Source organism: Canis lupus, chromosome 25 (assembly GCF_003254725.2).
Source record: "Canis lupus dingo isolate Sandy chromosome 25, ASM325472v2, whole genome shotgun sequence".
In the NCBI taxonomy this organism is placed as follows: Eukaryota; Metazoa; Chordata; class Mammalia; order Carnivora; family Canidae; genus Canis; species Canis lupus.
Genome location: NC_064267.1, coordinates 32,797,144 through 32,941,322, shown reverse-complemented (window position 1 = coordinate 32,941,322; position 144,179 = coordinate 32,797,144). Strand labels below are relative to the sequence as shown.

The window sequence follows — 144,179 nt, the reverse complement described above, 5'->3', positions numbered from 1 at the left end:
TTAATTTCTGCCTGATTAGATCTAAATTCTGCAGTCATGAAGTCTCTTGAGTCCTTTATGCTTTTTTCTAGAGCCACCAGTAGCTTTATAATAGTGCTTCTGAATTGGCTTTCTGACATTGAATTGTAATCCAAATTTTGTAACTCTGTGGGAGAGAGGACTGTTTCTGATTCTTTATTTTGAGGTGAGGTTTTCCTTCTAGTCATTTTGCTCAGTGCAGAGTGGCCAAAAACAAGTTGTACTGGGAAAAGGAGAAAAAGAGAGAAGAGAAAGAAGGAAATAAAAGAAAAAAGAAAAAAGGAAGAAAAAAAAGAAAGGAAAAAAGGAGGGTGGGGGAAGCAAACAGAAATCAAAAAGAAAAAAAAAATAAGGAGGAGTATCCTCTGATTCTGTATGCTGTAAGTCCCTTGACTCTCCCTGGAACTTTCCAGTGCTGCTTCGTCAATAATTTGTTTTTCCCCTGTCCGTCTAGCTGGTCTTCTGAGGGAGGGGCCTGTTGTGCTGATTTTCAGGTGTTAACACTTGGGGGAGCTGCCCTGCCCCTGCCTGGTGCAGGGCTCAGTGGGGGTTGTTTACCCCGTGAGGCCCCAGGAGGAACAACCGTAGTGGCGGGGCCAGCTCTGGAGCCCTGGAGTCAGCGCCCACAGTAACTACAGAGCTCTCGGTCTGCAGGGCCTGGAGACTCCAGGGCGGGGCCGCTGATCTGCTCAGCTGGGGCAGGAGCGTCCTTGCTGTCCTGGGCCCTCCCGGCCTCTGCCTGTCCGGGGGGAGGCCGGATCCTGGGCTGTGTCCCGGCGCCCTGTGCTCCGGGGCCTGCGCTGTTGGATTCTCGCTCCCTCCCGCAGCCCCCTCCGCGGAGCCGCCGCCCGAGCCCCCCGAGCTGCTCCCGGGTCCAGCCGTGCGCGCTGCAGCCCTTAGGGAGCTCGGCATGCTCTCCCCGGGGCGCAGATGTCTATTAGTGTCCCAGGGAGCCTGAGGGCATCCCCGCCCCTCCTGGGGTCCTGCTCTAACTCCCTGCGAGCCCCTTTCCGCCCAGGAAGGTCGGTGCAGCTCCTGCTTCTCCAGGACGGGGCTCTCCTGTCCTGGGTACACTCGCCCCGGCCTCAGCCCGGCTCCTCGCCGGGCCCCTCCCCCTTGGAGGCCTTTTGTTTCTCTATTTCTTTTTCTCCCGTCTTCCTACCTTGATAGAAGCACAAACTCTTCTCACTGTAGCGTTCCAGCTGTTCTCTCTTTAAATCTCAGGCTGAATTCGTAGATTTTCAGGATGATTTGAAGGTTATCTAGGTAATTTGGTGGGGACAGGTGATTTGGGGACCCTACTCTTCCGCCATCTTGCCCCTGTTTCTTCCAAAATAAAATTTCTAAATAAATATATAAAAATTTGTAGAAAAATTTAAAAAGCAATGATCAGCAATATTAAGTTAAAGAATTATAAATTTTGACCCCACAAGCCTTATCTACTTGTCTTTGTTTTGAATGTTTACATTCAAGATTTTCCTTATATATGCATATTGTGTGTCAAAAAGAAATAACAAGGCCAAAATGAAGTCACTGTGCTAGGAGCACAGACTTAACCTAATTGAAGTTTCAATCTTCCCTTGGAATGTAATCTTAACTATTCAGTCTAGAATTTTCTGGTCAGCACCAATAAGGTAATCTGTCCACATAGGCCCTTTGCATTCTCTAGAGGAAATGAGTTAATCCCCTAATAGAACTCTTACTCCTCAAAGAACTCTTTACCTGTCATCCAAAACAAAACAATCTTTTTATTTATGACTTCTTTGTTCCTTTTTTTTTTTTTTTTAAGAGAGGGAGGTGGGAGCAGCAGGAGAGAGAGAAAGAGAATCTTAAGCAAGCTCCATACCCAATGTGGAGCTCCATGTGGGGTTCAATCTCATAGCCCTGGGATCATGACCTGAGCTGAAATCAAGAGTTGGATGCTTAACCAACTGAGCCACCCAGGCACCTTCTTTGTTCATCTGCCTTTAAAACTCCTTCCCTGTCTGTGCTCCTTTGGACCTCCTGTCTCTTTGCTAGATGGGATGCTGCCCAATTTATGAATTGTTCAATAAGGCCAATTAGATCTTAAAAATTCAGAGTTGAATTTTTGTTATTTATCATATGGCTTCTTTCCTCTATAAAATTATTCCCATCAGCTATATTGCCGGGGGTAAGATTACTACTGTTGTAAAGGATATTAAAGTTTTTATGATTATGCTATTTATAGCCATATAGTTTTATAACAAGCTACACACCACAATTTAATGTCAGCCAAGCAGAATGTTCAACAGTTAAGCTTTACGGTCCTGAAATAATTTGATTTGAGTTTACCAACTACCTCTGCCACCTACAAACTCCGTGACATGGCACTTGCCACCTAAGTTCCTGGGCATTACTTACCTTCTCTATAGAATTCCAGTGATGAATATATCAAGGTCATTTGGATATTGGGAGGATTAAATGAGAAAATGCATGGAAGGTGGTCAAAATCATCCCCAGTGGCAGGTACTCCAAAAGTCTGTTATTTTGTTAATATATGTTCTCATTCTACACTGTGCTAAGTATAGAGATACAAGGATCTAACAAATATTTAGATATGGTTAAGTACAGGTATATAAGAATGAAAATAAAAGTAAATGTGTGTTAAATTGCTTTATAGTTCAGTAAGGAGACCAATATATATTATGATATAATGCAGCAGAAGCAGAAGGACCTTATCCTGCCCAGTGGAGACTACAGAGGTGACAAGTAAGTTGGGGAAGGGCATTCCAAGTAGAGGATACAATCACTTATAGTTTGTGCAGTTCGTGCAAAGGTATGATGAACATATTTAGGTACTGTGAAAATTAAAGGTTCCAGTGGCTGAAAACTAAGCTGTAAGGGTGAGGGAGATGAGGAGGATCAGAATGGACACCCAAGTACTATAACTGAATATGTTTCCCCATGAGCTTATCAGCACTTTCTCAGTTGCTTTCTTAATGGTGGAGAGTATGCAAGCAGTTAGAGTCTCTGTCTTTAGCTCTTGCTTCCCCTTAGACTGTGCAGTCTCTTCCTTCAGAAGCTCAAGCAAATTACCCTTATTGGCAGATGGCTGAGATGACTGCAGCTAAGGCTGTCTGGCATGCCTGCATTTCCAATGAGATCCTTCTGATTTATTTCATCTGCAGTAATTAAACTTGCCTTTCTTTGCAGCAGTGACTTAAAAATGTCAGGTGCTCTAGGCCCTATGGAAGATTTTGTCATTGTTGAGTTACTCAGGGACAACTTCAGGTGCATCTCAACCTGGCCTGTGGCCATTTCAAATTTTCACCTGGCAGCTATGGGAAAGAGCTTATCAGCTACAACAGTGAGGAACAGCTTACATCCATCCATTAAAATCAAAACCTGATCATGCTCTCACCCCTCTCTTTGAATCTGTACAGAATGATGACTCCATCTTAGGATGTCAATGTCTTTTCCCCAGAGGAGTAACAGGGGAGCAGGGCTCTGTCAGGCAATGGAGAAGAAAACCATCTTGAAATATTTTATGCATGTAAAGGATGCAAAATTCAGAGACTTCAAACCAAAAAATTAACTTCTCTAGCACACAAAAAAAGAAGGCAATAATGCTAGTATTCCACTTAAAAAATTCACAGACTTTTAAACTAAGCTAATGCTTTGTTTCATTGAAGAATGCGGACCCATCAGGAATGGTGCAGAAAAGACAAAGGAAGTCAAATAAAAGACACATGAAGTACAGTCAGCCTTTGCACAATGTTCCTGGAGCAGATCAGCCCTTCAGATAAAACTCAAAGGAGTTAGCCAGGTGTGATATTGTCGTTTATAATAGGAAACTCACATTGTCTTTGTCCCTCTTGTCCCTGAACAAAGCTTCTAAGAACCTTCGGAATTTCCTGTCATGAGAGCTAGAGATAAAATTGCCTTTTGTTATGTTAAGTGAGATTGCTTTTGGAAAGCACCTGAGAATGGGGGTTGGTTGTCCTCAGCCAACCATGTCATTAGAGGGTTGGAATTTTTAGCCCCCTTCCCTGACCTCTGGAGAAAAGAGAGGGTCCTAATCAATCACCAATGGACAATGATTTAATGAGTCATGTCTATGTAATGAAAGCTCAATAATAACCTGAAAGGACAAGGTTTTGAGTATGATGCACCCTAGGCCCACAGGAACTCCTGCCCTCCTATCCCTCTCAGACCTAGGCCTATGTAACTTTTCACAGGGCTATCACCTTTAATATCCTTGGTAATAAACTGGTAATCTAGTAAGGAAACTGATTTCCTGTGAGTTCTGTGAGTCATTCTAGCATATTAGTTGAACCAAAAGAGAAAGTCATAGAAACCTTTGATTTATTGTCGGTTGGTCAGAAGCACAAGTAATAAGTTGGGCTTGTGATTGGCATCTGAAGGGGGGCAGCCTCGTGGGACTGAGGCCTTAATCTGTGGAACCTGATGCCATCTCCAGGTAGAGAGTGTCAGGATTGAGTTAAATCTGAGGGACACCTGGTCAGTGTCCTCAAGGAATTGTGTTAATTGCTTGGTGTGTTAAAGAAAACACACATTGGAATTAGGAGGTAAGAATAATAATAGTAAAGTCAGTGAGTGTTCTGTTCACTTATTCCAGGCTGGGCACCAAGTTAAACCTTATGTCCTTTATTTTTTTTAATTTAAATTCAAGTAATTAACATATAGTTTAGAGGTAGAAGTTTTAGAGGTAGAAGTCGGTGATTTATCAGTCTTATATAATATCCAGTGCTCATTATATCACATGCTCCTCTTAATGCCCATCACCCACTTACCCCACTACACTCATCCTTATGTCATTTAGTCCTCACCAGGGCTTTACGAGGTAGGAAATACATTATCCCAGTTTTGCAAAGGAGAAAGAGAAGATGCAGAAATTAGAATGGATTTGCCAGACTCATTCAGTTAAGTAACTGGGCAAAGGCCAAGCAATGAAGTTTCTTCTATTACAAATGAGACTTTGAATTTCCTCCTGAAATCAGCAAAGAAATATGGATGGATTTTAACTAAAAGAGTGGCATGATCATGTCTGTATTCTTTTTTTTTTAAGATTTTTATTTATTTATTTATTTGTTTATTTATTTATTTATTTATTTATTTATTTATTTATTTATAGAGACAGAGAGAGAGGCAGAGACACAGGCAGAGGGAGAAGCAGACATCATATAGAGAGCCTGACATGGGACTCAATCCAGGGTCTCCAGGATCATGCCCTGGGCTGCAGGTGGCGCTAAACCGCTGCGCCCCTGGGGCTGCCCTCATGTCTGTATTCTGAAATGGTAGACCTGGAGCTGGGGGTGGAGGAAGATAGCAGGGACCACAGGCAGTAGAAAGCATATTAGGACCATTTAAAAAGGTTTGACCAATATGGGGGTAAATACTGAGGCAGAAGCTGAGCAACTGGTGAGAAACTCTGACAGTTGTAAAACTCTGACAGTTGTAAACAGAGCATAGTAGACCATCATAAACAATTCAAGAGTTAAAGCAATGAACTAAAGCAGATATTAAAAATGTTTTATTATTTTATATTCCCCAAAGGATGATGGGGATCTGCACAATTATACAGGATTTATACCACGGTAAATATTTACTTGGCAATCTGGAAAATCTGATTAGTGATTAATAGGCCAAGTTATTTTAAACTCATGGGCCACAGTCATTAAGAAAAAGAAAATTGCCTCTCTTGTATTATATTTTAATTCCAAGCAGGAAGATTTATTTAGCAGCCTTTGTTACAAAGCTTATAAACAACAGTTTGAAAAATGGGACAATATAAAACAGAATAACATTCTGACATTGCATGAGTCAGCCTCTACAAAATAGGACAAATTTCTACAGACCAACGGCCAGAGCTTCTATAGATGAAGGCCTAGTCTTTATCTTCACCTTTTGGCTCATGCTTTTATGAGAAAATAAAAGTGACAAACACATTGCTATGGGGAGTTCAGTTTTAAAAAAATAGTTGGTTAGCAGCCCCAGATACAGCTTCCCCTCTATCTCTCTCTCATATGTTCATAAAAGCTGGTCAAGGACAATTTTACACTAGTCATGGCTTTCTCTCTGAAAGGAAAATGAAAGCAATGGCTACTTCTAATTTTCCAGGGGTAGCAGGACCAGAGGAGTGCCAGAACTTGAGCTCAGATTGCCTGACTCCAGAGTACCTTTCCCTATAATAATATGAGCAACATTGTCAGGATTTAGGGCATAAATGGAATGATGCAATATTTTGCAGGGAAGCTACCTAGAAAGTTCCTGCTAAGTCTTCTTTTTTGTTTTTCTTTTATTGTAATCTGTAAATAGATGTATTGCTTGTGTTGAATTTTCATAAATCATGATCAAATGAGGCTTTCATATTCGAAAGGCTGGATAACTGAGAAATGCAAAACAAACCTTCTTAGAATGGAAAATGGTCAAAACTGATGTAGATTGTCTTGGCATATTTCCTAAATCTATAAAGAAGCAAGAAGTCATGAAGTTATAATATATACAAGAAGGACATCATACAGAGTTTTCTGAGAAATGTGTGGGTTGTTTTTAAACATAGCATATACACCACAATGTGCACAGATTTTAAGTGTATAACCTGATGTAGTTTTATGGTGTATCCTTCCATGTAACTAGTGGCCAGTTCATGAATCAGAACTTGGTCAGCATTCCAGAAGCTCTCTTATGCAAACTCCTAGTCACTACTTGCTTCAGGAGAATGATGTTATTGGACTGAATGTTTGGGTCTTCTCAAAATTCATATGTTGAAAGCTTAACTTCCAATGTGATGGTATTTGGAGATAGGCCCTTGGGATGTAATTAGGGTTCAATGAGATCGTGAGGGTTGGGGCTCTCACACTTAGTGTCCTTAGAAGAAGAAACACCAGAGAGCTTGCTCTCTCTTCCCATACATGCATGTGAGCACACCGTGAGATGGTGGCCACATACAAACCATGAGAAGAACCTTCAGATGAGACACACTTTGATGATGTCTTGATCTTGGACCTCCCGGCCTTCAGAACAGAATACATTGTTGTTGCTTAAGCCACCCAATTTACAGTATGTGTTATGACAGCCTGAGCAGACTAAGACAAATAGTAAGCATTGCTCTGACTTCAAACAGCGCAGATTACTTTCCCTTGGTTCTGAACTTTAATATAACTAGAATTACTGTGTGCATTTTTTGTTTGGCTTCTTTACCTCAATATAATGAGAAACTCATCCATATTTATTAGAATAAAGAAATGTTTTTTCTATTTCCAATTTACTGAGAGTTTTTTTCTTTTACTATGAATGGTGTTGAATTTTCTCAAATATTTTTCTGCATCTAGGAAAAATATAATACAATTTTTCCCCACTTTCTTCACTCCACACTTTCTTGCTCCTGTGAGAATTACATTGATTGATTCTCAAATATTAGCTTACTCCTTCATTTCTGGAGTAATATTAGTTTAGCCAAGATGTATTATCTTTTATATATATTTTACTAGACTTACTGAACTAAAGAGTTGTTCAAAATTCCCTTTGCTTAGCAAGTTTTGGGATCAAGATTTCATTGGCCTCATAAAAAGAATTGGAAAGTTTTCCCTTTGTTTCTATTCCTTGGAAGAATTATGTAAGGTTGGTGCTATTTTTTTGTCCTTAAATATTTGGAAAAATTTGTTAGTGAAGTTTATGTTTTGGGGTTTTCTTGATATGGTTGTTTTTGCTTTGTATGTGTAAGTTATATTTAGCAATAGATTTAATTTCTTTACTAAATGCTATGCTAGAGATTTTTTTTTCTGCTTCAGTTTCTATAAGTTTTTTTCTTTTTTTAAAAAAAGATTTTATTTATTTATTTATTTATTTATTTATTTATTTATTTATTTATTTATATTTCAGAGAGGAGAATGAGCAGGGGGTGGGGCAGAGAGAGAGAAAGAATAAAATCTCAAGCAGACTGTGCTGAGTGAGGAGCATGATGTTGGGCTTGATCTCACAACCCTGAGATCATGACTTGAGCTGAAATCAAGAGTCAGACACTTCACTGACTGAGCCACCCAAGCACCCTAAGTAAATTTTTTTCTTAAGGAAGGATCTATTTTTTCCAAACTGTACAATTTTTTTCAGCAAAAAAGTTATTCTTATTTTTCCCTGGTCACTTTTATATGTGTAGGATATGTAGTGACATTCATTCTTTCTGTGGGCAATTTGTGTTTCCTCTCCTTTTCTATCCTCCTTTCTTCTTTTCTTGTTTCTTCCCTTCTTCCTTCCTTTTTGTGGATCACTCTTTCTAGGTTTTTATCAGTGATAATTTTTTTTAAAGATTTTATTTATTTATTCATGAGAGACACAGAGAGAGAGAGAGAGAGAGGCAGAGACATAGGCAGAGGGAGAAATAGGCTCCATGTAGGGATCGATGTGGGATTTGATCCCGGGACTCCAGGATCATGCCCCAGGCTAAAGGTAGGCGCTAAACCGGTAGGCGCTAAACCGCTGAGCCACCCTGGGATCCCCCTATCAGTGATAATTTTTTAAGAGTATTTATTGGACCAAGAGATGTGTGCATGCTTTGGGGGAGGGACACGGGGAGAGAATCGTCAAGCAGACTCCATGTTGAGGGGGGGAGTCCTAGGTGGGGCTTGATCTCACAACCCTAAGATCATGAGCTGAAACCATGAGTTGGACACTTAACCAACTGAACCAGCCAGGTGTCCCATCAATGACAGTTTTTTAAAAGAACCAACTGTCATCTTTGTTGCTTCTCTCTATCGAATCTCTTCTATATTTTATTACTGTCCACTGTTTATTATTTTATTCCATTTTATTTAACTTAGTTTTGCTGGTGTTTTTGGCGACCTTCTTTTTTTCTTTGTCAGTATCTGCACATAAAACTGAATATTTGCTTCTGAGTTCTACTTTAGCTGAGGTCTAGGAGGGAGGCAAACCATAAGACTCTTTTAAAGATAGAGAAGAAATTGAGGATTGATGGAAGGGGGTGGGAAAGATGGGCTATATGTGTGGTAGGTAATAACAAGGGCACTTGTTTTGATGAGCACTGGGTGTTGTATTTAAGTGATGAATCACTGCATTCTCCTTAAATCAAAATTGCATTGTATATTAACTACTAGAATTTAAATAAAAACTTTTAAAAAAAGAAAGAAAAATAAGAAAAAATGTAGCTTTGCTGTAATTCAATGCAGGATACTCTCTAATTTCAGTTGTAATTTCTTCTTCGACCCATACATTCCTTGGGAGTGCATTCCTGAATTTCCAAAAGTTGAAGATTTTCAAATTATCTTTTTTATTTATTTATGGCTTAATTCCACTAGAGATCAAACATGGTACTGTCAATGATATTAGTTCTTTGAAGTCTGTTAAAAGTTTCTTCACGGCCCAGTATATGATCATTTTAGTAAATTCTTTCTGTGCACTGGAAAATAATGTGATGTCTGCTGTAATTGGGTGGTATACTCTATATAGACCAGTCAGAACAGCATATTCCTGGATTTTTCAGACCTTTTTTTATCCTAACTAGGTTCTAATTGTTCTGTAAGCTATAGAAATAAGTTTGCTAATGTCTCCATCTAGCACTATTCTGTGAGTCTATTCTGCTTTCATTTATTTTTAAAAAGATTTTATTTATTTATTTATGAGAGATACACAGAAAGAGGCAGACATAGGCAGAGGGAGAAGCAGGCTCCCTGTGGGGGAGTCTCCCCTGCTGCGTGGAACTCGATCTCAGGACCCTGGGATCACAACCTGAGCTCAAGGCAGACCACTCAGGTACTCTGTCTATTTTGCTTTTAAATTACGTTAATTTTTGTTTTGCTTTATGTGTTAGAAAGATATGTGATTGAGACATGCAGATTAAACATGTTTATATCTTTCTGATTATTTTTCCCCTTTATCATATAAAATGTACCTATTTTTTAGCAATATTTACCTTAACATCTGTTTTGTTTGATAGTAAAAAAACCACAACAGCTCTCTTTTACTGAGTATTTGCACAGAATATCGTTGCTTATTTCATTCATTATTTTTATGATTTATGTATTTAAATATGCTTTTTAATATTTAATTTAATTATTGTTTAGTTGTGCATATATTGACCTCTTTGTTTTCTATTTGACACACATTTTCTTTTCTTTTTTACATTTTTATACTTTTTATTTTTCAAATGTGATTTTTATTATTCAATTTTACCCTATTCATTTATTCATTTTTCACTGTATTTACTACTTTTAGTGGTTACTTCATATGCTGTAGTAGGCATTCCTGAATTGGTACAGTAGAGCATAAATATTACTTTTATCATTTCCCATTAATGGTAGAACTTACAACACTTTAACTCCATTTATCCCTCATGCCTTTCAGGTTATTTCTTCACACATTTCAATTCTACATATATGTTTAAATTCATAAGACTTTACAGATAGTCTTTTCTGAAGTCAGTATTTCTTCACAATTATCTGCATATTTGCTCTTTCCAGTGATTTTTATTCTTTCATTCACTTGCATGATTTCACTGGAATCAATAATTTTTCCTATAGAACTCTTTCATATTTTTTTTTTAATATAGGACTGCTGGTAATGAATTCACTCTGTTTTATTCCAAATGTGTCTTTATTTTTACCTTCATCTTTGTAGAATATATTTGCTGGATATATAAATCTATGTTAGCAGTTACTTGTATGTTAGCACTTTGAAGATATCATTAAAATTTCTCCTGACTTCCACAAGTTCTATAGAAAAGTGAGCTGCCAGTTGATTCTGTAAAAGTAATATGTCTCTTTTTTCTCTTTAAGTTTTCTTTTTCTCTTTGGTTTTCTGCAATTTGACCATGATGTGCCTAGATATTTCTATATGTATGTTTATTAATCTGGTTTTCTTGAGCTATCCAAAACTGTGGGTATTGCCTTTCATCATTTTAGGAAAATGTTCAACTGTCATCTCTTTTAAAAATGCCTAATTTCTATTTTCTTTCCTCTCCTTTTTGAATTCCAGTTACAAATATGTTACACTTTTTGATCATGGCCTGTATCTCTCTTTTACTCTACTCTATTTTTATAAACTCATTTTTTCTCTCTGTTTTGGATATTTTCTATTGACTGTTCTTCCTGTGAACAGACAATTTGCTGTTAAAATCATTGATTCAAAGATTATATATTTTAGTTCAATAACATTCATTTGATTTCCTTGTAATATAAATTCCAGTTCCATGTTAAAATTTTACATTCTTTCCATTTTTCCTCTTTTCCTCTGTTTTCTTGCCATCCTAATCACATTCATTCTTAAGAATATGTCTGCCAACTCTGATATCTGGACACCTGCTGGTGAGCTTCTAGTTATGTTGTGTTTTAGGGTGCGGTCTTATGATTACATAGGACCTCTCTTTACATGCCTAGTAATTTTTTACTGAATGACACCTGTTGGGAACATAAATGTAGGTGCTTTGAATTGTTATATATTCAGATTAGGAGGGCTCCCCACCTTTTTTGCCACGTGGTTGGGAGACTGATCAAATCAGGATCGCTCTATGCCCACACTCTGTGACAGTTATGTTAAGACTTTCAACTGTTTTGTACTGGTCTCTAGGGTGAAGGATGGCCCTTGAAAGCTCCCAGCTGAGATCATTGCAAGCCTCTGTGTCTTCAGAAATGAAAAACTGCAGGAATTTCTGCTCTGATTTTGAGTTTTCAGCCTAGGTCTTTAACTTCCCATCCCACACAACATCACAGTTTGACAATAGTCTTGAGGAGGAGACCAGCTGTGTTTAAAGTCTCTGAAATTTCCAATTTTATCACTCCGATTTTGAGTAAGTGACAAAAGCTCTGCTGGTTTCTTTGACAGCAGTGGTGCTCTTAGATTGTAGCCGTTCCCAGATCTGCAAGTGCCTCCGGGAAAAAAGACATGGGGACCCTGCCTCTATGTCAGTTCACCATTGCTGGGGGAGTTTTCCATTTTCATCTCTTGTTTTTAAGTTCCTCGTCTCTAGTAAGTATTTATTTTCTAAGTCACAGGAGGCTGTGGATAATTCCACTCAGCTTCTGAGATTTGGGCTCAGTTCTTCCGTCTCTCATCCTATGCAGATTTCAGGTTCCAGAAATGTATTAAGGAAGAAGTTGACCATTGTTTGATACATTCCCATCTCTGACCCTGTCACTCAAACCCTTCAGGACTGTGGCAATCACTGCTGCTTATTCTGCACCCCAGAAGTACTGCAAGCCTGGGGGGAGCCCAGACTCTCAACCCATGCCCAGAATCAGATACTGTTTACAAGGAGAGCTGAAAGCCTGATTTCACCTATGTATTTATTTATTTATTTGTTTAATTTTATTTTTTAAGATTTATTTATCTACTTGGTGGGGGGAAAGAGGGACAGAGGGAGAAAGAGAATCTCAAACAGACTCTTCACTGAGCCTGGAGCCCAATGCACTGGGCTCCATCTCAGGACCCTGAGATCATGACCTGAGCCTAAATCAAGAGCTGGACGCTCAACCAACTGAGCCATCCAAGTGCCACATATCTTTTCGTTTAAAAGTTTTCTTCATCCTACTCTGTAGTCCTCATAATTTTATGGTTCTCTGACACTTGTTATTAAATTTTTAAAAATCATATTTTATCTGATTTTTCTAACTAGTTTCATTAGAAGTGTTGGTCTGCTATGAAATTCTCCACCCTACCCCAAAGCAGCAGTCCTGACTTGGCTTTTTATATAAATAAAATAAATGTCATTCTTCATCTTTTTCCTTCTACATGGGAGTTGCTTTCAGATCATCTGAATACTTGTCCAGTGCCTTTTATGCAGGGCTTCTTGACACATAAATGAAGGCTGACAAAATTTTATTTCAAAGGAAAGGAAAATCTGTACACCATAATTTATTTATCTCTTCCAAAAGTTGCTGGTTGGCTGTAATCTACAACTTAAAGTAAGAGAAGCCATCAAAACCAGTTTTTTTTTTCTATAAATGCTAGCTTTTAGACAACATGATATTGATATTTATGACTTCTGAATAGGAATTCCTTTACTTACAAGTTTATAGAAGAGCATTTTCTAATTACTCATCCACAGACTGATAAAATTAGGTTACACACTCATATCTTATCTGTCTCCTGTCCTCCTTTCAGTGACATTGGTTGCAGATTAACTACTCTTATGCCACACCTCTACTCCAGACATCAAAACATGCCCTAGCCAGTCCCTCAGTGTTGTTCATAAGGAATCTTAATACTTTTATGTGGGAAACATGTTTGTAGAAGGATTTGAATCTTTAAAAATATACAGGCATTTGGTGTCAGCATTTGCCAGGTATTATGTGATCAAGAAGTTCTGATACCTTTTTACTTCTGTAGGACAATAGCAATAGTGATATTAATATGAGATTTTCTGCTTACAAGGTAGCTTTCATTAATATCACATTTACATCTCAATAAGTGTATAACAAAAATATTGTTACCACCATCCAAAAACTGAGAAAACTAAAAATCTGAGAGATTGATTGATTGACTCCCCAAAGTAAGATAGCTAGATGTGAGCTAAACTAAGGCTGAAATCAAAGTTTTTCAATTGTAAAATCCATGCTGTTTTGCTTTACTTTACTGTTTTAGTGAGGATATCTAGCAAAGCAAGTATTGTGCTAGGAACTGGGAAAACATGATCACATCAGGTCCTACTCTTATGTCTACACAGTCCATGAGAAGATACAGACTAATGATCCACAATTGTTAGTGTAATAAATATACTATGCAGATGATGGCATGGGGACGTATGGACTTGCATTGAAGTAAAAAAAAAAAAAGAACAGATTAGTAAAGGTTTATCTGAGAAATGACATGTTATGGCTTTTCAAGATGCAAAATCTGGGTGAAGAATAAAGAAAGAAAGTGTTTCAGGGACAACAGTAAGTGGAAAGACACAGATCTGTAAATCAGAAATGCTCTAATATTCTAAATATAATATTTCACTTGGGGAATGGTACAGAAGGTAATGATTAACCTATAGTCTATTTAAGATTTGTAGAGCTAGAATTGTTCCCCAGAGTCAGCCTAGCCAATCTACTTGTTAAGTAGCCACATAGCTTCTTTATGATAGCAGCCAAGTGGGCATTAGTGCATAGAAGAAACGTTTACAGCCTCTCTAATATTTTCCATATGCTAACAACACTTCTTTTATTTATGAATTATTTCAAGAAATGAGTTTCAGAGCTCATATACTACTATGAGTAAGATTATCCCTAAATCATCATAGACAAGTGAGAGCACAAAGAATAACATACCACTGTTTCAGTTTGTTAAACTCATCATATATTTTACCAATTATTTCTGAATAAGTCACTGCAATCTTTGAGGATATCAACTTCTTCCACTTGGTGCAGGTCATCATAAATGTTCAGCTAAATGTGTGTTATATTTAATGGAACAAAATGTGCAAGCTTTTATTTTATCAACTTGTACTTTCATTTAGTACATTTCATTTCCTTATCTGAAAAAAATGATAAGTAAAATAATATAATTGTCATTTCTATCTTACAGATCCAAGTGTAAATCGAAATAGTTTGACAGTCATAAGAATTGTTAAGCTTTTGTAAAAATTTGTCCTTCTTAAAGATGTCACATATTTTATTTTATTCTTACATTTTATGGCAGATCCTGAGCCACAGGCAGACATGTGTCTGCCTGGCACTTGGTCAAGTGCTGAACCAGAATTAAAATCAGTTTCTAATCCAGTGATTTTCCCATTACCCCATGCCACCTGACTCACTGGTCTACCTTTCTTCCACTTTCTCTTTTCCTTTTACTGTCTATACTCAAAATCTTATTATACTTTGTAAATTCCACAGTGAAAGAGGTGTTATCTTCCCTTGAGTTTATGCTGTTGATTAGGGTTCCGAATTCCATAACCAAATGACAAATGACTTTGACTTTAGGGAGCTCTCTCTCTTTGTGTCAATTACTGAATATTCCCTTTCTGAATCTTAGCTTCATTTCTTATCCCTGACACAGAAGTAGGACCTGACCTACTTTCTAAATTTATATTACATTGCACTTTACCCTCACTTCCGACAACCCAATTTATCTCACTGCTTTGAAGAAAGAAAAATGATATGAACATATTTCTTGGTGAATTTTTAAGCTAAACTCTTAGCAAGCCCATCAGATGAGACATGTGAAACCACTAAAAAGAGAGCAAAAGGAAAAAAACATATGACTTATCATAGTTTGTCACTTAATTGAAAGGTTAAATATATCGAAATAGACCATAATCCTCATAAGCAAGTTTGAGGAGTCATGTTCTAGTGAATTATTTCTATTGCCTAATGAAGATATTGCAATATAGAAATCAGGATTAAGTAAAGAAACAAACTAATTTGGAGGCTCAATCTGGAAGAATTTTAAAACAAAGAAAAGAATCTTATAAAAACAATACAGTTTCCAGATCTGAAGTAATGAACTTCCAGATTTAAAAGAACCACTGAGTCACTACCCAACACATGAACAAAATTCTGAAAGCTTTTAAGAGAAAGAAAATCACATGCAGAATATATGGGATTAGAATGTTTTCAGACTTCTAATCAACTATTGTTTCACACAGAGAAATGAAATAATCTTTTTGTGATTTTATAAAATGACTCTGGATGCTGATAAAGAATGCATTGGAAGGAATGAAATCAGGGAAGCCAATTAGGAAGCTCTCCACAACCATTTAACCAATATGAGGAGGAGGAGGATGGAGAGTTGTCATGGATCTGAGACAGAACTGAAAAGAATGTGAAAGTAAGGAATTTTAGGGGAGGGAGACTTGACAAAATCCATAGATCCTCCTTCTATAGTGTCATTGTGATAATAAGTGGTCCACAGACTGTATCTTCAGGTAAGCACAGTCAGGAGATTTGGAATTCTTCTCATGACCCCAAGTAATCTTTACTTTTCTATTCCTCCATCACATACATACATTCTTTTGACTAAACGTATCTTTATAGCAGAGTGGCTTTCCACCCAGTTCCCTTTTCTCTTTCCACATTACCCAACAGAATAAGGAAGGAGAAATTACAAAAGTTGGTGATTGAAACAATAGTTCATAGTCTCTACCCTCAACCTAAATTCTAAACAGCATGGCAATCTAACTAATATTATAAGGGCATAAATACATTCAGTGGCAAACAGCGGTATGATAATATTACTTAGGTGTTTGAAGGGAGAGTTTCTGTTAAATGGCCACAGAGATGGAACTTGGACAGGGCTGTGAAGTATAGGTATTTTATTGGTGGAGAGTACATAAGAGGCATTGTAGAGAGCACAACATAAATAATAGGGAAGATATGATTTTCATGTTTGGTATGTAGAGAGTAGAAGACCGTGTTTGGAGAGATATTTAGTACCATCCATAACAAATAAGAACACTTTTTATTTTTGAGTTCAGGCATCTAGCCACAGGATCCTAGCACAATTGTTCTTCCTACAGCTAGCTCTGGCTCTGATTACATTAATATGACTGACTCAGAAACCATTTAGCACCCCAAATTTTTGAACACCTATTATATTTTACATTGTTTTTATAGTAGAATGAACTTGATGCACTCAGGTCTTCCTCCAAATGAACCTGATCTCTGGAGCATAGGTGATTGACAATCTCCCACTGCCCCACTTTGAGATACATCTTGTTCATACCAGGACACACTTTGCCTGGGCTGCTGCTAGCCAGTAACTAAGCAGAGCAAAGATACTTGAATTTGATAATTATTTTTGCATATTGGAATGGCCAAAACTTCTCAGAACTGCACTGAGGTCTGAGTCTCTTCCTTCCAGACTCCTCCTCCCCACTTCGTTTCCACAGGTATATAATATAATCAGCATCACAGTTGGAAAGCAGCCCCTGCCTTCCCAGGCATTTCCTCTGGATGTCTTGTATGCTTAACTCCATCTTAACGTCTCCTTTTCAGAGGACCAAATTGATCTACCTAGACATGTCTCCTTAAGAATTAAGATCAACAATTTTTCCTATCAGAGTCATTGAAGGATAAAAATCTTTCAGGGAACACTATTCTGAGACAAAAGAATCAAGGATTCCTTTCAAGTTTAATTCAGTTTCTGTTCCAAGGTTGAAGGGATTTTAAAGGTCACCAATTCAACCCTATATCTTGATATGTAATTACTGAAGTAGATTGGTTACAAAAAAAAAAAAGGTCTCCTCTCCACCCCTTCCCATATCCACATTTTTTGTAGTGTAACTTTGCAGCTCCTCCAATCAAGAGGTGAAGGCTATTCATTCCCCTACCCTGTGTACCTAGGCTAGCCTCACGACTTGCTTCAGACAATAGAATGTGATGGAAGGAACACTGAGCCAGTTCCAAGTTTAGAACTCAAGGGACCTCATGCAATTCTACTTTTTTTCATGGTCCCTCTCTCTACAAGAGAATAAGATTGAGGTCATCTGCTAGAGAATGAGAGACCACATGAGACAGAGCTACATGAGTCTAGTTGCCCAGCAAAGGTCTCAGAACTGTGAGAAAGCCCAGCCAGGATGAGCATGGCTGACTAGCTGATCTACAGCTAACTACAGTGAGGGAAACCTCATTCACCCTAGATAAACTGTCAACCTCACCTGAAGTCTCATGAGTGATAATAAACATTTTTTAAGCCAATGAGTTTTGGGATGGTTTATTATGTAACATCATCATGAAAATGATAATTGACACATACATCTTCTATGATCACCTTTTTTAAGTGAGCATCCACTCACCTTCTGCTTGGATTATACCAGTGACAGGGGCTTAAATAATTGGTCAGAAGTTGATAAGATTTAATTCACTTCTTGTTTCTTAAAGTAAAAACAAAATCAGATAATGTGGCTATTGTTTATCAGGGAACCTCAATACATACTCAGTGATATTTATACTATACTTCCCTTCTCCTACTGTTGTTTCTCGTTTATTCCATTTCAGAACATTTCCAGTTATGATATTAGGATGGATATTTCCTAGTCCCATTGTATTTTTAGTCCACCTATATTTTTAGTACAATTAGAGAATTGGATCAATGTATTTGGAACATATTTTATTTCTACCTACATTTTTCGTACAATTAGGGAATTTGATCAATCCATTTGGAACATATTTAACTGCATATGTTCCTCAGTATCAAGGACTATTTTGAGGAGTGAAGATTTATTATTAGTCAATTTGGTTACTTTAATGGGATTCTATATTTCAGTTGTAGAAAAGATTATATGTTGTATCTAAGGCTTTATGTGGGACTGTGTATCAATTAGGAAAGCATGCAGCTACAATTAACAGAAAACCTAATTACCATGTCTTCAATAAATGAGAACTTGTATCTCTCTCATACAATGAAAATTTTAGAGTCACTGAAACTGGCTTCATATATCAACAGTATGAATCAGAGAGTCCTTGGGATTCTAATGAACCCAAGATAACTGTTTTAGCTCCAGGTATTTTATCAGGCAGGAAGAAGAGATGGAAAGATAATACAAGAATTATTTTTTTTAATTAAAAATAAGCCCCCAGAAGATTTTGTTTTGTGCAATTGCCTAGGATTGTGCCACGTGGTCACCACTGGTGCAGGGAACATCATAAACTGAGCAGTTAACTTCATCCTCTGTGAAAGCAGCAAGGGAGTCAGATGGTTGGAAACAGGGACTGGGGTAGCCAACAGGATCTGCTGTAGTATGTGCAATAAAACTTAAAGTAAAATTGGGGAAATAGATAAGGCATGCCGACTAATATAGGATTTGTGTGTATGCATTTAAGATGTACTTGGAAATTTTTAACTAGAAAAATTAAATATTTTAAGACTTTCCCAGAACCCCTAAAATTGCTTGAAATAATGGTGGGGTTTATCTATATTGTTGATGAGGAACTTTGCCCAGGGAATATTAAGTCAGACCAGAACTCTAGAATGTTCACTGGAAATAAACCCATGCATTTCAGTATGTTCAAACTGAACTTAAATCCATAACCCCTGTCTCAACTCACCCACTCATCCTCTTCCTTACCCCTCCATCTACTAATCCTCAGGTGCAAGCAACTTTGTCTTCCCAATACAACTCAAATGACTTTTCCTTTCCACACTTACTGATTTCATTGTAGGGCTCTGATTACCCTTCTCTATTACAAACAGAACAGCAAAAAAAAAAAAGGAACAGCTACTTGACTCGTTTCACTTTTCCACAGATGTTTCTTGATCCCAGTTTCTCTACTCTTTCCAATTATTCCCTACTCCTTTCTTTCTATATTAAGTTTGATCTTTACTTTCTTTAAATTATATGAACACATAGCAAACACTTTCATCTTCAGTAGTGTAGAAGTAAACTTCAGCCTAACACTCATATTTGCAGACAGAGCAAACAGAAAAAAAAATGTCAATTTGGCTTCCTATCCTCAAGTATTATATTTCCTGAACTCTAAACATAGATTCTTAGGAACTCCTACAGTTTGAGAGAATCACCATGACATCTCAGAAGAATAATTTTCCTGTCAGTAACTTCATGGAAAGGGTCTGAAGGAACCCAACACTATTTCAAAGACTACCAGCATCCCTTACAGACCAAAGCAGCAACACTTAAGATTTAGATAATCGACCAAGCACTGGTGATCCAGAAAGCTCTTGATAAAAGGAAATGTAAGTTAGTTTTCTTGCTGAATCAGATCACCTGAGAGTACATTACCTAAATTGTAAAAGCAATAAGCGGATAAAAAAATATAGATATATTTGATTCCTGTCCTATTTAATGGATTTTCTATTTTATTTTAGGGAGACAGGATAAATTGTTGTTTGCCTTTTAAGCAGAAATCACCACTCTGTGAATAGTGTTGTTCATCATGCAAGTACTGGGATAACCCAAATCCCTTACAAGTCCCAAGGCGCAATCTTGAGGCGCCATTCCTCTGGGCATGCTTGGATTCTCCAACATACAGCCTCTCTTCCAACTCTCCAGATGGGTGCCAAGTAAGACCACAGTCTTAATTTCAGACACCCAATCTGGATCCCATGCTTGAGGGACACCTGAGTGGCTTAGTGGTTGATCATCTGCCTTTGGCTCAGGTCTTGATCCTGGGGTCCTGGGATCGAGTCCTGCATAAGGCTCCCAGCAGGGAGGCTGCTTCTCCCTCTGCCTGTGTCTCTGCCTCTCTCTGTTTCTAATGAATAAATAAATATTTTTTTAAAAATAGTACTTGATTCAGGGGCTGAAGAAATAGAAGATGGTCACCATTTAGACAGCATTGACAGTTAAGTGATTTATCTAAGGCTGTAGATAAATCACTTAACTCAATAGAGCTGCAAATTCTTCATCTGTAAAAGGTTGGAATAGAAAATATCACTTCATATGTAAATAATGGCATTCACAAAAAGGTCTTTTGGCTTCACTTTCTGCTCTTTTTTCAGCATGACAGGCATCTTTACAAAGTTCTCTCCAGTCCTCACAGTTTTTAATTTTAATTCTTAATGCAGTATGGCTGAAGCCCAGCATTCCTATTTTATGAGATTAAATGTATTGTATTTCCTCAATTCCACCAAGTAGTTGAGCTCCTATGTACTAGGCTCTGTGTTAGGTACTGAGAAGGACAAAGCTGAATAGGGCTTATTCCATTTTCACTACATAATGCCATTTTATACAATTACCAAATTATATGACTATACATTTTTTTCTCAGAACAATGCTGCCTGTCCTTAGGTTATTCCATCCTCATTTTACAGTAAAAAAGCAAAAACTAACCAATCAAACAAACAAAAGAAACAGGCTCAGGGGTGAGGCATAAAGAAAGACTCACAGCCAAAAACATTTAGAAGGGAAGAGAAGTTTACTTGCAAAGAGTGTAAAGGAAATAAGATTTTTGAAGGACTAGCTGCCTAAATAAATAAATACATTCAAAAAATATTTAAGAAAGAACACACACACACACGTGCGCACGCATGTGCACACACCCAATTACCAAGGTTTGCTTTAGTCTTTTCATGGTAGACAAACAGAAATTTCATCATATTCAAAATTCAAAATTCTAGGATAAAACTTCAAGGATAAAATTGCTTTTGTTAAAGAATCAGAACTTTGCCATGTAAACTTTCATTTAATTGTTGTAGTCCAAAGTGGCTAATTCTTGTTTTGTTGAACTTGAATCAAGTAATTTATGTCTAAAAAGTCATCTTCTGAACAGAAATACCTTTGGAAATTCTCACTTGGTTTCTTGGTTTAGTCTAAAAGATATGTCCATGAGGGTGATGTAAATTCTACCCATGAAAATATTTCCTGCAGTATCAATAGTCAGAAGAATATAATATGTTGTGTATTGAATTTTATTAAATCCTCTCCTCCCTCAAATTACATTTGGATCCGTAACTCATATTAAAACCCATTGGCATGTGTAACCCAAAAGCAGAAACAAACTGGAAAACAAGACTACATGGCTCTAAATGATTAATTAAAAAATAAATATTTGTGTCATTTTCAGTTGCAAAATTTGTGATACTTTGTTATAGCAGTAATAAAAAACTATTACACGGCACAAGCCCTTTGGAAAACACTTTGGTATTTTTTTAAAAAGAAAACATACCATATGATTCTTCCATTCCACTCATAGGTATTTACCCAGAAGAAAAGAAAACACACATCCATACAAAGATTTTATTTGAAATTGAAAAGAAAGAAAGAATCAAAATGTGTATCAACAAATGAATACATAAACAAATCTGGTATACCCATATACCCATATGGTAGAATGCTACCTAACAATTTAAAAGAATAAACAATTGATTCATGTAACTGTATGGATAAATCTCAGAATAATTTTGCTAAGTGAAAGAAATCCAGAAGTAAAAAAGAATACATACTATATGATTTCATTTAGATAAATGCCAGCAAATACAAACCAATCTCAACAACAGATTAGTGATGGTGATGGGAGAGGTGCTATGGGTAGAAGTGGGTGAGGAAATGAAAACAAGTATAAGGAAACATTGCAGGTGATGAGTACGTTCATTGTATTGATTGTGGTGATGGTTTTGCAGGGGTATAAATAGATCAAAGTTATCAAATTGTATTCTTTAGTCTATGTCAGTTACACCTCAACAGAGTTGTTAGAAAATAAATGCAAAATATCATGATTACCAGGTTTATGCTAATATGTGCATAATTAGAGAAAAACATCATTTTTCACATGTTTATCTTATCCCTAAAGGTCATGACCCAGCTTCAGAGATCAACAGCAAAAATCCAGGATAACATTGTGTCTGTTAGAAAGTTCAGGATTCTGGGAAATCGTCAAGGTTTTATATTTAGGGTACCAGAATCACAGAATCAGGTAGGATGATCCTTTTCATTTTGATTTACTTTAAGGCACGGTATTTGTTTTATTTGTCTGGCTATGGAATAAGAAATGCTTTTGAAGAGGGGCAATATGTCAGTTTTGGCTTTTTAAGGGCCAAATAATTTGACAAATGTCACACACGATCCTAACAAAAATTGGAAATTTAATCCTTTTTTTTTTAAGATTTTATTTATTCATTCATGAGAGACACAGAGAGATAGAGAGAGAGGCAGAGACACAGGCAGAGGGAGAAGCAGGCTTCATGCAGAGAGCCTGACGTGGGACTTGATCCAGGGTCGCTGCACCACTGGGACTGCCCTGGAAATTGAATCTTAACCTAACTCCAAAGCTCTCTTCTTTACTTCCTACTGCCTCAAATGTTCTCTGCCTGGTTTGTCTTTGACTCTAAAATTGAAGGGCAAGGATACTCCAAAATTTTAATTTAGACTTTAAAGAAATAGAAACTTGAGAAAACTTGGTAAATTGCTCTATTCAAATTGCTCTATACTCCTTTTCCATGTCTTCCACTCTGTTCTCCTTATGATAAATCTTGTTTTTTTTATTTCCTAACACCAGGATATTTCTTAAAAAGATTCTAGAGAAACTACTATCACATGACTTTTGAGAGTTTTATATTCCTCCTGGAAAATTCTAGAGCCATCATGGGTTGCACGACTGTAGTTCTCAGACTTCTCTGGAGTTGTCTTTATCTCTCATTCCCCAGCTTTTCTTTAAGAGAAATGGACTTCTCTTGTTCCTATCCTTTGTCCATTTCCCATACAGAGGTTGGGGGCCCATTTTCAATACATTCAAGAGATTAATGCTTATTTTGTTAACCTGTGAGACCACTGGGATGCCTCTTTGTCATTTACTAGCACTAGCTTATTAAAATGAAGTTCAAATACATTAACATAATAAAAACATAAATATTAAGACAACTATTATTAAATGATCATATTCTATATCCTTGTCCTATATGCTTGTCCTATATCTGTGTGTAATCTGTTATAATCTTTTAAACTCTTTGAATAGATATCATTATCCACATTTTACAGGAGAGGAAAACTATGGTTCAAAGAGATAATTTACAAAATTATCTACAATGAAATTTGCCAAATGGCTCAGCTATTAAGTATTGGAACCAAAATTCAGTCTCTTTAATATCTGGCTCTAAGGACAGGAACTCCTTTATGCTGCATAACCTATGAACAAAGACATCCTTATGACCTGTTATGCACCCAGAGTCAGAAGTTGATACTGGCCAAATGCAAATATTATATTAGTCTGTAACTCAAAAGTGTCCAGTGGCATGTTTGTTTGTTTGTTTGTTTTATCTCTACCTTACCTCTACATTATTCTGTTTGTAAGGTCCTTTTGTATCTGGACCCACCTCTCCTGTCAATGATAAGAATGACCCAAAGAAGGGATATTCTGTGTTACCAGGATCAACAAGGCTATTAGTGAAATAGCACTTTTAAGATCCCAATCACTCTTTACTACAGCCACATCACTATAGACTTTGAGCAGATAGAGCATGAGATAAGAGATTGACAGACAAGGAAAGAGTATGTTTTAGATTTTTTTCCCACGAATGACTAATATTAGTTTTCATAGAAAGCATATTGATACAGAACCTTTCTTCCTTTTGGTTGAAATTCTTAACACATCCTTTGAAGGGATTCCTGAGCAAGGGATGGAATATGGCTCTATCCTATTTCATTTGCTACAGCACAGATTTGTATGTCAGGTTAGACAGTATCATGACTTCAGTAGGTCTTAGCCATACCTAACCTCAAACCCCTCTGCAACTTCCTCCAACTCCATAAACTTCTTGTTTCAGCTATCACACATAGAAAGCTCAGAATTTCCAATGCCATTCCTATAACAAAAGAAAGCTAATCTTAAAAGCAATGACTTTGGGGGATATATCAGAGAACTAAAGACATAGGGCAAACCACCAATCCTCCAATCGGGAAACAAAAGAGTATTCAGACAGGTGCAGCAGCTGAGATTTGCTTACTAGCAGGGAAGAAACTGGAACCATTAATTGGCAGTAAAATTCATAATTTTGATGAATTGTTGGAAGCTGAGTTTAAACTAGCATGGAAGTAAGAAGCTCCTGGAGTCACAGTCTTATTGGGAGCACCCAAGGGCCCCACAAGAGGTGTGGATCTTAAAAAGAACTACTTTGGGACGCTTGGGTGGCTCAGTGGTTGAGTGTCTGCCTTCGGCTCAGGGTGTGATCCTGGAGTCCCGGAATCGAGTCCCACATTAGTCTTCCTGCATGGAGCCTGCTTCTCCCTCTGTCTGTGTCTCTGCCTCTCTCTCTCTGTCTCTCATGAATAAAAAAATAGAATCTTTTAAAATTAATTAAAAAATAATAAATAATAAAAAACTACTTTAAATGTAGATGAATTAAATTCTCCAATAAAAGACAGATAGTGACTGAATAGATAAAAAAAAATAAGGCCCAGCTACATACTACCTATGAGACCTACCATAGATTTAAGAATATAGTCTAGAAGTGAAAGGATAGAAAAAGAGAGTCCATACAAATAGAAATCAGAAAAGAGAGAATAGCTATACTTATATCAGAAAAAAATAGACTTTAAGTTAGACACTGTAAAAAAAGACAAAGAAGGTCATTATATAATGACAGAGGAGTCCATTCATAAAAGGATATAAAATTGTAATATACATTCATCCAATATTAGAGCACCTAAATATACAAAGCAAATATTAACTGATCTGAAGAGAGAAAGAGACAGTAATACAATAGCAGCAGAGGACTTCATACCCCAATTTCAACAATGAATAGATCACCCAAACAGAAGATAAATAAAAACATATTGGACTGGAATTCACTTTAGACTAATGGAACTAACAGACATATAGGACATTGCATCCAACAGCAGCAGGATAGACATTCTTCTCAATCTCACTTGAACATTCTCTAGGATAAATCATATATTAGGCTACAAAACAAGTCTTAGCAAATTTAAGGAAACTGAGATCATATCAAATATCCTTTCAAACTACAATAGTATGAAACTGGGAATCAGTAACAAGTGGAAAGAAAAATACGTGGAAATTAAACAACATACTCCTAAACAACTAATAGGTAAAAGAAGAAATAAAAAATAAAATTAAAAAATATCCCCCTTGAACCACCCTGATACCAATCAATGTAGAATTACTGTTTTAGAGAGCTTATCATATAGATTATTTTCTCTGAGACATTTTGATCATGGAGCTCAGGTGGGAGTCTTCATGTGGGGTATTCCATTACAGACTACAGTTGATGCTTGAACATGAGGGATAAGGGCATTGAATCCTCATGTGGTTGGAAATCCATATATAACTTTTTTTTGTTTTTTATGATAGTCACAGAGAGAGAGAGAGAGAGGCAGAGACATAGGCAGAGGGAGAAGCAGGCTCCGTGCACTGGGAGCCCGACGTGGGATTCGATCCCGGGTCTCCAGGATCGCGCCCTGGGCCAAAGGCAGGCGCCAAACCGCTGCGCCACCCAGGGATCCCCATATATAACTTTTGACTCCCCAAAAACTTAATTACTGATAGGCTACTGCTGAATGGATGGAAGCCTTGCCAATAACATAGTTACAAGGTTGATTAATGTATATTTTGTATACATATTAAATACTGTATTCTTATGATAAAGTAAGCTAGAGAAAAGAAAATGTTATCAAGAAAATTGTAAGGAAGAGAAAATACATTGACAGTACTATTCTGTATTTACTAAAAAATATTTGCATATAAATTCAGTGCTCAACTGTAATCTCAGCGAGTTACTTGACTTCCCTGGGTCTCAAGTTTTCTTACTTGTATAAAGAGATGGAAAAAAGTCATTATGAGCACTATTGTGAAAAATATATACTTACATATTTTATAAGTGTATACTAAATATATAGTTATGGCAGACTCATAATAGGGGCTCAATAAATATTGGCAATTATTAGAACAGAGAGTATTTTTCTTGGAGGCTTTTGGTTGGGATGTATAAAAAGTACTACCAACAGGGAAAAGGATAAACTCAAAATTTAAAAAGTAGAAAGCTTGACAATTTTTCAACTTTACCAGCCACCCAAGGCTGAAATATTGGCTAACAAAAAAACAAAACAACAACAACAAAAAAAAAACAACCCTGGATTTTCAAGATTTTCTTTATTCAGAAGGACTCAGAACTCTTATATTTTTAGCACTGTGGTGCCCAAGGCAAATGGATGCTTCTATCATAGATCAATCTCAATGTCAATATCAATATCAATACCAATGCATAATTGGACAAATTAATCATTTCTTAACCTCTGGATCCAAGCATTAATGAAAACTTTCAAGAAACCACTTATTTCTGATCACCTTAGTAGACCTACCATTGCACTGAAGCATAAAAACAGTTTTTATAGTGATCTATATTCTTTTCATCTTCCAAATTGTTATTTTCCTTTTTCACATTCAACCTAAGTTTACCTAATTAGATCATTGATTTGTGTGTCTTATGTATCAGCATGTGCTTGCTTTTAAGGGGAAAGGAGATTTGCAAAGATAATTAATTGATAATCTATCAAATTTCCTGGCACCAAATAAGGCATGGACCCAGAACTGACATATTGCAAAACTCCAGCACAACTCACATTGTACTATATATATGTACATGGAGTACAATGTAAATGCCCCAATCTCTCCCCCAGTAAAGGCCACACATTGAGGACGTATCATAACAATTCAATGATGGGAAAAAAATATAGTTCTTATCCCATTCTGCAAAGGAAAAGCTGAAATAAAAGATGTTCAAAATATATGTCAGAATATCAGTGAATGTAGCCTTCCATTTTTAAAATTGTTTTGATTGAATTCCTGGTTTTGAAAGTTCCAAAATGTCCCCGTGATTAAGATATAACAAGTCAATTTTGTAAAAGTTAAGAAGTACTCTAATTTCCAACTTATTCTGGGAAAGATGTTTTATTTGGCTTAAGATATGTGTTACTATGAAAATCTCAATAATTCTGGATTGGAACAATTTCCCTTCTCTGGTGTTCTAATCCCATGTCATTCACCACTCTCCAATTTCTCTGCACAGCTTTTTCTGATATTTCTAGGCCAACCCTTTCTAAACTTATAGAACTTCTTTTTTTGTATCATTCATTGTCCTTTGAACCATAAAACATTGTGATTTCTCTGATATTATTTAACTTTCTAAGTGCTACATTAACCTTTCATCCCCTTGTGGAGACTTTACTGCAGACCAAGATTCTTGGTCAATTCTTGGCCAAAAAAAGAATTACTGCTGCCTTCAAGGAATTCATAGAATATTGATGGACAGATGGTATATGATAAATAGAAAAAATATATGTTGCATATACTATAATGGAGGAATGACAAGATGCTGAAGAAATCCAGTAAACTCAGCTGTCAGTTCTGCATGAAATAGTTGGCAGAGATAAAAAAGGGAATTCATAGAGTAAATGGCATTTCTGGAGTTGGGTCTTAATAGGCAAAATAAAATGGAATGAGACTTAGTGAAAAGTGGGAAGGATAGTGAAAAGTAAGAAGTAATTTGACTCAATTTGTATTTTGAATCACTAATAATTTCTGCATTTGCTTGTATTTTCATATAAATGCTTACTTGTTAATTTCAAATTTAGTGAACTAATAATATTTTGGTAGTAATTTTCTTTAAGAGTGGTTTTATTTTTTATTTATTTATTTTTTAAAAGATTTTATTTATTTACTCATGAGAGACCAGAGAGAGAGAGAGAGAGAGGCAGAGACACAGGCAGAGGGAGAAGCAGGCTCCATGCAGAGAGCCCGACCTGGGACTCGATCCAAGGTCTCTAGGATCAGGCCCTGGGCTGAAGGAAGCACTAAACCCCTGAGCCACCTGGGCTGCCCTATTTTGGTAGTAATATTATATAAAAAAAAGTTCCTAAGACACTGTGGCCTACCAAGATTACTCAAGTATCTTGCCACTAGGCAGATACAGAGAAAGCTATGGGATATAAATCAAATTTAAGAAGTCTCCCGGCTCTGATATAATGTTGAAGTCAAAAAAAGATGTTATCATCCATACTGGTGGGTAGGAAAACCTGGCTGAACATAATTATCTTCCTAACAAAATTTTGTTTGACTATCTATGTCCATTATTATCCAATCATGGAAACACTTCCATTGTAAGACATTTCTCTGTTGAAGAAATGGTGCTGGGTGAGTGCGAGGTGTTTGTACCATGTACTTTCCTGTCTGCTGTGTTGGTAACTTGTATAATCAAGCAAAAAGGCCACAGCAGAACACAATCACTTCCATTTTTCAGCCATTAGATGACAAAGCTCAACTTCACCACTTGGCAAAAAAATCAGTTTCATAGATTTACTGTAGGAAATAAAGACATTTAAAAAATAAAATTCATAATATCTGGAGCTGTCCTACCCATAGAGTGTCAAGAGACATAAAATTAACTGCATCAACTGAAACAATTGATTTAAAGAAAAGTCAGTTTCCAAGTGAACCATGGATTTATTTTCTCCAGATTTTCCTTTTGAAAAGGAAAATGGTATGATGCCAAAAGTGATGATTTACACATTTTACATTAGCAATTATGTGTTTGGCATTAACTCTGTCAGAAAAAAATACATTTAGGTTTGGTTTAATGTCTTTGATATTGATGGCCTATAAAATTACATAGAAAAATCAATATGTTAAAGTATGTTGGTGACTGTCAGGGAAATGGAGAAGCCATTATCATTTACAATTGCTTTTAGATTCTAAATTCTAAACCCATTGTTGCAACATGTCTATGGTTATAGAAAGAATTTTTCATTTTTTTAAAGATTTTATTTATTTATTCATGAGAGAGACAGGGTGGGGGGAGGGGGCAAAGACACAGGCAGAGGGAGAAGCAGGCTCCATGCAGGGATCCCGACTTGGGACTCCATCCCCAGTATCCAGGATCACACCCTGGGCTGAAGGCGGCACTAAACCACTGAGCAACCTGGGCTGCCCGGAAAGATTTTTTTCTATGAATCTCTGAGTATGAACCCCTTCCCCACTTTTATTTTTTTGTTTCTTACGGAGGGCTAATGTTGACAGTAAAGTTGTTAGATCTGGATCCATAAGAAAATTATTTTCTTTATTTTTTAGAAATGCATGGTCATTGGAGAAATTACTAGTATTCAAGATATATAAATATCTTTGCTAACATTTGTAGAAATGGTGCCTGGCCTCAAGTAAACAGAGTGTAATATTGTTTGATCTTTTTACTAACTTTCCTTGGAATAGAGCTTGAACCAGAAGATTGTGGTTGCCTGATGAGCAATGTAAGCTCAGTGAATACTGTCTCTAGAATAGTGCTTCCCTGAGTGACCTGTCCATACACAATAGCAATGAGTTTCCTAAAAGACAGAGGGATCATAGAACAAGTTGGAGGATTATTTTGTGCTATTTTCTAATGAGTTTTTGAACTGTTGGAGAATTTGGTCTGAGGTTTACTTTCCTTGTAACTTAGTAGGGAGAATATGATAGAGAAGCCCTAAAGTATTCATCTAGCTCAACTGTCCCAAATATCTCCCCAAAATATTATTCATGACCCTATTGACATAGGCCAATTAGCAATCTACTCCTGTTTTAAGTTAGGCCATTTGTATTATTCAGCTCAGGCTGCCATAACAAAGTACTACAGACTAACTGCCTTAAAAAAACAGAACTTTAGGGGCGTCTGGGTGGCTTAGTGGTTGAGTGTCTGCCTTCGGCTTAGGTTGTGATCCTGGGATCTTGGGCTCGAGTCCCACCTCGGGTTCCCTGTGAGGATCCTGCTTCCCTCTCTACCTCTTTCTCTGTGTCTCTCATGAATAAATAAATAAATCATAAAAAGAAACAAATAGAACTTTATTTTCGTATAGTTCTGGTAGCTGAATCAAGATTTTGACAGAATCAGTTTCTTCAGAAGCCTCTCTCCATGGCTTGCATATGGTCATGTTCTCCCATGTTCACATGGCCTTATCTCTTAACATATCAGTGTGCAAATTAGGATACCAGTCTTGCTGAATTAGGACCCACACAAATGACTACACTTTAACTTTATTACTTTTTAAAAGACCCTGTCTCTAAATATAGCCAAATTCTGATATACTGGCTTCAACATAATTTTTTTGGTTAGTGGTGGGACACAATTTATTCCATAATACTATCCTTAGTGGAATTGTGTAAGAAACAGACTACAGTAATCATGGAAGCTCAGAAAACATGAAAGCTTCACAAGAAACATAATATATAAATGTTTTCCAGTCAACATACCTCAGTTTTTGTTATTATTTATTTATTTATTTATTTATTTATTTATTTATTCATGAGAGACACAGAGAGAGGCAGAGACACAGACAGAGGGAGAAGCAGGCTCCTCGCAGGGAGTCTGATGTGGGACTCAATCCCCGGCCGGACCTGGGATCACGCTATGAGCCAAAGGCAGATGCTTAACCGCTGAGCCACCCAGGTGTCCCAGTTTTCCTTATTTATACAAGTAATAAATATTTTGAAACAAAACTGGCCAGTCATTTAGTACCTTGAGTTTCTTAGAGGAAAAACATGATAAATGAGAATGGAAATATTTCCCTTTATGCTCTCCTTCTTGCTCATTGGCAATTCAGTTAACTTACATATTTTGATAATCCAAGATAAAGCAATATCACAAGATGAAAACACAGTACAGCACAAAACTCCCAGCAAAAGACTGGGGTCCTAGAACTTTTCTTTTAAGAAGTTAAGAAGGAATACTGTGGAGTAATGGAAGGACTCTGGATTAAAGCTCTACTATCAAAAGTGTGATATTTATTTATTTATTTTTAAATTTAAATTCAACTTGCCAACATATTACACACAGTGCTCATCATATCACCTGCCCTTGTTAAAGTGTGATTTTTATTTTATTTTATTTTATTATTTATTTATTTATTTATTTATTTATTTATTTATTTATTTATATTTTAAAGTGTGATTTTTAAATTTAAGCTAAACCTCTGTATTGCAAAAGCAACACAGCACTTTATAAACAAAACATCCCTTTCTCATGTAATCTTTGTGAAATGAGTACAAATAACCTAGAAATGGCAAAATGATTTCCTTATATTGGTTCTTCATTTTACATACAATGATGGAAAATATGTTTGTAAAGATGATGTTGAAAATAAGGGCAGTCATGATTTCACAGCTGCCCAAAAGGTGCAAATTACCTTGCCATTTGTTGGCTAACAGTCTCTAAGTAGTGGTTCTCTTTGTGCTGATCTCAACCCTTTAGCTAGTTGTTGGTCTCAATAACTAAGCTTTAAATAGAAGGGAATGAAATATAAAGGAAAATATTAATGTATGTGACAAACAGAATAAGTACTATTCTGTGAAACTCCATTTTGAAATTTATATATGCATATATATCACATGCATACATACAGCATGCATTTGTATAGGCATATATATCATGTTTGTGTCTGCATGCATAAGAATACTGGATCTTACTGTGAAATTTATTTTTATTCGAAATTAAAGTTAAGATAAAAACATGAAAGTCACTCTTCTAGGGCAACTCAAGTCTTTCCCAGTCCCACTCCCACCCTGCCCCTGTGGGGAATAAGAGTTCAGACATTGTGCAGCTTTCTGAATAATAGTGGAACATGTAATTGGGATGAAGTGTTCATGTTCTAAAATATTCTAACTTCCATGAAACACCATTTCTTGACTCTTGCAATTGTGCTCTTTCTTGGAGGCTCTGTTAGAATTTTTCTTTTTATTTGAGCAACTTAAAGTTTCTGACTATGTGGCTGATACAGATAGAGTGGCCATGAAATCTCTTGCTTTGTTTGGGGTAAAGGTACTGTCTGTTGTCTCTTAGAGAATCAAGGATGGAAGGTAACTAGCAGAGAATCTACTCAGACCAATTACTGATAACTTCTCATAGGCATGGGAAAGGGTGCAGGATTGGAGCAGTGAAAGATGGAATAGCCTAGAGAATTAAACTAGAGACAGAGAAAGATGTTACGCTAAAGATTTTGGTCATAATGGTATAGGAAATGGGGACAAAGGTGTAAGAGTTACAAGAGAGGCCACTGGAAGTTTTAAGTCAGGAAATGCAGGAAGGTATATGTATTTAAGGAAGCAATCTGGAGGCAATGTAAAGATTCAAAAACAAGGAAGATCATTCTTTTAGCCCAGGCAAGAGAATGAAAGTGTGGACTATCCTAATACCAGCGCAGAGGATGGAAGGAAGGGTGGGATATATTCAAGTCCTTTTTAAGGGATAGAGGATTTGACTCCATCTCTCTAATGTATTTTTTCATTTTCACTTTTTTTTTTTTGCATACTCAAAGCATTTAAAACTAAAATATTTTTTTTCCAAAAGAAAATCTTTTCTCTTCCTGAACTTGATTCATCCTAGTAGGAGCATCATCTAGTCACTCAGAAGCAAAAAAATAAATAAATAAAAATAAAAATTATATTCTTCTTGAGTCCACAGTGTCCTTTGCCCTTTCTTCTTTATTAATTACCTAGAAACTCAAAGCCTTATTTTACTTATTCTCTCTAAACAACCTCCCCTTCTGGTCAAACCATCATTAACCAATGGAGACTACTGAAATGACGTCTCATCTGGTTTTCTTGGCTCTTCACATTCTTCTGTCTCTCTCTCTTTTTATTCTCTGATTTCAAACTAATCTTTTCATGACATTCCTTTCTTTTTTCTATAACTTCCTAGTTATAGACGTGCAATGGATTCCAGTGACCAAGAAAATAAAGTTCAAAAACTATTGCAGTTGCTTCCCACTTTATCATTCCTACTTCATTTTCCAAACTCTCTTTAACATATATCCCACTTTTCATTCATCAAAACACATGATATGAATGCTTCTGTACCATGAAATATTTAAGTTGTAGGCTGGAGCCACAATAAGGAAAAACTATGCTAAAAATAACTGAATTTTTTTCAAAGCATCAGAGGCTTTGTGTTATTTTAAATTTTTATTTAATTGTTTTTTGAATAAGGACTGACATGATCTACTTCTGCTTTGAGTCTTTTTTTTATTTTTATTTTTATTTTATTTATTTATTTATTTATTTATTTATTTATTTATTTATTTTGCTTTGAGTCTTTAAAGTGTCACTCTGGACACTGTGGTGAGTGAATTCTCAGGAAACTGAATAGAAGTAGGGTAGTTACTACATTATGTGGGAGAAATTATTGTAGTTGAACTAAGATGACAGTGGGGAGATTGAAAGAAGTCAGTAGATTCTGGATATCTTATGAGTAGAACTTACGGAACTTGGCTCATGGATTATACACAGGAAACATGGAAAAACATGATTCAGTAGGGACTTTGCAGTTAAACATAATTATCTGACACTGAACAAACTAACTTTTCTGAGACTAAATTTATCTATATAATAAGTATAACAAGATTTTCTTAGACCATATGAAACTGCCCATTTTGGCTATTATTAATTTACAAAACCATATTTATATGGTTCAATCTATTACCAAACACACAGAATTATTGTAAGGATTGATATGATAAAGTATATGAAGAAGCCAACTTAATATTGTACTTAGTAGATGCTAGTTTTCTTCCTTTCTTCTTTATCCTTCTTTTCACTTCAGGATCCAAATAAAAATCTTTTCATTGTAGTCATCTTGGATTAACTAGCATTCATCCATCTCTCTGTCCTCGGAACTCTAATTAAAGAAATAGATTAGTTAACAACACTCCTTGTTCACAGAAGAGTCCAGACAGGGCAAAGGCTTTCATTGTGTCACATGGTAAACTAATCACAGACTCAGGCCAAAATATGATTTCCTGAACTCTAGATTTTACCATATCAATACTACTTTGCTGTGTATCTATTAAGGTGTCTATTTTATCTCTCCAACTAGATTATAAATTCTTTGAGGGCAAGGCAGGTATCCAATTATTTGGAATCCAATATTAGCATGCATTTAGTGAACATTTAGTTGATATGTTCGGATTTAATTCAAGCTGAACAGCATATACAATATACACTAATGAGAGAGAGAGAAGAACATAAAATTGCTTGTCAAATTTATTCATGATGTAACTCTAAAATAGAAAAAATAATAAAGAGATTATCAGAATAAAATTGGGTCAGTTAAGGAAAGTCTCCTACAGAGAAAGGTCTTACTAGGGCTACTAATTGTAATATTTTCTTGAGGTCTTAGGGCAATGTGTTACTTATTAAAAGTACTTCAAAAGCAAAGAGTTGAACATATTGAATCAGAAGCAATTATAAATAGTCATTCCAATTTGTAACAGGCATCTGTTAGAGCAGCTGGAATCTGAAATTACCTGTCCAATTATTTACAGCAAGGCTTAATCCACATCATGGAGTTCAAGAGATCTCATATTTTAGTCATGCTCAATTTGTTTGCACATAACAGTAATTTTTATCAAAGTTGCCTATATTTTTACACAAAAATAGTTCAACCAATTTGACCAAAATATCTAATCAAATCATCTTTTTAATAAATGAACAAAGCATATTGCATTTGTTTGTAGTAATTTTATTCACCACAAAGACACTAATACAACATTAATCTACTTAGAGAAAAATGAAGGTTAGCATAAATATGGAGCTAGATGTAAATTAGTCACATCACTATGATCATATTGTATTTCTTCCTGACTCACAAAAACAAGCAGCAAATATCTCATTACTTTACTGATACTAGAAGTGTTATCCATCATATAAGTAGCATAATTAACCAAGGCTAAACAATTGAAAATATCTTGATTCAGGGAAAAACCCAGGTGCATTCCATAGAAAACCATTTTCTGGACTTAGTAACATCTTACCAGATTTTACTCAATGGTTTTATAATAAATGACAATAGTCAACTGCAATGATAAAATAGTCTCTAGTTTTGTTAAAATTAGATCATTTAAACATGTACATATGAAATAAGTATATGGAACATGGAATTTTCAACACAGTGTTTAAAAATGTAGGATGCTCCAAGGTTATGGTGACCAGCTCTACAGTTTATCCAGGACCAAGAGGGTGCCTGGGGTGTGGGACTTTCAGTTTTAAAATCAGGACAGTCCTGCATAAACTGAAATCAGTTGGTCACCCTATCCAAAATATTTCAAGATACACTCTAAAAATTCTTGAATATTCAATTAGTTTAAAAGTTTAAATGAAGATATTCCTCACAAATCTTTGTTGGGTAAAAATAGTTTAGATGGAAGTAGGTAGTATGAAAAAAGCCTGAAAGCTATGGAAGTAGTAATTCCCGAATGAATGGGAATTAGATATTGAGCAATTTAATTGAATTTGATGGATATGTAAAAACTGCCCACTTAATTCTGTGCGCTGGGTCAGGGGCTGCAGGTTTAAAAATGATCAAGGGGCCTGGGAGGCTCTGTTGATTAAGCATTTGCCTTTGGCTCAAAGCATGATCCCAGGGTCCTAGGATGGAGTCCTACTCAGAGAGGAATCTGCTTCTTCCTCTGCCCTTCCCCTCTGCTAGTAATCTCTCTCTCACTCTCTCCCTCTTAAATAAATAAAGAAAATCTAAAACTAACTAACTAACTAACTAGATAATATCAAAGATCAACCCCTGAACAGGAATAATCAACAAAATGTAGCATGTCTTTAAGAAGCAGATATGTTTTTATAATAATTTCAATAATTCTCAACATGCCAAAATGCAACACTAGAGGAAAGTATAGAATTGTATATGTTGAAAGTGGCTCTAACTAGCAACAGCTGTCGCTGTGCAGAGATAAAACATAAAGGTAGTGCTATATACAACAAAAGCACATACAATGTTTAAAGAACCACTATAAAAACATATTAAATAAAACTAATTGGTTGAGGGGTGCCTGGGTGTCTCAGTTGGTTAAGCATTTGCCTTTGGCTCAGGTCATGATCTCAGGGTCCTAGGATCTAGCATCACATTGGGATCCTTGCTCAGTGGGGAGTCTGCTTCTGCCTCTTCCTCTGCCCCCCGCCCCTTGCCCCTGGCTTGTGTTCTCTCTCAATAAAATAAATAAATAAATAAATAAATAAATAAATAAATAAATAAATAAATAAAATTAAACTAATTGGTCGAGAGCATCCCTTTTTGATTACAGATATGTTTTTGCTATCCCAGATAAACTTACCAATTGCCTTTGAGATAGTTTTTATTATTTTTTTTCTCTTGAGGAGAAGTGGTTTTTCCAGTTCTCGTAAAATTGTTGACTGTCTGAGAATCAGCTGCTATGTCATAAATTATAGGAAAACACCACATTTACAGTTAAACAGATTCCATCTGGGGTCACGTTCTCTTTTCTTATGTAGCTACTGCATCACTGTCACTCATCTTTTTTTTTTCTTTAATGCTTTGATTATTTTTTCCTAACAGCAACAAGAAAATCGTTTTCAATGCCATGTTATTGCTAAGGCTTTAAAAAATATTATGAACTGTGGGAATAATAAACATTCTGTAAGTAGGAACTTGAGTTATGTCTTTTTTTTTTTTTTTTTGGATGATTTATGTTTGCAGAAGGGTAGGATGGAATGAGGTCCTGGTTGAGCTTCCCATATTAAACCACAGTAAGATCTGTGGGTGGGGGGGGGGTGACCTGGCTCAAGGTGGTCAAAAGTCACTGAGCCGTGTTTTCTCTCAGATAATTATTAGCATCAAGGCTTCCAAAGCAGCTAACAAAGCAAACTGTTGGGAATCCAGAAATAAATTCCAGTCATCCCCTTTAGAGATTCTCTGAGAAATACATTTCCCACTGAAGATATTTATTTACTACAACTTGAAATTTTAAATCTATATATATATTTTAAATAAGGCTGTAAAAGAGAGAAGAAAACAATGTTTGGAGAAGAAAATGAGATAAGGAGAGGTTTATTCTATTTTTTTTTTCTTTAAACACTGAATATACTTGATCAGACAAAGGTCCTAGAATAAAAGTAGATGCTGAAAATACATTTTCAGTGAGGGAAATGATTAAATTGATGCCTTTGAATCATCTCGAAAAGAAAGAATCTGGAGTTCAGTGGTATTGAAAACAAGAAAAGGTGAGAAGGTAGGTTAAGCATGAAGATAGATATTATAAAGTTAAAAACCTTCCTATCTAATGACTTTTGTATCTTGTTCTAAAAATAAAATGAAGCTATACAATAAAATGGTGCAGGAGCTTTGAGAATAGGAAAGAATGCTTGAAATAGTTTCTGAGAAAATCGGAAATGAAGGCGGACTTGCTAAGCATTGGGGAAGCATTTGAAGTTGTAGACCATGATTTCCTAAAGGCACCAATTAGTATGTTTCAGTGCTGAACAATCCCAAACATATGGAGCTGGAGAGTAATTCTCATTTTGGGCTTTGTTAAATGAATATAACAGAAGAAGAACAAGACAAGTAAGTTGATTATAAACATATTTTCAATGATGGGTCATGAGTTCTAAGTTGAGTAAAGTGTAAGATAAAGACAAAAAGATAAAGTCTAGAAACCAAGAAATAAATATTACAGAAAACAATATTTAGTAAACATTCCTAAGTAAAATAACATAATTAAATGTTATAATATTTAAGCCAAATGTTGAATTTAAGATTTTAAGTTGAATCAATAAGGGGTATAATCAGGATACTGGATAACTAAGTGGAGTGGTCAATGTAGAAGGAACTAAGGACATATAATAATTAAGGAATATTTGTGTACAGGAAGATTTTAGGGAGAATAGAAATTTTTGGTATCTGTAACAAAATTTTCAGCCAACAAGAGGAATTCTTGAAGTCAGAGGTAGTCATAAAAATGAGTACAAATTAGAAAAGCCAACGTGAATAAGACTCAAAGTTCAGATTAGCAGGAGTAGATAAAATTATAACAAAATTTAATTACTATGGAATGGGATGAAGTGTAATTGCAGGAGGCAGAATGGATAATTTGGGGAAAAAGAAGAAAAATGTGAGGTGGGTGAGAAAAGAGAACCCAGAACAATATGTGAAATTAAAGATAGGATAATGGAGGACTTTTGTTTGCATAGTGATCCAAAACTACTAAAACACTAGATTTCTAAGTCAAGAGTTCTCAAGAGTCTTACTTGGATAGACTGTGCTCTTGAAGGAAAGTTGTCCTAAGTTTAAGATCTTATTACTGTCTTTGAAATCCATTCCCGTCTGCTTCTGTGTTTATGCCTGTTTCACAGGAAACCTAAACACTATCTCTCTGAGTCCCTAAGAGCTTGACTCTGATTGGGAATAGGTTCTGATAGTGAGATACCCTTCAGGAAGTTTGGAAGAGTGAGGGGAGCCAGAAACTACATACTGGCATCTGTGGCAAGGGACAGCAATTGTCCATAGACATCAATGTTTTTAAGTGTTGGGTCACATATTCTACTGCCCAGTCACACTTGACTGGCAGTGGTAGGGGCAGGAATGGTAGTAGTATCAATAGTTTTCTGATATTTGGATCTACACATTCAGTAGCATCCCTTTATTTCTGCTTCTTCTGCCCTTCACATGATTTTGTATGTATCTAGTTTTCTGTATTAAATCCAATCTGTTTGAAAAAACTAAAGTGATTCTTATTTCCTATAACCATAGCTAAATACTGAAGGTCAGCAAGCATAGTCATCTCCAAAGGTCCTCATGATGTGTTCAAAACTGAGCATATCTTCTTGAAAGAGAAGGCTACCCCTTCTTCGTAAAAAGTCCACTATTGTGGTCTAAATGTCTTTTGGCATGATTAAAGAAATGTCATCATTCCTAAGAATCTTAATCTAAGTTAAAAATAGCAGCCACTTCTGGCAGATGGGAACAGGAGGGCAGCAGAGAGAACCCAAGGTGTAGTGAGGAATCAGAGCCTTCTTTATACATTGTCCTAAGTAAATTAACTAATTCCCAGGATGTACATAGTGTTCTTTTTCTTTTATCAGTTCAAAATTTTTAATTGTTGATTTTGAAAAGTAGTTTCATAAGAGGTTGCAAAGAAATGTATAAGGAGACCCTGTGCACCCTTGTCCAGCCAAAATCAACTTCTAACACAACCATATTTTAATATCAAAATCTGGAGATTGGTAGAATCCAGAGTTTATTCATATATCATCAGTTATAATGTGTTCATTTGTGTGCTTATGCATATGTGTGTGTATCTTCACAATATATGCTTTCCTAACAACCACCAAAATCAAATACTCAACTGTACCCTTAAAGATTTCTTTGTGTTATCCCTTTTTTTTCTTTTTTTTTAAATTTATTTATTTACGATAGTCACACTCAGAGAGAGAGAGAGAGAGAGGCAGAGACACAGGCAGAGAGAGAAGCAGGCTCCATGCACCGGGAGCCTGACGTGGGATTCGATCCCGGGTCTCCAGGATCGCGCCCTGAGCCAAAGGCAGGCGCCAAACCGCTGCGCCACCCAGGGATCCCTGTGTTATCCCTTTTTGTGTGTGTGTGTGTGTGTGTGTGTGTGTGTTATCCCTTTAAAACCAGTCCTATCTCCTCTCCCATCCCTAGCCCCTGGTAACCACTAATCTGTTGTCCATCTTTACAATTATGTTATCTTACAAATGTTTTGTACATAAAACATGTAGTCTTTATCCTTTTTGAAACAGTCTTTTCTTAATGAAAAAGTAGTCTTCCTGGAAAAAAAAGGCAACAATGTTTTGCACATTTTGCAGTGAAGTATAGTAGTGTGTAAAGGGGAAGATATTTAGAACAACAATTCCAGTGTCTGGATATAAAAGCATCTTGAATATAAAGTGTTTGTCCTTTTAAAATATTTTTTTAAGATTTATTTATTCATTCATTCATGAGAGACACACAGAGAGAGAGGGGCAGAGACACAGGCAGAGGGAGAAGCAGGCTCCATGCAGGGAGCCTGATGTGGGACTCGATCCCGGAACTCCAGGATCATGCCTTGAGCCAAAGGCAGATGCTTTAACTGCTGCGCCACTCAGGCATCCCAAAATATGGTTTTATTTAAAGTTCAGAAATGACTTTCAAGTAACTCAGCAATTTCTAAAACAAAAGACTACTGAAATTATTCTTGAAAGAAGATAATTCCTGTGGTATGTGGTGGCTCATTTCCTACAGTAAACAATTACACAGATCCAACTACAGAGACTTATAAATAGGCTACCCCTTGCTTTCAATATTTGTACTTTCAGGCAAATGAACTTCAAGTTACTAGTACAACTTTAACATTTATGAACCTTGACTGTACTTATTTTGGAAGACAATATATTCCACCCACCTTGCTTTTAAAAACTAAGGAAAACTCAACAGAATTCAGCAAACTTTTATCCATGTGGGAAAAGTTGAAATAAAAATAGAAACCCTGAGGAGAATACCTATAACACTGTCTGATTACAGGAGTACCAGAGTGAATTAAGTTATTAGTAGGGATGCATAAAGACCAGAGGCTCATCCTAAAATCTCTTTCTCACCTGCTGGAACCCCATATCTTGGGGCAGATCATGAACTCCACAGCTACTCTGACCCAGGAGCCTAGGAACCCCCTGAGCCACTAAAGAAACATTTGAACCATTTTTTCCCAGGCAAGTGAGCTCATGTACACAAAGGAATTTTGTAGCACTCTCAGCTAGGTAGAACTTGGAATATGTAACTTAGATGATAAAATATTGTGAATCTTCAAGTATTTTATGATATATAATAAAAAGAAGAATTTTAGAATTATCACATAAAACCTAGGATGAATAACCAATACAAATGTGAGAGAGAGTCTAAGAACCCTTTTCTGTACTCAGAGTATATTAGTTTTTTAGGGTTGCCATAACAAAGCACCACAAATTGAGTGGTTTAAATAGCAGAAATTTATTGTCTCATAATTCTGGAGTCTGAAAGTCTAGGATGGAGCTTCCAACATGGTTGATTCCTTTTGATAGCTTTGGGGGGAAAATCTGTTCCAGACCTCTCTCCTTGACTTGTGGGTAGCCATTTTCCTGGTTCTGTGGCATTTTGCCTGTGTGCATGCTGTGCCCACATGTCCCCCTGTCATAAGGACACCAATTGTATTAGTCCACTCAATTCCAGTGTAGCTTCTTCCTAACTAATTATATCTTAAAAAAAAAAAAACAAAAAAACAAAAAACAAACCTCGTATTTCCAAATAACTTCACAATCTGAGCTACTGGGGGTTAAGACTTAGACACATGGATGGGGGAGGGGAGTGGTGGTGGGAATAAAATTCAACTCATAACAGGTTTCATATTATTTGATGAAAAGAACTTTTCTCTGTACTTTATCCAAACTTTTTTTTTTTTCCAGCAGGAATTGGTACCCACAGAGGAGAACCTGATTGAGCGGAATTGTAATAAGCTGCTGGTCATCCCTCTCTGACTGGAGACAAGTCACCTTGGACCACATTTTGATTTTCAGGAAAGAGTCACTTGCCAGGCTTTTTCTAGTTTTATTACTGTGAAGTAAGCTGACAGTTATTACCTTGAGGATAAAATGTGACAGAGCCTTCACTGATTAGTCTGACAAAGACAACTTCTTTCAATAACCTTACATAAGTGGACCTTGCCTGCAGAAAAATATTGGCAAAATTATGGCAGAGCATCCTATAATGAAAGTGATTGAGATCCCAGTTCCTTTGTTTTGTTAAGTCTCTAATGGATGAAGACAGTCTCCACTGAGGCTTATCAGCACTGAGAATACCACTAGTCCTCAAGAAAAACTTTCAGGAAAGGTAGAGGTTTTCTGAACCAGAAAACTGGTTTAACAACATAGGAAGTTACTAGGGAAAAGGCTTGTTTAGGCATATCATAAATCCATGTGTCAAACCTCTGTGTCTTGTCACAGAGGCATGGCAATGCCTGTGAGTATAAATTCAAAGAGCTGAAGTGTTAGGAGACCAAAAGTAGAGTGACTGTTGGCATGCATAATATGGAAGACATTGTCCTTACTAAAAGGTCACAGAGAGCTGCATAGGGAGCTGGACCAGCAAGACAATTGTCCCAGTATTGGGTAGGAATTCCCTGAACAGCACAACGATGATCAAAACAATGGCAAATGAAATCCAAGCGACACTATTCACTTTTCACCCAGTGTGTGCAAGTAGGAGTGGCTGCTTTGGCAACAATCTGCTGCATTTCTAGGAGCATCTGAGGAAAAGGTGCCCAGGGTTGCAGACTGTGGTGGTTCTCCTGGAACCTATCCTGGATATCACACTAGTTCTGGTAGGTCATGTGAATAATGTAACTATTTTAAAACATGTGATTTTATATATATAGCCTACAAGGATGAATTTATTTTATTGTTGTTCCCAATATTTCCTTCCTTATAAGAGGATTATACCTTCCTATCATTTCAATATCAGTCTTGACCATATCACTTGCTTTGGCCAATGAAGTATGAGTAATGTCTGCCACTTTCAGGTAGAAGCTTCAAGAGTTATCTTCAGGCTCTGACATTTTTTCCTTGCCTTTTGCCAAAGGATGTGGATTGTCCCAGATAGAAGCTGTTTTTTCAACCTGGTCCTGAGGAATACAGAACAGAATTACACCAGAACCAGCTTCTGATGAACAGGAATATGAATGAGAGTTACAATTTTGTTATTCAAAGCCAATAAGATTTTGGGGGCTGTTTGTTACATAGCTTAACTTACCAGGACCAAAATAGGAGGTCTTATCAGTTATAATCCTTTTGCTCATTTGATAAAGGGAATTTGAACAAATTATATGGTTATTACTAATTTTCTGGAAGATAGAATTTTGGTATTTAATATTCTAAGGGTTAGTGAGAGCTTCTGGTGGCAAATGGCAGAAGCCCAAATCAAGGTGGCTTTGGATGATTTTAAAGGAATTATTGACTCACATGCTAGAAAGTCCAGAATTGGTGGTATTCTGAATGTTCCCAGATGTCTTCAGGACTTTGTATTTTACTCCCTACCCCCTGGTTCTGCTTTTTGTTTCATTGGCCCTTTCCCTACCCATTCTTTCCTCATACCAGCAAGATGACTTACATCATATCTTCTCAGCAGGAATATCATCTTTAGCTCTGATTGTCAGAGTTTAAAATTGCCATAGAATATCTCATTTTAACTTCTCTACTTCATATATTCTCTCTTCTTCTGAGACCACAGGGAACTCACTGATTCCAGGCTATTTAATTCATCAGCTGGGGTGAGGAAGGGCTGCTTTATATGATTAAATGAGAATTAGGACCACAACCTGAGTGTTACACAGGCCAAAGATGTTTATTTCTTACAGGAGCCTCTTTTTTTCCCCAACCACAGCAATCTTCATTTCTGTAGGCTGGGGGTAGAAATTCATCAAGCTCCCATTTATCTTATGATAGGGTAGAATTAAGTACTCTAATTTTTACACAGATTATTCAATATCAGCTCCTCCAGTACATAGAGCCTAAAGCCTGGATACCACTCCCTGCATGGATGCCAGAACCTCATGCCCTAGACATTAAAGCCCAGATCAAGTTCATACATCCACATGTCTCCTTCTGCCATGATTCTTGGTTATTGCTCTCAGAGATTATTCATCATAGCTGGCTTTTAAAAAATATTTATTTATTTATTTATTCATTATTTATTTGAGAGAGAGAGAGAGAGAGAGAGAGAGCACAAGCAAGGGGAGGGTGAGAATCTCAAGCAGACTCCATGCTAAGCACGGAGCCTTACGTAGGGGTCAATCTCACACCCTGAGATCAGGACCCAAGACATAATCAAGAGTCAGACACTTAGCTGACTTAGCCACCCAGGTCCCCCTATCATAGGTGGCTTTTAGAGTTTTCTTTCTCTTTTTTAATAGCTATGGATCAAATATTATTATATTTTCTCTAGTGATCATATATGCTTGATTCAGAAAAAAAACATTTTCACATTAGATCAGTATGCCAGGCTTTTAGTGGCTCCCTTACTCATGTTCAACTTCCAGTAATCTTTGGTCTTGAAAAATTAGATACACTCTTTTGTTCACTTTAGAACTTATCATTGAGTTGAGCACATAATAAGCACTCAATACATATTTCTCAAATGAAGACAGGCAGTAGAACACAGGCTTAAAATTTTGCTTGAAATCAGATTGTCCAAGTCCAAATCCTGCTCTATCACTTACTAACATAAGCTGTGTGAACTTCACCATAACTCTTAACCAATCTGTGCTTCAGTTTTCTCATAGGTAAGTAGAATAATAATGGCATGCCTGCCTCATGAGATTGTTGTAGGCATTAAATGAGTTAATGTCTATAAATATCAGTCTAAGTACCGATGCCTGACATGTAATAAGTGCTTATGTACTGTTAACTCTTATTATTTGTATTTTCACTATTGATAACAAATTCAGAGTAGGTAAGCTGACATGGGGGTCAGGTCTTCTGGAATAATGTTGCTGGAAAATATAGCTCAGAATGGATATCCGATGTTTGTAAATCAAGTGTGATAAATTACAGTGAAATCAGCGAGTTATTGTAGGCTTGAAGCTATGTTTTCTCACTGAGCAATCAAAGGGCCAACTGGGTCAGGTGGGTGGGGACTGGGGACAAAAAAAGACAACGTTCTAGTGTCTTAGAAACATTCCAGAAAAAATGTTTAAAGAAATTCATGTTTCCTACTAAATATTGAATTCCCTCTTAAGGAGTAATCTATTTGCATTAGAATCGAGATTTTCAAAATGTCTCTAAGGATCACTTTGGTGGAATCATCTTTCTAGATTGGGAAAAGAAAGACATACAACTAGAAACACTGATTTGGAAAAAGTGTTTCAGTCCTAAGAATTGCCAAACATTTAAGTTCAATAAATTCAAGGATTGCCCACTTCCAGCTTAAAAATATTCATGCTCTTGCAATATACAAAACTCACAGTGGGGGGAGTTCCACTGCTGAATCCTGCTAATTTAGATGCACCAATATTGGAATCACATCTCAAAATAGAAAGAGAAAACCAGGCACCAATATTGGAATCACATCTCAAAATAGAAAGAGAAAACCAGGCAGGGAGGTATCAACAGCAGTGATGTTATTTCTACTCCCAACATCAACTATATAAAAGGTTTCTGTTGCACATAAATGTTTTGGACTTGGTTGCTTTCAAAACTATATTTAACTGATATATTTAGCAAAATAATGTGGGATCATCTTTTATATTTTGACATGGTACCTGAAACTGAACTACCCTCTCTGATGAACTGAAGGCTCAGGAGAACAGCAAGGTCTCTATTTGTTCTTTTAACCGACAAAGCAATCACATAGGAACAATCAAAATGACCACAAAATTAATATAGTTTGTGTCATTCTTACTTCAGAGAGCCAAGAGCAGGATGAATGGATTTACGTCAAACTATCAGCAAGGTTTTAAGTTTTTTTTTTTAAAAAAAGATGTGAGGGTGATATAATCAATGAATAAACAAATTAATATGCAGAGTATCATCTTCTATTAGATTCAGACAGCTTCATTTAGGACAATATTAGCATTATAATTACTTGTGTTTGCAGGAAGTGATCTGTAGATAATATGATTCTCTACAAGTCATTAATGGAAAAAATCTGCATAATTTTATCTGGAATATATTTAATAGCTCATCCAATTTAAACATATTAACACATCTGTAGATGCTATCTGCTATCTGCAAAGAATAATATAACAGTGCAGGATTAGAAGACTTTGGCATTATTGACTTTGTTTTTTATTACTAACTATAGAGAAATTTACTGGTATAACAATAATATACAAATTTATTATGATTTAATGAAGTAATAATATATAATATACAGGTATATAATAATGAATAAAACATAAGTTAAAAATATGTTTTAAAGAAATATTGAGCAAACACTTTGAGTAATACTCAAAGGCTGTGTTTTCCTGTTAGAATTATACAACTTGAGAAACGAAATTCCTAGAAATAAATGTAAGCATTTTGGCTTCCAACTTACTTTTGAATTTGACTAGGTGTTGTGATAAAACTTTTCATTTATTTGAAAACAGAAATGGATTAGTGATGTTTTATAAACATATGTATGTAGCTATATGCATTTAAGCTATTGATTCTTTTTTTTTTTAGCCACTGATTCTTTTTTGTTTTTTTTTTTTTTTTTTTTTTTTTTTAGCCACTGATTCTTGAATGCTTCTGCATAGACATATGGTTTACCAGAGAGCATCCTTCCAATGTGAGGAAGTGCCTGCTTTGGCTCCCGACTAATGGGCAGGCAGCTTGTGATTGCTAGTGCTACAAGGGGTGGAGTTTATAGCCAGCCCTGACCTTTGGCAGGCGATGATAATAACCCAAAAGCTTTCCTTTAGTTTTGGGCACATGAACAAATACAACAAAGACTTCCAATCTTCCAGTGTTGTCTTTTTTCCCCTATATTCCACTATAAATGTTGCCCTTTTTTTCCTGCCTCCAACAAGGTAGGGTACCCTGGGATTGCTTACCATTTCATAATCCCTTAAGCATAGACTCCCAAACACATGAAACAGTCAATGTGTCTGCTATGTTCAGGAACAAGCTAGATGTTAATGAACATGAGGCATGTTCTTAGGAAAAGTGGCAGGAAATGTTGCTAAGAGGCCACAAAGACAAGCTGTAGTTAGATTGTAAAGAATACTGTTGGTGGGCTAAGAAATATGGCCTTTATAGTATCTGTAGTAGTCCCAGATGGAAGGATTTTATGCATTTACAATGAACACTCTAATGGCAGGGTAATCTGTGAGTATATACACCTCTAGTAGACTTTTTGCAATAACGTGGGTTGATGAAGTTCTATCCTAAAGCAAAGGCCATGGGAAAATGGAGAAATGATGAACCAAAAAATAATAAGTACATGGAAGTAATAGTATTTGGTCATTGATAGGACACTGAAAAAGAGTGTGTGCCAGGGAGTCAGGTAGATGTGGGTAGAAATACTGGTTCCACCCCCTTACTGCCTATAACTACTTGTGCATGTCTCTTAAACCTTGTAGCTCAATTTTCTCATCAGTAAAATAGAAAAAATAACAATACATAGGTAGTAAGCTTGTTATGAAGACAAAAATTAATACAAAGCACACAGTGCACTGCCATGTACAAAGTTAAAAGTGCATAAATTTAATTTCATATACGATGGATTACAATTTAAGAACGTCTTTGAATTTTCTGACCGGCATTGTATCAGGATACACAGAGGCAATTACATTGTACTTGGTGAGAATCCATGATTCAATGAGTGGAAGAAAATATAATTCCTCTGACACAGATAAAAAATATTTTCCAGAGCACAGTTTTTTATTACATTTAGTATTAATGACCTGCAGCAGAATCTCTGGTTGCTGATCTTACCCTGGGCGACCTGTCCTGCTTCTTTGATTAATTGATCCTTGTAGAATTCTAAGAGACAGCATTTGACTCTGCAGCTTTACAGGCAACCCCTTATTTCAAAACTGGCTGATCATTTTAGGCTCGGTTTCCAGCCTTGGGTCATGCCCTTGTCAGGACATCCCAGCTGCTCCACACCAGGAGGCACTTGGCTCTCCGTTAAATGTGTCCTGTGAAGCCCAGGTAACCATGGTGATAATCCTCAGAAGGCACAGCACCATCACCATTCTGACCTTTTGACCATCCATAGTGAAAACCACAATCCCTTCCCCTTTGAATGTTTTAAATTATACACTCATGTGGTCTACAGTCAAGGGAAAACACCACTTGCTCATGCTGACAGCTGCCTCGTATCCATCAAAGCAGGATGCCAATGATAAAATGCTGTTCTAACATAATTTGGTACAAAATGCAATCAGTCCTTTATCTTGAAAGGGCAGCCAACGTTTTTTTCAAATCTTCTACTATTCTGAAGTTAGGGACGCCTGCTTTGTGCTCTAAAAGATTTTTTGTATGAAAAAAATGTTCAGTGTTTCTCTAAGAGGAATACTAGAAGAGTGTCATAATTAAAATGAGACCTAATGAATCTTCTAACTTTCTGCCCAATTTTAAATAAAAGGGAACTGAAGTATAAAAATAAGACAAAATGACTTGCTCCAAACAGCAAGCCTCTGAGAAGCCATGCTGAGACTTTAAATTTCTCTCTGGATTTCTCTGCAGGCTTTTTTTTTCTACTGCATTCTGCTCTTTGCTTGGTACCAGAACAGTGGTAAAGCTGATTATGCTGTTACAACTACGGTTTTGTTTTTTTTGTTTTGTTTTGTTTTGTTTTGTTTTTTTTTATGTCTTATAGATCAACAACAACAAAATACCAACCGTATAGTGGGAAGAACAACCTTTAAAGTCAGACAGATGAGCTCAAATCCAACCTCTGCCACTCTGAGCCAGTTTACAGTCTTATGTTTCTAGTTTCCTCATTTTCGAAGGGCAACAAGTTATCTGCTTACAGGGCCAAAGTGGAAATTAATTAAAGCCATCTATATAAAATGCCTGGCATGAAGGCAAGTACACAATGCATGTTCTTTACTCTTTCTTAATATGGGGGTGGGAAGAGAGGAAAAGGGAGAGAGTCTAATTTCAAATTTAATAAAGTGATAGCATGGTTATATTAAACAATAAAAAATTAACATTAGATTATATGAGGTTTCTTGGGTTATTAACAGTCTTCCTCTGGAATAAATTATTCAACTTTCCTGAAGTAGTTGAAGTTTTGAGAATAGAAAAGTTTATTATTCTGCTTTTTAATTGTATGGATATATTAAATCCTTCAACTGGAAACTGTATCTTCCCCCATGTAGCAAATATCTGAGAAATAATACTTTAGTCTCTCTGTATCCAGATCGAGATGCTGAATGTTCCATAGTTTGATTCATTATTTTTTTTATTTTTTTTCAGAAAGCAAATATTTTAATGATAACAACAACCTCTTTATAATTAAGTTTCATAAATCTGTATTTCCATATCATCTACTCTGAGGTAGGATTACCATGAATCTAATGGATTTAAGCTTCAGAGTCCCTCACTTGGACAGGCCCTTTTATTTTTATTTATTTGTTAAAAAAATTTTATTATTATTATTATTATTATTATTATTATTATTATTATTTTGGACAGGCCCTTAGTTTGATTCATTATTAACTACACAAGGTCTTTTAATATGTGCTTTGCACCCTTTGTTTTGAGAAGCAACTTCAGTTTTAATTCATAAGCCCTATTCATAAATGTTAAATAAGAAAGGATATTTCACTAAATACCAAATTACAGTGTCATTTTTCTCCACTGTGCTAGCAGAGGGCTCTAGTGTATTATTGGAACCAGGGCTCTTATGAGCTTCTGGTTCTGAATCTCTGATCCCGCGAGATTATGGATTGTTCAAATTCTCCTCTGTGCTTTGCATAATGCTTCAGGAGATGAATGGTCTAGTAGTATATGCAGTCCAGACAATAAATGTCAGGAGTGGACTGTAATGCAGGCTTGGGTAATATTGGAATGGCTTTTGCACAAAACCTCTTGTCAGACAGCCTGAAAGTCAAAGGCCTTATTTTAATGCTATATTTTCAAATAAATAAATTATATAAATCATTCTTATAAAATGTCTGAAGACATATTTTGAGTATGGTTGAGTTAAAACAATTGAAGGCTGAGAATCAAGAAGTCTAGATCCTGAGCCCAGTTCTATCACATATGTCTGCGAAAGTCATTTGACCTTTGGATATCACATTTTCATTATCAACAAAATGAGATTAACACTGCTTTTGCTTCCTCACAGGACTGTTGAAACACCCAAATATCGGAAATATACTTTGAAAAGCATAAGAAAAAAATGCAAATACAAGGTAATGTGATTTTTAAAACTTCATAGGTCATTTATTTATAGACCCCCGCCCCCTTTTTTTACATGTTTGGAAAAAGAGAGCTTTTTAAGCTGTGTGATCTGAGACATTACATCTTTTAAGGAGAATCAAAACAATAGAAAAACTTTTTTATTGTATCAGTGGATACTAGTATTTTTTGACTTTCAGACCCAGCTGAGTCAAATGAGGTATGTCAACTCTTTGACAAACTTCAAAGTAGAAGTTAAATGTTTGCTATAATTTTTTCCTACATGAAAATAGAGCTGGAAAGTGACCCCTCCCAGTCTATATAGGCACCTGTCCCCAGATCTCAGAGAGAATGACATTATTAACAACTTCCTGGGATAGAATTCTCAAATAAACACGCTGGGTTCAATTTGACACCGTGAAGTTGGCCACTTTCATATATATTTTTTTTTTGGCCACTTTCATATTGAGACCTTATTTAGCACTTCTTATGTTTTCTTCCTCCCCAAATTGTAGATTCCTTGGGAGCAGAGAAAGTATCTCATTCAGCTTATTATCCCTCTCTCTTTTATAACATAGAGTTTTGTGGGTTGTAGACACAAATGATAGTTTGTTAAATAAATAATTACCATTTCTATGTGTGTAGCTGTTTTGCTAGCTGGCATTTATTGAGCACATACACTATGCTTGGTCACTATACTAAATGCTTTACAAACAAGTCTTAAGTTCTAAAGGGACATTGTAAACAAAGCTTAGAACATGGTAAACCTTAATAAGTGCTAACTGGGATATTCCCCTCTAACAGATCAAGTCACAATGTCAATAAATAGTAAAGCAAAGACTTGCACACAGACCTTGTACTTAGCCATTTTACTCTACTGCTTCTCCATAGAAGATATTGGTGTGATACTGAAATATTGCCCCAGACAAAAGTGCCACATTTGCATCTTATTACAGAATTACCTATCTCTCTCTTATGATTTGACAATCCCTTGAAAGAGTCTGAATAGGTTGGACAACTCACTGTGTGTCTCTTTAATTAGATCTCATTTCAGACTGTTGTCTCCTCATTGTATCCTGCTCATTCTGAGCTTTGTCGTATATACTTTGGCATTTCTCACAGGCTGACTTTCTGTGTTAGTAGCTTATGATGCTTACCAACACATGTGCTATGATATGTCTTTGCTCAAGTGAACAGTCTCAGCTTTTTGTTATTTTATGAAATATCATTTGATTTTATTCTTTATAAAAACCAATGCTATGTTTATTATAGAGATCTTAGTAATACATAGAAGTAACAAGGAGAAAAAAGACTCATCCATAATCGCACTATTTACTGCTGTCCACAATTAAGTAGAAATCCTTTTCAGATATGTATGTATACGTTTGTATAAATAGTGAGTGTGTGTATATAAGTAACCGTACACACAATGGTATCATACCACACAAACCATACCCATTAAGTTAATTCTGTTTTTGAACTTAATAATATATCATGAGTCTCTTTCCATTACACAAAATATTCTTTCAAATTATTATTTAACAGCATACATAGTAATGCCTCGTATAAATATAATGCATGTTATTTAAGCAATCCTCTACTATTAAATACTTTATTTTCATTGTTGTAAGGCTTATCATGTAGCTGAATATCTATTCATATCATAAATGATTGCCTTAAAATTACTTCTAGATCTTTGTCATCTTCAAATTTGTAATTTTACACAGAGGGGAAAGAGTTTATTTTAATCTGTAGTATAGGACGGCCACATAGCTAATGTACAGAGTGGCTTGGATTCTAATTTCATTATATATGACTTAAAATTCTCTACACGTTCCATTGTACCATATGGTCCCCTGTCACAGCATACTAGTCTACGTACAATCCACATACCCAAAATGCATAAGGATATTTTAAAAAGGGAAATAGGAATGCTTATCCCAGGGAAATTGTAATTTTGATGGTGTGGTCATATTTTGGAATCATCCTTGCATTTAAATTTTTAATCTGCAAAATGCTAGAGGGAGCTGGACACACAGTCTCTGAGTTCCAGAGGTCTAACCATGAAGTATATTGGCCTTTCTAATGAGCTCGGCAATTTTAAGGGGAAGAAAAATGCATTTATTGATTTGGCTCAGCTGTCTCAATTTGGGAGCTGTCCCAGTAATCTCATTACTATGGTATGTATGCTTTTATTCCCTCAGCATCAGAATTAAGTCTATATATAGAGCCAGCAGCTGCATTCTCAGCAAGACCTCAAGGTATCAAATGCACCCAGGAGCTCTCAACTACCCATTTTCATTAACACAAGGCACTAATGACAAATATCTGTTTCTTTACCTGAATGTTATTTCCAGCCTATGAATTTTTTTTTTGCTCCTTTATATATCTTTGTCTAAATTAATGCACAACTTTTATGATTTCCAGATTCAGGCCTTATATACTCTTAGATTTTGGCAGAGATTTGAATATATTCGAGCAAACCTTTTTAATCTGACTCCTGAAATTACCATATTGGCCCTTAGAATATTTCAGGAATTTGATACAAAGAAAACTGTAGTAACTAAAGAGAGACATTGTATACCTTAATGCATGTTGTTTTTTTTTTTTTTTTTTTTTTGCATGTTGTTTACATCACAAAAATATTTAAAATAAGTATACATTTTTTTTCTCACCAAGAGACCTCTCTTCAGTGCTATTCCTTTACATTTTCCTCTCTTCTGCAAGGAAAAATATGCTTCTATACAGAAAATCTGGCTTGCTAGAGTCTCCAATTCACCATCACTTGCCATATGCAGTGCATAAATTTATAATGTGTTAAGCTTCAAGAGCAGCTGATGACAAATTTCAGCTTTTCGACCTAGGTTTAATTTCACCAGACTCTCTGTCCCCTTATATTAGCTCTGTGTGCTGTGAAATGCTTTTATGACTAATCAAATATCTTCTGCTGCAAAGATTTTAAGGGCTCTTAGGGAAAATGAAAACCTGTATTAATGAGAACTTGTGAAGTGCTAATGAATTTTGTTTGTCTGAATGCCACATTTTTCCTCCCTTATCCTTGAAAGGTCATGGGCTTTTGGACAGAGGTTTTCCCTATGACCAAATTCTATGACATTCAAGTGAAATGTTGGGTTATAAAGTTACCTTCTTAAATAGTAAGATTAGTTTTTGCATTATTACTATGGGTGTCCTAATAAGACTCTATTCAACCTATTTGTTTGCTGGAGGCAAAATGTACCATAATTAATCTCTTGCTACTAAAAATTGGGCAGTTTTAAAGAGGGAAAAGGCTGTTTCAACAACTTCATTTTATAAATAAAACAAAGAAAAGTTAATACCACATAACCAGATAATGACAGAGCTGCAGCTAAAGTGCAGGCCTCACAAGTACCTTTCAAAATAACACAGAGAGATACATTTGATCTTCCTTAAGTGCTGAAGTATAAGTAGAAAGCCTACTTGCCTTTTTAAAACCATCATGGAGTCTTAAAAGAAGATTGAGAAGCTCACATTTAGAGGCCTAACAAAGAAAGTGTCACTTATTTGATTAAAAAAAAAATTTTCACTATGTATCAAATAAAATCAAAACTGGATACTTACTAACCCAATTTAAGATAAAATGAATCCATCTGAGACCTGCAAGATAATGAAGTAAATCATGACAGAAAAGATCCAAAATGATTCCAAACAATGAGTCATCATAAACTGAGAGTTTGAAATAAATGATGGACATGGTGAACAGCTCATTAATCATCTAAAAATAATTTTTCAAATGAGAGATTAGGGCATTCCTAGAATGATGGATTCTTGAATAAAAACATCTAAGCCACTTTTTACTTAAAATTTACTGAAATGACCAGAAGCACATGAAGTTGGGAGAAAATATGTCCCATATCTGGAAACTAAAATATAATGCTGTCCATATCACATAAAACATGAAGTCACAATCTTCTAAAAACAGAACAAAAAAATAAAAATAAAATAAAAACAGAACAAATTGGAATATATTGAGTAGTAACTGTAAGAACCAACTCATAACCCCACTCCTCTGGAACACAATATAATTCCAAATGTACTAACAAAGATATGCGAGAACACTGCTAACAAATCCAGTTTGCAAATGCAGAGGTAAGATATTGATGCATGGCAAAGCATTCTGAACCAACTTTGCTAGAAAACGCTAGAGAGAGTTTTGCTACAGCAAACTGAAAATGAAGCCTCTGTCCCAGCTCTACTATTTCCTCTCCATGTGACCCCAGTTTGTTAATTACTCTTTTTGTGACTTTCATTTCCTCAAATGTAAAACAATGATACTTTTCTCATAGGTTTGTGGAAGGTGGGAGATAAAATATTATGTGCAAAGCTTTAATCATGGTAATTAGTTTAAAATCAGCACTCAATATGTGGCAGCCACTATTACTATTAGCATTACGATCATAATTATCATCATGACCATCATAATCATGATCTTCAACACCTGAAGAGGTATGGACCTTCCCTTTTTATAGCAGTGCAAGGAAAAAAGGTGGGCAAGCTCTCCTATGTGGAAACTGGAGAGAACAGAAAATGTGGAAACCGGAGAGAACAGAAAATTAGCACCAGAAACCTTGTTGTGGTGGTAGATTTATGCAATAAAATGGCATGGAGACTAAGTTACCTATGCTATCACTACACCTGAGGTCCCTCATTATTCTTCTCAGAATGTTGAGATCAAAGAGCTGGTGATATAAATATGTATCAACCAGCCCTTCAACTTAAAATATGAAAAAAAAAAGTATTCTAAAAGCATTCAAGTAAGAAGGCTTTTTTAGAACATACTTCCAGAAGAGAAATCTCATCCTATCTAAATATGAAGGAAAAAAACACAAAACCAATATGGAACCTGTGGTAGGCTGAATGCACCCCCACCAAGATGTCCACATCCTAATTCTCAGAATTTTTAAATATGTTTTCTTATATGGTAAAAGAGAACTTTCAGGTGTGATTTAATTAAGAATATTCAGATGGAGAAACTATCCTGAATTATCTAAGTGAGCCCAATGTAATCACAAGGGTCTTTTTAAGCGGGAGGCAAGACCATCAGTTAAATTAGAGTAATAAATATGATAATGAAAGCAAAAGGTTAAAATGGTACACAGAGAAGGTCACCAGCCAAGGAATGCAAAGAGCCTCTAGAAATTGGAAAAGGCAAGGATCAGTTCTGAATTTCAGAACTGTAAGATAACAAATTTGTGTTGTTTTAAGCTACTAATTTGTGGTAATTTGTTACAACAGCAATAGGAGACTAAAAAATACATATTCTTTAAAAAAAAAGCCAAAGTTATAATGTAGCACTTTGAAAATAAATAAGAAGAACATTATTGGAAAAAGGATTAATGCAAAAAAAAAAAAAGATGAAGAAAAGACAATCCTCTCTGTGGTATAAGCAAAATTCAAGAATCCTTGGACATTACTTAAAAGACATAGAAATAAATATGAAACTCTAAGGAAAACTGAAGGAAGGGATCAGTAAAAATAAGAAAAAAATGAAAGTAATCACCATGACCTGAATGTTTGGGCCCCTTCCCTCCAAATTTATATGCTGAAATCCTAACACACACTCCACCCCCAGCCCAAAGGTATTAAGAGGTGGGACCTTTGTGACATGAGGGTGGAAAACTCATGAATAGGATTACTGCCTTATAAAGGAGTCTTCAGAGAGTTTCCCTAGCCCCTTTGGTTATGGAAGGACACAATGAGAAGTCTGCAGCTCAGAAGAGGATGCTCACTTGACCTTGGGCTTTCATCCTCCAGTACTGTGAAAAAATAAATGTTCGTTGTTCATATGCCACTATGGTATTTTGCTATAGCAGCCCAAACAGACTAAGAGAGTAATTGATAATTTTATTTTTATTTTTAAAGATTTTATTTTTAAGTGATCTCTACACACAACATGGAGTGAATAATTGATAATTGTAAAGCAGAACTTAAAATGACAATAGGAACAGTTAAGTGCAGAAGGGATACTGAAGAAAAGAGATCAGTTCTACATAAGATAAACATAAGCAATGTTGTCAGGATGCAAAGTAATAGATGAAGTGAAAATAGATAAAAATTAAAATGCTAGGTGGGGAAAGATAACAGATCTAAAGCACATGCTATCATTTCTAAAGAAAAGAGTGTATCAAAGAATAGTAACAGGAAAAATCACAATAGAACATATTTTTGAGCAAAGTCTTGATTGTTTTCAATTAAGATAATATGATTAAAGAATCTTAGGCACAATACCTTTTTTAAAGATCACCACTATAAGCAATCCAATTTAGTTTAACTGAATGTATGGCAGCATGGAATTATATGCTTCTTGATGAGATGCAATATAAGGAACATAATACTATCTAAGAATAATTCTTACAAAAAAATGTTGAGCCTGAATCTAATCAAGACTTTGGACCTAACTTCCAGTTTATCTGGAAATATATGGGAAAGAAAAAATAAGATTAATAATGCCACAATTAGATTGATGCAGAATATAGGCCATTCTACAATGCAACAGATCCCATTGCTTCAAAATAAATTCCATTGAATTAGAATAAGAACTATTTTAGAATACAAAGTCATAAAATCAACTATAATTTATAAATTTTAGATTTGGTTTGAAAAATAGAACTATAGAAGTTATTTGTGGAACAACTAGAGAACTTTGAAGATGAATCAGGTATAAGAGCATTATGAAAATATTACTGATTTTTAGAAGGAGATCATTGTATTATAGTAATGTATAAAATAGTGATTTCTTAAAAATATGCATGCAGATGTTCTAGGTGGTAATGTCTGTAACTTCTTTGAAATGGTTCAACATATATACACATACATATACATATTTGCAAATAGATATGACAAATATTAATGTAATTATTTCTGAGAAATGAGTTTATCAATATTCATTTTTATTATTCTTTATCTTGTATATTTAGGAATGAGTAAAAACACTGGAAAGAATGAATATAAATAAATATCAGATTCACAAAAGTAATAGAATAATGCCTTTTGAGTTTGAAGTACATCTAATTAAAATGGGTGGCATTAGTAACATATACATAAATGCAATTAAAGTATTCTATGCATCTTAGCATTTTCAGAGAAATGTTAAAAGTAAGAACTTGCATTGGATAATAAGCCATAAAACATGTTGTTATGTTCAAGACAGCAACTGAAAGAATAAGGAAATAATGACACATTAATAAAAAGAAATTGGGGGTGCCTGGATGGCTCAAAGGTTGAGTGTCTGCTTTCAGCTCAGGGTGTGATCCTGGGGTCAGGTTCAAGTCCCACATTGAGCTTCCCATGGGGATCTTGCTTCTCCCTCTGCCTATATTTTTCTGTGTCTCTCATGAATAAATAAATGAAATATTTAAAAAATAAAAAGGAAATAGAACATTAAAAAAACTTGCTTAATTGTCCCCGAAAAACCCCACGACATTAGAAAATAAACATAATGTAAAAAAAAAAAAAAAAAAAAAAAAACATAATGTTAAGTAGAAGGGTAAAATAGAAAATAAAAAGTAAATGGAACATAAAATCCAACTATATCAATAATTGTGTTAAATGTAAATGAATGCTCCACGTGAAAGAGATTAACAAAACAGAACAAAAAACTAAAAACAACACAAGTATTTACATTCTCATTAAAAGAGAATATTTCTTAACTTCAAAAACAAACGTGAAAATAAATGGATGTATATAATTTCTATTATATATAGTATATAGAAACATATACAGAATTTGTATATGTTATATATTGTTATATATTAACGTATTGATATATATGTATATAAATAAAAACAGAGTTGATATACCTGTACAAATATCAGACAATGTAGACTTTAAGGAAAAAAGAGTAATTCAAAGAAAGAAGAATATTTTATAATGATAAAAAGATCAAACTACCAAAAGATATCACAATCTAAATTTCTACGCACCATATAACTTAGCTTCAAAATACATAAAGCAAAAGTTGATTGAAATAAATGGAAAAGAGAAAAATCCACAATCATAGTAGCAGAACTCTCTTAATAATAATAGAAAAGACAAAAAAAAACACCAGTAAGCAATAAGTATATTGAAATCCAAACAATAAAGTTAAAAATGAACTAATTGACACATATAAAACATTATACCAAATAACAAAAAATTACATAAATTTTTAGATGCAGATATAGTATTGAATAAATGCTGAGCCATTAAAAAAAAAAAAAGAAAGAAAGAAAAAAGGTTAGCAAAGAATCCCTTAAAAAAGCAGAGTATTTACCATGACCCAACTGGCTAATACACTGACTAGCCAACAGGGCATCTTGAATTTTCCTACCACCTCCCAGACCAGAAATAGTTGTCCCTAGCTCCCTCAAGCCAAGCTCATTCATTTTATCAGTAAATTCTCTGCATACTCTTTGAAAAGAAGATGTAGTTCCATTGGATCTGGAGTAGGTAAAGAGAAAAGTATCATTGCTGATGACGTTTTATGTTCATTTATATGTTAAAGTGAAAACTCTCTTCACTGTATATTCTCTTACATCATAGTAGACAAGACTATGATTAAAAACTAAAAGCACAATTCACAAGCTTATTACTATTGATAGGAATATTTCATTAAAAATGAAAAAGTATAGGACAAATAGTAAACCAGAGAAGACATTAGAATAACAGTGGTAAAGTGGGACTTTCCAAGGAAAACTACAATGGTCACATTAACCATGGCTTGATCTAAAAAAATAAATTTAAATAAAAAATTTTTAATGTGATTTTTTTTTTAGCTTGCTTATTTACCTAGAAAGATAGGACTTGTGATTGTCTTTTTCTTTGTTCTCTTGCCACATGCTTACTCAGCTGGAAGGCAGAATGAAAGGCAAAACCTTCAACTGACTTCTTCTTCATATTCTTGCTTCTTGATTCTCATTATATTAAGCTGGGATAGTATACTTATGTAAAGCTAAATTCCTAAATACACCATTAGTAGAGTGCATTAGGGAATTTACTTGTGGAAACTATATCTTCTCAGTTGCTATCAGCCTTTATTTACATTCTAAATGCAAGTTATTTCCAGGTGCGCAAATAAATATATTTATTTAAAGAATATGGGACAAAAATAACCTCGGTGCTGGAAATGTAGCACCCATATTGCAGAGAGGCCATTTTCTAGTAGGAATAGACCTTGAGTGCTTAAGTGTGTTTGACAGGGAGAGAGGAGGAATACACAGATGGGGAAGTGTTTTCATAAAAAAGTTTTTTAATGCTCTTTCTTTTGCATAAATATTTTCATTATCTTTGTTTATTTCACTCGCAGTTAATTCCTTACAGATTCTAATAGGTTACCTGTCAGTTTTAACTTTGTATTCTTCTGCGGTTTGTCTATTGTCTTTACAAGTATTAAGTGGGAAATTGGAGAAGATTCACTAGAGGCTTGTAGTCAGATTCCATTTTAAATTAGTAGTCTCTAAATCAATGATTTTTAATCAGAGGACAGGAGCAATAGGCAGAGTTGATTAGAACTCATTAAAATACAATTATCTTAAATATGGTGTTTCTGTTTTACTCCGTATCTTTCATTATATCATCACAGGCCATCACGTATGCTAAGAAATAACTCTTGCTACCAGAATTAAGATTGACACTACTAACTACAATTCCCCAGCATAGAGGTTTACAACTATTTTGGTACCTCCCTTTAGAGTTTCTCTTCCAACCCAAGAGATAAAACTTTTATCTCTCAGGTATTTGATTAACTGCAAAAAAAAAAAAAAAAAGGAATTTTTAAATTGCTGATATAAGCTACAGCTTTGGGAAATTTAATTTATACCAGTTTGACTATTTTAGTTACATTGTTCAAAGATAGAAAACAAAGGTAGAGTTGGTTCTTTCTTTATGTTTCTGTTTCTTCTGAGAATATTTTTCATCAATATGAGCCCTATCAACACTGCAAAGGTCTGGTTTGAACCATGTGGAATACATAGACTCAAGTATATACTGACTCTGGTTAGTGAAATCTACACCAATTTAATAAAAATATAGATATTTTTTGACACCCTCTGTATTATCCATTTCTAAATTATGACTACACCAATGTAGAGAATTGCTCAAGTCTGCTTTGTGTTTTAAAAGGTAAATCATGAGCTGTCCCTCTGATATTGAATACATTACTGGGCACATGATATTTTCTGTTCTCCCATGTGCTAGAATATGTAAAATTCTGCTTTATAGGTGGGAGATTAGCTGATAGTTATCTTTTCTCATTTATTCACCCATTCCATTTTCTTAAAAAACCTTTGAAGATGCATGCAATTCATTATCCTTGGAACGGTAATGTGTAGTACATTAATCTAGTAGAAGGAGGGAAAATGCAAAAGAGCAATAATAGAGGGTTGCATTTTGATATTATTGCCCTTTCCCCCAAAAGATTGTAGAAAGAGATTCTTATTTGGATCCAATTTTTATCAGGTAAGCAAACAAATACACTTGTAATATTGGAATCATCACGAACTAGTCAAGTTTTATTTCATATGTGTTTGTCTGATAGAGGAAAATATTTGACATTCTTATTTTTGTACATATTCCATTATTTGTTTTTTTTTTATTTTTTTATTTTTTATTTTTTTTTTTGTTTTTGTTTTTTTTGTTTGTTTGTTTTTGTTTTTTTTTGTTTTTTTTTTTTTTGTTTTTTTTTATATTCCATTATCTGACTTACATTTGTTAAGTTCTTAATATATGTTAGCAATGCGTGTTGCAAATCCTCATATAGTTGTCTCATTTTATGTTTATAATCTCTATGTAAAGCAGGAATTTTACTTCTCCATTTAACTAAGGAAGAAATTGACACTCAAAAAGCCTCAATAACTTGCATAGTGTCATTTAGCTATTTAATGACAGATCTAGAATCTGTTTTTCCAAAGGAAGCCTGCTGCTATTAATGTCATAAACTCAAGAATTCCTATCAAGTTAAAATATGAAGACATCTATAGCTAGCATCATACTTAATGTTGAGAAATTAGAAGCTTTCTTATTAAGATCAGGAACAAGGCAAGAATTCTACATCCAAGGAATCAATTCCTTGAAAGACACAAGCTGGAAAAAAGTCATACAAGAATAAATAGACAACTTAAATAGGTCAATGTGTATTAAAGAAATTGAACCAATGATTAATAATTCCTCAAAGCAGAAAGCACCAGGCCCAGATGGGTTCCCTGATAAATTCTATAAAATATTTACAAAGAAATTATATCAATTCTCTATAATCTTTTTCAAAGGGCAGAAGCAGAGGGAATGCTTTCTAACTTGTTCTATGAGGCCAGCATTACCCTAATACCATAACAAGGCAAAAATAGTAAAAGAAGTAATTCATAGACCAATAAGTTTCGTAAACATAGATGCAAAAATCCTCAATACAATCACTGCAAATTGAATTGAACAATGTATAAAAAGAATTATATGCCATAGTCAAGTCGGATTTATCCCAGATGTGCAACTGGTTCAACATTTGAAAATCAATTAACATACTCCATCACATCAGCATGCCAAAAGAGAAAAATCACATGATCATAACAAAGGTGAAAAAAATAGGATTGACAAAATTCAACACCCATTCATGATAAAAACTCTCAATAAAGTAGGAGTAGAGGAAAACTTTCTTAATTTAATAAAAAAATATCTACCAAAACAAACAAACAAAAAACCTATAGCTAACATCATATTAATAGTGTAAAATTAAGGCTTTTCCACTAAAATCAGGTACAAGGCAAAGATATCCCCTTTTACTACTCCTTTTCATCATCATACTGGAAGTTGTAGCTAATAAAATAAGAAAAGGTATAAAGTTGTACAGATTGGTTGGGAAGAAGTAAAACTATCTTTGTTTGCAGATGACATGATTGTTTATGTAGAAAATCCAAAAGAATCAAGAACAATAATAAAACTGCTGGAACTAATAAACAGTTATACCAAGGTTTCAGGATACAGGCTTAATATACAAAATTCAATTGATTTCCTATATACAAACAAAGAACAAGTGAAAATTGAAATTAGAAACACAGTGCCATTTATATTAGCAACAAAAATAAATACTTAGAGATCTAACAAAATATTTATAACATCCACATAAGGAAAACTGCAAAACTCTGATGAATGAAACCAAAGGAGAACTAAACAAATGGAGATATTCCACATTCATAAATAAGAAGACTCAATATTATTAAGATGTCATCTCTTCCCCAATTGAACCAATTGCACCTATAGTTTCAGTGTAATCCCAACCTAAATCCTAATAGGTTATTTTGTAGATTTTGAAAAACTGATTCTGATATTTGTATGAAGAGACAAAAAATTCTGAATAAACAATACTATACTGAAGAAGGGGAAGAAAGTTGAAAAACTAATGCTACTTGACTTCAAGACTTACTTTATGGCTAAAAATCAAGTAATCAAGACAGTATGATATTAGTGAAAGAATAGACAAATCAATGAAACAGAACAGAGATCCCAGAAATAGACCCACACAAGTATAGTCAGCTGATCATTGACAAAGAATCAAAGGCAATACAATAGAGCAAGGATGATCTTTTTAACAAGTAGTTCTAGAAATACTAGACATCCATATGCAAAAAAAAAATTAAAAATTAATCTACACATAGCCCTTAACATGTTTCACAAAAATTAACTCAAAATGGATTATAAATCTAAATGTAAAACACAAAACTATAGAACTTTTAGAAAATAACAAGAGAAAATCTACATTACCCTGGGTATGGCAATAACCTTTTACATACAAAACTAAAGCACAATCCATGAAAGAAATATGGCTAATAACTTCATCAAAATTAAAAATGTCTGCTCTCTGAAAGACAATGTTGGAAGAATGAGAAGAAAAGTAACAGAGAGGGATCCCTGGGTGGCGCAGCGGTTTAGCGCCTGCCTTTGGCCCGGGGCATGATCCTGGAGACCCAGGATCGAATCCCACGTTGGGCACCTGGTGCATGGAGCCTGCTTCTCCCTCTGCCTATGTCTCTGCCTTTCCTCTCTCTCTGTGTGACTATCATAAATAAATTAAAAATTAAAAAAAAAGAAAAGTAACAGAGAAAATTTTTGCAAAAGACATGTCTGACAAAGGACTGTTATTTAAAGTATACAAAGAACATTTAAAACCCAACAATAAGAAAACCAACAACCCAATTAATAATGGGCTAACCTCCTTAGTAGACACTTCACCAAACTAGATATGCAGATGGAAAATAAGCATATAAAAAGATGCTCCACATTACATGTGATCAGGAAATGCAAATTAAAATAGCAATGAGATACCACTACACACTTATTAGAACAAAATCCAGAACACTACTGACAGTGCTAAATTCTAACAAGAATGAGGAGCAACAGGATCTTTCATTCATTGCTGGTAGGAATGTAAATTGTTGCAGCCACCATGGAAGACAGTTTGGCAGTTTCTTACAAAATTAAACATATTCTTATCATATGATCTAGGAAATCACACTCCTTGGTGCATATCCAAAGAAGGTGAAATCATAACCACACTAAACCCACACAAAGCTGTTTATAGCAGCTTTATTTATAATTACTAAAAACTTGGAAGCAGCCAAGATGTTCTTCAAGAGATGAATGGATAAATAAACTGTGGTACATCCAGACAATGAAATACTATTCAGTTCTAAAAATAAGTGAACTATCAAGCATGAAAAGACATAGAGGAAATTGCATATTACTAAGTGGAAGAGACCAATCTGAAATAGTTATATACTCTATGTATATGACAACCTGGGAAAGGCAAAACTATGGAGACAAAATGATCATTGGTTGCCAGGGTTTGAGGGTTGAGGACAGATGAATAGATGGAGTAGAATACCGACTTGAGTGATTATGATATGTCAATATGAGGAAAATATATTCATATATGGAATACAAGTATACGGGAAATCACTGTACCTTTTACTGTAAACCTATAACTGCTCTAAAAAATATTTTTTAAAAAAGCCAAGCTGTATCAAGCTTCATAGGACTAAAATGTGATAAATAAGAGAGATGTTTAAATGGACAAGCTGAAAAGAATTCTTCCAAGGTCAAATTTATAAAATGTTAGAATGAAAAATTAAAATTACCATTAAATATGAAAAATATAAAGATTTTTAAGTCTTCTATGACCCCTACTGTTCTATGTCTGTCTAGATAATCTGTTTCTCCACCTGTACATTTTATAGTCATAGGCTTTATCATTGTAATGTAAGTCCTCACAGTTGGCTTTTCTTTTTATAACGCAAGAGCCTGATTTGAGCTTTGATTTTTCCAGGCATCCACTTTGACAAAACCTCTCTCAAATAAACACATTGCCAGCCGCATGATTAAAGGAAAGGCCAGGCCACCTCCACCCTTAAGGATTCTTAGTTTTAGAGACCTTGTTTGATTTCCATAATGGACCATTTGAGCCACTGTTTGTTTCTTTTCTGGTGTTTTAAATTCCCACTCGTATGTTTTAAATTCACCAATAAAAAGTAAACCGATGAAACCCTAGTTCCCCACACTTGATCCCAATAAAGCAGAACCCTAGGTCTGTGCACTCTCATTCTCCCACCCTTTACCTGTGACCTTGCTATGTGACCCCAGGTGTGTTGTTTAATTTCCATGTCCTATAAGTAAAAACCTTTATTTTTTCAAAGTTTCTCTCTTTTCTTTAAGATTTTTTAAAAAAGATTTTATTTATTCATGAGAAACACAGAGAGAGACAAAGACATAGGCAGAGGGAGAAGGAGGCTCCCTGCAAGGAACCCAATTTGGGACTTGATTCCAGGACCCTGGGATCACACCTTGAGCCAAAGGCAGATGCTCAACCACTGAGCCACTCAGGTGTCCTGATTTTTTTCAAAGTTTCTTAATGGTTATCACTAAAGGGTATTTTGTGATCATAATATGGGCCACAAGGGCAGGAGAAACCAGGCACACAATAATTGCATAATTATTTTTTCTACATTATCAATTATACTTACACTTTTTTTTTCTGTCTTTAGCAATTTTCACAGATCCATGCAAGTGATTGAAATTCAAAAATCATGAGTTTTGTCATGGTTTCTTTTCTCTGGTGAGACTTTGTTTTTTAAACCTTGATGATACTCTACAAATATGCTTTTATAAAGACATATTCTCTGACTTGAATGAAATAGGATTTTATAGACCATTAGCCAGGAAAATCTAACTCGGGTGACTTATGACCTGGAAGGAGAGAGGTATTTGATTTGAGATAACTTTGAGCAGATCTAGCTACATGTCAACACCCAACTAACAGCCAGGACCCAGCAGCCAATGGTTGAAAATGGAACAGTGTAGACTTAAGTGCTCCAATGAGGATCAAACACATAACCTTAAAAAAAAAAAACAAAAACCATAACCTTGCCTCTTGCCTGTGCTAATACAGTTACCCCACCAGCAGTGTCCAAGAGACTACTAGCTCCACCGTAGCCTTAGCATTATGTTAAGACTATTTTACCTGGGATTTGGGTAGAACAGTAAGTGCATATTCGATGAAGCATAAAAGTTTATTTTAGTATTATCTATTTAATTATTCATCAATTGCCCCTCAAGTATCCAATTCTCCCTTAAATGTTATAGCTGAAAGTGTAATGGCTCCAATAAATGTGAATCAGGATCTTTATTACTTTATTTTATACACATTATCTTATGTAATCCTTACAATTACTCTTCTGAGGTTGATATATTTTTATTTTTACTTATAAGGACACAAAGGCTCAGACAGATTAAGGAATTTCCCTAAATTAAAGTGTCAAGAAAGTGTCAAACTGGAATTTATACACACCTCTAGCTTGCTCTAGGACCTTGTTTCTAAGTGTCATGGTTTGTCAATAAAGTTGATTGCAATCGGACACGGAAGAAATGCTGGGCTTAATCTAGTTTACTTTGAGGCCCAGAGAAATGGACTTATTTTTCCAGTGACTCAAAGTCAAGGGCAGAGTTTGAACTAGAATCCAATGTACTCATGCCAAGCCCCGTGATCCTTCCACTGCCAATATGTAAGGGTTATTTATTGCTGTAATATAAAGCTCTGGAAAGAATAAACACTTGTTCCAGGCCCTATTATTCCTCGGCTGGAATGACCATGGCCTTCTGATAAATTCACTATTGTCTCTTTAAAATCCAGGTAGTTGTCACCTCATTTGGAAAACTGTTCTCGATACTTCAGGATACGGTTACTCTTCTTCCTACATACATCTATTATTGCCTTATCATGTCATCTAAATCATATCATAATTTATGAATCACATGCTTTTATCTCCTTTAAGATTAAGCCTCATGAGAACAATTAGCATGTCATTCATCTCTATACCTTGTATAAAAAATAGGCATAAAAATAGTGTTTAAAAAAGGCATATAGCAAGCAAAAACTTTTCTGGAATTGACTTTTCTAAATTTCCATTTTCTTAAGAAAACTATGATTCTAGTTGTATCCAAATATAATCAAATAGAACTTTAAAGAAATCATATTATTTATTGTTTTTAGTCAAGTATTTATTAAAATTGATAATTTTCCATATATAGGGGGATACCTGGGTGGCTCAGTGGTTTAGCACCAGACTTTGGCCCAGGGGGTGATCTTGGAGTCCCGGGATTGAGTCCCACGTCAGGCTCCTTGCATGGAGCCTGCTTCTCCCTCTGCCTGTGTCTCTGCCTCTCTCTCTCTCTGTCTCTCATGAATAAATAAGTAAAATCTTAAAAAAAAAACCCTAAATATAGAACGACTCTCAAAAAAAGGCAAATTTTTCTTCAAATTTTTATTTATAAGACCATCAATATTCCAAATTTCTTAGAAGGAGACACCTCTTTGCAATCTTATGCACTTTTCCGAGTAATGCACACATTGTTATGAATGTGCTTCTTGACAAAAAATGCTCAATCTACACCAGGTACAGAGGTTCTCCTTTTGCATTTTTGTCTGTCCATGAGATTTCTATTCCTCTCAATACACTGTTAAATAATGGGAGACAAACAAGATCTATATTCAGAAAACTTTGTTTCAAGTTCCAAATCTTTCATTTGCTTACTAAATGAATATGTATAAATCTGCAAAAATTGAGCCCAGCAAAATGGGAAGAATAATATCTGCTCAGCCTACTTTCTGGCAAAACAGTGCAAATCAAATGGGTAATGCTTATAAAAGTGCTTTGTCAGCTATTAAATATTGGGTTAGTCCTAGTTACTATTATTTGTTCAGATGTTGCTCCTATGCAGAGCATCTACTATCCTAACATCACCATCTGCCTTTTTTGCAACTAATAAAAATATAAATACAAATGAAATCCCATTTCATCTCAAACTTCAGAGGAAATTTGCAAAATACTTACTTTTTGTAAAAGTTTATTCAAATTAAAGATATGGAGAGAAATTGTTCTCCATGGACAGATATTAGATGAAACAATAAGCTTTATAGTGGTTAAGTTATAAAGTAAAGATAAGTAGTTTGGGTTGGTAGTGTCCTCTTCCAGGGTCTTGACTTTGCATCTGGGTTATGTTATTTTGGCAAGTGCTACTGAAGCTCCTTATTTTCTGATGAGGATGTTTAGTTTGGAGGAAGTTAATGAGCAGGGACGGGAAAGTGTTCTATGGTATCAAGACAAGAAAATTGTGGAGACCAGCAGCATTACTAGTGTTCCCCTGTTCATCTGTTCCCTACCTTCAACATAATCAGCAGAAAGATCTTTCAGTAGACACAAAGACTAGCAAGGACAGAGTATATAACACTGCATTGTTCTTTACAAAAACTTATTTTCTCTACAGCAATGAAGTACTCTTTCTATGAGCAGTTACAAGCACAGAAAATGTTGCCTACCATAGAATGAAAGACTTCCTTGAAATTATATTACATTTAAGGTAATTAATATCATTAATATGAGATGTAATCTTTACATGTTTTAGCTACTAATATTGAAATAGAGATGATTTGGATATTTGCTGTGGATTTTTTTTCTAAGGCATTTAAAACACAGAGCTTTTAAAAATTATTCAGTTTTCCAAATTGCACCCTGCATTTATGAAATCCTCCAGGTTATGAAGATTGAATTTTAGACCTCCTATTAGAGAAAACCCAAAACAAATAAACAAAGCAGGATACATGTTTCATATGCCATTATAATTTTAAAAGACTATATACTTTTTCCCCTGAGTGTCAGCAGAAGAGGAATTACATTAGAAAAGTCTTCAGCTACAGTTCCCCAACCACAGACTTGGGAACATATTGGTAAGTTCATCTTTATTATGACGTCTTGATGTACCTTACCCATACTTTAATGGTCCAGAGTGGCCAGAAAATTAACTCTGTATTTCCAGGTCACATTGATCCCCCTTTTCTCCTGCTTACCCTCTCTGAGAACTGTCTATCTTTCCTCAGGTCTCTAAAACAGATTTTTGTTTTGTTTTGTTTTGTTTAATGGGGAAAAGAATACAGAATTCATCCAACAAATGAAGCTAATGTTTCTTTTTTTATTTAAATTTAATTAATTAACATATAATGTATTATTAGTTTCAGAGGTAGAGGTCAGTGATTCATCAGTTGTATATAATACCCAGTGCTCATAATATCAAGTACCTTCCTTAATGCCCATCACCCAGTTACCCCATCCTCCCACACACTTCCCTTCCAGAAACCCTCAGTTTGTTTTGTACAATTAAGAGTTTTATGGTTTGTCCCCCTCTCTGTTTTTGTCTTATTTTCTTTTTCTATCCCTTCCCCTCTTATCTGTCTTGTTTCTTAAATTCCAAAGCTAATATGTCTTCAACCTCTGATTATTGATAGGATCTTATAAAATGTCAAAGGGTATTTATGAAATGAAATGAAATTAAAAACAGTAAAGAGTAGGATGATTTAGTGAAAGTGTATATACTATTATTACTATTCAAAATTTTAATATAATAAAAGTCTTTGTTCGAAGGAATAGTATTATAATGGATACCAACATTTGGAAATATTTGAAATGCTGTGGTGAAAGAAAGAAACAAAGACATAGAAAGAGAGATGGATGGCTGGGTGGATGGATGGATGGATGGGTAGATGATAAATAGATGATAGATAGATAGATAAATGAATTAAAAACAGCACCTAATTAAGAAGTACAATAGAGGTTTCTTTAAAGCCTATTTAGTTCTATTTTAGATCAAAGATTATAAGTATTTTAAGTATATACTTTTAACAGTATATAATAAAGTGTGTAACATCCTTGTTGGGATAAAGTTTGTGAAATTGTTACAGCTACCTTTGTTGTATACCTTTCCTGTCATGTGACTGTCTCCAAGTACAGTCAACCTCATAAATTAGGGACAGTAAAAAATGAAATTATATTTATATTATTATCAACTAATATTTACTGAGAGCATACTAGTATATGCCATCATGTGCATCATTTCATTTTATCTTCACAAGAGCATTGTGAGGCAAGGGTTATTATCTCTGACCAATACCTTAGAAATGAGTAAACAGCTCAGGCATGGTAAATAATTCACTCTGAGACAGTGTTACAACTTCAATTTGAACTAAACCTATGTCTTCAACAGCACACACTGACCTTTTCTTTTTATTCATTTAACTGGCATTTATTAAATTAGGTGTTGTAGAGAAAGTGATAAGGACATAGTTATTTGCACAGGGTTTAGAGTCAATCAAGGATAAAATTCCAGCTTTGCCATTTAGAATCTGTTTAGCCTTTGGGAAGTTATCTATCTTCTCTAAGTGTTAATTGTCTCATCTATAAAATGAAGATGCAAAATACACCTATTTCAGAGGATTGTTTTGATAATTAAAGAAGATGTTACAATACCAAATACTTAGTTCAGTCCCTAGGTCATAGTAAGTATTTGAGAAATAGTAGCTCCTATAATTGTGATAAATATGCCATGGCCTCTGCCCTCAAGGACTATAGATTTAAGGAGGGAAGATTAGATATGCACCAAGTGACTGTAATACATAATTGAAAATGACATTGTTGAGAGAAAAGAGTGGTAAATTCAGTCTAGGAAGATGATGGGCATCAATGTGGAGGAGGACACATTTTATTAGGGCCTTGAGGAATTGCCTTATGCAGATTCAGTGACAGGGCATCCCAAGGAGAGGCATGAACACAGCTGGAGGCTGAAAAATAAACAAAGAAGACTGAGGTTGATTTAAACATATGCTCTATATAGAAGTAAATGGGAAACAGGACTAGGAAAGTATATCAGAAACTTGAATATACCACTAAGGAATTTATTCTTTAGTAGAGGATAATATAGAACCTCTGAAGATTTTGAAGAGAGGAGTCATAGGAATTTGATTTTAACTGTAAGCAGGATAAAAATGTAAAATGTAAAAAAAAAAAGAAAAGGAAAAAATAATAATGTCTTTAAAGAGAATGTATAGAAATCAAAATGTACAATCATAGTGCTTGAACAGAATGGGAGGGTAACACGCAAAAAAAGGCACTGTATCTGAGGATGATAGACACATAGAGTGGACAGGAGCTGGCAAACTAATTGGGCAAAAGGGACAGGTGAGAGAAAAAAGAAAAAAATGACTGAAATTTCAAGTGAGTTGAGAGGACAGTAGATGCACTAAAAAAAGAGCAATTGGAAAGATCAGCTTTTCAGAGTGAGAGATGAGCCCTCTTGTGGACACACTGCATTTGAAGCCTTTACGGAGTGGTCAAGAGAGAGCTTATGTGACTGACCACACACAGCTCAGTAAAGACTTTAAATCATGTAGACCCATCTGAATCCATACAAGGCTGGGAAATGAAGTATGCTTCACTGAATAAAATTGCCAACGTAGAGAGAAGAATCAGGAACAAAAAAATTGCATGTGGGGAGGGGAAGAGTCATAGAAACGACATAGGAGAAATCAGAATGTTAAATCTCACAAAGCCAAATGAGAAGAAATTATAAGCAAAATGGAGAGTCATCAGTGGAAAATGGTACAGTTCAGTTAATGATAAAAACTAATAAAAGACCAATATTACCATTGGAAAATAAAAATTCATTGGTGCATTCTCTTGGGAAAATACTTTGATGTTTCTCATCAAGATACCCTATGAACCAGCAATTCCACCCCTAGGCAACTACCTAGGAGGAAATATATTGTCCACACAAAAACTTATACACAAAAATTCATAATAACATTATTCATGCTAGGCAAAGATGGAAATCAACCCAAAGGCCCATTGATTAATGAATGTATAAACAAAAAGTGGCATATCCATATAATGGCATATTATTTGGCAATAACAAGGAATAAAATACTGATATATGCTACAATAAGAATGAATCTTGAAAACATTATGATAAATAAAAGAAGCCAATCATGAATGACCAAATATTGCATGATTTCATTCATATGAAATGTCCAGAATAGGCAAATCCATAGAAATAAAGAATAGATTAGTATATGCCTAGGGATAGAGAAAATTGAACAAAGTGGGGCATGACTGCTGATGGATATGAGGTTATTTCTAATAATGGATAATGAAAACATCCTAAAATTATACTGGACATCATTATAGTGTCCAGTGATGACTGGACAGCTTTGTAGATCTTTTTTTTTATTTAAAGATTTTATTTATTTATTCATGACACACACACACACACACACACACACACACATACACACAGAAGCAGAGACACAGGCAGAGGCAGAAGCAGGCTCCATGCAGAGAGTCCGATGAAGAACTTGATCCCAGGTCTCCAGGATCACCCCCTAGGCCGAAGGCGGTCCTAAACCGCTGAGCCACTCCGGCTGCCCTGTAGATCTTTAAGTATTTGTGTGATGAGCATAACACATCTATATTCTTATCTAACCCTAGAAATAAGATGCTGATGTCAGTATGAATATCTTCATTTTACAGATGAGAAAACTGAAATTCCAAGAGATTAATGAATTTCTCAGGTTCATGTGCAGCCAATAAATAGTAGAACTTGTGTTCAAATCCAAATCTGCTCAGTACCAAAGACTTAACCAGGTCTTTAATACAGTGGCTTTAAAAATGCAGAGTTTTGACTCCTTAATTTCTCTTTCTTCAGTCTCATTGTTAGTGTATAGAAATGCCACTGACTTCTGGGCATTAATTTTGTATCCTGCCACGCTACCGAATTGCTGTATGAGTTCCAGCAAACTTGGGGTGGAGACTTTTGGGTTTTCTATGTAGAGTATCATGTCATCGGCGAAGAGGGAGAGTTTGACTTCTTCTTTGCCAATTTGAATGCCTTTAATGTCTTTTTGTTGTCTGATTGCTGAGGCTAGGACTTCCAGTACTATGTTGAACAGCAGTGGTGAGAGTGGACATCCCTGTCTTGTTCCTGATCTTAGAGGAAAGGCTCCCAGTGCTTCCCCATTGAGAATGATATTTGCTGTGGGCTTTTCATAGATGGCTTTTAAGATGTCGAGGAATGTTCCCTCTATCCCTACACTCTGAAGAGTTTTGATCAGGAATGGATGCTGTATTTTGTCAAATGCTTTCTCTGCATCCAATGAGAGGATCATATGGTTCTTGGTTTTTCTCTTGCTGATATGATGAATCACATTGATTGTTTTACGGGTGTTGAACCAGCCTTGTGTCCCAGGGATAAATCCTACTTGGTCATGGTGAATAATTTTTTTAATGTACTGTTGGATCCTATTGGCCAGTATCTTGTTGAGAATTTTTGCATCCATGTTCATCAGGGATATTGGTCTGTAATTCTCCTTTTTGGTGGGGTCTTTGTCTGGTTTTGGAATTAAGGTGATGCTGGCTTCATAGAACGAATTTGGAAGTACTCCATCTCTTTCTATCTTTCCAAACACCTTTAGGAGAATAGGTATGGTTTCTTCTTTAAACGTTTGATAAAATTCCCCTGGGAAGCCATCTGGCCCTGGACTCTTGTGTCTTGGGAGGTTTTTGATGACTGCTTCAATTTCCTCCCTGGTTATTGGCCTGTTCAGGTTTTCTATTTCTTCCTGTTCCAGTTTTGGTAGTTTGTGGCTTTCCAGGAATGCGTCCATTTCTTCTAGATTGCCTAATTTATTGGCGTATAGCTGTTCATAATATGTTTTTAAAATCGTTTGTATTTCCTTGGTGTTGGTAGTGATCTCTCCTTTCTCATTCATAATTTTATTAATTTGAGTCTTCTCTCTCTTCTTTTTAATAAGGCTGGCTAATGGTTTATCTATCTTATTAATTCTTTCAAAGAACCAACTCCTGGTTCTGTTGATCTGTTCCACAGTTCTTCTGGTCTCGATTTCGTTGAGTTCTGCTCGAATCTTTATTAACTCCCTTCTTCTCTTGGGTGTAGGATCTATTTGCTGTTTTTTCTCTAGCTCCTTTAGAAATGACAAATACCCACCATTTGCTTCAACGTGGATGGAACTGGAGGGTATTATGCTGAGTGAAGTAAGCCAGTCAGAGAAGGACAAACATTATATGTTCTCATTCATTTGGGGAATATAAATAATAGTGAAAGGGAATATAAGGGAAGGGGGAAGAAATGTGTGGGAAATATCAGAAAGGGAGACAGAACGTAAAGACTGCTAACTCTGGGAAACGAACTAGGGGTGGTGGAAGGGGAGGAGGGCGGGGGGTGGGAGTGAATGGGTGACGGGCACTGGGGGTTATTCTGTATGTTAGTAAATTGAACACCAATAAAAAATAAATTAAAAAAAATGCAGAGTTTTGACAAGCAGAAATGGTGTCAGATGTAGAGGATTAATGTGCAAAGATATATATACAAAAGATCATAGGGGTGTCAATGGGTTGTCAGTAATCCAAAGGCATGCCAGCAGAGGACAGAAGATTTGAGGGCTCAAGAGGAAAGAAAGCTTTCATGTCACTTTGTAACTTTTTGGTTAAAAAAAATGCAAAACCACTGGAGACTTTGCAAAGAGGAAATAAAATAACCAAAGCTCTACTTCTAGAATATTGTCCAGACAACAGTCTATAAAAGAGATGCTCTGTCTAGCAATAATCATGAATATCTATACAGAGCACATACCCCCAAACTAAAATCCTTAGTGTTAATTTGAAGTAAATTGAGCAATCTGCTTAGAAAAGTTGATGATGGGGATGCCTGGGTGGCTCATTGGTTGAGCATCTGCCTTCACTCAGGCTATGATCCTGGAATCCTGGGATAGAGTCCTGCATCAGATTCCCTGTGGGGAGCCTGCTTCTCCTTCTGCCTATGTCTCTGCCTCTCTCTCTCTTTCCATGTGTCTCTCATGCATAAATAAATAAGATTCAAAAAGAAAGAAAAAAGAAAGAAAAAGAAAAAGAAGAAAAAGAAAAAGAAAGAAAAAAAAGAAAAAGAAGAAAAAGAAAAAAAAGAAAAAAAGGTTGACCATGGGTAACAAAAGGGAAAGTTCAGGAGATGTTTGGCATGAAATAATCATGTTGAACATTATATCAAGCGAAACTGAGATAAGAAGGTGCTGAAAAATGTTTATAAAATTCTGTTGGACACACTCTGTCTCATGCTGTTCATCTATATTGGACTAGTAAGAGCTAATATATTCTCTGCCACACATAAATGTTTTTTTCTCTCCAAGTGTTGCTGTTTTGTAGAAGTATGTGAACATTTTTCTCTTAATAGTTCCATAGACACTTTACACATTTATCTCAGAGTTTAGGTATATTAAGCACACATTTATCATTCATTTTCAGACCAATATTCATAATCCATTATTTATCACTTTCCAAACTAAGCACTGCGCTGAGCCCTGGGAAAAAAAAAGAAAAATAGCAAAGGTTACACAGCATTCCAGGGGATGTGTACACATAAGCAAAGCAGGATAATTTGGTGTATTATGGATCTATAATAGAGACATATGAAAATCAGTATTTCATATCCATTAGGATCTCACTATAACGATTTCAAGTAATTATAACAGAGAAAATTTAATGTAAGTAGTTGGTTACCTGGAAGAGGCAGGATTTGAGAAGCTACAGAGTGTACAGTAAGATAATATAGAAATTATCTCACAACTGATAACCTCTATCAGCCAGATACTGGAGAAAGAGAGAAGACATAGTTGTAGTGGATTGAATGGTGGCCCCTAAAAACATATGTTCACATCTTGATTCCTAAGTCTAGTGGATATTACCTTATTTAGAAAAAGAGTCTTCCAGACATAATTAAATTAAAGATCTTGAGATGAGATTATCCTGCATTGCTCAGGTGGACCCTAAACCCAATACAATTGCTCTTATAAATGACAAAAGAATAGAAGATGCAGAGAGAAAGGAGGAGAAGCCATGTGAAGGCAGAGGCAGAGATTGGAGGGATGTTGCCACACAAGCCAGGGAACCCCTGGAACCACCAGAAGCTGGAAGAGACAAGGAAGCCTTCTCTCCTAGAGCTGTTGGAGGGAGCACATTCCTGCTGACACACGAATTTCAGACTTCTGTATACCAGAATCAGGAGAGAATACATTTCCATTGTTTTAAAAGTGTATTTTATAGTAAATTATTACAGCAGCCCCAGAAAACCAATACTATGGTATTACCAGAGCTGGAGTTCCCCCAAATGGAGCATGTCCAGAGGGAGCTGGAATTTCAGAGGGAACATAACCACTGCTAGAAAAGCCACTCAGTGCAGACAGGAAGGGAAGACCCCAGCTTCTATCCTCCCAACCCCCATCTCTTGCCATTGCCTCTCCTAGGCTGACACTGGCCATAAGTCAGCTGACATAGGAGCCTGGGGAATGCAGGCCAGAAAGGCCGCCCCTCTCCCCCTCCCACCATAGAGGGCAGAACCAGGAAGGATGAAGAATATGTGTGAGGGCCACAGGCTCCAGGACAGCATATTGTGGGAGCACACTGGCTACATTAAGCTTGATAAATCAGAATATTTTCACAAAGAAGTTGGCATTTACTTTTTATCTAGATGAATGAGTAGAAACTCATCAGGCAGTAGAAGCAAGGCTTTCAATGGGTGAGAAAAATATGTGTGTGCAACGTCAAGTTCAGAAGCCTGTGCAGCCTTCCTTTCCTCCACTTCTGTGCTTCAGATCTCCCATGTGGAAAAAAATATATGGGCTGGGTGTAAACATGAGGGGGCAGGCACCCAGTAATTGGTATGGGTCTAATCTGAAGATTTAGCCATCGTAGGTTTAAGATACGATGCCTAAAATCCCCCAGGCTTAATTAAACTGCACTCTCTGAATCAGTTTTAAGAGCTGTGTTTTTAAAAATTTTTAAGAGTTTCAAGAATTGAGGAGCCCCTGGGTGGCTCAGTTGAAAATCAGCATCTGATTTTCGATTTCAGCTCAGGTCATGATCTCAGGGTCATGAGATCGAGTGTTGGGTCAGGCTCCTGACCCTGTGCATGAAGCCTGCTTAAGATTCTCTCTCTCTCCATCTCCTGTCCCTCCTCCACCTCTCTCTCTTTCTCTCAAAAAAAGAAGAATTTTAAGAATTGGGGCAGTCTATGTGTTAAGGCTGCTAGGTGGTAGCCAATTCATAATAGAGGAGTCCTAATGATTCCTATTTGGTTTTTCACCTCGTGTGTATAATATATCTATACCTTGTAAATAAGGATCCTAGTATAGGTTAATCTCCTGCCCTACTCAAAAAAGAAGTTAAGTCTTAGTTCACTTAATATATGCATATATAAGAGTTCATTATACAGTTGAAACATGTTTTAGAAATTCAAAAAGAAATGTCTGGGTGTGAGATAGAGGTTTGGAAATCATCATATAATAATTTCAAACCTGGTATTGGAAGAGATCATCTGGGTGGCTTGTGGATGAGGACTGAGTCCATAGTCTGGGCAGCCTCCCAATGAAAGGCATATTGCCATTCCTCTTGGAGTATTCTAGGACTGTTCACCAGCCACCTGTGCTGGCTATGTGGGCTCTCTCACCTTACCTTAAATGGAGCAGAAGGTATCAATAGAAGCTTAGTTTTAAAACATTAGACAATCCTTCAATGCAATACCTATTCTATCAGATATTGAAATGGATTAGTCAGAAAATGACACTGCAAAGCCATCACAGCTAGGTAACATTATTTTTTAATCCATCAATTCCACTTGGATTTCAACAAGAGAGTTGAGGAGGAAAGGTGCCATGATCTCACTTGATTTACACATCCTGCAAATATAACTCAGTTTTTAAAGCCTTCACTTTTTAATTTCTTGCTCACTTCATCCTTTCAATCCTTGCTCCAACAAAAATACAGTGATATTTTCTTATTTTCATTCCCTTCTTAAGTGACCTTGAAAGGCTAAAGAAGATGTTACAGTAAAGTTTCTTTTCTTGGTCTTGGGAAAAAAGAATAAAAATGCTGGCTTGTCAACTAAATGGGCAACGGATGGTAACGAATGAATGCAGTCCTTCTCGGGGGACAAGGCTGTATCCAGGCAGAGGCAGGCAGTGCTACAGGGTTGCACATCAATGAGCGATGCACTGCAGATAAAATGCAAATCAACCTGTCTTCTGGGCAGCAAGCCCGGTCAAGGAAGAAACCTTGCTTTTTACTGGAAGCACACCATCCTTCTTGTCCACGTTCCCCAAATGCCTGTCATTTCTTCAAGAGAATATCAAATAAAGGACTAGCTCAGTGAAGAGGCCACCATCCTAGATAGGGGGACTTTGACCTTTCAAAGCTGTTAATCAAATTACATTTTCTAAAGACAGAATCAGTTCCAAGGATTTAGAAATGATGCAATTTTTTAAGAAGATTTTATTTATTTATTTGAGAAAGAGGGGGAGTGGGTAGAAGGAGAAACAGACTCTCTGCTGAGAAGAGCCTGACATGGGTCTTGATCCCAGGACCCCAGGGGTCATGACCTGAGCTGAAGGCAGATGCTTAACCTACTGAGCAACCCAGGCGCCCCTATGATGAGAATTTTTGTTCCTTCATTGATTCATTTCAAAAGCTGTTTCTAAAATATCCCAAGTAAATCTGACTCAGAACATTTATGTCTGTTTTCTGGCATTTGGAATATTGATTGTAGCTTTAAAATCTGTAATTCTGTAATAACTAAGATCTTAAAGACAGAAAGGATTTTAGAGAGCATTTAGCACAATGGCATAATCTATTCCTAGCAGGAAATTTCCTTTATAATATTCCAGCAGGAAATTCTCTTTGCAATATTTTTGGACAATTCTGCTTTAACTGCCTGGCAACAGGAAACCCACCAACTATCAAGACAGCTCATTTCTTTGATGGAAAGTTCTAATTGACAGAAAGTACCTCCTGATAGAAAGACAAAGTTTACATCACATATCTTCCCTGCCCCCACTACCACTCCATTGACTCCTACTTGCTCTTCTCCATGATAGTTTTCATATATTCCAAATATGCTTCTGATTTTACAGAAGCACCGCATCCATACCTGTACATGTGTCATGAAGAATGAGCCTGCTGGGAAATTGACCAGGATCGTATCTGCCCTATAATACTGCACTTGTGCAGTAAGTGTTAATGTCCTTTAAAAACAGTCCCTGTGGGAGCTTGGGTGGCTCAGTTGGTTAAGCTTCTACCTTTTACTTAAGTCATGATCTCAGGGTCCTGGGATAGAGCCCTGCATTGGGCTCCCTACTCAGCACTCCCTCTGTGCACTCCCTCTCCCTCTCTTTCAAATAAATAAATAAAATATTAAAAAAAAAAAGGAATAGGGACACCTGGGGTGCTCAGTGGTTGACCATTGCCTTTGGCTCAGGGCGTGATCCCAGAGTCTGGGATCCAGTCCCACATCGGGCTCCCTGTGAGGAGCCTGCTTCTCCCTCCATCTATGTTTCTGCCTCTCTCTGTGTGTCTCTAATGAATAAATAAATAAAATGTTTAAAAAAATAAAAATAAAAAAATAGTCTCTGAAATTTTAGTATAACTACAATTTGAAGGGACTTTTACATACTCTTAAATTATGTATCTCCACAAAATGAGGAAGGTTATGGTCTACCCTTCGCAATTGAAGATATTTGTTCACTCAACAAATATCTGTCACATGTGCCATGCACTGTTCTAGGTATTCAAATTGACACTGAGAAAATAGGACATCTGCTCCAGTTCATACATCCTCTAAGGGGGAGATTCGGGACCCCACATGAAGGTCTTAATATTAAATCCTCTGAACTTTCTGTCACTTACTCTGTCTCTGCAAAGACAGGAGAAAGGGCTCAAACACTCCATTTGTTGATACAAAGCATCCAGTCAGATTTTTAGTGGTCCACTCTTATATAGAAGGTGACAGTCAGGGGCACCTGGTTGGCTAAGTGGTTGAGTGCCTACCTTTGGCTCAGGGTATAATCCTGGGGTCCTGGGATGGAGTCCTGCATTGGGCTCCCCGCAGGGAGCTTGCTTCTGCCTCTGCCTATGTCTCTGCCTCTCTCACTGTGTCTCTCATGAATAAAATAAATAAAATCTAAAAAAAAAAGTTGACAGTCAATGACTACCACATGTTTGAAGAAAAACTCCGTATAAAGGAAAAAACAAAACGAGCAAACACAGAAAGCAAGGAATGACACAGAGATAGTATGGGAGGTGGGGGACTTTTAAAATCTATGGTAATACCCTCAAAGAAATACAAGATATTACATCTATAAAACAAAAATAGGCTACTTCAAAAAAAGACTAGTAAGAGAATAGCCAAAAAGAGATGTTAAGAATTAAAAATAAAAAATAAAAGAAAAAGTAAACTTGAAGAAATCTTTCAGAAAGCAGGATCTAAATATAACAAATAGGATAAACAGAGAAAGAAGAAAATTGGGCAATCTTTTCAGAAAGCCCAACACACATATAACAGAAATCCCAGAAAAACAAGGCATAGAAATTTGAAGATAAGAAATTATCCATGAGATAATTTGAGAAAGTTTCTCAGAATTGTAGAATGTGAATTTCTGTATTAGAAGAGCCAACTTCATGCTCAGAACAATGGAAAACAGACCTAGGCTGAAACCCTTAAAATTACAGAACACTAGAGATTAGGAAAAGATTCTAAAACTTCCAGAGAGAAAATTGTCTCTTACAAAGGATCAAGAATTAGATGGTGGTAGATTACCCAATAACAACACCGGAAAACAAAAGACCGTGGAACAATACTTTCAAAAATAAAGTATTCTCAAGATAGAATTTTATCCAGCCAACATTTAATCAAGTATGAGGGTAGAAAAGGACATTTGCTGATACCCGTACTATCAAACAAATTTTTGAAAGGTATAAGAATGAGAAAGTAGAAGATACAACCTGGCTGCTGTGTGTGGCAGTCTAAAAGAGGAGCTAGTGCTAAGAATACACTTGTCTTGATGAGGACTAGGTAATATATGGAACTGCTGAATCACTATATTGTATACCTGAAACTAATATAACACTACATGTTAAAATAAATAAGGAACCAGTCCACAATAGTGCATGTCAAAAAAACTCTGAGCTATTTAATTTTTTAAAAGATGACATTGAAAAATGCCTCATGAACCTGAAGATATTAAGAGATTTACACCAGTAAGAGAGAGTTCAGGTATAAATTACTGATACCTTGGGATGTCTGGGTGGCTCAGTGGTTGATCATCTGCCTTTAGCTCAGGGCATGATCCTGGGGTCCTTGGATCCAGTCCTGCACTGGGCTCCCTGCACGGAGCCTGCTTCTCCCTTTGCCTATGTCTCTGCCTCTCTCTCTCTCTCTGTGTATCTCAAGGATAAATAAAGAACATTTTAAAAATTAGTGAAGTATATAAAAGCTAATCAAATGAAAAAAGGACAATAGTTAACTTCATAGAGAACAAAAGGAGTTCCTGAGAAAAACAAAGCAACTCTGGTATGCACACAGGATCAGCTCTAAAGCATATTGATAATGTGAAGATAGAATGTTTATCTCATCGAAGTGGGTCTTAAAGTGTGATCCATAGGTCAAATAGCATCATCAGCATCACTTGGAAAACTGAAATACAAATTCTCTGTCTCCCCTCTTACTGAACTAGTAAGGGTGGAATCAAAAAGTCTATATTTTAACAAAGTATTAAAGAGATTTTCTGTGTGCTAAAGTTTAACACTGATCAAACCAAAATTATGATGCCTGTACAAGAGAGGATAACAGGCTGTTTGTAGGAATGTGATGAGGATGGTGCAGAGGAGAAGTCTGGTAACTAAAGCTCTACCCAAGCATTAATAAAACTAAGAAATGCTAAGAGATTTAGAGATTTTAGAGGTATGGAAACAGAGATGGTTGAGAGAGCAAGGGAATGCCACTGTGAATTTTACCTATGAAACTGGTAGGACATTTGGGTACTAAATATGGACATATTTTGAATGATAAAAATAAAACTAAATTTTAAGAAGAGCACTGACCTTCTCAGTCCAACCAATCTGATGTTCTCCAGGACAGTAAAAACAAGGTTTTATCTTTCTAAATTATAAAAAGAACACCTGAAATCTTGCCATTTGCAGCAAAGTGGATGAACCTCAAGGGCAATTATACTAAGTCAGATAGAGAAAGACAAATACCAAATATCATATGATCTCTCTTCTATGTGAATCTAAAAAACAAATAAAAACAAAACCAAAATACAGGTGCATAGATATAGAGATCAGGTTGGTAGTTGCAAGAGGCAGGGAGTAGGAGTTGGAAGAAATGGGTAAACTGTTTTAGGGGAGTTTTTAGTTTAAATAAACTGGACGATAAAAAAAGAAAGATACTAAAAGCGTTCAAATTATTTTCATGATTTTAATTAAATTATTTTCAGAGTCATTCATACATTACAGACCACTGACCAGAAGATATTCCAAAATATTCAAAATTCAATAAAAAATTAGTATTATATTGCTATTCGATAGTGAAGCTTTTCATTGAACACCAACAGAGAAAAGCATGGCACCTTACCTTGTGTTACTGAGCAGGGTATGATGTACCTTATTATATATATAGGATTAAATGAAATTAAAGAGATTATACGTGTGTGTGTGTGTGTGTAAAACCCCCATAACAGTCTTTAAGAAGCGGTTATCTCCAGTTTAGAGATGAGACAATCTTGGCATTAAGAAGTATTGAAATTATTTAACATCACACAGCTGGTGGATGTGCTTTCCATGACCCCCTGTTAACTAGATTTAGATTGCAATTATGTGTATTTCAACTAGTCAGATTGTGTAGCATCTGCAGACAATTATAGATGGCAGAGGACTCAATCTTTCTGTTTTGATGTAAGAAGGTCAGTAAATTAAAGGGAGCGAGTGGCACTAATTTTCTATGCGATCTTTAAGAAACAAAATAATCTATTAATCACCAAAATGCCACAGACAATTTACAAATCAGTGGAGATTAAAAAAAAAAAAATCAGACCCAACTTGACAGATGGAGTGAGTGAGGGAAAATCTAATTCTTTAAACTTATTTACCTTCTCAGAATTCTGTTTCAGGTTCCTCTAGGCAATAGGAACGCAGCCCTCCTGGGCTAAGTATTACAGCCCACTAGGGCTCACTGTGTTTCCTATTCTATTTGGTTACAGACTTGACTGGGACCTGCCCTGCCTATACAAACTGACTGACCAGCAAAACCAAAGAGATTGTGTAGCCTCTCAAGCTGGGTTTTTCTCTCTTTTGAAAGTAAGCATGACTTGAATCCCTTATACCCTCGTCATACTCAAACCTCATTCTGGACCTCAATGCAACAGTCATGATTTCCTGAAGACAAACAGCCTCAGCCCTGACTTTGGAGCCGGTCCTCCATCGCTAGCACATACAGCTCAGGACCTCTGCTCCTGAGCCTTACTATCAGCCTCAGAATCCCCTTGGCTGCTTCCACTCAAGGTATTCCCCATCTGAGTCCAGTGTCTTTTTTTGTCCAGGACACTCCACCCTCAAGCTGACTTATTTCAACTGCATGCCCTCCGTGGAACGCTGGCACTCAGAGAATTGGGGACAGACACACCTAATTTCACAGATGGGCAGGCCCTGAACTAAGCTCAGCAACCATGCGAAACGATTATTAATGATGATGTAACGAGTTTTGGAGTGAGATGGACTTGATGTTGTGGGGGCTAGCTGAAAATAAGGATGTTTTCATGTCATGGTCTGGTTAGAAAATGGCTCTTTCTATTGACATGAGGGAGAAATTGCAGGATCCCAAGAGACAAACTTGCTACAGCGATTCACTATCCCTTTATTTCTTTGTAAAAGCAGTGTCAAACATTATCCAAATCATTTCCAGCTCTTCTCCCATCTTCTGTGTGAAGGAAAGATCCAGGCATTTCCCCAGCGGCCCAAGCCTCCTATACGGCTCTAATCATGAGGTGACAGGGCAGGCAGCTGGCCTTGCTGGCTTGACTGGCATCCATTCCAACAGGGGATAAGCCACACAAGTATTCTAACCCCTTCTATGACTTCCCTCATCAAAGAAATATGCCTTCTCAACAGGAAGAGCCTTTCTGTTCTTTTTAAAACTTTTTTTTTACTGTGAAATGTAAAATACAGCATATGTACAGAAACATTTATAAAATATAAATGCACAGTTTAATAAATGTTTGTAAACATTCCTAAAATGACCTCCAAGGACAAAACAAACAAACAAAACCATTTTGCATCCGAAAAGCATTCAACATACAATTCATAATTAAAGCTTTCAACTGTACCTGAAATAACCCCAATCTGACATTTATGGTCATCATTTTTTTCCTTTTTGTTATAGTTTTAATACTTAGTGTGAGTCTCCAAATAATGTGGTTTAGTCTTGCTTGTTTTTTTACCATTCTGTAAATGGAATTATATGGTATGTATCTTCAGTCTGGTTTCTTTTGCTCATTGTTGTTATATTTTTGAGATATTCCTCTGTGCTTATCTAATGAATGTATAGCAGACATTTACTTATATTCATCAATGTATAGTGTTCCCTTACATAAAATATATTACATCTATTCCTGTCGATGAACATGTGGATTTTTTCTAATTGGGGCCATTATGAATAACACTACTGAGAATATTTTTATATATATCCCAGTTCACTCTAAATGTCATTAATAGACATAAAAAAAATGAGCGAACCTAAATTTAAAGCCAAAGGAGACTTTTAAAGGGAACTTTCATATATTGTATATTTTTTCTCTTATTTCATTCTTTTTTTTTTAATTTTTATTTATTTATGATAGTCACACAGAGAGAGAGAGAGAGGCAGAGAGAGAAGCAGGCCCCATGCAGGGACCCCGACGTGGGACTCGATCCCGGGTCTCCAGGATTGTGCCCTGGACCAAAGGCAGGCGCTAAACCGCTGCGCCACCCAGGGATCCCTCTTCTTTCATTCTTGAAGAAGAATAGACCAATCCCCATTGCTTTCTAGTCTGTCCCACCTGCTTTCTGTAAGATGAGAAAACCTTTTCAATGACAAGGTTGGGAGGAATCCAGGTAAGATCTTTTTTTACCAAGGGAATCACATACTACTTGGGTTCTAGAACTGTCCTGCCACTGTTTGCCAGTAATAAAACCTAGGAAAAGTGTCTGGACTTCATTAAGTTCCAGAATTAAAAAAAAAATCAAGTAAAAAAGGAAATAAGGTATCATTACATATAAGTTATATTATGTACAAGACATTTTGCCATGACATGTAGCTATCTTTTTTTTTTAATTTTTTTTTTTTTATGATAGTCACAGAGAGAGAGAGAGAGAGAGAGAGAGAGAGGCAGAGACACAGGCAGAGGGAGAAGCAGGCTCCATGCACGGGGAGCCTGATGTGGGATTCGATCCCGGGTCTCCAGGATCGCGCCCTGGGCCAAAGGCAGGCGCCAAACCGCTGCGCCACCCAGGGATCCCCGACATGTAGCTATCTTATTAAAGCACTTCTAAAATTTGGAAAATAGGTGTTGTTAATCATATTTCTACTATGCTATTTCTATCTCCAGAGTTGTTTTGGATAATAAATGAAATAGTGTATGCAAAGTGATTAGCACACAGTTGAAATTAAACACATGTTCACATGTTCATTATAATTAATCTCGCCTTATCACTGTGCATGCATTTTTTAATGTTTCCAGACACTAAATACATTGTATCTACAACTGGCCAAAACAGTTTACTTGATTTTGTCATTATATTTACTTATGTCTGACCCCAATATTTTGATTTATTTCAGTCTAAACTAGATATGGGACCAAGATGGCAATAAGAAACACAATTAATAGAAGATATAAACTGCATTTTCACCCAAACTTAGTAACTTTCTTTAAAATATCTTTAGTCCCCTGATTAAAACACAGTGAAAAACTGGAATCCAAAATTTAAAAGTAGCTCTTATTTAAATAAATTCCATGTCCCTGGAAAGTATGAGGATCACATTGGATCTCCATTTAGTTTACTAAGAAAAATAAAGAGAAAAATGTGAGGATTTTTGCAGTTACATTTAAGAACTGTTTTTTTTTTTTCTGTTTCAGATTGAGAGCTTTAGCACATTATTTCACTGTGACAGGGAAGTAGAGCAGCTTCTGCAACTCCCGTTTACAAGGTCTGTCTTGCCACAGGATAGGAAGGGAGCATTCAGTCACGTTGAATGCACTTCTTAGAATAAGAGGAAGCTGTCACAGAAGAGGAATGAAATCATTACAGAGCAGCTTTTGCCCCCCCACCCAGGCCTGCTGGTTCCCAGCTGTTCCCCTGTTTCAATCACTTGATGGCCAACAAGATAATGTATTTCACTAACAATATGAAGACTCCTTTGGTATCATGGCTGCTGACTCAAAGTCAGAGAACAAAGAGGTGTATGAGAGCCATTGTGCAGGGAAAATATTTATCGAGCACAGACTATGTATAATGCACTATATAAAGCAGCATCAGCAAGCATGGTGCAGCTGTCATATCACAGAGTTATTGCAGATATTTCATCTTTACCACTCAGCATTATAGACAACGCATAATTAGTGTTTTGAAAAAGAAAATTAAGGACATTTATCCTCCAGGTGCCCATCCACCCTCTGATGCTTAATTTCTTAAATCTGGTTTACTTTGCTTTTTTTTTTCTAAATTCAGTACAAATTTAGTCTCTTGAAGCCAATCTCTTGGGCAGTTATGTCAGAATCTTTAGCTCTTGTCTGTCTGAAAGACTGATTCCTGAGGCTTTTTTAACATCATGTGAGGGCTTGCAGCAGAGATGGCAGCCAAGGGAAACAGTGGGGATGATGTTCCAGTATCTGAGCAAAAAGAGCACATCAGCAGAATCAAATACTAAGCTTCAGCCATTTGGATCTGGCTATGTACCAAGCCAGTCCTCTGATCATCAATGCAACTCCATTTCCCAACCCTGGAATTAGATACAATACAATATAATCCCTGGCAAAGGACTTGTCTGTGACTATGAAGTAATGGAATTGAGTGGATGGTATGGCTTATGTAATCGGTTTTATTTCCTTCTGGCTGCATTGTGATGCAATTTTACTCCATTTTCAATAACACACTAAAAAAAAAGTACGTGAGTTTCAAATGGATTTAACTATGACACCGTTGAAATTTGTTTCATTAGTTGAAAGTTAAAATAAATGTTCATAACAGCAAGCTTGGTTCTGATTACCGATATATAGAGTATCTTTTTTGAAATTTCTTATAGACACAGGAACCAAAAATCCACTTTCTTGGAGGGTGAAAGACAATAAACAAGAGAAAATAATCCTTATAAACTAGCTTAGCAATTTTAGGAAAACCTAGTCTTCTTTATAGTGAGACACCAAGTAGTTTCAATACTGCAGCTATGAGTCCAAAGGCCAAAATATTACATTCTCTTTAAAGGAACAAGAGTTCCATGAGTTTTAACCTAACTGAGGGTAAGGAACAATCTCCATAGCAACAGCTGCAATTACTTAAGTACTTACTTTTTGCCAATCACTATACCAGGAATTCATATGCCTTACAGGCAAGCTCCTGCACAATTTTGCAAAGTAAATATTACTACGTCAATTTTCTGCCCTCCAAACTGAGGTCTGGTCTGGTTAAATAACTTCCCAATAAATTACAGAACTGATATTGAAAATCAAATTCTGCCTCATTCCAAATTCTATTATATTTATGTTCATCATACTACTTTAACTTCTCTTTTTCTGGAGGAGAACTATTTCATTTGTTCCTTCATTAAGAAATTACTTGATGCTCAGTATATATTAGACACTGTTCTAGATGTTAGTATTATAGCAGTCAAAAAATAAAGTCCCTACTCAGATGGATCTTACATTCTAGTAACCATTCTATAAAGAAATGCAAAGTAGGAACTTGGATGGAACTAATGGAATATTATTTTAAATAAGACCTCTTATTCTTGGTCAAAAAAAGGCCTCTCCAAAGACATAATACTGAGCTAAGTACAGATATGAAAAGGGAGAAAGATCGATCTATATCTGAGGGAAGACTTTTTCCAGACAAAGAAGAAAGAAAGTGCAAATGTCCTGAGAGAGAATTCTGCATCCTATAGTGAAGAAGTGGCAAGGCTAGAACTGCTGGAGCCTCTAAGCAGGGAAAGAGTAGAAAATGAGAACAGAAGGGCAGCAGGGACCAATCCTACAGTTTCTTACTGACTATATTGTAGAATGTGGATTTTATTTAAGTGTGACAAGAAGTCATTAATAAATCATTGCAAGTACAGGAGTTGCATGATTTCATGATCTTGTTTCCTTTTGAAAAGGATTATCTTGGCTGCTGTAAGAAGAATCAGCTTTAGGGGTACAGGTTAAGAATGAAATCAAGGAGAGGAGTTAGGTGGCTGTCTCAGTGGTTAAGATGAGTTATGATAGTGATACACTGGATATCAAAGAAAGAGAAATGGCAAGAAAGACTCCAAGGTTTGTGGTCTGAGCAACTGGATAGAATGAAATATGATTGCTGACACTGAAAGGCTGGAGCAAGAGTAGATTTAATGGGGAATGTGCGGAACCAAGGGCTCAGATTTGAACATGTTAAATAATAGAAGTCTCAGTCTTTTATCTGGATATGACAATTAAAAAGTTTAAAATAGGAATATGAAATCCAAGATGATTTCAGGGATAAAATTAGCTATCTCAGTGGAACATTTAAGAGAACTCTTTTAATAATCATTTGCTATTTGTGATCTAAATTAATCCAACACCCCATTCTTACTCATTATTATATTAATCATTATTGATAATAACTGATACCACATATTAAGCACATTATAATTCAGACATAAGTACTTAAAATGCATTATCTTTTTAAAATTCTTACTACACCTTAGAAGAAGATTCTATTATTATTTGCTTTTAATAAATGTGAATGTTGAAGCACAAGGAAGGTTAAAATATTTTATCCAGTATCTTTCAGCTAATAAGTGATAGAATTTAGATTAAAATCTAGGACAAAACAGACCACCAAGGGACATTAACACTATGGTAAAACAGTTAGCTTCAAACATTTATCCCTTTACAGAAACATTAAAAAGGGGGGGGGGGAGAAAGAGTTAAAATAATTTTCTTTTCAGAAATCTGGAAAATACTAATGGGTTTATAAAAACCAAGCAAACACTGAATGAAGAAAAAAGGAAATCTTAAAATGCTCCTGTCAGGGATGTCCACTCTAATCACTGTTATTTAACATAGGACTAGAAGTCCTAGCCTCAGCAATAAGACAACAAAATAAATAAAAAGCATCCAAATAGGCAAGGAAGAAGTAAACTTTTCACTATTTTAGATGGCATGGTATTCTGTACAGAAAATCCAAAATACTTCACCAAAAAATTGCTAGAACTGATATACAAATTCAGTGAAGTTACAGGATACAAAATCAATATGCAGATATCTGTTGCATTTCTAATCACCAATAATGAAGCAGCAAAAAGAGAAATCAAGGAATAAATCCATCTATGATTGCACCAAAAACCATAAGATACCTAGTAATAAACCTAACCAAATAGGTAAAAGCATTGTATCTGAACAGTATAAAACACTGATGAAAGGAATTGAAGATGACACAAAGAAATGGAAAGATATCCCAAGTTCATGGACTGGAAGAACAAATATTGCTAAAATGTCTGTATTATCAGAAGTAATCTACACATTTAATGCAATCTCCATCAAAATACCAGCAGCATTTTTTACAGAGCTAGAATGAACAATCCAAAAATTTATATGGAACCACGAAAGACCTCAGATAACCAATGCAATTCTGAAAAAGAAAAGCAAAGTAGGAGGCTTCACCGTTTTGGACTTCAAGCTATATTACAAAGCTACAGTCTTCAAGACAGACACACGGATCAATGGAACAGAATAGAAAACCCAGAAATGGATCCACAACTGTATGGTCAACGAATCTTCCACAAAGTGGGAAAGAATATCCAATGGGAAAAAAAAAAAAAGACAGTCTTTTCAACAAATTATATTGAGAAAACTGTGTAGCAACATGCAGAAGAATGGAACTGGACCACTTTCTTACATTCACAAAAACATAAACTCAAAATGGATTAAAGACCTAAATGTGAGACAGGAAACCATTAAATTCCTAGAGGAGAACGTAGGCAGTAATCTCTTTGACATTGGCCATAGCAATTTCTTACTAAGATATGTCTCCTGAGACAAGAAAAACAAAGACAAAAATAAATCACCAGGACCTCATCAAAATACAAAGCTTCTGCACAGTGAAGGAAAAAAATCAACAAAACTCAAATGGGAACTATAAACTGGAAAAGACATTTACAAATGACATATCTGATAAAGGGTTAGTATCCAAAATCTACAAAGAACTTATAAAACTGAACACCCTAAAAACAAGCCAGGTAAAAAAAAAATGGGCAGAAGAAATGAATAGACATTTTTCCCAAGAAGACACACAAATGGCCAACAGATGCATTAAAAGATGCTCAACATCACTCATCATTGGGGAAATACAAATCAAAACTACCATGAGATATCACCTCACACCTGTCAGAATGGCTAAACTTAACAACACAGAAAACAGGTGTTGGCAAGGATACAGAAAACAGGGAACCTGCTTACACTGTCGGTGGGAATGCAAACCAGTGCAACCACTCTGGAGAATAGTATGGAAGTTCTTCAAAAAGTTAAACATATAATTACCTCACAATCCAGCAATTGCAGTAGTAAGTATTTATTCAAAGGATACAACATACTGATTTGAAGGGATATATGCACCCCAGTGTTTATAGTAACATTATCAATAATAACCAAATTATGATAAGAGCCCAAATATCCAATGACTGATGAATGGATAAACAATATGTGGTATATATATGTATAGACATATATATATGTATATATGATGGAATATTGCTCAGCCATAAAAAAGAATGAAAGCTTGCCATTTACAATGATGTAGATGGAGTTAGAATATTATGCTAAGCAAAGTAAGTCAGTCAGAGAAAGGCAAATATCACAGGATTTCACTCATATGTGGAATTAAAGAAACAAAACAGAAGGACATAGAGAGGAAAAATAGAAAGGCAAAATATGGAACAGACTCTTATCTATAGAGAATGAACTGAGGGTTACTGAAGGGGAGGTGGGTGTGGGGAAGAGGTAGTTAATGGAGATTAATGAGGCCACTTGTGAAGAGCACTGAGTGTTGTATGTATGTGATGATTCACTAAATTTTACACCTGAAACTAATATTACACTGTATGTTAACTAGCTAGAATTTATTTTCACTTTTTTAAAGATTTTATTTATTTATTCATAAAAGACACAGAGAGAGGCAGAGACATAGGCACAGGGAGAAGTCCCTGCAGGGAGTCTGATGCGGGACTCAATCCCAGGACCCCAGGATCACACCCTGAGCCAAAGGCAGACAAAACCACTGAGTCGCCTAGGCATTCCAACTAACTAGAATTTAAATAAAAACTTGAAAAAAAAATCTGCTCCTGTCATTCAAGGAAATCTGTCAAAATACTAGCTAAATCCAAGTTAAAAGAACAGAGATTTCAATGACCACATGTGAAACATAATACAGTCTTTGAAAAATATTTTGTAAAAGTCACTAAACAACTTCAGCCATCAGCAATCAAAAACAGCAAGTCCGGAATAAAGAGAAAATCTTATTTTCAGCATAATCACATTTTAATATTCAAATGTCTAATTTTTAGCAACAAAATCACAAGCCATACAGAGAAATAGGAAAGTGAAGGGAAAACATTAATTGACAACAACTACCTGAGGATCCCAGACTTTGGGCTTACTAGATAAAGATTTTATTTTTTTTAAGATTTTATTTATTTATTTATTTATTTATTTATTTATTCATTCATTCATTCATTCATTCATTCATGAGAGAGAGAGAGAGAGGCAGAGACACAGGCAGAGGGAGAAGCAGGGTCCATGCAGGGAGCCCGATGTGGGACTCGATCCCGGGACTCCAGGATTACACCCTGGGCTAAAGGCAGGTGCCAAACCACTGAGCCACCTAGGGATCCCCTAAAGATTTTAAATAGACTGTTTTAGTAGACTCCTACTGCTGAAAGAAATCATAAACAACTAAAGAAAAATAGGAAAATGATGTGTGAATGAAGTAAGAAAATAAAAAGAAATGTTATATACAGGGCTGAAAAGTATAATAACTGAAATGAAAAGGTCACTATAGGGACTCAACAACAGATTGGAGTAACCAAAAGATAAAAAAACTTGAAGATGCTATACATTCTCTGGAGCAGAAAGAAAAAAGAAGAAGACATGTGAACAGAGCCTAAGGAAATGGTGGAATGCTGTCAAGTATAGAAGTACATACATTATCAGAGTTCCAGAAGAAGAAGAAAGAAAGAGTTGGAGTAAATATTGTAAGAAATAAAGTTGAAAACTACCAAATTTGATGAAAGACATGAATCTACACATACAAGAAGCTCAATGACCTCCAAGAATAAACTCCAAGAGATCTACAATGAGACACATTATAATTAAACCATCACAAACCCCAATTACAAAGAGGAAATCTTGAAAGCAGCAAGGGAGAAGCAATTTGTCACCTCCAGATGTCCTCAATAAAATTAATAACGAATTTCTCTTTGGAAATCATCATGGAGGCCAAAGGGAAGTGACATCAATAAATGACATATTTAAAGTGATGAAAGAAAAAAATAACTGTCAAGCCAGAATTCTACATCTGGTAAAACTATCTTTCAAAACTGAAGGAAAAATTAAGACATTCCCATATAAACAACAGCTGAAGAAGTGTGTTATCAGTAGAACTATCCTACAAGAAATTCTAAAGGAAGTTTTTCAGGATGCAATGAAATAAACGTGTAACTTTTGACAATAATAACAAAAAGGAAGGGGAACAGAGTTGTAGAAAGCAGAATTTTTATGTGTATTGATGCTAAGTAGGCATCAATTTAAAGTAAAACTTTATAAACTTAGGATATTAATTGTAATCCCAAAAGTAACTGCTAAGGAAACATAAAAATATACACAAAGAAAATGAAGAGGAAAACAGAATAGAACAAGAGAAAACAGTCAGCTAAACACAAGAGAAGGAAGTTATGGAGAAAATGAGAAACAAGAAAGGAATAAGGCATGCAGAAATCAAATAGCAAAATGGAAGAAGTATTTCCTTTACTGTAATAACTTTAAATGTAAAAGGACTAAAAATGCAGAGATTGGCAGGATGGCTTAAAAAAAATGATACAATTAATTATATGCAGTCTACAAGGTACTCCCTTTATATCCAAAGAAACACACAGATTGAGAATGAAAGAGATAAAAGTTATTCCATGCAACTGTTAACCAAAAGAGAGCTTGTGGTATTTACAGTAATGACAAACAAAAGAGGATTTAATTCAAAGACTATCCAAGACACAAAAACAAATACTATATACAGATGAAAGGGTCAACTAATCAATAAGACATAGCAATTATAAATATATGCACCAAGTAATAGAGTCCCCAAATCTGACACAAACATTGACAGATGAAGGGAGAATTAGGGAATCCTACAATCATAGCTGAAGTTTTTTTTTTTTTTTTTATAGCTGAAGTTTTTAAGGTTCTACTACCTATAATGGTTAAAACACTTACAGGATAACAGATATAGGAATTAAACAACACTATGCACCAATTAGACCTAGTAGACATACATACAACACTGCCCAACAACAGAAAAACACATATTCTTCTCCAGTGTACATGGAACATTCTCCAGATAGACCATATATAAGGTCACACACACACACAAAAAAAAACCCTCATCATATTTTAAGAGATTGGAGTCATACAAAATACCTTCTCCAAACAGAATGAGGCTGGAAATAATTAACAAAAGGAAAACTGGAAATACAGAAATATGTGGAATTTAAACAACATGCTCTAAAATGACTAACGGATGAAAGAAGAAATCAAAACAGAAATAAAAAAAAATCTTGAGACAAACAAATATAGAACCAAAAAATCCCAAAACTTACGGGATGCAAGAGGGACAGTGCTGTCTGATGAAGATAAAAACAGAAGGTATAAATAACTAAAATAAAAAAATAAAAGTGATAACATTACTACTGATTTTAAGAAGTAAAAATAATTACAAGAGAATGATACTAGGAACAATTTTATACCGCCAAATTAGATAACATTGATGAAATGGACAAATTTCTAAAAACACAAATTACCAAAACTGACTCAAGAAGAAATTTAAAGAGACCTATAACAAGTAGAGAGATTGAATCAGTAATCAAAAACCTCCTGCCAGAGAAAATCCCCAAACCAGATGGCTTTACTGGAGAATTCTAACTAACATGTAAGGAAGAACCAACACTAATCCTTCTCAAGCACTTCCATAAGGTTTAAGAGAAGGGAACACTTTCTAATTCATTCTAGGAGGCCATAATTACTCTGATACCGAAGATAAAGATAGCACTAGAAAAGAAAATTATAGACCAATATCAGTTAAGTATATAGATGCAAAAATCCTCAACAAAATATTAGAAAATAAAATCTTATAGAATATTAAAGGATTATATATTGTGACCATGTAGTATTTATCCCAGGAATGTAAAGGTGCTTCAATTTAAGAAAATCAATCAATCAAAACAAAAAAAGAAAGAAAAGAAAAGAAAGTCAATCAGTAGGGTATAGTACATTAATAAAATATAAAAAAAAAACACATAACCTCCTCATAACAGAACTTTTGACAAAATCTAACACATTTTCATGATAGAAAAAAAAACACATATAAAATTAGGAATATAAGGGATTCCTCGACATAATGGAGGGCATTAGTAAAAAACCCACTGCTACCAATATATTCAGTGATGGAAGACTAAAATATTCCCCTTAAGATTAGGAACAAAGCAAAGGTGCCCACTTTCATCATTCCTATTTAACATTGCACTGGAAGTTCTAGCCAGAATAATTGCACTAGAAAAATAAATAAAAGACATCCAATTTAGAACAGAAGGAGTGAAACTATCTTAATTCACAGATGACATAATCCTATCATAGAAAATCTCTAAAACTCTTCAAGAAAACTACTAGTTTAATAAACATATTCAGCAAAGTTGCAGGACACAGGATCAACATGCAACAATTAGTTGTATTTTTACACATGAGCAACGAACAATTAGAAAAGGAAATTTTAAAAATTTCAATTCCAATAGGACTGAAAATAATTTTAAAAATACTTAACAATAAATTTAACTAAGGAAATGAAAGTCATGTACACTGGACACTATAAAAACTTTGCTGAATGAAATTAAAAAGAGTCTAAATAAATGGAAAGACATACTGTGTTCATGAATTGGAAGACCTAACATTGTTAAGATGTCTATTATACCTAAAGCGATCTACGGATTCAATGCAACCTCTATCAAAATTCCTATGGCCTTTTCTTGCAGAATTGGAAAAGTTGATCCTTTTATCTATATAGATTTACAAGGGTTTCTGAATGGTTAAAACAATCTTGAAAAAGAAGAACAAGGTTTTTTGTTTTTTTTTTTCAAAACTTACCACAAAGCTGAATGATATGATATAGCCTTAAGGATAAACATATAGGTCAATAGAACAAAACTGAGAATTCACAAATAAACTCATACATCGATTGCCAATTGGTTTTCGATAAGGGTGCCAAGGGCATTCAATAAGCAAAGAATATTCTCTTCAACAAATAGTTCTGAAACAGCTCGTTATCCACATGCAGAAGAATGACTTTGGACCCTTGCCTCATACTACATATAAAAATTAACTGAAAATGGATCAATAATCTAAATATAAGAGCTAAAAACACAAAAACTTAGAAGAAAACAGGTTAGATCTTCATGATCTTCGTTTTGGCTATGCATTTTTAGGTATAACACCAAAAACACAAGGAATAAAAGAAAAAGTAAGTATATTAAATTTCATCAAACTTGAAAACTTTTCTATATATATTAAATGATGTTATCAAGAAAGCAGAATAACCTACAGAATGGGAGAAACTATTTGTAAATTATGTAACTAATAAATATCCTGTATCCAGACTATATAAAGAATTCACACAACTCTACAAGAAGAAGAAAAACAAGCTAGAAATAAAATAGAAAAAAGACTTCATAGACATTTCTCCAAATAGTAAGTACATGAAACGCTAAGGAAATGCAAATCAAAAGCACTATGAGGTAGTACTTCCCATCCACTAAGATGATTGTAATTGAGTTCAATGAAAATAGCAAGTGTTGGTGAGGATGTGGAGAAATTGAAATTCTGAATATTTGCAAGTAGGATTGCAAAATAGTTTGGCCACTGTGGTCACTGTGGAAAATAGCTCGATGGGTCCTTAAAAAATTAATTATGGAAGTAACTATGTTAACCTAATTATGACCCTACAATTCTACTCATAGGTATATACTCCAAATAATTGAAAATAGGTACTCAAACAAGTACATGTATACATGTGTTAATAGTAGCACTATCTACAATAACAGTGACACATGAATGGATAAAGAGTGATAGACTCATTCAATGGAATATTATTTAATCATAATAAGAAGTGGGGTGCTGATATCTGCTACAATGTGAAGAATCTCCAAAACATTATGCTAAGTGAAAACAGCCAAATACAAAAGGTCACATACTGTATGATTCCATTTATATGACATGTGAAAAACAGATAAGTGCAGAGAAACAGAATACAGATGAGTGTTTGTCAGAAATTGAGAAGAGGGGAGGAGGGGGAGAAATTGATTTAAAAAGTGAAGGAATGGGGCAGCCTGGGTGGCTCAGCAGTCTAGCACTGCCTCAGCCCAGGGGGTGATCCTGAAGACCAGGGATGGAGTCCCTACATCAGGCTCCCTGCATGGAGCCTGTGTCTCCCTCTGCCTATGTCTCTGCCTTTCTCTCTCTGTGTCTCTCATGAATAAATAAATAAAATCTTTAAAAAAAATAAAAAATTAAAAAAAAATAAAAAGTGAAGGAATGTTTAGGAATGTTTTGGAATTAGACGTGGTGGTCAGACTGTGAATGTACTAAATGCCACTGAATTGTTCACTTTAAAATGATTAATTTCATGTTATTTGAATTTCACTTCAATAAATTATTAACATAATTTTTAAAATCTGAAATCAGTCCGATTCTAGAGTCCTCACTCTTAATGACAATTTTGCGGTGACATGCCTAGTATGCTGTAGGCTTGATGTTCCAAGACCAATCTCAGCACACTATTGGTGTTCTTATAGCTATCCACAGGTAGTACCTGGATACTGGTTTCCTAAACAAGGTAGGAAGTCTTTCTGATATGTGTAGAATATTTTAAATGTTAAAAGGATAATCAAGTAAAATATCCAACTTAGTTAAGTTAGCATTGATGGTGAGGTTTAAGTACCCTTTTCATAACTGACACCCAGGGCTTCAAACTTAATCAGTGAGATTGAAAAGTAACAATATAATTAAACCCATTCAATGAACATTTACCTCCCTGCCGTTTTTTTTTTTTTTTTTTTTTTTTTTACTTGCCACCAATTCCACTCCTTTAAAACCATGACTCTTAAGAACAAACAAACAAACAAACAAAACATGACTCTTGAGTTTGTGGCTGCCTTTTCAAAGCAAAGTGAAAGAGAGACAGTCTCTCAGTAGACAGCACCTTGCTGTTTGTTTGTTTTTTGTTTTTGTTTTTGTTTTTGCTGTTTGGTTTAAAAATAGAACCTCATTCAGTTGTTTCTTACACCACACCTGTGCCAAAGTGGACTGATCCAGGACAGCCATAAAGAGAAGTGAAGAGTCTAGAATGGCCACCCCTGTTTGTGTAAATTATGAGACAGTCTTCTGTTGGGGAACCTTTTCAGTTTAGACTCACCAAATTCATAGAATCAGTCTCTCTGATTTTCACAAAGCTCTACTCATCAGTTTATTCAACAAACATTTATTAAGAACCTGAGTTTGGCAATAAGGCATAGGCAATAAGAGAGAGCTGTAGTAGTAATGATTGTTACTGTAATAAATGTGATTAAAATATTTATTCAGGAAGTAAACAGAGTCATAAATTCTGCTTTGGCTAGAATGTCATACATATCTTTACAAACAATGATATTCATCTTGAACACAAAAGGACGTATGGATATGTGTCGTCAGCCAAAGTAAATTATTCCTCAAAGCCTTGATTTCATCATACAAAAACCAGGATTAAAAATACATGTATTTATATATGTATACATATACATATAGGCTTTTCCATCATCAGAATCTTTGGAAAGGTAAAATCTAAAAGACGTGAAGTGAAAGATCTTCTGGACTATAAAGTTACCTTCCAGAAGAGTTAAATAACATTGTGATTTTTCTAAAGCTTGACTCAAAAACAAACATGCTAAAAATTCTTAAAGGAAAAACATATTTTCCTCCACATGAAGAATCTCCATTTCAGATTTTTTAGCTTCAGCTAAGCCAGCTTCCTCATAGTCATGAACATGCTGAACAGCCTTAGAAACAACCCTACCAAGTGCAGCTGTAACACACACAGGTAAGATAAAGAAATGAGGCTGTGAAGGAAATTGTCCCTACAAGTTTCTCTAGTGCTCTCTACACTGCCACCACCACCACCTCCTCCAGCTTTACAAGCTTGCTTCCTCTGACCACCCACTCCCACCACCATCTCCCTTCTCTCTCTCTCTCTCTCTCTCTCTCTCTCTCTCTCACGCACACACACACACACACACACACAATCTTCTAGTCTTCTTCCTCATTTACAGGTCATTCCTTTAGGAGAAAAAAAATGACGTGACAAAAAAGTAGCAGAAGAGAATACTTTTCTAAAAGCTAATCCCTCTGACCTCCCTTTAAGATCCTACTTAAGTGTTAAGAGTCATATTTATCTCTTAGTTTCCATACAGCCTTTCTTGATTTCTCTAGTCTATGTTGCTCTCTCCCTTCCTTGAACTCTGGTTGCAGATGGAGCCCATATTCTGCATTTCCACAAACAAGGGGCTTCCTCCTTAATAACACTCACATTCATGTTCTTTTGTGCACCACTGTTCCACCTCTGAGGTGATTCCTCATCTGTAAAATCTTCACCTATCAAAATTAAAGATAATACAATATTTTAAAAATAAGTATCCCATCTGCCACACAGAAGGTGCTAAATAAATAATTTTTCTTCCCTTTCTTTCTTTTGTATCTCCAATGGCTAGCACAGCTCTTGGGTAAATAGTAAGTGTGTCAATAAATAGAATAAAGAGGTATTGATTGCACGGGTTTTATATTCTGATCTTTTCTATTCCCTTTGGCATTAAATAACTTTTCAAGGCTGTAGTGAAAGGATCCAGTGCTCCTTATGTTCCTTCTCTCAATTAATTTCCTCCTAACTATTGTTCTGCCTAATTATATAGGGCCTCTTTAGGCCCATCTGCAGTTATTAGCTGATTCAAAGGCTTGTTTGTTTGTGGATTTCATTTAAATTTTTACTTTCAGGGCTAATTTCTAATGATGTCATTAAAGCAAACAGTCCAGGAAATCTGCCAGTGTGTGTCCTATGAATCCATCACTGGTGAAAGCCCTTTTTCTGCCAAGCATACAAAGAATGCTTAAAATATTCAGAATAGAAGCTTAGTTGCTTACATAGCAGACAATATCCCAACAGATCTGCCGCTTAGTGTACATAGTAGGCAAGTACTTGAGCCCAGAAAACTCTACCACATAGGCCTGGTATTTCTGGTATTTCTATTTATGGTAAAGAAAGAGAAGAAACTTTTGGCTGGGCTTAAGCATTACCTGAGATCTAGGTACTATGAGAAGCTTCATAAGGAGATGTAAGCATCTTGCTCACTGATGGGACAAGAGCATAACAACCTTCCTGCAGTCCCTGTGTCCCACAGACCTGATGACTGTTCTCAGAGGCAGGAAGTCACTTAGCTCACTCCACCCCCAATCACAGCCACTCACAACAGCCAACCATTCTTTTTTTTTTTTTTAAAGATTTTATTTATTCATAGAGACAGAGGGAGAGAGGGGCAGAGACACAGGCAGAGGGAGAAGCAGGCTCCATACAGGAAGCCTGACGTGGGACTTGATCCGGGGTCTCCAAGATCACACCCCAGGCTGCAGGCGGCGCTAAACCGCTGCACCACTAGGGCTGCCCAACAGCCAGTCATTCTTTTTTTTTTTTTTTTTTTATTTTATTTTATTTTTTTTTATTGGTGTTCAATTTACTAACATACAGAATAACACCCAGTGCCCGTCACCCATTCACTCCCACCCCCCGCCCTCCTCCCCTTCTACCACCCCTAGTTCGTTTCCCAGAGTTAGCAGTCTTTACGTTCTGTCTCCCTTTCTGATATTTCCCACACATTTCTTCTCCCTTCCCTTATATTCCCATTCACTATTATTTATATTCCCCAAATGAATGAGAACATATAATGTTTGTCCTTCTCCGACTGACTTACTTCACTCAGCATAATACCCTCCAGTTCCATCCACGTTGAAGCAAATGGTGGGTATTTGTCATTTCTAATAGCTGAGTAATATTCCATTGTATACATAAACCACATCTTCTTTATCCATTCATCTTTCGTTGGACACCGAGGCTCCTTCCACAGTTTGGCTATCGTCAGCCAGTCATTCTAATGGTTGTATTGTTCTATGGCCAAGCTGAATAGGTCACGAGCTTTACAAGGTAGAACATCCGGCTAGTGAGCGCCCCATCTGCATGTCCCTGTGCCTTGTTGCCACTCTCTCCAGAAATGCTGTGTTGGCTTTTGAGAGACTGATGCTTTCAAACCCTAAGAACTATTCAAAAGCTCAGGTATAAGTGTGTGGTAGAGGTGTTGGAAATCTCACTGCACAGAAGCAACCAATATAGTTAAAGCACCTGTGAGCTGTGATTTCTGCAGTACTTGAAAGCCTTCCTATAGTTCTTCCTGCCTGAAACTCCTAAAAGTGAACAATTAATTCTATTCTTTAATTAGAAATAGGATCAGAATTGTAGATGACTATAGTCCAGTGATTAACACATAGTAAAAAAAAAAATAATAATAAATCACAAATTCCCCTCCCCTAGACGGTCAGCCTCCTCCATGAAAGCAAGAAGTAGATGATATGCATTGATTCTTCATCTATTTGTCAAAGACGGTGCTCATCAATTATAGCAAAGTATAGCTTAGAGCTGTAATAGGAAATGGATGGAGATAAAGGCAAATGGTGGCTTCTAGGAACAACCATTTCTAGTTAAGTGTTTGTATTTTTGCTTTTTTAATCTCTAAATTATGATATTCACAGGATAACTAACAAACAGAAATTACCTTGAAGATTCTGGTCAAGGTAAAAATGGAGCCTACATATTTAACTGTCCCAGCCTCTCAAATCCCATTAATATGATAAAAGGAATGTCAAAAAGCAAAATCTATACCTGTGTCTAAAACTAGGAAACAGTGCCATTCACTTGCACAAAATTCCAAGGGATTTCTGCAAGAAACAACATTGACAAGACTAAGTTGAGAAGTCACTTGGCCAGCACCTGGATCACTACATGAAAGGAAAAACTGCCTGTGATGGAGGCAGGGAGGCAGAGAGCCTCAGCAGACTCCACTAACCCTTAAAGTTAGGCCTGGAGACTATCAGTGCATGTTAGATCACGATGCAACCACTGTCTCTGGAGAAGCCCATCAGTGCTGACACCCAGGAAGAACAATGAGCAGCATTGCCTCCTCTTGTCCTTCATGTGACAAGGGCTTGGGCTAAGTATTAGTATGAGGGGTGCAGGGAGTCGACCTAGGAGAAAATTCAGCCAAAGTGAAGGTGAAGAATCAATACAAATCAAAATCCATCACTTCCTTAAGTGTTGGAAATATAGAATATACGGTAAAAGGAAAAAAAAACTTTATTTACAATAACAATGTAAATTTCAGCAAATTCAAGATTGAAGAGTAGAAAAAATTTAAAAATAGTTTATTAAATATATAATGGCTTTATTATAAAATTCTGTTAGAAGAAAATAGAAATATTTATCTATCTAATATCACTTATATTTTAATTCTTCCAAAATATGACCCCAAAGGCAGTATCTTAAAGGAAAAGAATAATCAATTTGAAAACAGATATGTTTAATATTAAAATATTAAACAATTAAAATTTTTATAAATAAGTAAAATTAAAATTTTAAATACTATTAAAATATTGGAGGATACACTAAAATCTCTTTGACAAATCCCTAGTATAAAAAGAATGCTAGCACATTAATATGAGAAAAATAAGATCTTTGAAATCTTCAACAAAAGTCTCAAATATATTAACAAAATGTTTAAGTATTCCATAATACCAAATAACATTAAAACCATGCAACATGATTTTTAAAAATATCAGACTGCATAAAAATTATAACTCATCAATAGTAAAAGTAAAAAATAGACACTGTGAGGCCTATGAGAATATTAACTGGCACAATCTTTCTTTAGCACAATTTGAAATACATATAGCATTTGTATGTATGTATATATATATGCATATATATGTATATAATCTTTAAAATTGGCATAGTTTTAACAACTGCATGACTAGGTAATGGTTCTAGTAAAATAAGTACAAATATATTTAAAATATAGCCAAAATATATATATAAATATATAGCCAAAGGGTATCAATTGAAGTACTGTTTAAACTTGCAAAAGATCACAAATAAAAATGGTAACTGTGTGAGGTACTGGATGTGTTTGTTAACTGATCTCATTGTGGTGACCATTAAGTAATACATCAAATCATCACATTGTATGCCTTAAACTTACATAATGTTATACACCAACTATATTTCAATAAAGTAAAAAATTTTTTAAATGAATAAATTTGCAAAAGAATTAGAAATAATCTAAATTTTTAACATCAGGGACTGCTAAAAGTCATACAGTTACATGTAGTCATTAAAAAGTATAAACATATGGTTAATGGGAAATATATTTTATGAGGAAACTGTATTTTAAAAATTTGCATATACATTGATTTAATTATATCCATATGCATTTATGCATTTAGTCACTCCCTGATGGCTTTATAGAACTTGCATTTGAGTAGAAATCTATATATTTCACAACACATATATATATATTATATTTTTTTTACAACACATATATTTAGAGGATTACAGATCAACATGATAATAGCAGTTACCTCAAGTTGAATGTTTATTTTTACAGTAAATTTGTAAAAATAAAAAAGCCATTTTAGATGACACTTAAGAAATAATAATGCCATGGTTGAATTAAGTCAAATTACCAGTTACCACATAGATTTTTAAACTCTAGTATTCGAATCCACACATTTGCTTTGAAATAAGCTTCCATGTACAGTCCACAATTAAATCTGTAGATTGTTTTGCTTAATGATTTTCATTGAATAAATACTTTCATTAAAACTTTTCTTTCTACAAATGAGTGTGAATTAAAGGAAAGAGAATCATTATTTTCTTCCAGCATTTCTCTCTCCCTTCTCTATGGAATCAAACACATATTCTCCCCAAATTTAATTGAGATTCAATGAATATTACTTCATGGATATATGTAAATCACACAAAAGTTTTCTCTTAAAATGAACAACAGTGGTAGAGTCCTTACATTTTAAAAAGGTGCAGATTCTGGGTCACTCTCACTTGTAGAGTGCTAATACTTTATGGAATGATGAGAAAAATAACAACTTGTACACTCAGAGTTATTATATAAAAACCACTTATTCTAGATTGCTGTCCTATTTTCTCCCAAGCTACTTAAAGGATTTTGCATTCCCATGCCTTCTCTCACTCATTTATCCTACCTAGTTGAAGTACATCTCAGGAAATCCCTTGCTACAGGCTCTAGTGTCAGCAACAGCAAAACTGGATTTTCACCCTTCAACAACTCATAACATCTCAGGAGAGAGTACACATATATCTGAGAATTATTAAAGTAGTATTAAATAGTATGTCTCAGTTCCACATTGTATGTCACACTAGCTTTTACTTAAGAAAAAAAATGTGGTTATCATAACACTAAGACTCATTTTTTTTTTACTCTATAAGAGAGACAGTTAACAATAGCCATTCTTTTTTAAAGAGCTGTTTCACAATGGTTAATAAACACATACTGTATTACATGCTTTGCAAAGCTGTGCCCTTCTATATGCAAAATGGGGGATATATAGAAGCAACTTGATCATCTCTACATTCAATTTGGAAAAAGAAGATAAAACATTAAAAAGGGGGTCTAATATTTATTCATGTGTTATGATCTTGTGTAATGTGAGACACACCATCCCAGAAGCCCTATGAGGTGTTAATATATTAACACCTATTTTGAGAAACAAAAGCACAAGAAAATGGTAAGTGGCATACCCAAGGCCCCAAGATGGTGATCAGTAAAGCCTTCCTATGAATAAAGGCGGAAACAGAAAGTATTTTAAAAGTTAAAATTAATGCCTATCTTATACCAAGTCCACCAATTGCTGTTGAATACCCCAATATGAAATTACCAGGATATTTTTTCCGTCTTTTGATTTTCCTTAAATCTATACTATTGGATTTCAGTATTTATGCTTCTGCTGACCATATATCTACTCTTTGGTTAGTAGAAAGCCAAATCACATGTGAAAATAAGATTATTATAGGGGGCACCTCAGTGACTCAGTCAGTTAAGCATCAGACTTTGGCTCAGATCATGATCCCAAGGTCCTAGGTTGGAGTCCTGCATCAGGCTCCCTGCTCAGCAGAGGGTCTGCTTCTCCCTCTGCCCCTCATCCCGCTTATGGTCTCATTCTCTCTCTCTCTCTCTCTCTCTCTCTCTCTCTCTCTCACACACACACACATGCACTCTCTTCCTCTAAATAAATAAAATCTTTTTAAAAATAAGAAAATACCATTATAGAATGACAATTATCCCATCTGCTTTCATTCCCAATATCATTCCCCACCACAGTATTTTAAAGATTTTACAGCAAATTTTGAAAAAGATGACCATTTCTTATTCAATCCTTGACAGACTTCTGAGAAATCAATAAAAAGTAAAAAGCATTTCTTAACTCCGCATTAGCTATAATTGGAAATAAGGAAGTGCTTGTGTGAGCGTGTTTATACTCCTATATGTGTATATATATCAGTCTTTTTGGAAACAGTCTTCCCAACTAGTTTGTACACAGGAGTTCAATGCCATGTAATTTGGGTACTAGTCTCTTGTCCTTTGATTTTCAGTGAGAGATTCTATGTTTCTTAGTGATTTTACCCAGTCTCCTCTTACCTCTCAAAAATAAGAAACAAACCATGAAATCAGGAAAGATTTGCATCTGGCACTTGATTACTTGAATACCTACTCTTTTCTGAGAGGCTCCCCCATTCCAATTTACCTAGTCATGCTTTCTCCACCTACTAACCATGACTGTCCCTCCTTACTTGCCCCCAACTCACACCCACTGATGACTCCACACACTACAAGACCTTTCACTGGGGAAGTCTCTGCACTCACCATTATACCAGCTTCCTTTCCATATCTTTCATTATCCTGAGAACATAAGGATTGGAGAGCTTTTCTTCATAGTTGCCTTACCTCCTTTCTCTCTCTCAATTTCTCTCCTTCCCCATCCCACCCAATTCCATCTCCAAATTTCTTCTTCTATTGCTTCTTTCCTTTAATTATTTCTCTCCTTCCATTCTCAGTCATACTTATTTTTTAAGACTTTATTTTTAAGTAATCTCTATACCCAATATGGGGCTTGAACTTACAACCTTGAGATCAAGAGTTGCACGCCCCACTGATGGAGCCAGCCTGGTACCCCTGGTCTCAGCGATACTTCTTAAAAAAGAGTCCTGTCCTAAATCCTCAGATGTCACTCACTCTTCAACCCACTAAAAACTGGCCTCTTCCATAATCCCCTGGAAGCTGTTTCGGATAAATTTATCAGCAGTTTCTAACTCTGCTTTACCTTTAAAATATGTGTAATGCAGCTCCCTGCAAAGAGCCTGCTTCTCCCTCTGCCTATGTTTCTGCCTCTCTCTCTCTCAGTCTGTGTCTTTCATGAATAAATAAATAAAAATCTTAAAAAAAAAAAAAAGTAAAATAGCAGAACCTGGATGTGTTTGTTTTTTTATAAATTTTGCTAACATCTTTTATAATTTTTAAAATGGTGTATAAAAGATAGTGGTGGAGAACACACATTCAAAATTTATTTCAATTTCCTCCAAATACAGTTCACCTTTGTGGATGTTATGTTGTTTAGCTTAACTCTTTAGTATAAATCCTGTCTTACCTAAATTAACTCTAGTTACTTCAAGAGCACGTAGTCAACATTTCTATCGTGTTTACAAATAGTTGTAAATTAAATGTGTCCTGAAATTCCATTTCCAACTTGGGGAAGAGGATTTCCCCACACCCACAAGCAATTGTCTGGACACCAGTAGGGTGCCTACAATTCAACTCAATTCTGACGTTATCCACCAGAGCCAACATCAGATCCTACAGGTTAAAAATTTGGTTCAGCAAGACTGTCCTCACATACTTCAGATGCTACTCACAAAGTCCAGGTTGTTAGGCGTACTTCTCGACATATTGGCTTGTTAATCAGAGGTTCCTAGGAACTCTTCTTTGGGTTTGATAAATTTACTAGAGTGGCTCAAAGAATTCAGAAAAACATTTTATTTTACTAGATTACTAGTTTATTACAAAAGGGTGTAAACAGATGGAAGAGATGCATAGGCCAAGTAATGGGGAAAGAGCATGGATGGAGTTCCCATGCCTTCTCCATGCACATCATTCTGCCCAAATCTCTACATGACCATCAACCTGGAAGCAGGGTTCATTTCATAGGCACGATTGATTGAATCATTGACCATTGATGATTGAACTCCATCTCCAGCCCCTCTCTCCTCTCCTGAGGTCAGATGGGTGCACTCAAAATTCTAACCCTCAAGTCACTTGGTTGGCTACATTGGCAACCATCCCCAGTATCCCTAGGTGCTCTCCAAATATCACCTCATTAATACAACAAAAAATACCTTTATCACCCAATCTTTAGGAAATTCAAAGGGTTGTAGATTCTGTGCCAGAAGGGACAAAGACCAAATATATATTTTCTTACAACAAATCACAATATCACAAATGTCAAATATACATATTTCATCAAGAAGTTTCTTATTGGTAAATGAGGAAAATATCATATAATTTCTGAATTGTTATAAAAAATGCTATTTCAACTGGAACAACTGAGGCCAATGTATCCTCCAAAAAAGTTAAAATATAATTTATCAAGGCACAAAAGTATGCTTTTGAATTATGGACCAAAATTTTATCATGTACTGTTTTTTCTACCAAATTAGTGTTATTATTATATTGGCTTGCCTTAGATAGTCTTAGGATAATTGAAAGATATTCCTTCAGATCTTCACATTAAGTCGAAACTATGCTTTTAACAAGAAATCTAAAAATCAATAAAATAATCATTAATTTTTATATCCTGGGGTTTTTTATGATGGTAATTCACAGCTCATATAATAAATCCTATAAGTACAATGTGACTACATAATATTCCTGATATATTCTAGTTGAACTGAGTAATATTTATATTTTGTTCTTCTCTTACTTTGTTATCTATAAATTAATAGGCTTATTTTGAATTCTCCACCCAAAATAATAATCACTTCTTTCATTATTTTTATCTATCTTAAGTGTCAGCCATTCTAGCATAAAACTTCAAAATCATATCTAGAAATTTAATCTAGAAATTCTCCACTGTTGTATTTTATAAAAATTGTGCTCTTTGCACCATGGAAGCTTCATTATGATTAGATACATCATGATTTTTATAAGCCATACTCACTCCACAGTTATATTGGTGTTTGTTAAATATTTTCAATTATTGCTGTTTGTGCAGTTTTGTTAGTTCTAGTAATTGCATAAGTGGTTTTTTATGGGCATGTGAAATCTACTGACTTTTATTGTTTCCAACTTTTAAGTATTTGAGGATATCGCCTTTTTAATATATTCATCTTTATTTTTATACTCATATTTCTGGATTTTGTTGAACTCTATTTTAATCTTCTGTTTCCATTATTATTCCATTATATAATCATTCTAAATGATCTAAGATTAGATGACAAAATATTTATTCAAGTTTACAAATACTAGTATTTTTATCAAAGAATGTGAAATAAGATAAATGTGAAAATATGAAATTAAAATTTTTATGTTTCTCAAAAATTCATTTTCTAAAACATTTAGAACTACTTATATTAAAATGTAAATACAAATTAGAATAATGTACATAAATACCTTATATCAGAATTATGTCTTAAACTTTGTTTTTTAAAATTTAGTTACATTTTATTAAATATATTTATAAAAATAAAACTATTTGTGAAAGTGGAATTCAGTGTCCATCTAGTTGCCATGAATATCATGCTTCATGTGTATTATGTCTACACCAACACACATATAAACTTCAGAGCAGAGAGTTTTTAATTTTGGAAAATATGACTTAGCCTCCACGTGCAAGTGTTGAATGCTGCACTTATAACCTCTAACATTGGGAATAGACCCAAAGAAGAGCAAGAAAATGGATGATCAGCAGTAGTGGGAAATGAAATTTTGTTATTAAACATATTGCACACATGCTGTCTTAAAAAAAGTTTTGACAAATTGATTGATTTCTTCTCTTACCTAAGCCCTTCGCTTTCCAAGTTCTCTCTGTGCTCTGAAACAGTATCCATTTCTGATGTCAGCATCAGCATGACCTACAAATCTTAACAGTTTTAGGACATAGTGAAGTCTTGTTTTGAACTTCCTAAGGCCTGAATGGTGTTAGTCATGGTAATGGCTGTTTAGAGGTACAGTGTGCTCTGTGGCAGGGCTGCATTGGATCCCAAGTGACAAAGGAGACCAGGCATCATGTTATTTATCTATTTATGATGTGGGGGCCCCTAAACGACAGTGCAGCATTGCTTCCTGTCCAAGTTTATGAGCGGTACTTAAGTGGGAAGTGCTTAAGTGGGAAGCTGAAATACTATTATCATCATCTCCACTTCACAGATTAAAAAAAAATGAGCCATAGAGATGAAACATTGTGCTCATGAGCACAGCTCCAGTGGGACACAGTGAGGTGTGAATTCAGTGTGGCTCCAGATCAATGCTTTTCCATGTTTATACTTCCCCCAAGAATATCTATTCATGTTTCAGGATATAAAAAGCCGGCTGCCATAGTGCAATTCAACCTTCAGCTTTTCTGAGTTAAAATTCAGAAAATTCAAAAAAGAATTTCTTGCACAGCACAGTATGCTTCCATCCTCTGAAGGTGTTTATTTTACCAATTCTTACTTGGGAAAATTAGTAACTTAGTGAAACAATTACGTACTTGCCTTGCCTTTTGCAATAGGGACTGTATTTCAGGGTAACCAAATGGCCTTAATCAAATGAAGGAAAGTGAAAACAAAACAAAATAAAACAAACAAAAGTGTTACCTCTTATAATCAAATATGTTTGCAAATACCTAGTCATAGGGGAGAGACACTGTAAAATTCAAGGATAACTCTTTCCTTTTTATTTTCACTCTTTCTTTTTTAAAAAAATTATTTTTGCCATTTCAAAGTATCTCTTTTGCAGAGTCTAGATGATATAATAGCAGAGAAATCACTCTAGAGGGAGTCCCTTGCCCACTTTCCTCAGGACCAAAAGTAAGCATGTTGCAAGAAGAAATTAATTTATGCTAATATCTCAAAACCTTGTCAAAATGTTTCTTGCTATCTCCATTAACATTTAGGATCTGGTCTATAATTCAGGGTGATATATTCTAGCTACATTAATATAAATTTTGATATTGATAGAGTCATTGAAATTCTGCAAGATTTTTTAAAGATTACTTTTATATTAATCTGAATCTGCTAATGAAAAGTAAGGTGACCAGAGTATTATCAGATTGAATAATGTCTGCAACACACAAAGAATGCTCAAAAGGAGAAGAATACATGGGAGTAAATTTTTTCTATGATCTTGGTCAAGTTTTCAGACCTTAATATATATTAATGTTCTAATTCCAAGAAAATAACCATGAGAGAGTAATTGTGAGATGTTGGTAAAATGTTATCACAGGTAAGGTTTGGGTGTCACACCAACATCCCTATCACTGTCTCTTTCTACATTCCTGTACACCAACACACCAGTCTCTTAATTCTAGAAGCTTCTATTTTATGTCCACTAGTATTCAAAGCTTATTAACTCATTTCCTATAATTTAATAAACTCATGTTAATGACTAAAAATTGTGGAATAATATTCTTCTGCTGTTATGTTTGCAATTTACCATGGGATTCCTAAATTCAGTCAAAGCCATAAATTTCAAATAGTGAAATTTCAGATATTATGGCAAGTCAAAAATGGAGGGCTGAGAAGAGAAGAATGGAAGGAGTCTTCATCTTCTTTCAGATCACCCCACATGGGTCCCACTAATGAGGAAGACAAGCCCTCTCTGTATAGGCAAAGAGAACCAAGGAAACCACAGATGTTAATATTCTTGCCTTTGTATCTCCTCTTTTCCCATGCAGGGCATGACATTATCAATTATATTGAAGCCTATAGAATTCTTGAAAATAATATTAGGTAAGTAATGCCAACTGATTTTTTTAAGAGAGAAGGAGAGCACCTGAGCAGGAGCAAAAGGAGAGGAAGAGAGAATCTTAAGCAGGCTCCACATCCAGCATGGAGTCCAATGCAGGGCTTGATCTCATGACCCTAAGATCATGACACAAGCTAGAACTGACCTGGTTGTTTAACTGAATGAGCCACCCAGTCACCTCTGAATTTTTGTTTTAAAGGTACTTTCGTAGACACCAAGATATTTAAAAGAAACTCATCATTTATTTCAGGCTTAAGATAGCAATTGTGCTCCTTTCTCATGAGAAATGACATGTATCCCTACTAAATAACATTCATAGAATTACAGGATAGTGTATTGGGAAGATTCCTTAAGAGTTGATCTAGTTTACCACATTTTCCCAAAACCTCTCCCACCTTCTATCTTTATTTTTCTGATGAGGAAACAGAGGGAAAAGTTGAAAGATGTAATAGCATCCTAATATTTCTGATCTACCAACAGAAAACAAAAGGGATAAACTATCTCCTTGCTGAGAAAAGGAGTCAGGGATAGCTTGCTTCAGAAACCTTTTATAGCATCACAGAGTAACCAAAGGACTCAGAAGAGCAATCAGGGAAACTAAGTGAAAGATGGGCCAAGGCAGAGAATACTAACCTCGAGTGCTAAAGATTCCTAGAGGATCAGTGAAAAGAGGCTATAGGAGGCCACCACCTCTGCCAGGGGCCGCAGCGGGACCCTCGCCAGAAAACCATGTTTGGCAACCAGTATGACAATGACATCATTGTTTGGAGCCCTCAGGGCAGGATTCATCAAATTGAATATGCAATGGAAGCTGTCAAACAAGGTTCAGCCACAGTTGGTCTGAAAGCAAAAACCCATGCAGTGTTGGTTGCATTGAAGAGAGCACACAGAGCTTGCAGCTCATCAGAAGAAAATTCTTCATGTTGATAACCGTATTGGTATCTCAATTGAGGGACTTCCTGCTGATGCTAGACTGTTATGTAATTTTATGCGCCAGGAGTGTTTGGATTCCAGATTTGTATTTGACAGACCTCTTCCTGTGTCTCATCTTGTATCTCTAATTGGAAGGAAGACCCAGATACCAACACAACGGTATGGCCGGAGACCATAGAGTGTTGGACTGCTTATTGCTGGTTATGATGATATGGGCCCTCACATTTTCCAAACCTGTCCATCTGCCGACTATTTTGACTGTAGAGCCATGTCCATTGGAGCCCGTTCTCAATCAGCTCGTACTTACTTGGAGAGACATGTGTCTGGGTTTATGGAGGGCAATTTGAATGAACTGGTTAAACATGGTCTGCGTGCCTTATGAGAGACACTTCCTGCAGAACAGGACCTAACTACAAAGAATGTTTCCATTGGAATTGTTGGTAAAGACTTGGAGTTTACGATTTATGATGATGATGATGTATCTCTATTCCTGGAAGGTCTTGAAGAAAGACCACAGAGAAAGGCACAGCCTGTTCAACCTGCTGATGAACCTGCAGAAAAGGCTGATGAACCAATGGAGCATTAAGTCACAAACCAGTCTTTATGTGTATTATCAAATATGTAAGAATGCAGGAGCCCTTACTGATGACAGTAATCTATACTTTGAACCAAAAGATGCAGTGTGGTCTTCTGGTATGTTTTAGGAATCGGTCCAGATGTGTTTTTCCCAAGTAACTTGTCTGAACCATATAATAGTGTGCATTTTTCTTTGAGAGGGTCCATATAATCACTTTCTAGAAAGTATAGTTATCTTTACTAATGTTTTTATATGAAGAACATAGTGTCTTTGTGGTTTTAAAGACAACTGTGAAATAAAATTGTTTCACCTGCCTGAAAAAAAAAAAAAAAAAGGCTATAGGAGTAGCAGAGGCTATAGAATAGAGATTAGGCAGAGAGACAGAGGAGACCCGACATACATCCCCTGTCTCCCTACTCTGTGCTTTCAGATTACAATATTTTGTTTGAGAAGTCCTCATGACAAAAGATTTTTCTCCCAAAACAACTAGCAAAGTAAACAAGCGCCCTACTGACCAGGGCTCCAGGATACCTCCCAGCTGGAAAGCAGTCTCTCTAGGCCACAGCTTAGAAGAAGGTTTTCAAGTTGTCTGGTCCTGGGAATTATCAGGGATCTTATCTAAAATACAGATTTCTGGGCCTATGTCTAGAGATTCTGATTCAGTCTGTCGGTAAGGTGCCAAAGAATCTGTGATTCCAATGATCAGACAAGTTTGGAGAAAGCATGAAATAATAAAGAATATGGGCTTTGCTGCCATAGAGGTCTACTTCATTGGGCACCTCACTCGAGGATCTTATTTTTCTGAAACTTGTCTATAAAATAGAGATAATAATGAGAGAAGTGAATGTTAAATTGGATCCTATAAGTAGTTTCTAGTTGCATGCATAGACATGACCTGCACAAAATACTTATTAGCATCATTTTCTTATCTGTTAGTTTCCCTAGAAGTAATTATACGTTTAAGGCTTCATGCACCATAGAAAATTACCTATTGTGTAGTCATAGGACTAGCCTGGTTTAAAAAGAATAACATAGATCTATTGGATGATAAATAAGAATTATTGAGATAAGAGCCTAGATGTCAGATTGTGTTTGCTGGGCACAGCTGCTAAAAGATGGACAAGATGTGACCCTAAAAAGAAGTATATAGAGTCTGAAATATAACTGGCTTACCTTTGCCTCCGGACGGTGATCTATAAACTTGGGTATGTACTTCTGCCTCATTTAATCTTTGATTTTCTGATACCACTTGAGATGATACCTACCACCCAGAATTCCCTTTTCACTGACTTTGGTTTGGTATTTAGGAGTAATACATTTATTACATTTATTCATTTTTGATCCAGGACTCCTTCCAATATGCCCACTTTCTACCACTATACTAGAAAGGTTTTCATCCTAAAACAACCTTCTCAAGGGCAATATCAGAGTAATAAAAAACAAGGATGCGTTTAGATTTTAAGCAGTGGCTATATGTGTTATGAGCTTTCAGCTTCTTCCCCTAAAAATATATTAAACGGTATTCCTTTAGGTATAAAATGACATAGAAACAAATATAAAGTGAGAATTTTTACAAGAATGAACAAAATAAACTTACATTCCACTTAATTACAAGTGGTTAATAGATCTTTTCCTTGGTCAGGTTCTAAAGAAAGCAAGCAAGAGAGGAGAATGGAAGAACAACAACATAGGAGAAACAGAAAAGGTTCATAATAAAGAATCTGAGGAGGGCAAATGAGATATGTGAAAACAAATGTTTGCTTCCCAATCTTGTCTTATAGACCAATTCTGATTAAGGATCTCTTGGAGTTTTAGATTCACTTTTCAGAAATGCCTAAAGGTAACAATCAAATCAATCAACAGATCAACAGAGGTAGAACATTAGATCTCTGTAGAATGTATTTCACTGAATAGATCTCATTTGGATTCAGCTCTTACAAGAAGAGCCTAGAGAATGAATGTGGAGATATGCCAATGTCTAGGGATTGCGCTGCCTGGATTTCCAGGAACACTCTCAGGCACTAAGTGTAAGCAACAGAAAATAAGGTGAATCATTCTAGTATTTCTATCTACATTTATGTATAAATAGGCTACCATCCCCTTTGCAGAGACTGGATAGGATATAAGCAACTCTGCTCAATTTCATTCTAGAGTACCTCATCTTAGAAAATATTTCCCTTTGAAGCATTTTTTCAAAAAATCTTTCTCAAACATAATGGTCCATTTTCTTAAGTTAGCAAATAAAATATAATGAACCCTGATAATAATCTGAAAAGCAAAGAAGCCCAAATTCTCTTGAAAAATGTTAAAAACAAGACTGTCTGATAGGAGAAACTTCCTAAGAAAAGGGAGAGATAGTTTGGGGAAGAGATTTTAGTCAAGAGGGCTCTAACCAAATTTATATCTTTGTAATTTCCTTAATATCTACTTTCTTTCTTGATTCTCTCTATATCTCTTCCAAATATTATTTTCCATTACCTATAGGCTTGATACTTTACCTGCTATTTAACTTTGAATCAACAAGTCATAACTACATTCAGAATGAAAAGTATTAGGAAAGAAGTGAAGAAAAAACAAGTGGAGGGGTAGCAAAATACAAGATGTACCTGGTAGATTTAGGTATTGTTTGGTGGCTTCTGGGACCATTTATACATTTTATGCTCATTGGTATCCTGTCTTACATTATTCCCTCTGGCATTTGAGTAAACTGAGATTCAGAGAGACTGTAACTTACCCAAAGACACAAAAATAGTGATGCAAGTGCTGAGATCTGACTTCTAAGTCCAAATCCAGTCCCTTCTATTTCATTAGACATGACTGGCTTCATAACAAACCACCATGCTCTTTGTCTTCATGGCCAATAGAATCCCAGTTTTTTTTTTAGGGATTCATTCCTTAGAGAAAACTATTCTTTTTTTAAAGATTTTATTTATTTATTTGTGTGAGAGATAGCAAGAGAAAGCACAAGCAGAGGGGAGAGGGAGAAGCAGAATCCCTGCTGAGAAGGGAGCCTGATTCGGTGCTTGATCCAGGACCCTGGGATCATGAATTGTGAAGGCAGATACTTAACAGACTGAGCCACCAGGTGCCCCAGAGAAAATAATTCTAACTCAGATCAGGTGTTACTCTAGATAAATCTATGCTTATTAGTCAAATCCCAGTTCCCCTGCCAATGTAGGATTTCAAGGATATGTCTATGAACCAATTCTGACCAGTGAGGTATTTGAAAAGTTTGCTGAAAGGTTTCTAGAAAAGAGTTTCTTGCTCTTAAAAAGAGAAAATAATAATATTGTTTATCAGATATTGTTGTAATGCCTGGAACAGTAGCAACTATATTTTGACATGCAGCTCAAGTCTAAGAGCAAAGCCAATAAAGGAGATCAAATCAGAAGGTGGAAAGAACCTGGGTCCTTAAAGGTTATTGAGCTACTGAATTGATCAGCCAGGAAACTGCCTTTTTCTGTGACTCTTATAACGGATACAATAAATGCTAATTTTGTTGAAGAATTTAGAACAGGTTTATCTGTTAGTTGCAAATGAAAGTATCCTAATAGATATAAACTGCGCTGTGGAAGATACTACCGATGAAATGCCAACGCAACATGGGGGCAGAGAATACCATATCAGCTTATGAATAATTAAAATGATATGGAAATGAAGAAGCCACCTTTAGAAGCATGTGTACACACACACACATTGCTAAAATAGCATCTGAACAGCTTTCTAGAGTGAAATACTCTATCATGTTAACAGATCATCCCATCCCTTAAGTCTCAAAGTCTTATAAGGCTTTATTCCATTGGCTGCACACTGGGGTCACAGGAAAGCTTTAAAAATACCCAGGCATAGGCCATCTCTACAGATCCTGATTTAATTCATCCTGGACACAATTTGGCATTGAGAGTTTTAAAAGGTGGTTCTAATACACAAGCAAAGTTGAGGAGCACTGTTCTACAAACTTCAGCAGAAAAAAAGCAAATAACCATTATTTCGGAATGTTTATTACCTGAGAGAGAACCCAGGCTCCACCACATCAGACTATATGGGTCTGTATTCCCTTTCCCAAAGAATATTCCAATTGTTTGCATTATTGACAGGAGGATAGAAGCAGACTGGAGCAGAAGTCAGAACCACAGAAGGACCAGGGCACTCAGAATTCTGGGTAGTAATTGATAAGGAGCGCTGGCTTAGGAGTCAGAACACTAAGGTTCAACAACTTGTCTCATCAGTTACTTGGGATCTCAGGAAACCACCTGCTGACTCTGGGCAACCACATACTCATGGATAAGGCAGGGTTAATAATTCTACTTTCCTTTTGGGTGCTGTGAGGATCTGACTAAATTATCTGTGTCAGATGTTTTGTAAATGGCAAGGCATCAAACGGATGTAAGGTGAGGTGTTTGCAAATGAACAAGGACAACTGTAGTAATTTACAGATTATCACCCAGTGGTTAGTCTATGCTCAAATCACTTTGCAATAGCTCGGGTTTTCTCCATCTTTTCCCCTCATTAGAATTTCATGGGCTCACCAATGCCAGGTCCAACCCTCGTAAATTCTAACTTAAACTGTCTGGGGTGGGGGTTGGCCATCAATACTTTTTAAAACTCCCTGGTTATTTTCAACAGGCAGCCAAGAATCTCCAAATCCAAGTACATCGAAATAGCAGTGTTCAGTTGACATTTTTCTTCCTTAGAGTTCAAAGAGTCCTCAGCCCTGACCTGCCTGTTGAAGATGAGTGTGTCAGAGGCTGGCAGCAGAGGCAAACCCCATCATCCTGCAGAGAACATCTCTGGAAGACAGCTCTGAGCTCTTTGTTCCCTTTCTGACTTCGGGTCCTGGGTCAGGAGGGGCCATTTTTCGGAGTCATTCTTCCCTATCAACAGCCCTGGAGTCAGCTTGTTGCTCCTCCTGTCCTGCCACAGTTACCTCCTGCTCCATTTAGTCCATTCACATGCTCTGCTGAGGCAGCTGTCACCTGGCTTGACATGATGTGTAAATCCTCTCCAGTTACTACCTACAGGTCATTTAGAGGCCACACAAAAGCAAGAGAGGGAAGGAGAGAGAGAGAGAGAGAGAGAAATTTCTACCGTAGTCCTATATGCGATAGCATTACTTCCTAAAGAAACCATTCTAAGCTCATCATAAATTCCTAATATTAGAAGACTAAATAATCTTACTGCATATACGCCAATTCTTACCAATACAAGCATCTCATCCAAAATGCACCCACAGGGCTTGCCAACTCCTTGGGCACTACTTCTTCATTTGGTCTTTGGATAGATAGGCAGGTCTTAAAAGGGCTGTTGAGCTAGGAAAGTTTGGGATTGTGGAGTACACCGTCAAGGAGATGCATTTTGGAGGACTCTGTGGTGGACAGGAAAGACAGACACCCTTAACTGTGCAGTACTATGAGGGGCCTTCCTCTAGTCCCAAATTACTGTGGCCCAGCTATTATTGCTGATGCTCAAGCACCCTTTCTCTGCTTCCTTGATAGATTTATTGGTAGCTTTCTTATTATGTCATTATTGACATTCAAATCATTATCTCCCTCACTAGATTGTGGACTTTTAGAAAGTGAAACACGTATTTGATTCATATAAAAATTTCCAAAGGGACTGTTGCAGTCATTGACTCTTGTTAAAAAGATAAGGAGGATCCCCGGGTGGCGCAGTGGTTTGGCGCCTGCCTTTGGCCCAGGGCGCGATCATGGAGACCTGGGATCGAATCCCACGTCGGGCTCCCGGTGCATGGAGCCTGCTTCTCCCTCTGCCTGTGTCTCTGCCTCTGTGTGTGTGTGTATGTGACTATCATAAATAAATAAATAAAACTTTTAAAATAAATTAAATAAATAAAATAAATAAAAAGCTACGGGTTAGTGGATGGTGATATACATATGACTGAGTGAATGAATGGGACTCATCAAATTATTTTATCATTCCACTGTAACAGTGATAGTTACCTGTAAGAGTTAAGTGTTACCAGAGTAGTGGAGAGGTAGGAAGAGAGAGGATTTGAATGAGTAAATGAGTTTCAGGAACTTATGGAAGCTGTAATGGATGAGCAGTCTCTGGCTCCTGCTCTAACCACATCATATCATTTCCTCAACCAAGGATTCTCTGCTCTTATCCTTCTGAAAGTGGATGGGCTGTTCTCCACACCTATTGAGCTTCTCTTATGGGCATAAGACAAGTTCTCTACTGATGTCCACTAAGATGCAATGCTCTTAGTCGCTCTTCTGCAGTACTGTGAGCTCTATCCTCAGGGAAAAGATTCTGGGGGTTTGTTTTGTTCTCTTTGCTGTTCTATATTTTCCCCCTGTTCATCTGCAGCATAATTTGGCTAACGCTGACAAAACTACTTTGAGACCTGGCAATATTGAGACTGAATCTGGGAGCAGGTCCTCTGATCTCCACTTTTCCTGCACAGGGCCTAGGAAACAAGTTCTCTGAAGGTGAGACATTGTGCATGGAGCAATGCCCTCATCCAGCATTTTAAACCTTGTAGGATCTTCTAGGTAAAGCGAGTGATAATGCTCCATGGCTAATGGTGGCCTTCTCATATTTCCTATCATTAATTCCTTTTGCAGAGGAAAATCACTATGCCTTGTTTTATTGTGAGGCCACTTTATTTGAAGGGTTTGCATTTTTGGTTGAGCTGCCAAAAAAGCAATATTTAAGTCATAAAGAAATCTTACACTGCTTTCACTTTTTTTCCACTCCCATTTGTCTAATCAGGCTGCAGATTCTGGTTGTTCTTAGCCCCACGTGTTTCCCAGTGCATAGTCTTGTTTCCACTCACCAGGGTCATGACTTTAACAGAAGAAATAGGGCATTTAATGAAACAAGGCTGAAAGATGCAGTTTCAATGCCAAATACTGTTCAATTCAAGTTAATTAGCATTTACTTAGCATTCAGGATGTTTTAGTCTGTCCAAATATTCCATTTATTTATTAAAGAAGTATTATATATATATTAGCTTATTCAATTGACAAATGAAAATACTGAGACTTGGGGATCTCTGGGTGGCTCAGCAGTTTAATGCCAGTCTTCAACCCAGGGTGTGATTCTGGAGACCCAGGATCGAGTCCCATGTTGGGCTCCCTACATGGAGCCTGCTTCTCCCTCTGCCTGTGTCTCTGCCTCTCTCTCTCTCTCTCTCTCTGTCTTTTATGAATAAATAAATAAAATCTTAAAAAAAGAAAATATTGAGACTTGATATGGTATAATACTACACACTTTTAAGAGCAAACAAACAAAATTATACATGTGGTAAAAATCACAAATATGTATAAAGAGAAAGAAACAGGATAATTATGGTTATTTCTGCATTATATAATTGTGAATCCTGGTGGATTTATCCTTTATTTATTTATTTTTCTTCCCCTATTTAAACTTCTGCAATGGTCGTGTATTATTTTTAAATTAGTGAACAATATTTAAAGAGAATAAACAAAAAGAAATTCAGAAGCTACCATTGCTTATGGATGCATTGGCAGTAAAATTCTGAGCCATGATCTTCAGAGCAGGAGCCAGAGACTGCTCTTCCTACTGGAAAACTCTCCCTTCTATTCCACAAGACCTCTAAATATGAGGCAGGCTGTGAGGAGCACCGACACAGGGAAGTACCCACTGTGGACATGGCTGGCACTAAGACTTTTCCACTTTGCACTCTGGGGACTTTAAGCAGATGTGAGGAAGCAAAACAAATTAAATAGGAAGGAAGAAATGAGAAAGAAAGCAGTATAGGCATGGACAGCACCCACTGGAAGAGGAGTTGACATTCACAGGGGAAATGGACAAAAGCCATCACCATAGTCTCAGGGAGCATTTCTGGTTGAGCTGCCAAACAAGCTTCCTTGTTTCCTCACGCTCTCACCACTAGATTCAGCAGGGTACAAAATGAGCATTATCAGAATTCCATATGTAGATGATTTTCTCTTTCATTTAGGGTCATTGAGTCACAGCATTGGCATCATTCCAAGTGCAAATGCCCTTTCAAAGTATATTATAGAATGAATTCTGAGCTCAGAAATGAAGGTTGTGCTACAGAACACTTGAGAGGCATTAACGTCATATTGGTGGCTGTTGGCCCATTATGACTAGACATGGCTGACTTTTGTAGTGTCTGGTTTTCTAAAATGCACTCAACTACATTACCTGATTTTGTCAGCCTTCCAAAATAAGCATTTTGTCAGGTGAGAAAATGGAGACCTTGAGAGTTCAAGGGACATAGGGACATTTTGACTCAATTCAGATTGTTCCTCGGTCCAAAAGGATTCAAGATGGCTTAAAATAAGACAAACAATGTTGGCAGTCAAATAGATATTTAAAAATCACAGCCACAAAAAAGAGAAAGAAGTAAATAATCCAACCAGTCAAGCTAATATACTTGCTGTGAAGAGCAAATATTCCCGAGTTTTTCTGCAGCCAGGACAAAAAGGTAACCATGAGAAATTAGCTCATTCTTATTGCTGAAGGAGGACAGGCGGTGGGGGGGGGGGGGGGGGGAATGCCACTTTTTTAAGAGAAGCAAAGTTCTTTTTAATTTGGTAGTAAACCGTAAATGGAATTCTTTATGGGAGACACTAGAAATTGGCAATGACCTTGACAACAGATTTTACAACAGATTTTATAGCAAATAAACCAAAATGAATTTCATATGGCTTTTTAAGGCTACAAATTATTTTAAAGCTATAGGGACTTATATTTTCTTTACATGAGCTATATCACTAAAGTCTCACAAAAACTCTCTGAAGCATTTATTATCACATTATCCAACCAAATTAAGAAATAAAGGCTTAAAGTGGTTAAGTAGCTCTTCCAACCTCACACAGTCCATAACTGACAGAGTTGGGTTTAAGCCCAGCTTTGACATCTTAAATTCTGGGGATAAGACACTAAAATGCAATTACATGAAGGCAAATGGACAAACTCTTCCAACTGTATTCTTCCAGTGGTCTGACTTAGCCAACAGTAAAACTTAGATCCAAGGAGTGTAGGGGCAGCATGTCACAAACTATTTTAAGAATTATTTCACTTGGCAAAACTTTTGATAAAATCCAAATAGCAAACACTTAGAGGCTGTTCACGAGCAAAGACTGCTGGTTGAGGATTCCCTAAAAAACTTACCTAAGATTATACAGGTGGGTCATGGCCCAACTTGGTTAAAACTCAGCCTACTAACTATCAATAGGTCACAGGTCCTTCCCTGAAATCAAATCAATCTCTCTTCATCCATAGTCACAGTTCCTGAGATCAAGGGATGTACACTAGATATTGATAGATATTTTTGAATCTGAAACAAAATAGTCCTCATGTGCCTGGTGCTTCACAGGGGACTGAGATGATTAAAGCCTGAGAGAAGAAGTAGCAAAAAAGAGGGGATTATGTAACAAATCCTTCTGGATGGTGTACTGTGCTGGAAGTGAACTGAGGACATGCTCCTTGGGAGGAGACCAGAAGGGACGATTCACAGGGAGATAAATCTCCATAGCCTTAGTGATCTCTATTCCCTCTTCCACACAATGGCTTACATCCCTTAAAATCTGCCTCTTAGTCTCAGCAGCATTCCTGAAGCACGAACTCTTAACAAACATAGCTATGACTCATTCTAGTAGCTCATTCCAGAGTAAAAATTTGATGGAAAAATGTTAGGTGTTTTCCACAAAGTAAATGCTTTCTAAAAAATGAAGTTTATTAGAACATAGTCAACTAAGTCACACTTACTTACCATAAGGTAAGTACTCACATAACACCAATATGTGTAATTTAACATAGCAAAATAGTCTATTGTAGGAATTAAAAGAATGCTCCTTGGACCTGGAAAGCTCTGGTGCAAATGCCTACCCTACCAGTGACTGGGTTAATGAAATTGGCAGGTATTCCTCCTTTCTGGATCTCAGATATAGTATCTACCTTGTTGAGTTTTTCTGAGTATTCAATTTATCGTTATATATAAAGCCATTAGAAAGTACCTGAGACAAAGTAAGTATACAAAAGCATTATGTACAATAATTAAAATGTACAAGGAACTGAGGAAGGAGCTGAAAAAGTAGAAGATCTATATAACTTAATTCTAATTCTCAAGGAATGAGTTTAAATAAAATTCAAATGAAGGAGCAATTAGTTCTTAATGGGACTTTATCAATTACCTTTTGCTATGTAACAAATCATCCCCCAAATTTAGTGACTTAAAATAATACACACTTTCAGCATAAATTTTTACATATTCATAGTTTATGTTGCACCCAACTAAACAGTTCTGGTCTGGGGCTCAACAGATTTCATCTGGGTTTGCTCGTGTTTTATCATCAGCTGGTAGCTTGCCTGGTGCTGGCTACTTTACCATTGTCTCTTCTTGGCTAGTCAAGTCTATAGGGATCATTTTCCCAGTGGCCTTTAACCTTCCAGCAAGCAAGGCCAGGCTTGTTCACAGAGCAGCCCAAGGGTTTCAGAAGGAACTAGACAACAAACCCCGAAACACAAGTCACGTTCAAGTTACTATGTATATCAAGTCTGCCACTGTTCCACTGGCTAAGCAAGTCACATGTCCTAGCCTGTAGTTAGAATGGGTTGAGACTCCCCAGGGTTTGGACACAGGGCAGTATTAACAAGCATAACAGTACTGCAATCAGCACACTGCAGTGGGTAGCAGAAAATACTTCATGTACAGAGGAACACTGAGCTCTAGCTAGGGTTTAGCAAAATTTTGATAAACAAAAATAAGAAAAGTCATAGTCTATGTATAAAAAGTGCCATGAGCTGAGATAAATTGGAATAAATATGACAGTGTGATGTGCACTGACTGAAACTTTTTAAAGGGAAGGTGAGATATAAGTTCTTTTTAAAAAAATTTTATTTATTTATTTATTTGAGAGAGAGAGCATAAGCAGGGAGAGTGAGAGAGGAGAAGCAGGTTCCCCACTGAGCAGGGAGCCTGATGTGTGGCTCTATCCCAGAACCCTGGGAGCATGACCTGAGCTGAAGGTAGATGCTTAATTGACTGAGCCACCCAGGCACCCATGAGATATGAGTTCTAATGGTCACCTCTAGCTCCAAGATCCTCTTTCTGTCAAATAATTTCAGTTTTATGAAGTGTCTCCCACCTACTTATTATCCCTGTTGCACTTTCTAAACACTGTATGCAGCCTGTTCCTTGTTTTACAGAAACACACAGATAAAAGTTCCTTTTATAAAAGGCAGAATAGACTTTAATGAAGAATTGGAAAGCAGAAGTGAGGTCTATCTGACAGAAATGAAAATAACTTCCAGGGATCCCTGGGTGGCTGAGGGGTTTGGTGCCTGCCTTCGGCCTGGGGTGTGATCCTGGAGTCCCAGGATCGAGTCCCATGTCGGGGTCCCTGTGTGGAGCCTGCTTCTCCCTCTGCCTGTGTCTCTGCCTCTGTGTGTGTGTGTCTTAAAATGAAGTCTTAAAAAAAAAAAAAAGAAAAGAACTTCCAAATGAAAATCACACTCTGTTTTCTTAAAGAAATTTAGCTCTTTTTTTTAAATCACTGGAGATATTTTACTGACAAATCTCATATAGCACCCCAATATCTGCTATTGGTTCATATTCCTCTCCCCTCTCCACTTTTCCCCTACCCTAGATGCATCTTAGTTTGCCTTTCTCCAGGCTCTACTTCCCAATGCAGCTCTACTTGTATATTTTCTTGGGTAAAAACCATCAGGATTATCAACACAAAATATCTTCAGTATAACAGGGTAGATCTTCTGAGATAGCACTTACGGGATTTTTTTAAGATATACTTTTTCATTATTTAATAATTAACATTCTTTTTATCAAAAGAAAATCAGCAGTGGTACCAGTGTTGCAGAGAAAAGAAAAAAAGCATTATAACTAGTTTGAACAATGCTGGACAATGCATAATATCACTTCCTAATACTTCCCCTTTATGTGTCCACCTGCAGTTCCAGCTTTTCCATTTCACAAACCAATTTGGAACTTTTTCATGTGATCTAGTAAGGAATTTATAAGAGTCCATTGATGGCATATTAGGTGACCTGGGTTGCCTAGAGATGAATCTAGTCCCTTGAAGATCCATGTGAGTGTTGAACATCAGGTTGCCTATCAAACTAATATAACAGAGAGAAAATACATATAGTCGGCCCTGAGTCCTGAAGTCCAGCTTGTAGGCCCAATTGATTCATTTTATCCTGTTCCCATACTTGAAATCTACTCATAATAGACTCTCTGAGTAATGATTAATGTTCTCTGAAGACTATACTCAGACTCAAGATGACTGCAAAGCTTGTATTAATAAGCTTTATTATTGTATTAAGAAGAAGAAATAGGAATTTTGAACAACAGTAAGCTCAGTGTGTAGCAGGTACATGATGTATACAATAAAACAAGTCAGTGCTAAAATATCACAAGCATGAATTCCCCACAATAAACCTAAGTTGCATGTACATCAGGCTGATTTGGGTTTTCCAAACTATATTATCTCCCCCCAAATATTAGTGATATATTAGTTAAGAAGTTATGCACACCAGGCTACATTCCAGTTACGGAACAGAAGATGAGATTCAACCATCTTGTGCAAGTATAAGAAAGAAGAAACAAGCAAAATCAATGAGAAGAAACATTCCCAGGTCCTACTGATAGACACTAAATTTGGGCATCCCTCACCTTACCCAGTGATGAATGAAAAGATATCAAAGTAAAACAAATGTACCTAAGAAGACAGCCTGTAGAATAAGAAAAGTGAATAGAAATGACATAGAAAAAAAGCATAATGCTGAATATGATCTATTATTGACTACTGGTGGGGAGAGAAAAGGAAAACTATTTGACATGCTCAACAGAATTTAAAAAATAACCAAAATGAAAAAATATATAATCTGATGTCAGCAAAATGGTAAAGAACTCTGAAAGTCTACCCCCCCACAAAAGAAAATTTTTAAAAAACTGGCAAAACTGTCAGAATTAACTTTTCCTAACTCTACAAACTAAGACCTTGAAAATCCCAGAAAAGGCTTAGTTAAAAACAAAAACAAAAGCTAAATCTTAGTAAGAACAGCAAATTTTGTGGCTTTTAATTTATTCTAATCCCATCCCTCATTCCAGCTTAGTAGTAGCATTAAAAATAAAACCCCACATTTCTGGTCAGCCTGGGTGACTCAACGGTTTAGCACCGCCTTCAGCCCAGGGTGTGATCCAGGAGACCCGGGATCAAGTCCCACATCGGGCTCCCTGCATGGAACCTGCTTCTCCCTCTGCCTGTGTCTCTGCCTCTGCCTCTGTGTGTGTGTGTGTGTGTGTGTGTGCGCCTTTCATGAATAAATAAATAAAATCTTAAAAAAAAAAAAAAAAACTACCCACATTTCCAGTATCAGTAACAGAGGGAGCAGAATAGACCTCATTTACAAAGATTTGAAATTATTTTTTACCTATCTGGAGGTTCCCTGGAAAAACAGATTAAAAGGTTTGACTATCTTCCTAACTTCTAACTCAGCCCTAAGTGTGTTCCTACAAAACATTGACAGGCAAACATTTTCATTACTGCTGACACAGGCAATGGATCATACTTAGAGAAAGAAACTAAAATTTGGAGGAAAACCTAGGAATGACACACTTTGAGGAACAAGACTTTGAAAAGCTCTAGCATACTTCTGGGAATCATGAAGGCAACATAAATATCCAGAGCTGTGTACATATTCAATAAAGACCTAAAAAGCCTTAACACATCTGGCTGATCTTGAGTCTCTGCATAAACAGGAAACCTAAAGTGGAGTTATGAAATGCGTAGCCATGCCGTGAAAGCATGCCCAACCCACATGCAGAGCCTCTCTGGAAAACCTAGAGATTTTCTTGGTTCCAGGTTTTAAATAAATTTATATCCAATCTATAGATGACCACCAAGTTATGCAAATGGAACAGAGACTTCAGTGGTAACACATAAAAAAGAATATAAACTTTACAAAATTAGTTCAGAAATTATGAAACAAAACAACTTCTACTATGACAAGCAGCAATAACAAATCCAGGGGAAGGGGGGAAGAATCTGACTTTCAGAGATGCCACATTGTAATTTATTCAAAACATTCAGTTTGCAACAAAATATTATGAGACATTCCAAACAAAAACAAAACAAAACAACAACAACAACAAAAATATAGCCTATACATAGGAAAAAAGCAATCAATACAAATACAAACAGTCCCTGAGGGAGCCCACAATGGACTTATTTGACAAATATCTTAAATCAGTACTTTAAATATATCCAGAAAGCTTAAGGAAATGATCTCTAAAGAACTAAAGAAAAGCATAAAAATATTGTCTCACCAAATAGAAATATCAATAAAGAGATATGTTATAAAATGAAATCAAAGAGAAATTTGGAGGTTGTAAAGTACAATAACTTAAAGGAAAACTTCCCTAGAAAAGCTGAAGAGCACATTTAGGTAGGCAAAAGAAAGCAGCAGTAAAAGTGATGATAGATCAATTGATATTATTCATTCTGAGAAACAGAAATGAAAAATAATAAAAAAAATAAACAGGACCAAAAAAACTGTAGGATACAATCAAATTTATTAAAATATATGTAATGGGATTTTCAGAAGGAGAGGAAAGATAGAAAAGGGCCAAAAATATTTGAAGAAATAATAGTAAAAAAACTCAAAGAATTCTAAGTAGAAAAAACTCAAAAAGATCCACACTGAGACACATCATATTCAAATTGTCAAAAAGTGGAGACAAAAAGTCTTGAAAGCAGTGAGAGACAAGTGACTAATCACGTTAAGAGCTCCTCAGTGAAATTAACTCTGATTTTTTATCAGATACCATAGATACCAGAAGGCAGAGGATCAAGAATATTATATCCAGCAAAACCGTCCTTCAAAAATGAAGGAAAATTAAGACATTACAAGATAAATAAAAACAGAAGGTACCTGCTGCTAGCAAATCTGTCTTATAAGAAATGCTAAAGGAAGCCTTTGAGGCTGAAATGAAATGAAACTAGAGGGTAATGTGAATCTACACAAAGCAAAGAACACCAAAAGGTAGATGTGTATGTGTGTGTGTGTGTGCATGTATTAATATATTTTCTGTTTGTAATTCCTTTTTCATATCTGACTTAAAAGACAGATGCACAAAACAATAATTAAGTTGATGTTGGAGGATACAGTGTAAAAGGGCATACTTTGTGGCAATAATAGCATGAAGAGGTGGGGGAGGAATGGAGCTATAGGAACAAAGCTTTTGTATATCAAGGAAGTTAAATTGGTACTAATCTGAGCTACAAAGGCATAAGTTAAAATGCTAATCATAATTGCCAGGGCAACCATTAAGAACATAACTAAAATATATAGAGTAAAAGAAACAATAAGGGAATGAATACAATACTACAAAATATCTATTCAATGGAAAAGAAGACAGTAATGAAGGAATTGAAAAGGAAAAGATGGGACACCTGGGTGGCTCAGAGGTTGAGTGTCCAACTTTGGCTCAGGGTGTGATCCCGGAGTTCTGGGATCCAGTAGAGCATCCGGCTCCCTGCATGGAGCCTGATTCTCCCTCTGCCTATGTCTCTCATGAATAAATAAATAAAAGCTTAAAAGGAAAAGAAAAGAAAAGAAAAGAAAAGAAAAAAAGAAAAGAAAAGAAAAATGACAGAATTGAGTCCATCTTTATCAGTAATTCTATTAAACACAAATGGGTTAAACTCTCTAATTAAAAAGCATAGATTAGCAGAATGGATAAAGAACCATGATCCAACAATATGTTCTCATATATTAACAACTCATTTTAGACTCAAAGAGATAAATGAGTTAATGTAAAAGGATGGACAAAGATATCCCATACAACCAGTAACCAAAAAAGAGCAGACAAAATAGACTTTAAGACAAAAATTTTTATGAGACACAAAGGACATAATAGAAGGATAAAAAGTTCAATCCACCAAGAAGGTATAGTAGCTATGAATATATATACAACTAACAACAGAGTCCTAAAATACATGAGTCACATTTGATCAAATTGATCAAATTAAGGAATAAGTAACAGTTTAGCAATAATCATTGGAGATTTCAACACTCTATTCTCAGTAATGGACAGAAAAAAGAAGGCAGACATAAAACAATTGAATAACACTGTAACTCAACTGAATCTATTAGACATCTAGAAGCATTTCACCCAATGACAGCCAAAAATATATTCTAAAGTGCACATGAAATATTCTCAAAAATACACTATAAATTAGCTATGAAACATATTTCAATTAATTTGAAAGATTAAAACATATAAACAAGGTTCTCTGACTACGATGAATGAAATTAGAAACTAATAATCTAGGGAAATTTGAAAAATTCACAAATATGATGAAATTGAACAACATACTCCAAAATAACCAATGAATCAAATATATTACAACAGAATTAGAAAATACTTTGAGATGAACAAAAGTAGAAACACAGAGTACAAAATCTTTGGGAAGCAGTAAAAACAATGCTCACAGGCAATAACTAATGACTTTTCTATATTAAAAAAGAATGAAGGTTTCAAATAAAAACTTGAATTTCCACCTTAGAAACAGAAAAAAAGATCAAATTAAGCTCAAAACAAGAAGATGTAAATTAATAAAACTTAAGAGGAAATAAACTATTTTAAAGATAGAGAAAAACAACAAAAGCAAAAGCTGGTTATTTAAAAAGATCAATAAAAGTGAGAAGGCTTTGATCAGACTGGTCAAGAAAAAAAAAAGACTCAAATCACAAAAATCAGAAGTCAAACTGGAGATATTCCAACCTATCTTGCAGAGATAAAAACAATTATAAGAAAATACTATAAACAATTGTATACCAACAAGTTAGATAGTCTTCATGAAATGGACAAATTCTTACAAACAGGCTCAAGAAAAATAGATAATCTGGATAAACTTATAAGTAAATAGATTAGTTACTAATCAAAGACATCCAACAAAACAAAGATCAGGAACAGAAAATTTCATTGTGAGTTAATCAAACTTTCAAAAAATTAAAGCCAGTGGGCACCTGAGTGGCTCAGTGGTTGAGCATCTGCCTTCAGCTCAGGTCGTGATCCTGGGGTCCTGGGATGGAGTTCACATCAGGCTCCTCGCAGGGGGCCTGCTTCTCCCTCTCCCTATGATCTGTTTCTCTCTGTGTGTCTCTCATGAATAAAAAATAAAATCTTAAGAAAAAGTAAAGCCAATAGTTCTAAAATTCTTCCAAAAACAGAAGAGAATACTTTTTAATTTATTCTATAAAGCCAGTGTTACCCTAATATCAAAACTAGATAAAAAAACCACAAACTACAGATGACTATTCCTTGTGAATCTAGATATAAAATCCTCAACAAAATACTAGCAAGTCAAATTCAGCCTCATATTAACATAATTGTACACCATAACCTGATGGGATCTATCCCAGGAAGAAAACATTGATTTACCATATGAAAATCAATCAATATAAAACAACATATTAATAGAATTAAGGGGGGAAAAACAACTCACATGACCATTTTAATAGAATAGGAATAGAATAAAACTTCCTCAACTTAATAAAGGTCATCTATGAAAAAAGAACAGCTAAAATCACACTGGATGGTGAAAGACTGAAAGTTTATCCCTAAGATATGAAACAAAACAAGGATGCCTTTTTTCACTACTTCTATCAATGCATTATTAAAAGTTCTAGCCAGGGCAATTAAGAAAGAAAAGGAAATAAAGGCATCTAGCTTGGGAAAGAAGTAAAACTATCTCTATTTCTGGATAACATAATCTTATATATAAAAAACTCTAAAGAATTCACACACAAATAATTAGAGTTAATAGACAAGTTTAGGAAAGTTTCAGAATACACAATCACATATAAAAATCAATTGTATTTCTATATACTAGCAATGAGCAATTGAAAATTACATTAAGAAAACATTTCTATGTATAGTAGCTTAAAAGAATAAAGTATTTAGCAATAAATTTAACCAAGGAAATGCAAGCTCTCTACACAGAAAACAAGAAAACTTTGTTGAAATAAATTAAAGACTTAAATAAATGAGAAAATATCCCATGTACGTGGGAGACTTAATATTGTTTAAACGGCAAAATTCCCCATTTTGATCTACAGATTCTATGCAATCCCTATCAAAACTCCAGAAATAGGCAACCTGATTCTAAAATTCATATGAAATGCAAATTTTTCCCAATAGAACAATCTTGAGAAAGAAAAGCAAAGTTGGACTATGCAAGTTTCTGTAACTCATGTTAAAAGAAATCTTTTAAAAGGGCCCAGCACATTGTATGTGCTAAACTTTGGTTCATAAAACAATATTATTATCTAATTCTTTATTTTTATTATTATTGTGATAATGAGTAAAGAAAAGCTCACTTAAAATTGAGTCAGGGGGACCCCTGGATGACTAAGTGGTTGAGCGTCTGCGTTTGGCTCAGGGTATGATTCCAGAGTTCGGGATCGAGTCCCATGTTGGGCTCTCCACAGGGAGCCTGCTTCTCCCTCTGCCTGTGTCTCTGCCCCTTTCATGAAGATGATAGATAGATAGATAGATAGATAGATAGATAGATAGATAGATATAGATAGATAGATAGATAGATAGATAGATAGATAGATAGATAGATAGATAGATGGAGTCGGGAAGCCCCAGAGGGGGAACTCTCCATAGACACCCCCTCTTTGCAGCCTGCAAGCCAGTAAGGAGAAGGAAGATCCCTTCTTGCACCAGCAAAAGTGTACTAACCATCTCTCCAACCAATGAAAAAGTGCCACCACCTCAGACTCTTCTTCTTCAATAGACTTTTGTTCAAACAACCATCCCCAATTTCCTTTTAACATCTGATAAAGTCTGACCTTTCTTTAGTCTCTTCAGATTTGCCTATGGTTCTTCTTCTAGATTGCTCTGCTAGTACTGAATAAAGTCATTTTGAAGGTAAAATAGATGCACATTATTGTAGAAATTAAAAGGGATTTGACACAGCAAGTTCAGGAGTTGTTCAGGAATGACTCAATTATTTGCTGCCATAAAGTTTCACAATATGCCCATTTTCAATCCCTGAGTCTGAGAGTCGATAGGGTTCCTGAAACTTTCAAGCTTACAAAGTTGACCACATCAGGATACCAGGGCTACAATTCACATCAAGTTTACAGAAACTGAAACAAGCAGGGGTGCTAATGCAGTAACTTATGATGTGAAACATTGTATAAAAAGTTGGATAATAATAATAATATTTTCCAAACATATTATTTATCAAGTCCTGCACTAAGTGCCTAATCTGCATTATGCATTTATTTATTTTATTTTTCAAAAAGATTTTATTTATCTGAGAGAGAGAGCATCAGCAGGAAGGAGGGGCTGATGGAGAGGGAGAGGGACAAGCAGACTCCCTGCTGAGCAGGGACCCACTGAACAGAGATAGCTCACTGATCAGGGCTCGATCCCAGGATGCTGAGATCATGACCTGGACTGAAGGCAGCCACTTAACTGAGTGAGCCACCTAGGTGCCCCTGCATTATACCATTTAATCCTCATAATAATGCTATGATTATTTAAGAAAATTATTTACTCTTCCCTGAGAGACATGAGAAACTTTTTAGGAAATGGTAATCCTCGAAGAACTACTAAGTTGCCTCAGTCTCACCAATGTGACTTATGAATACCTAAACCAAATATATCCAGAGAGGGTAAATTACCTCCAAGTGTAGCCCTTTTCTTCTGGGCAAACATGCACATTCTTTCTTATTTCAAAAAATATACCCCAAGTATATGGTGATTGTAATGATTTTTATTGAAATTATGCCTTCAGTATTCTTAGGACAAAAATGGTAGTCATCCTAAAGATTACTAAGGGAGATGCAGCCTAACTCACCTCTTCAGGTTTGACATTCCTGACTTGATGAGGCCAAATCTCCTTATTCATGATCCTTCCTGAAGCCCTTTTATGGTAAAAGATTCATTACCAGGAACACTGAAGAGACAGCATTAAGAGCAATTTTTCACCTCACTCAGGGTAGCTTGTCTTTTTGAAAAACACTGATGTATTCAAAGCCATATAAAAATCATTTCCGGGATCCCTGGGTGGCGCAGCGGTTTGGCGCCTGCCTTTGGCCCAGGGCGCGATCCTGGAGACCCGGGATCGAGTCCCACGTCGGGCTCCCGGTGCATGGAGCCTGCTTCTCCCTCTGCGTATGTCTCTGCCTCTCTCTCTCTCTCTCTGTGTGTGTGACTATCATAAATAAAAATAAAAAATTAAAAAAAAAAATCATTTCCTAAAACCCCCAAAATTTTCTTCTCTGGTTTAAGTAAATAAAAAGAAAATAACTCTGCTTCTAAATGCTACTTGAAAGCCTAACATAATGGAATGTGAGGCTATTGAGGCCCTCTGTTTCTCTTCAGAGCTGAGTCATTTTGGATAAATAATGGCCTCTAGGGACGGGCATCTCACAAGTTTACATGTTATGATAATGGCATTCCTAGGGAAATCTGAATATCGAGAATACAAAAATTTGAAAAGTTGACTTCAGTAATTTTTCCCCAGCTTTATTGATATATAATTAGTATATAAAATCTACATAATTAAGTACATAATTTCATGAGTTTGGACATAATGTTACCATCACCACAATCCATGTTAAATATATTCATCACCCCCAAAAGTTGCCTTATGTTTTTCTGTTTTCTGTTTTGTTTTATTATGTTTTGTAATAACACTTGACATGAGATTCACTCTCTTAAGTCCACAATACTTTATTCTGTCTTATAACCACCGTGAATGGAAACAGTATGGAAGTTTCTCAAAAAATCAAAAACAGAATTACCATATGATTCAGCAATACTACTTCTGGGTGTATGTCTCAAAGAACTGAAGTTAAGATCTTGAAGAAATATCGGCACTCTCATGTTCACTGCAACATTATTCACAAAATGGCCAAGACATGAAACATATGTAAATGCCCATTCACAGAGAAATGGATAAAGAAAATATGGTACATACCATGGAATATTAACCAGCCTTAAAAAGAAAGGAAATCCTGCCATTTGTGACCACATGGATGAGCCTGAAGGATGTAATGCTCAGGGAAATAAGTCAGTTACAGAAGGATAAACAATGCATGATTCCTCTTGTATGGAGCATCTAAAATAGTCAAAGGTATGTAATTAGACAATAGAAAGGTGGTTATCAGGTGATAGAGGAAGGGAAATGGGGAGCTGTTCAACGTGTATAAAGTTACAACTCTACAAGATGAGTACTTTCAGAGATCTGCTGTACAAAATAGTCCCATGACAGTTTTCAGGATCAAATCTTCAGTGCTGACTTTGACATATTGATTGACCTTTAGAATGACTCAACATCCAGTTGTTTCCAAATGCTTTGTTACAGTATCGGGCAGGCAATGGCTGTATTTCTCAAAGAAGCTTGAACTAAAACTACAACTGTTTGGGACCCCTGGAATGTTCAACCACTTCTATTATATCATAAATTCTTTGATTTTTCTAGAGTCGTGTTTTTAAATCTTATAATATTGAGACTTAACTCCTCTTCATTTAAGTGGATGAGCTAAAATTTACTAGGCATTGAAGCATACATTAATCTTTTCTAAATTTTTATTTTTTTAAAACTCTGAGACATCCAGCAATCAATAAAGGTAGAATCAATTATCTTTTTATCTCCTTGCATGTTCAGGAAATGAATCAGCAAGCACAGCAGTGAGAGGCTGTTCTGGTTTTTTTATGAGTCAACTATGCAAGCAGTAAAATGTCTGAGAGAGTTGTGGGGGTTCAAGCCACCAAACTCTCATTTAAAATATAGCAGACAAACCTGTTCATGGCAATTAGTATTTGGGTAATACCTTACATTATAACACATTTTCACATGCATTATCATATTTAAGTTATCCCTGAACAACTGAGCAAGTATTTCCGTCTTGAAGAATGTAAGGTACAGAAAGATTAAATGGCTTCTTAAAGGCACACAGAGACCCCAGCTGACTTCTGGTTCCATTCCAAAAGCTCTTTCCCATTTTACTGTTTCATGGCAAAATCCATAAAGCTGACATTGAATTTTGTCTCCTCTTAATGAAATATGTTCTCACAAATAGTTATCATAAATGCAGGCTTCTTGCAAACATTATCTTACTTAACGGTTTTTAGTGATTAGTTACACAACTTGGGAGTAATCATATTTGCTCAGATGTAATTAATCTCCCCAACAAATTATGACAAACTGGACTTTATGAATGTTGTTGGGCATTTTAAAAACATAGACCTTAGGCAACTATAGCGAAGATGAATTCTCTGTCCTATCGATTATGCATCAAATGCATGAAACCAATTCTCAATTACTCACTCAGAACATCATACTATATATTTTTTTAATCCTAAAATTATTTCTTCCTTTCTCTGAGCACACTTCAGATTACATCACCCTAATCAAGGAATATAAACAAATGTGAATCTTAGTTTCAAAAATGTAATTAGGATATAAGACATAATGTATGTCATATGTGCAAATAACGTTTGCTACTTTCTTCCAACTGTATAAATAATCAAAAGTTGATTGATAGAAACAAATCTTATAAGAATAAAATATATACAAACATACATATACATATATAATGGATATCACACACATGCACGTATACAAAAATGAATTCATATTAAAACTTCCAATGACAACTACCAACAACAGAAGATTCAGTCTTCCCATTTCAACATCTGTGACTCCCTTCTCTGATAGTGAGAAATCTAGTTCACATTATACTCAACATATGCACTTGATTGTCTTGTCATAAAATACACAGAAATTAGTTTACAATTGTTGTTAACCCATAGCACTGCATGCAAACAAAGAAAAAAAAAGCTACTAGCTAGAGGTCAATATTTATTTACAGCTTTTTAAAAACAGTTAAAGCATTTAACATACATTGTTAAATTAGTTTCAGGGAGCACCTGGGTGCCTCAGTGGTTGAACGTCTGCCTTTGGCTCAGGTGGTGATCGCAGGATCTTGGGATCAAGTCTTGCATCAAGCTCCCCACTGGAAGCTTGCTTCTCCCTCTGCCTATGTCTCTCCATCTCTCTGTGTGTGTCTTATGAATAAATAGAATCTTTAATAAATAAATAAATTTTGGGTGTACAATATATGGATTCAACAATTCTATATGGCACCCAGTGCTGATCAAGATACATGTACTCTTAATCCCCTTCAGCTATTTCACCCATCCCCCTATCCACAGTCCCTCTCAAGCCATTTGTTTGTTCTCTAGTTAAGAGTCTGGTTTTTTGAAGCACATGGGTGGCTCAGTCAGTTAAGCATCTGTCTACAGGTCAGGTCATGATCCTGGGGTCCCGGGACTGAGTCCCACATCTAGGTCCCTGCTCAGTGGGGAGTCTGTTTCTCCCTCTTCCCACCCCCTGCCCTCAACCCATGCTCCCTCTCATGCTTGCTTTCTCTCAAGTAAATAAAATATTTTTTTTAAAAAAAAGAGTCAGGTTTTTTGTTTGTCTCTTTTTATCCCTTTGTTCATTTGTTTCTTTCATAAATTCCACATATAACACAATGAGATATCACCTCCCACCAGACAAAATGGCTAAAATCAACAACAGAAGAAGCAACAGGTGTTGGAGAGGATGTGGAGTAAAAGGAACCTTCTTGCACTGTTGATGGGAATGCAAACTGGTGCAGCCGCTGTGGAAAACAGTATGGAGGTTCCTCAAGAAGTTAAAAATAGAGCTACCCATCACCCAGTATCTGCACTACTGGGTTTTCTACCAAAAACATACAAACATGCTAATTCAAGACGATACATACACCCCTATGTCTTTTGTAGCATTGTTTACAATATTCATAGCTTTTTAAAAACCTTTAATCTGAGTCAAAATACTGAGTTCAAAAGCTACTCGAATTAAGTAACCTTCCTCTCCATACAATGTGACAATATTATTCTTTTAAAGTAGTTATATTCAATTCTTTGGGCTAATTTTTAAATTTATGGTTCTTTTGGAGTACTATAACATTGTCATGGCTCCAAGAAGCCAAAACTATCTCAAGGTACATTTAGGGAAGTGCCATTCCCACACTACCCCTGCCAGCTCATTCCCATCCTCCCCTCTACGTTGTCAGTCTAATTATTTTCTAGTTTACCCATCTTATGTCTTTTCTTGTAAAATAAACAGGCACAGGCATAATTTTATTTTTTTCTTAACCAAAAGTTAATGTGCTATAGATGCTTTTCTGCTCTTGTTTCCCAAAATCACTCTACATCCAATCATAGAGCTCTTCATCATTCTTTTCTAGTAGCTGCAGAGTATCCTACTGTACAGACATACTCTAGCCTGCTCAACTACTCTTCCATATATGGCCATTCAAGATATTCCAATATAAAAATGCTGTAAGCAACATCCTTGGGCAAATGTATTTTTTACATTGCTGGAAATATAGGTTGAGGTTAAGCTCCTAAAAAGAGTATTGCTGGGCCAAAACATAAATGCATCATATAGTTTTCTTAAGTATTGCCAAATTCCCTCCATAAGATGGTGCCAGTTTGCATTCTCTCTAGGAATGTAGGCGAGTGCCTTGTTTCCACATCCTCATCAACACTCTTAATTAAGTTATTTTATACTTTCGGAAACAAGAAGTCCACAACTGATCTTTACTGGGCTAAAATTGAAGTATAGGGAAGGTTGTGTTCCTTCTGGAGGCTCCAGGGGAAAATCTGTTCTATGCTTTTTCCAGCTTCTTAGACATCTCATGAATTCCTTAAATCATGTATGACCCTCTTCCTCCATCTTCAAAGCCAGCAACATCACATCTCTCTCTTTTCCTTTTTCTGCTCATGATTCTCTCCTCATATATAAAACTGCAGCCAGAAAAGTTTCTTCACTTTTAAGGACTTGTGTGATTACATTGGGCCCACTCAGATAAACCAGGATAACATCCCGAGCCACAGTCTTCACCTTTAATCACATCTGCAAATTCCCTCTTGTCAAGTAAAGTAGCATTTTCAGATACCTGGTGATTAGGACATGGGCATTTCTAGTACCACATACATTTTGTTATTCAGTATCAAAATTGTTCTTTCTGGAGGTGATTTTTGCCTGTGTTTCATCCAAATCCCCTCTCTTCTCCAACTTCTGGAATTTCTTAAGTCTTCCCATTTCCGGCCTTTCACACTCACAGGCTCAAAGGGCTAGTGTAACTCTTTGTAATTTGAAGTTTATTTTTCTCAGAGGCTACCTGAAATTCATAGTATTCTGTCTCCTACTAGTGTAAGGACTGAAATTGTGAGTCATGTGTGGTTTTATTATACTTCTCATTGAACTTTATATTTAGGAGGGATTATGTATGGAGAGATTTGGATTTAGCTGGCTGCAAAGTTGCAGGTTTTGACCATTCTTGTCTGAGTTAGGATATTTTTTTAAAAGATTTTATTTATTTATTAGAGACAGAGAGAGGCAGAGACACAGGCAGAGGGAGAAGCAGGCTCCATGCCGGGAGCCCGATGCAGAACTTGATCCCGGGTCCCCAAGATCATGCCCTGGGCTGAAGGCCCTGCTAAACCGCTAAGCCACTGGGGCTGCCCTGAGTTAGGATATTTCTAAAGCTTCTCTTAAGGTTTTAATAGTGTTATTACAGATGTGTTTTGAAAATGAGAATACCACATATTACCTCTGCCCACCAAAGATGTCAGTAAAGAATAAAGTTCCAGAGGCATTTTGAAAATTGGAAGAAGTAAGCTTTCGCAGTCAGACAATGAAAATTGATAACTACAATGTGCTACAGGTTAATAAACAAACACCTCACTGGAAGACGAGGGCTCCTAATTGATTATATTTGTCATTTAACACCTACCCTAGTCAAGCTAGCATTTATCTACAACTGCTATAAATCAATAGTGCTTTGTAGCTGGCAAGTATTACTCTTTTACGTTTTCTAGTAAAAGAGGAATATAACATTTAAAAATCTTTCGATATCTATTTAATGTTTCTCTGCCTATGCATTGCTCTCTTTATTTATGAACATTGGTCATGTTTTCTCTGATCACTTTACAGATGCTGAAGTTTCCTAATTTTATCTCTTAATCAAAATGAACATACCATATAAGAAGGTTAAAGGAATTTTAGACAAGTTGGTTTTTGTTAATTTTTATTAACTGATTTTTTAAAGCAATGCATTAAAATCAAATAACACAAAAGGGTACACTCTGAAAAGCAGGTCTTTTTTTTTTTTTTTTTGAAAAGCAGGTCTTCACCCAAATTTGAACCCTTAATTTCTCAGTTCTCTTTGAAAAACAACTCTCATAACTATTTTCCTATTCTTTCAGACAAAGTACATTCCACTGCAATGATATATGCATGCATTCCCCTTCATAATTCACAAGCAGGAGCAAATTATACCACCAAATCTTCTTCTTCTACTACTTTTTTACTTAACTATACACCTTGTGATCTTTCTGTATCAACATACAAATCTGTCTCATATTTTCACAGCTGCATGGCATTACCTTGTCCTACTAATTCATGATTTAAGTACTCACCTATTAATGGATTTATACAATTAACATTTTAATTTCTATTATTATGCATATTATTTAGCATATTTATTTACTACAAGTCAAATGTTTTCTTTTCAAGAAGTAAAAGGAAGAACTTAAAAGTATAAAATGGCATCTGATTAGCAAATAAATGACAAAACCATAGGGGCAGTTTCCCCCATGCAAAGAGCTTAAAAGTTAATATTCCCATCTTTACAATAAGAGAAGTTAGACAAACTGAAACCACTGGACCCATCAGAGACTTGAGATCATAGAACAAATTGTTACTGCAAAATCAGACACAGGCTACTGGAGACTCATAGCAAAGATCAGCTTATCCTAAGTCACTAGCACCATAAACTATAGGAACAAATGGTAATTTTGATAAATCACTGGTAGCCAAATGTGGACTAGCACGAAAGCTCGAAACTCCTGGGGGATGCAGCTTTAGGTGACCTCCACACTTTCATGGGTTTTACCTCTTGTAAAATCTACCAGATGTAGGTTACCTACTATGTTCTCCCAGTAAAGAGCCAAGAAAAATCGCCTCTTTTCTCTGAAAAGAGAAAGGGAAAAATAACCATTTTGAACTACACCAAGATCATTCACCATAAGGAAGGCCTACTCTGCAGTTTACCCCACCTAGAACATTTACCCCATTCCAGCCACCTTTTGCCTTCTTGTCTTACATAAGGCTAGAAGGGGGCGGGGAGGCCCCAAAACACTTGTAAAGGTCAGAGCCTGGAAGATACAGGGCCCCTAAAAAACTGAGATTCAATCATAAGTTTATGGAAGGCTTCCCTCCCTGCACACCTACCACCACATTGATAGAACCCCAACATAATAACAGAGTTGATAACAGCTAGAAAAGCTACAAAGCACAGACTCTATTTAAAGAAAAGTTCTTCAGGGACACCAGGGTGGCTCAGCAGTTGAGCATCTGCCTTTAGCTCAGGGCCCTGATCCCGGAGTCCTGGAATCAAGTCCCACATTGGGCTCCCTGCATGGAGTCTGCTTCTCCCTCTGCCCATGTCTCTGCCTCTCTCTCTCTCTCTTTCTCTCTCTCTCTCTCTCTGTCTCTCATGAATAAATAAATACAATCTTTAAAAAAATAGAAAAGTTCTTCAGGATACACTGAGACAATAGGAGAAACAAATTAAAAAGACATTAGAGGAACCTGAAGCCTCAGGCACCTGTAGGTAGGCAGACAGAAACAGAAGATTGATGTAAAATCTCAAACTGTTTATCTTAGTCCCTATTACTCAAAGCCTGGCTTCCAAGAAAAATGTACAAAAACACATTAAGGAAGTTTAATCAACAATTAACAACTTTTCAAAAAAAATTGGCTAAGATGGTTTCACTGTTGAGTCCTACCAAATATTTAATAATAATAAATATAATAATATTTATATACCAATTCTCCATAATATATCTCATAAAATAGAAACAAGGAATGCTTCCTGACCCATTCTGTGATGCCAGTATCACTCCAATATGAAAACAGACAAATATTTTAAGGAAATGGAAAATTGCAGACCCAAATCTCTCATGTACATGGATACAAACATCATCAATAAAATATTAGAAGATATATCTGATCATGGAGCTGACTGCAGATTTCAGCAGAGTGAGAGCAAGTCAGCACTTTCCAGTCAGTTTGTTTGTTTAAATCAAAATTCACTGTCTGTAATCATCACTAGAGAGCTCATTCAAAATGAACAGTAGAGGATAACTTCCAAATGTGGAGTCAGTAGTAATGCAGTGGAACTCAGGAATTTGTACCCATAATGCTCTCAAGTGATTCTGGCACAAATAGTCATGGACTATGTAAGGAGCACACTCAGGCATTGGAGGTACAATTCGTGAGTGCTCTGGTGGAGTAGAAAGAGAGAAAGCATGTCATGAGGAGAAAAATCAAAGTATTACCAATAAAACAGTACCCTTAGCAGGCAACAGAGTTTTCTCAAAAAATTATCTCCCTAGGAAGCTGAAGGCAAAGTCCAGAAGCTTTAAGATCAGGAAATAGAATGAAGTGAAACAATAAAAAAAATAGGTACATTGATATATCAGAAAAATAAACAAGAGAGAGTGGGAGTGTGTAGAGAAGAAGCAGGGTGACTCCGAGGTTAGCACTTACAGAAAAAGATAACCAATGAAAAATTGAGAATAATGATAGAGTCGATTTTAAGACCTGAGTTGTTTCTAATTTGTTTGTGTTGTGGCTGACATGAAAATGCCTTCCAACTCTCCAGACTTTCTATAAAGCCTGGCTTGTCTACAGGAGATATAACAGTGATTAAAGGGAGTTGCTGAAAGGAGGGGTGATCTCCTTTCATGAGTTCCTCCATGGAGCTTCATGGTGTCTGGGTGGTTCACACCATGATTTGAGTTGGTAAACAGTGGTCTACAGGACAAAGAAGTGCAATCAAGTGGTAGCTAAGGGAACTGATTCAGGGGTCAGGGAGGGACAACCTTCCTTTCCCACACTATTAGAAAATTGATCATTCAAGTACACATTTATTCATCCATTCAACAAATATGACTCTAAGACAATAGTACCTTCTATGTAATGAATTATAACAAGTAGAAAAAAGTAGCCACAGTCCTTGTCCTTATGGATCTTCCAGTATAGTGAGGATAAAAGTAAAATGAATAATACTATAAATCTAATTACAACTTTTTGAGGTCCTAGGAAGATGAGTCACATACCACTGTAAGAGTCATTTATAAGGGAAGATCTAACGTGGGTGATGACATGAATTTTCCAGATAATTAAACTGAGGGTTGAAGGGTAAGAGTTAAGTGGGGTTAATAATATCTTATCACAGTATCATTGACAGAAATAACTGACACGCCACATGAAAAGGTTCAGGCCATGGCATATTACCTTGATTCTAAGATAGTATGAATGAAAAGACATTGATTTAGCAACAGCTTTGTAGGGGAATAAAGAAACATGACCACCTAGATGTACACATTTTATGTAAGGTGCAAGTTCACTTCTGAAATATTAAAAGGCTGAAACCCTGAGGCAACAGGATTCTTTATATTCCAAGCCTAGTACCATGCCTGCCACAAGTAGGTACTCAACAAGCATTTGTAAAATAAGTTTGTATCTGCCTGTCTTCTGTTTCTCTTTTATCTTTCTTTTCTTTTAGGTGTTATTGTCTCATTTTGCTTGTCAGAAACACTGATATTTGAAGATATACATATTCCTTCTTCATGAAGTATTTTTGTTTTAGAGATGTATGGGAAAGGTAATGGATCATATTCAAGAAATGAATGCAGAATGATAGAATTTGAGGCATTTCTACTAGAACCTCAAAAGAGATCTGGGAGATGTCTCTTCCCAGAGATCTTTGAATCGGAACATGTAAAACACAATTGTTTAAGGCATGATGACTGGAGGGTTTTTTAAATCATTTACTTAGCAATAATTCATTATTTGATTAAGTCACTGTCCAATGCAGTTAGACAAGGCACTGCTCTATTCTACCCAGTCTTCCAGGGACCTCTCCACATCTTTTGTGTCTTTGCTCTCTCATAGTTTCTTGCAGTCCTCTTTATTTAGGAATAGAATGTAGGAAGACTTTATAATACCTATATTTAAAGGCCAGGCTGGCAAGAGATAAACATCAATTCTGCTCACATTCCATAAGCCAGAACTTGGTTTCATGGCCACATATAATTGCACATTTATACCAGGATTGCCTCAGAACCAAAGTCTAATTTCTGTCCATAAACAAAGTAGAACTAAGTGGCCCATGGGCAGATGGATTCTGCAACAGGGATTGTGAGCACACACTCTAAAGAAACCTTCCTGATCCCCATGTCCCAGGTGGTCCCCCCTCTGTGGAATCCTCTCCCCTTGACTGTGGGCAAGACTTAATCTGATCAGTAAGATGTGACAAAAGTGATAGAATGTCACTCCCATGACCATGTTACATGATATAATATTCTGTCCTATTAGTGAACTCACTCTTTTTTCCCTTTCTAGCTTTGTTGTATGAGGGCCTATGGGCAAGATCAAGTGGTCCCATGGCAAGCTTCTGGCTGCCAGCCAGCAAGAAACCAAGGCCCTAAATCTAATAACTACAAGACAATGAAGTCTGCCAACATGAGAGATCTTAAAAGCAGATGCTTCCCCAGTTGAGGCTTCAGATGAAAATATAGTCCAGCTAACACTTTGATTGCACCCTGGTGAGACCCTAAACTGAGGACCCAGCAAAGCTGAGCCTGAATTCCTAAGCCACAGAGCCTGTGATATCATAAATGTGTATTGTTTTAAGCAATTAAGTTTGTGGTAGTTTGTACCAATAGAAAATTAATATAAGAACTGCATTTGGTCCTCTGAGTTACGCAGCTATGATATGAATTGGTAATCTTAATCTTTAAAACTTGACTGTCCAAGATAGGTTTCACAATGGACAGACTACATATCAATTCCTATTTCACAGTCTTTCAGAAAGGGGTCTTCCGAGATCAGCTACGCTAATCATCCTCCCATAATGATAATGTTTTCTTCTTGCTAGATTTACTAGATAAATAGCTTTCTTATCTGTGCAACTTCATGCCTGAATGAGTCTTAAATTTATAAACATCATTCCAAACTTCTCACAGATGGATCATGAAAAAAGATGGTTAATGAACAGAAATAAGTACAATTCTTATTCAAATTCCTAAGGAGTAGAACAGCATGGAATCTTGTGGTTGCCAATCCCAAACACCCTAGACTGCTAGGGCAAGGAACATTTGGATCCATTCCCTTTCCCTTGGCCAGAATATCAGGTCCTTGGAGAGTAAAGAAATGCTCTGAAGCAACCCTAAGTAGTGCTTTGAACTGCTGGACTCTTCAGCCACCCGGAACAACTGACAGATGGAGCAGGTTATAAAGCCAGGTGGTAAAGCTGAGCTGTAATCTAGCTGCCCGCCCATCAGCCCATCCTTCTGTTGCTCTGGGATGTCCCACAGGAACCCAAGTGGCAGCAGGGAATTGAAAGGATGGGAAACACCTTAGCAATAGCTTCTAAGGCAGCTCACAAAGCACGGTCAGTATTTGGGAATATGATCCAATTGCCCCCCTTACTTTGCAAAAACAAGATCAGGTACTTCCCCACAACAGGAAGAGGAAGCTGCTCTGGACTGGGGAGGAGGAGCTGGCCATATGTTGGCTTCATCCTATAGGCAAGGTTAAATAAACTCCCCACAGAGATCCATGAAATCACCATCTTAACCAAATAAAAGGCACTGAAACACCTATAATGCACTCTTTGCTCAGAAAACAAAGAATTTTGGTAGCTTATCAAAACCATCCCATCTCTATCAATATAATTCCTAGCCTTAATTTTCTCTTCTTTTGCTGCTTCTCACCCACCAAAACATGAAATGAATCTTGAATTTTTTTCTTTATACTTTATACCTTATCCTTTCACTTTCTCCTCTGGTGACATCTTCAACTTTGCAAAAAAGGAGAAATTTGCACACACATATTTCTGCCATTTGAAACTATATATTCTTAGAATGGAAGGGCAAAATGAAAGGAGTAGAAATACACATTAAAAGTTTAACTTGAAAAAAAATAGCTGCCACTGTAGATAAATAAGGTATAAAGAACTAAAAAGTACTTCCTGGAAAAAAATCAGTCCCATCTTGTACACAAATCAGCAATGTTTATTGAGTACCCACTATATTCAAGACACAAAGCTCCAAGTTAAAGAAAGATACATGTTTCAAAATTTCAATTTCTCTACTTAAATGTTTATCATTTGTTTCAGGAGCTAAGAAAAAGAGACTGGAATGATACCACAGTATACATTATAGAGTGTGTCATCACTTATAAATAATTTTTAAATTTGTAATATTGGTTAATACTTAGATAAAATTTGCCTTTTAAACAGGTAAATCTTTTGTCCTGACAAGAAAAAAGAGTTTCTCAGAGTGTGATCTGCTGAACATCACCCAGCAAGTAAGTCTTTGAGCTGAAACTTAAACACAGTTCTTCCAGCTCCAAATTCAATGCCTTTCTTACTGTATATACCTGTCTTTAAGTGAAACAAACTCCAAGGGTCAAGGATGTACACAAATAGGAGAAACCTAGAATTCTCCATAAACAAGTTTGTCAAAAGGGATATGGAATGTGAGCCCAGTCCCGCAACTTTAGCAGACAGGGAAATGTGGAGAAGCATCTCTA

The 144,179-nt window shown here is 35.9% G+C and overlaps 1 pseudogene; it reads left to right on the top strand.

Moving 5' to 3' along the window:
• The first annotated feature begins 110,495 nt into the window (after window positions 1–110,495).
• LOC112670135 (proteasome subunit alpha type-1-like) lies at window positions 110,496–111,669 on the top strand (annotated as a pseudogene).
• Window positions 111,670–144,179: the final 32,510 nt, after the last annotated feature.